The 144,179-nt window shown below is 42.7% G+C and overlaps 2 protein-coding genes across 4 annotated transcripts; both read right to left on the bottom strand.

Annotated features, from left to right (window-relative positions):
* Positions 1-15,164: 15,164 nt before the first annotated feature.
* RRM2B (ribonucleotide reductase regulatory TP53 inducible subunit M2B) lies at positions 15,165-28,355 on the bottom strand. 3 transcript variants are annotated; one of them, XR_014617131.1, is made up of 9 exons: positions 28,252-28,355; positions 26,822-26,938; positions 25,744-25,877; positions 24,596-24,690; positions 21,797-21,930; positions 18,708-18,812; positions 17,870-17,983; positions 17,122-17,390; positions 15,165-15,531 (listed from the first exon to the last, which is right to left on the bottom strand). XR_014617131.1 is itself a non-coding variant. In XM_084260267.1 (8 exons), the coding sequence occupies exons 1-8, from the start codon at positions 28,291-28,293 to the stop codon at positions 17,238-17,240; spliced, it is 894 nt and encodes a 297-aa protein (XP_084116393.1). In that variant the 5' UTR covers positions 28,294-28,355; the 3' UTR covers positions 15,165-17,237. The 3 variants fall into 3 exon arrangements, 1 of the variants encoding a protein (XP_084116393.1); XR_014617132.1 differs by having other exon boundaries at positions 15,165-15,536; positions 17,126-17,390; XM_084260267.1 differs by having other exon boundaries at positions 15,165-17,390.
* A 10,716-nt stretch (positions 28,356-39,071) lies between these two features.
* On the bottom strand, positions 39,072-132,874 carry UBR5 (ubiquitin protein ligase E3 component n-recognin 5; the record flags this gene model as incomplete). The annotated part of the gene is made up of 59 exons (XM_084260146.1): positions 39,072-40,423; positions 41,449-41,534; positions 42,054-42,198; positions 43,590-43,703; positions 44,082-44,237; positions 45,971-46,055; positions 46,455-46,630; positions 46,946-47,006; positions 47,235-47,365; positions 47,646-47,790; positions 48,271-48,382; positions 49,025-49,268; positions 49,551-49,649; positions 49,744-49,864; positions 50,503-50,723; positions 51,257-51,370; positions 51,470-51,642; positions 52,263-52,336; positions 54,158-54,388; positions 54,740-54,951; positions 58,143-58,411; positions 58,770-59,027; positions 59,511-59,638; positions 60,756-60,871; positions 61,679-61,802; positions 62,017-62,256; positions 62,779-62,939; positions 63,070-63,199; positions 63,302-63,428; positions 63,509-63,627; positions 63,718-63,864; positions 64,791-64,882; positions 65,291-65,439; positions 66,312-66,409; positions 66,741-66,864; positions 67,291-67,386; positions 67,774-67,925; positions 69,516-69,642; positions 73,814-74,024; positions 75,134-75,331; positions 76,241-76,395; positions 76,601-76,712; positions 76,808-76,951; positions 85,227-85,339; positions 86,726-86,835; positions 87,576-87,760; positions 89,351-89,468; positions 91,433-91,587; positions 92,354-92,464; positions 92,552-92,668; positions 97,129-97,340; positions 99,323-99,472; positions 106,867-107,026; positions 109,207-109,396; positions 112,230-112,349; positions 113,150-113,226; positions 113,404-113,485; positions 113,977-114,021; positions 132,813-132,874. The coding sequence occupies 59 exons, from the start codon at positions 132,872-132,874 to the stop codon at positions 40,211-40,213; spliced, it is 8,397 nt and encodes a 2,798-aa protein (XP_084116272.1). The 3' UTR covers positions 39,072-40,210.
* Between the last annotated feature and the right edge of the window lie 11,305 nt (positions 132,875-144,179).

Below are 144,179 nucleotides of genomic sequence, written 5' to 3'. Positions count from 1 at the left end.
GAGCTGTCCACCACAACCACTTCCCATGCTTAGTAAATTGAAAGTCTGCAGCCTGTACTAAGAATGAAAAAATAGGAGTTAAACAAGCCTATTTTAGTGCACTGAGCCGGAACCAAACACACCTTGTTCTCAGAAAATAGGAGCGTATCAGTAGGATAAAAGACATGATCAGCTGCAGAAGAACAAAGGAAGGGGGGATTCCTTCAGAAATCCTTCCAGAAAATTACCTGAAATTGTATTTTTCTCAAAAGAAAATCTGCTTTTCTTTGTGATGGCTGAATCAGCTTTATGAAAAATGAGTTAGCAGTGAGTTGCTGATAGCAGGGTGGTAATTTTTGTCTGAAACAGCCTAAATGCCAGCAACCCCCAAACAGGATCTCAACAGAGGGCGCTGGAAGCTGCCTCCCATTCCCAGCAAGTCACAGATTTTGGAGAAAACTAGCCCACGGTGCTCTCTGAGGTCCAGCCCCAGCTTTAGGACAATTTGAATTTCAGATACTTTTTGTCCTCTCTTCCTGCTGAAATTTTGTCTTTCTCATTGCTTTGGGGGGAGGGGGGCAGGTGGGGGGAATGCCCCATCCATTTCTGCTGTGCCAAGGCTGCTTCTGGTAGTGAGTGACAGAGCTTAGGTCTCAAAACTGTGGCCAGAGCTTGTGGCACCGAGCATGGATGGTGCTGATGGGAGGACCCAGCAATGCCACCTTTGACATTTACCCCTAAGACTAGTGGCTTGTGATGTACCAAATACTGACAGGACTGATGTGGCAGCAGGAGTTTCCACCATAACCCATGGTGAAAGGCAAGAGACCAAAGATGGTCAGTTTATACAAAATATTCACAGAGTCACAGAAATTTAGAGGTTGTAAAGGGCCTCTGGAGATCATCAAGTGCAACCCCCCTGCAGCAGACTGCACCGGACAGCGTCCAGGCAGTTTTTGAGTATCTCCAGAGAAGGAGACTCCACAACCCCCCTGGGCAGCCTGTTTCAGTGCCCTGCCACCCTTACAGTGAAGAACTTCCGCCTCATGCTGAGGTGGAACTTCCTATATTCAAGTTTGTTCCCATTGCCTCTTGTCCTGTTGCTGGGCTGATTCCATTCTCCTGACACCCACCCTTCAAGTATTTATAAGCATTGACAAGATCCCCCCTCAGTCTTCTCCAGGCTAAAAAGTCCCAAGTCCTTCAGCCTCTCTTCATAAGAGAGATGTTCTAGCCCCCCAATTATCTTTGTAGCCCTTTTTTGTTCCCTCTCCAGTAGCTCCCTGTCCTTCTAGAACTGGGGAGCCCAGAACTGCACACAATATTCCAGATATGTTCTGGATATGTTTTATGTTCTTCAAACATAAAAACCACAGTGGCAATGAGTTAACTTCTTAGTGTGTTTTTTTTTGCACTGCTGGTGAGAAGAAAGTAAAGGACTTTTAAAATCTCTTGAGGCCTCTGTCAACCCTACTCTTTGATGCCTCCAAATTATTGTCTTCTTCTGCCTCTTTTGTCCAATTAAAATAATGTCAATCCTACTAATCACTGATCACCTGAGGCTGCTGTATTTCTCCATGTTGTATCTGAACTGCACTAAAATCAAGTCTGTGCTGGTCACGGATTTGCCAGCATACCAGTGGGACTTGATGGCTCTGTACTGATTTACGCTGTATTTGTGCTGCAGAAAAGACTTACAGTGAGATATTTATAGGAAGAATATTGCTACACACTGGAAACAGATTGCAGTCCAGAGTAAAACAAAACATGGAGAACTAGTCTTTATTCACATATCCTATAGCATAATCACCCCCATGCTCTCAAGCCCCTTTTTGGTTTTGGCAATCAGTAGGCAGCGACGCCATTCATCTCTATCAGAAGTTAACAGAGCCCAGGGTCAGTGTGGGATGAGACTGGTAGGAACAGGGCTACTCTTTCAACAGTTCTTACTAGCCTCTCCCCAAAACATGTTGATCCATAACCTTTATCAGAAAATCTGGGGGAACAGTAGTGCATTTTGGCAACCCCCTGACATGCTCTGACAGACTCACAAAGCAGTAGTTGTGGTAAGGGACTTGTGGAGGTCATCTGGTCCAAGCTCCCTACTCAACCAGAGCTACCAAAGCAGGCTGCCCCACACCATGTCCAGCTGAGCTCGTTTCTCATGTCTTTATTAATGAAACATATTTTTTGTTAAGTCTGAGTAAGGTGCTTGTTGTGGTTTTTCATGTCAGGGTTCTGGTGGAGGGGGGAGCTGCAGGGGTGGCTTCTGCAATAAGCAGCCAGAAGCTTTCCCTAGGCCTGACAGAGTAAGCATCAACCAACTCAAGGCTGGACCAGCCACTGACCAAAGCCGAGCCCATCAGCGATGGTCACAGCACCTCTGGGAATCACATTTAAGAGGAAAATAAATACAAGCAGCCACTTTTTCACCAGAGAAGGGAGTGAGAAGATGTAAGAAACTCTGCAGATACCAAGGTCAGTGAAGAAGCAGGGGGAGGAGGCGCCCCAGGTGCCAGAGAGAAAGGTGCCTCTGCAGCCTGTGGAGAAACCCATGGTGGAGCAGGTGCCCCCCTGCAGCCCATGGAAGATGATGGGCAGCAGAGATCCCACCTGCAGCCCCTGGAGAGGCCCCATGCTGGAGCAGGTGGAGACATATGGAAGATGCTGTGACCTGCGCTGGAGCAAGCCTCTGCCAGCACTTGCAGCCCGTGGAGACAGACAGAGACACAGAGATGAGAGAGAGAGAGAGACCCACACTAGAGCAGGTTTGTTGGGGGAGGCTTGTGACCCCATGGAGGACCAGGCTGGAGCAGTTCGGGCCTAAGAGACATTCTATGATTTATGACCACACCCCATAGCAGTGACCCACGCTGGGGCAGCTGGTGAAGAGCTGAAGCCCTGTGGGAAAGGACTCAGGTTGGAGAAGTTCATGGAGGACTCTCCCGTGGGTGGGACCCCACGCTGGAGCCAGGGAAGGGTGTGAGGAATGGCCCCCAGGCCAAGAAGGGAAACAACTCATGAAGATCTGACCAAAACCACCATCCCTGACCCTCTACCCTGAAGCCTCAAAAAGCCCTGTGACACCCATTGGGGGAATAAGGGAGCGAAATCATGACTAACGTGAAGTCTGCTAAGAAGGGAGGGGTGTGGGGAGGTGCTTTAAGATCTGGTTGCACTACTCATTATCCAGTTTTGGTTTCACTGGGTGTGTGGTGTAGTGCAATAAATCAGATGCTTTTTTTTCTTTTTAGTCCCTGTGGAGTCTGTGTTGCCCCTGACACTAATTGTGGAATGATCTCTCCCTGTCGTTACCTCGACTCCTAAGCCTCTCAATATGTATTTTCTCCCTTGCCCAGCTGAAAAGGGGAGTGACAGAGCAGCTTTGGTGGGAGTCTGGCCTCCATCAGGGCCAAGCCACCACAGTGCTAAACCAATCACCAGGTTTTGTGGGACATCATGTGAAGCAAACCTGAGAGGCTTCAAAGAAACATGTTCTTTATGCCATGAAGACCTGGTGTGCACGTTTACTTTGTGCTGATGCATTTGAAGAGCTTCCCGAGGGCACTGGAAAGGGCTGTTAGCGGGCCCCGGGCGGTAGCAGCGTGCCCTGGCTCCCAGCTACGCAGCTCCGGCTTCTCGCCGCTGCCCTGCAGCTTCAGTGACTGGCCGGTGCTGTACGTGCATAGACTGGTTATGTAGCCAAAACCAAAATTTGACTCACTGTACAATTTCTTCTAGGAGGTAAAAACCTGCTCTTAACAAAAATGTAATGCTCTGTGACTCACAGCTCCACTAAAGTTTATAGAGCTCTTCATAGTGGTGACATTTATTAGCCAAGTAACAGGTACAACCTTGGTTATTTAGAGCCAGTTAGAATTACCTTAATGAGTCCTCTTGTTAGGAGTGCTCAAATCATCTTATCTTCTCTATACAACAAGAGCAGCTCACGCCGACAGACCAAAATAGGTCTCAATCAACCCACAAATTCCAATTACAGACTTTATGGGTTTGGACATTGCCTTGAGACTAAGCTATTGAATATTTTATTAGCAAATTGCAGTGATAGCCCTGCAACTGTGTTCAAAATTATTTCCTTTTATGTTATTTTCCCCACCATGTTATTTCCTTCAAAGTACAAGGTGTAATTTTCTCTCCTCTTTCACAGTATATTATTCTACTCCAAGACTGTTTATCTTTCCTTTCGTCTATTTGCACCTCGGAAGATTGTTGAAAACAAAACCCACTTTTTTTTTCCCAGATAGTAATTGACAGAGAATAGCTTTAATTTAATGCATCTGCAGAATTATTAGTTTTGGGCAAGACAGCATTAGCAATGACATGCCCTTATCTAGTAAGGTTGTTACTGCCCACTGGAAACTTGACAAAACCAGGGAAACTCAGATTTAATCCTATGAAATTGAGTCCAAGGCCCTCCTTACCAAACCTCTCTGTTTCCTGAAGGGAGCTTACCTTCAGACCAACACTCACTTGTATTTCTGTACACTTCTGAGCAACCTGGGTGTCTTTGCCCTATTTCACCCGAGAGATTACACTCAACTAACACACTTTTAATTAAAAACACCTTTTTCTTCATTCTGCTAGTAAGATATTTCAGAAACAACTAAGGTGAAAGGAATAAAATAAATAAACAGTTTTGCTCAGGTTAACCAAAAGATTTTCCTTCTGGCATATGTAAAAATTCTGTGTCTTTTCAAGGAAGTTGCTGAAGGGAATTACTTCATACTTTGTTTGTCCCACAGTTTCTGCAAGGTGCTTTTATACTAACCTTAAAAAGAAGAAACTCGTGGAAAATGGATCATAACAACTTTGAAATTTGTTTCATGTGAATAGAAAATTTATTTGAAGCCTGATGAGAAATTAAATTATGGATGTTAATGCAATTCCACCTTATTATCCAGTACACACAGTTCTTTGAAACCTAATCAAGTACAAGTATTGAATTTTTTAAAATGGATGCTATTTATTAACAAGTAAATTGGGATCCTGCTTTTGGTTACAGTGCCTTTGCTACCTTAGAACCCACCGTGAAACAACAGCTCTGTGCTGCACTTTATTGCCTTTTCCCATAGTCTGTTTTCACAAGGCCTAGGTCTATGTGCATGGTAGTGAGGACGACCCTCACAGCAGAATTAAACTGTCTTCTCCCCAGCGAGAAAACGAGCAGCTGAGGCAGCTGGTTCCTCACTGTAGAAACTCCCCCGTTGGTCAAGACCCTTGTCAATTTACTCAAGTAAATGCACTCCCACAAGCATCCCAGCAAGGTCAGACCCTCTGTGCCTCCCCATGATGCCTATCCTCCTAGTGCTTGCTTTGCCAGGGAGCAATATTAGGTGGAGACAGTGGGACTGGGAAGGAAAAGGGACATGCAGCAATAGGAAAGACATTGCTTGGAAAAAGGGTATTTTAGGGGAAAAGAACTCATGTGGAGGCTGTGATAAATCAAATCTGTAACAGCAACACTATAGGTTTGTAAAAGGACCCTGTGGTAAAGCACGTGATCTCTTAAAAAAACCTGGGATTGAATTCTGATAATTGCATGGAAGCTCCACATGGAAGGAATAAAGACCTTCCAGTAACCACCCCCAGTATCTATGGCCTTCTCCCCAGCTTACACTGGTGTAGCAGGAGGCAGTCAGATCCTTGCTGATGTCACTTACATGCTTTTTTTTTATCCTTCTATGGCATCCTAACAGCTTCATCTTCCAAGGGGGTGGGAGGACATGGAGGATTTTTTCCCTGAGATGAACGTGACTGAAACAGGGGCAGTCAACCCCTCGCATGCGACCCATGTGCCAGCTCCCCACCCAGCCCCAAAGGTGTGAACAGGAAGATAGGAGCCACTGAAGCTGTTGTGCTAAAATGTAGGGAGGATCACCAAGGAGATCCAGAAGAGCTGTCTCCTAACACTGCAGTGTGGAATGCACTCAGTGTGTGAAAAGATCAGATACAGAGTGGTGCAGAAGCCCATGCAACCTGCAGGTAAGTTCCCTGCCATGCAGAGGCAAACCTTTTCTGAGCAGTGGGCCTAACAGACCAGATAAGGCAAATATGACAGAGTGAATGAACTGACAGCAGGTAACTGGAGAGACATTGCCTTGAATGACCCAGGTTAGGGTTGTACTGCAAGAGATTTCATGCTGATCTTTTTTTTTTCCCTTCCTTTTTGTAAATTGTCCTTTGGTTTGCATGGCAGAGGGGACAAACCCATCTCCTGAGCAGTTATCTTCCCCCCCACCCCGGCAAAGCCATGAGATATGAAAAGAGACTTCCTCCAGCTACAACTCCCTGAGAGACATGAGATCAAGTGATCTACCAAGTGGTTGCTGAAAGCTCAACTGTGACAGCCTGGGAATCGTTGTCATGGACCATTTCTGTTTCTGGAGGTTCATTGTGAACTGATACATTTTAATGCCAGATGTTCATCACCTGCTCTGATTTCCAGCATGAAGTAGGACCAAAACCACACTCAGGAGGTGTCAAGCCAAGTCCAGAATCTCGTGGTGAGTCATTCCTCAGGAAGCCACTCTCACAGATTTGGTGCTGAGCCGATGCCAGATAAATGGGATGTATATCCCTCTCTATACAGGGGATGAAGCACCTTCAGGCCACCTGCAGCGTTTATCCATCAGCATGACCCCCCTCTCCTCCCCGTCAGGGGTACAGTCCCTGCTAGCCACACCAGGCCCTTCCCAGCTGGTGGCACAGCCCAGGAACCAGCATGGACCAGAGCGTGCTCGCAGTAGAGACAGACAAACCCTACCACCATGGTTTGTGGGGGTGGAGAAGACACATATGGGCACGAGCCACATTGCCTCATGCCCGCGGAAGAATGAACAGGCTGAACAAGCTACAGAGCAACGGTGGTTACTGCCGTGCTGGGTGTCTCCAGCTCCTGCTCGATGGTGTGCTTGGGAACTGTCTGTGAGGCACTTCTGGGGCTTGTAACTCAAAAAGCGAATGACTGAGCTGCTCCCTCATGCCACTTTCAGGAATGGAAAAAGTTCACCCAGGGGACCCCAAGGACGCTGAAAGACCCAAAAATGCAGCAGCTGCTGCTTCTTTCTTCTGGCTCCAGTGTTGAACAACATGAGTCTTCCAGCAAACACAGGAGATTTATAGGGTCAAACACACTGTGCATCCACCCATGTACCAATCTCCATCCCCTCTTTGGAAGACTCCTTACCTGGGGGCTAAGCACATTGCCTGGGGCTACAGTCTGGATGTTACCCACAAGTCCAGGAGAAGAATATTGCATATCCCAAGGGAATGTAAGTTAACGAAGTGCAACCTCCCCTTATTTCTTTGCATTACCAGTTCCATTAATTTTATTCATCAACAGATTTAATTTACAACAGGAGCTAAACTCGTGTGGCTGACGCTCGGCGGGTTTGGAAGGGAGCTGTACGGATGTGAGGAAGGTGTAAATTAAAGTAGGTCACATCAAGATTATTCTAATTTGCCTCTTCCAGTGCTTGCAGAGTTGGCTTCCACTGCAGCTTCTGCCTCAAGCACCCTAGCCCATAACTTACACTAATTAGGCTCCTAATGCAAGATTCATGTTAGTAAGTCGGTAGAAATACAGATGCAGTCTGAGCACGTTACTGAATGACTCTGCCCATCAGAGATGGTCCTACCTTACAGACCAGCACCCATCTTCTTCTTCAGCAGGTGGCTCTGGGCAGAAAGTGAGCACTTTATTTTTTTCAGTGGCCTCAAAGCAAGAAGGGGGATGGACAGTTCCACCCCAGGGGCCATCAGGATGAGGGGCTGGTTTCCATCCAGGGCAGGAGCAGGGAGCCCTGCTCGAGGTGAAGGGAGGGAAAGGGGCGCCAGGGCAGGTTCAGATTAGATGTTAGGAAAAAAAATTTTACTGAAAGAGTCATCGGGGCCTGGAACAGGCTGCACAGGGAGGTGGTTGAGTCACCATCCCTGGATGTGTTTAAGAAAAGGGTAGATGAGGTACTTAGGGATATGGTTTAGCATAGGATGGGAACGGTTGGACTTGATCTTAAAGGTCTTTTCCAACCTTGTAATTCTGTGATTCTGTTGCTTGGTGGTATTTCCCTCCCAGGGGCATAACTCATCACTCCTTGAGGAAGAGGAGCCACTGTCACCCCGGAACAGCTGGTGGCCACCTCCACACGGGAGGGTGCTTCGTGCAGGCCAGCATCCCTGGGAAAAAATAACCCATCAATCACTAACAGAGAGTCACAGGAGATGCTCCTGCTACGTAGGAGTAGATGCCAGAGAACAGCTGAGCAGGGGGCTGGGGTTTATTTTTAATTTTCTAAAGTAAATTTGCCTTCCACATGATCCTCTCATTCTTCCTCTCACAGCACATGTAAATAGAGCGACAGTAAATGGCATGCACAGGTCCCAGCAGACTCAGCCACAGGACAGAGCTGCAGCAGGTCTCCGTGCTCGCCATAGCTGTCTCACCTGCCTTTCCTGGTGACAGAATCACAGAATGACAGGGGTTGGAAGGGACCTCTGGAGATCACCTCGTCAACCCCCCTGCCAGAGCAGGATCACCCAGAGCAGGCTGCACAGGACAGCATCCAGGTGGGTTTTGAATGTCTCCAGAGAAGGAGACTCCACAACCTCTCTGGGCAGCCTGTCCCAGTGCTCTGCCACCCTCACAGGGAAGAAGTTCCTCCCCATGTTTAGGTGGTACTTCCTGTATTCATGTTCGTGCCCACTGCCTCTTGTCCTGCCACTGGGTACATAACTGTCTCACAGATGAGCCTGCACTTCCCAGAGATGGCATCTCTGTTTCCCTCTCACCCCTCCAGAAACACACGATGGGCAAGCAAGGAGCCCGCTGGGCAACCCTGTGGGCAGGTCCCAGCCTGCCCTGTGTGCCTCTATCCGCAGCTCCGCACGGGCACCTGCGCCGGCTGAGCAGTGACTGAGCACAGTCCAGGACAGCTGTGCCTTTGGCCACAAAGGAAAAACCTCTGCATCCAAAAACCTCTCTCAGATAGAAGCACATTTCACTCCTGGGAAGTTTACTGGCTGACCTACAAGAACTCTCAGACAGTTTATGAGCCTGTAAACGCTCCCAGCCACGAAATGGCCCCAGGAGCCGAGCAGAACGTGCTGGAGATTTACTGCCAGCCTTTAAAGTGAAGGAGCCTTGGGCCACGTGCAGGCTGCTCCAAGGGGGCTGTAGGGAGGGGTGGCTGCACATGCTGGGGGGCTCAGCTCCTTCCCACAGGCAGCCCCAGCTGCTCCCGTCCATGCCTGCCGTGGCTGCGCTCCAGCCAGCAGAGCTGAGGGCTGTCCTGCCCTGCAGAGATGGACACGTACATCCCTGGAGCCACTTGCTGCCCCTGAACCAAAATCTCTTGCTCTCTCGTGGTCTTATGTTCTTGCCTTTCATTGCAAGACCCAGGCTGTTGTGACAGAGTGAGGACAGCTGCTGCTGGCAATGAATTAGCTTCAGATAAGGTCATCAGGGTGGCCATTGGGAAATTAGCAGGCACTGCTTGAACCAGCACCATAAAGCTGCCCCTGGCAACCCCTGCCAGCTCTCACCCCACTAGCCAGCACCAGGCTGTCGAGGAAGGGGCATGCCGGGCTCTGCTTGCCAGGCTGGATCCTCACCAGCACAGCACTGCCCAGGGCCAGCACGCTGTGCCAGGGACTGCAGCTTCACGGGTTCCCGGGGTTTTCCTTGTTCAAATGGGTGTTTGTTCTGGTGTAGTCTGGGATGCTGATGGTCTTCAGGAAAGGTGTGTACCTGCTCAGCACAGCACAACCCTCACCTTCACTCTAACTTACCCTTCACCTCGCCCGTGTGTAGGCATTACTTTGTGCAGAAACAGCAAAGAATGGGACTGCACAGCTGCTTATCCCACCAAAGCCACGTTTCCAGCCTCACATCGTCAGGTACTGGCTGGGTCCAACGCTTCCAGCGGCTCTGCATGATGCTCACCGGTACCCTGGGTGAGGATCTGCCTTCCCACCTTTGAGGTCTGTGGGAAATGTTTCTACCCACCAGCCACAGCCATTCCTTCTGCACAAGTGGTGTTTCTGTTGAACATCCCTGATGCTCATGCAGCTGTGGTAAACTTCAGGTTTTCAGGTCTACAAGCAGGAGTAAATGTCTGGGGAAAAAACCTGAAAAACCCTCTCCCATTCTGGGGCAAAACTTGGCCTTTTCTGTGTGGCTGATGTGAGAATAACCAGGCTGGGTTAATTCAGGCCTGTGCTCAGCAGTAACAGGGAAATAAATTAGCAGCCACCACACAAAGGAAACAGAAGTGGTGGCAATTTCTCTCTGTTGTATGGGCTTTGGGTAAGACCATTTGAGCTTGAAGTACAATCAGCGTGCGCTAATGACGCTGCCACGCTGCCACTTACATCTAATGGGTGTGGGAGGGAAAGGAGGTTTGCTTGTGCAGGTATCATACCACAGGCTGCAGCAGCACCAAGACCACACAGAGATTAATACCACAAGTGACAGAAGAGCTTTAACACACCTGTCAAGAAACCCATGTTTTTAAAGCATGTAAAGCTAATGGGCCCAAGGTGAATAAAAACAGCAGAGGAAAAAAGGGGAAAGCCAAGACAGAGTTTAATATATATATTTATATATATATATTTAAATAAGCAGAGAGATTCCTTATGCAGTGACTTTCCTATTGCTGACAGACATCGCAGTAGGCCAGTTCCTAGTGTGAAAATGTCCATGTTCACCTCAGCAGCTGCCTGCAGTGTTTCCCCAGGAGCTTTGCCTGGCCTCAGAAGCCTGTTGAGAGCCATAAAACACCCCGCCCATACCAGATGCAGGATGTGCATCCCATGGATGTGACTGCTGCTTTAGAGCTCAGGAGGACCAGGGGGACAAGGAGGACAGCTCAGCAGCTCCACCTCCACCCAGCTGCACCCGGCATTGGCTGGCTGCCATCCGCGCAAAAGTGGCTCCAAAGGCAGGAGACATCCCTGCTCGGCATGGGAAAAGCTGGGAAAACATTTTTGGGCCCTATGCCCTGCTTAGTTAACAAGAGGAGTTAAGCAGACTGGTCCAACTGCCATGGAGAGGATTTTATCAAGGGGAATCTTGGAGAAATGAACCAAGAAACGCTTTTTTTCCAAGGTCTTCATCCAAAAACATGACACACACAGTAGTGGCTGTAGGATGGAGTAGCTGCAGGCCCTCTCCACCCACGGTCCCATTCACCTGTGGAGGGGTGAGTGAACAGGAGAAGGTACTGTGAGGAGCGAGGCAGCCCTGCCAGGGCTTATCCTAACACCCATCTCTGAAGCAGGTAATTACACAGGCTATGAATGAAGCCATTCAATAAACACGTTCAGTTCTCCAGCCAGCCTAATAGCCTGTAATTTAACTCTATTTCCCTTCAAATTGAAAGAAAAAAGAAATCAATAACTGATAGGCTTTCTCTTCTGTCGTGGCAGAGACGCTCTGTTACAGCTCTGTGCCGGGTGCTCCCTCACACCATGGGTTTCATAGTGCCATGCTGCCCCAGGCCCCCCAGCCAATACCTGAACAGCCTTCATGCACTAACCGGGCTTAGATTCATTAATGGAAACTCTTCTCCATATGTAGCTCAACAGAAGGAACTCACCAGCTGAGCTACGATTCAGAGGACACGCACCCCCCCCCACCCCACCCTGCTTTCCTGGACCCCCATTTAAAGCCCATTCTCACCTACAGCCCTGGCAAGGCAGATTTCCTCTGACCTGTGGAGCTGAGATGTCCAAGGTAGAGGCAGGTGTTGGGGGAGTTTCTATGCAGACGTGGCATGGGTGGAGAGCCTGAAGAGCCTCTGGCATTGTAAGGCACCAGCTATGGGATGGATTCTTCCATTTTCTCATAAACCCACTTGAGGATAATCTTCTGAACCATCTCTGCGGGCTAAGAAACAGCCATGAGCAGCCAAACTTTTCCTGCAGCTCTCAAGTTCAAGTTAGATTGAGGTGCCAGAGGCTTTCATCAGATGAGTAAAAACTATTTGCATGTTGCAACTTGTTCTTAACACTTCTCCTGGATCTGCCAACTGACAAGAAAAGAAAAATAATCCCACCAACTACTCTGCCATTCACTCAGAGCCTGCGCTGCGATTTTGGGAGCTTCCTCACACAAAGGAGTAATTTATGGACAACCCAAGACAGGACCTTGTTTGGGGGGCTTAAAATCCCCCCCCCCCCGGCCATCCCCAAATCACACCACCCTCATGAGCATACAGCCTGCTCCAAGCCCAGGCTGGGGTGAGCAAACATGGCCATTGTCAAGATCTGCCCCAGTTTGTCAGCCCTGTGCTGCACTGGACCATTCATCTGGCGCTGGTGCTGCACACAGGGCTCCCTGCAGGACTCAGCAGGGCTGAGCCCAAGCCAGGCAGGACTTCAGCCTGAGCCACAGCTGCAAGGTCACAGCATCACCGTGCCAGCCATCACACAGAGCAGGCGGAGAGCAATCGTGCAGAGCTGCTTACAAGCGGCCCAGCAGCTTCGCTGCTCTGTCTAGCCACTGAGTGAGTAGGAGTTGCAGCATGACATTTAGGAGGGGCTTGCAGGGACCAGCTTTGAGCAGACCACATAGCAAGCTATCCAGTGATCACTGTGCCTGGCACAGATCTTTTCTGATGTTCACTGGGCACCGGAGGGACTGGAGCCAAAGTCATTCCCCACTGCTGAAGGCATGAAAGCATCCAAGGTACCTTCTTTTCATCCATCCCTTGATCCTTTTTCAAAATCCGTTGGTCACAACCTCCTGCTTCTGCAGCAAGAGGTACACCAACAGGCATGGGCAAGTGCCAGAGGTAGCCTGTCCCCATGGCACGAGTCAACACTTCACCCTTGATGTCATCAGGCTGGTCCGTGCAGCTTACCATGGCAGCTCTCCTCCTTGTACTACAAGTTTACTAGAGATGCTGCAGCAGTTACCCAGGGCCATTCACGGAACAACACTAACCAAACCGTGTGCCACAGCAAACACCCCCCCAGAAGAGCTTGGTAATGCTACCCACAAACCTGCCAGCAGCCACACTAGGGCCAATGCAGCAGTAATGGTGCAGGCAAAGCACAAGCACTCCCAGGGGAGGGACTCTTCAGGATGTTTCCCAGGTAAACCCTTCAAGCAGATTTGGGAAGGAGGAGCCACAGTGCAGGAGACCCCAGCCAGCAGAGCTCCACGAAAAAGCTGCAATACCATCAGCACTGCCACTTGTCACAGAAATCTCATGTCTGTCACTCACAAATCCCCCTTTATTTCATTACAAGGGTCAAAATGCAACAGGGAATTCCTGAGCCCACCCCACACAGCTACACTCAGCCTGCCAAAGACCAACATTACTGTTCCTCAATGCAGCCACGTGTGCTCCACCCCGGCCAAACAGCCAATCCTGAGCTTTACCTGCACATGGAGCTGAAAAACTCTTAGCATCAGATCTTGGTTAGCAGAGCTCCAGCCTCGTGGATCAGACAGCCTTTGTTCCCAGAGCCAGGTTACCTGTGGCACAAGGGGACGAGCCCTGGCTGTGCTGTTGCCATCAGTACCTGGGCAGCGAGGAGCAGGCAGCTGACATAGCATGACTTGCTAGCAGCATCACAACGTCCATCTTGCCCTCCTGCTCCTGGGAAAGGGTTTGCTAAAACCTGACGTTCAGAGGCTTCTCCCCACAGCTCTGCTTTTGCATACAGGTAGTGCATACGCCTGTGCGTATCACATGGGTACAGCTGTAGCCGCACATACAAAGCTCAGGCAGGCACACGTGTCCTCCTGCAGAGTGAGGTGCGGGGAGCGGTCCCCAGCCCCACAAGCACCCTCCTGGTGAACACATACTCGGCTATGCGTGCTGTTAACGCATCAGCATCTCCAGGGGCTGGATGTCTCTCCTGGGAGCAGCTCTGGAGATTTTAGCGACAGAAATGTTAGTCATTGCTGACTCGAGGGCTCCACCAGGAGGAAAACCAAGCTGCATGGGCCCCTCGGAAGGGTTGCAAGAACGGGAGCGATGGGCAGGGAGGCCAGGCCAGTGGTTTGAGGGTCCAAAGGAACGGACAAGAAACATGGCAGAGTCCATTAGCACAGTGCCAGCCGGCCAGGGACTGGCCCAGCTCCAGCTGTCCTCATCAGCTGTAAAAATCCTACCGGTCCAGCAACATGAGCAGCACAGGAGCTGAGAAACACTAAGAGCAGGCTTGCTACTTGCCCTGTATTCACCCACTCTTTTCTTTCCCAGCAGGAGCTGGGAATAGTTGCTGACCTGCTGCACTCCACCACAGTTCCATCAGCAGAGCAATGTGGCTATTGCTAATCACATCCCAGGGTCTCCTGGGATGCAGTGGTAGCCACAGGACTTATTCTTGGTCTTAAAAGGGGGGATTCCCAGCTCCCCTTACAGCCCCCAAGACAAGCTCACCTGCCCACATGTTCTCCACCCTGAGATGAACCCCTCCAGAAGCACTTTCTCTGTACCACTGGTCATAATGGGAGTCACATGCCAGCCTCACACTCCAACCCAGAGCGCAGGCTGTGAAGGGACACGTCACAACTCCTCTCCCCCACCCCACTTTAAGCACAACAGCCACAGTGAGAGACATGCAGAGCCAGAGCCAGGAGGTCCACCAGAGCCCTCAGAGGCACATGGTTTCTGCCCAAGCCGCGCCACTGGTGGGAAAGGAAGCCACCTTCATGCCTGTCTTGGAGGCTCCAAGGGGCAGTTGGGACAAGACTTTTGACCTGAGACCCCTGAGGACGCAGATGCAAACCTCTGCCAGCCCAGACCCAGCTGACTGGCGCCAGCTCAGGGGGCTGAACCCCACGCTGCCATGCCCAGGTACAGCCAGGGTGCCTGACCCAAGGGCACGATGCCCTTAATCAATCAGCTATCACCCCCAGAAATTACATTTCTGGAGTGCTGCTTCTTTGCATCTAAGGGACTCACGGGAGATTTCTCCTTGAATCAGAAAATTCCAGAAAAAGCCCACATTTGTTTGCTCACTAGGCTGCAAACCCCATTCCCAGAAACAAGGAACAGCAAATTAAGAGCTCACAACACACAAGACAGTGTCTGGAGCACTCCAAACTCTCCCACAACCCAGAAGCTGTGTACACAGACACACTCCAGCACAGGCCAATTTTACCATTGGATTCCCCAGGAAAGCACACAGCTGGCAGCAGCACACTCCTCTCCACCTTCAAGTTTTATTGAAACTACACACGTATTATACACACAAACAGGTTGGGAGCTGTTGTACCAGACTTTGGTATGTCACATACATTTACAGAACCTGAGCACATTGCAGTTTCATATCTGAATATATTGTATACTCACATTTTAATTCAGGACACTCAAAACAAATGCTTTTCAGAACTTCCAGTGACATAAAAATAGGTTCCATCCCTCCAACAACAGATTCATTTACAACATTTTTGCCCCCATCAACACAGTATTTCCAAAAGGAGATGGATTTTCTCTGAGTCCATAGACACCAGTTCCAGCTTCTCCAGGTCCACCTCTGCTCTCCTCAAGTACCTTATATCAAATGATACACACACTCCTCTAGGAAAAAAAAAAAAAAAAAAAAAGCTGTCCCTTTTCCATACTCATTGTATATTTATGGTCTTTTACTGAGACCAAACAACAAAGACTCAGTTTTCCTTCTTTGTGCTACACTGGGGACAGCTGTTCATAGGAACTATGCTAAGGCAGCAGACCTATTCCATGGAACTCAGGTACCCAGGGATACAGCTGATATGTGCTGGCAGGGAAGTAACACTCAACTACCCCATCACTGATAGCTTATCTCACACCAGGCATATAAAAAGCAACACAAGATGTTTGCAACAGAAAAAGAGACTTCAAAAAGCTCTTCTATAAATCAATGAACATTGTGAAAAATGCTTGGGTTTAATGAAGCAGAACCCTCTGCCTAGCTCATGCATGCTCACTTCCCCTTGTAAACAAGCAAGAGCATCTCTTTGCAGTTCATCCACCTGCAGCTGGACAGCATCCCTTCCATCCACGCCCCGCTGCAGTGTGCTGGCCATCCTTCAACTGCTCCCTTCTCTGCACACCACATCCAGACCCTGAGAAAAGCTTTCAGGCACACATTGGAACACACCCAGCCCCAGAAAGCAGGTCTTTGTAAGGTGCTGCTGATCCATACTGTCAAGATTTGCTTTTCAAAGGTTTAATACCTTCCTCCAGAAGCTCAATGGTTCAGTGGTTCACATGAAACACACAACCTGAAGTACATTCAGACTTTATCAGTGCTTCTTCGCAGCCCAAGGAGCAGGTCTGCAGCACCTCAGGGGACCGTCCCTCACCTCGTCAGTGCACAAGAGAAACCCAGAAGTGGGGAGTATCAAGTCACCCAGCATGACAGAAGGAAGACAGACAAACCCCAGAGCTGGCTCTTTCAGTGTCAGTTGCTGACTGCAACTTGGCACAACTACCGACTGCGTAGTAAGGCACTTGTTCAGAGAAGCAGGGAAAGACAGGCAGCACAAGCCAAAGAACTACAGGATGTGGGTCCTTCTCTGCTATTAACAGGCTTGCCTTTTCAAGGACCATGCAAAGTTCACTGACCTGCTCAGTAACAGTTGTAAGACAAAAATCGTACCTATTTGACCTAAACTCCTACCAACAGCCATCAGGTTTGCAAACAGTAAAAGTGTTTTCAGGCAGAACCCAGGTTAATGGGGACATTAAACTGTATCCCTGGGCTTAGCAAGATTTTACAGTTTACACCACACAACGTCTTCCCATGTTAGCTTATTACTCTATCTGCAGCAGGCTGAAAGGGAAGGGGTTTCATTCTAGATCAAATCTATAAACATGAAAATAGAATTCATGAAAATAATTTATAATAACATACATACACGGAGTGATGCCTCATCTGGTTTTCAGATTAAAATACTGTAACATGAGGTAAATAGAGTTTGCTTTCTTAAAACACTACCAAAGTCTTAAAAAAGTAGTAGTATCAAGGTAATTTTTAAAGACAGTAATTGCAGCAGATGAGTTAAGGGAATCTTAAAAGGCCATCCTTTTAAAAAGCCATATAAATTTTTTAAAAGGACACACCCCCCCCCCCATTTTTAAATGACACAAAAATATTTACTTTTCAAACAAACATGAAAACCCACAGGAAAAAAAAAATCCCAGTAGACTCCAATTCCAGGAGAGGAAATGAAGACGCCTTCACAGCAGAAAGTGAGATGGGGAGAGGGAAACAGTCACCATCTGGTTGCCAAGTTATCAAAAGTCTGCATCCAGAGTGAAGACGTTGTCCATTGTTTCTGCCATAACAGCAAAACGTTGATACTCTGAAACCCGCTTCTCAAAGAAATTTGTTTTTCCTTCTAGAGAAATATTCTCCATGAAATCAAAAGGATTTTCTGCATGAAAGACCTGGGGAAGGGAAACACATTTACAACGGTGACTCGGATTGGTTAACAATGTTTTACAAAACCCCAACAAACCAGCCCACCAGCCAGACCCTCACAAACTAGGTCACCCCTTGCTGCAACGCACTGCAGAATCTACAGGCATATCTCTAAGCAAACTCAGTGCTGTCCCTCCCCAGAAGTTTGGCCCATGGTGAAGCTCACCTGCACAAGGTGCTCCTCATCCTTTGAGGACTACAGCACTTGAGCACAGCGTTAAGTTTCCTATTACAAACCTGCACAGCAGCTGAAGGGAAACAATGGCCTGAATTGTTCTGCCTCTTTCAAATACCCAAGCATATATATTAATGCTGGAGTCTTGGCTGTCACTCACAGAAAGTGACTAAGTATGACCTGCTCCCAGGGACGTTTATGAGTGCTTTGTGCTGACAGCTTTCCTGGGCTGCCAAGCAGACCAGCATTTCGGGCAAGCACCTCTCTTACCTTTGGGAACCCAAGCTCCATTAGTAACCGGTCTGCGACAAATTCAATATATTGTTTCATCAAAGTGCAATTCATCCCAATCAGACCTACAGGTAATGCCTCTGTTAGAAACTCCTGGAAGTTAAAATACAGATGACATTTAGGGAAATGAAATTTAAGAAGGGAAAAGGAGAGAAGACACCTGTGTTTCACAGTAACACAGTTTGCGATACTCCAGGCTCCCCGGGCAGCTGTTGGAATAAACAGCTTGCATCACTAAACTCAACAAGTGTCTTCTGTTTTCAGTAGTTGTTTGTATCTTATTTTTAGCATGGTGGGTTGGTTTTTTTTGGAAAAAGCACACTTTAGGGGTTGGACTCAATCTCTGGAGGCCCCTTCCAACCCCACAATTCCGCGAAGTTTTATTACTGTCCCTCTCACCTGCCTTTCTCCACCCCTCCCACAAGATCCCAAGCTTCAGCATAAGCTTGAGCTCCAAGTTCAATAAAACCTAGAGACCACAGCAGTGGGAGCAGGAATAGAATCAGAATCTCCAGCCTTCTTTAGCTTCCAGCCACTACAGAAGGACAGACTGGAGAAGACAGTGAGACACGAGTGAGTGCTGAACCCAGCCGTGTGTATGTTTAAGCACCAATGCAAAACCTGTCAGCGCTCAATCAGAAAGTCTCTGGACTCTTTCTGTCACTACTACAGAAGGGGGAGAGGATGGTATCAGGGATCCAGATGCAAGCCAAGTATCCAACATGGAATCCCAGAAGCCAGAAGTTAATTTGTTTGGCTCTGCACATAGAGCAGCCCTGAGCTGCCCACGATGCTCTCACGGCCAGGCTTACCTTACCTGCTCAATTTCAACAGCGTTAACGATGATCTCACGGACCCGCTCTGCTGATGGTCTGTTCACTAAATAATGGAACATGAGACAAGCAAAATCACAGTGTAGACCCTGAAATAACAGAACAAGTTTTTTTAAAAAGTCAGTTTTGAGGCACTCATTCAGGCTGAAGCTTCCTGGCCACCTCCTTCTTTGATTGTTTTAACATTGCCTTGTGTCACAGGCACTTTTAGCTTATAACCCAGTTAGCAACATCTCAAACCCAACATGCCACCTATGCCAAAATAACACTCAGCCTACAAGTTTCTCAGGTAAATAGTTTCGAGAGCTGCTCTGCTGTGAGGGATCTTACACTGAGTTCTGCTGTGTCCTTGCCTCGTGTCAGAGATGCTTTGGCAGAAAGAAGCCTACGTGAACACCTGCAAAACTACCTGCCAGTTAACAAGGACTAGTTACTTGCTCTCTGCTTTGAGATATCTGGACAGAAATACTTGCTCTCAGTTCTTTTAGTAGTGTTTCTTCCCTTGCTTCTCCTCACAGTGTTTTCAGAAAGGAAGATTCAGATTCAACTTGCCAAATCCAATCATCTCTCCACACAATGCGTAGTTACTGTGAGAAATTTGCCTCCACAACATTCATAGGTTTGTAGCACTTGGGACTACATGCCCCAACTCAACCCACCCAGCTCCTCTGCACAGAGCCCAGTATATTGTGTTAATTTCCAAGATCTCCAGAGAACCCTCCAGCCCGGACAAGACAGTATCAGAAGATGAGCAATCCCTTGCAGTCTGAGGAGGGTACCTGACAGCTGCTCCAAGAGCTGTCCCAGTTTCTGCTTGAGCTTGCCTGGATATAGCTTGAGCTGCTAGACTAAAGCAGCACTGTGCTACTGCCTCTCCTCTCAACAGCAAGGTGGTGATTGCAGCCTATAAGCACCATGAGGGCACGTCTGGAGTGGAAACCAGTCAGAAGGATTTGGCAGACTATGGGCTATGAGACAATCCAGTGCCTTCATTAGCAAGGCCCAAAAGAAAACCAAGTCATGAAAACTTCTTCCAGAAATGCTACAAATTCTTGTGCTTCAGGTAATAAAAAAAGCTCTTAAATGTAAGTTGGGAAGTTCTCCTTCTCTACAGATAGTATTAGCTGCTTGCTGCAGGGCTTCCCATGGTCTTGTCCAGGGCAACATCACTAGCAGGATGCAGGAAGTGCCTGGGGAACCCGTGTGCACCACTGGCTGCTGCTTCCAGCAGCTTTGCACCCTTAAGAATCAGAGATGCACCAGCTCAAAAAAAAAAGCCTGGAACAGAGCCTGCAGCTCAAACCCCATTCTGAGCGGTCACAGTTTATCTGGTCAGGTGCATCACGAAACAAACAGCCTGTGTAGTTTTCCACTGCGGATTATGTTTTACTGAAACTGCTTTTGTAACAGCATTTCTGGGTTCTCAGTGCAGGTGCTGTGTGCACCGAGCTTTATTCCTCTGCAGTTGGAGTTATGCCAGCAGAGCTCAAGAAAAATTCAGTCTTTTGATGCTCACTCTGCAGAGCAGGACAGTTACACTGCTGTACAGAGGAACCTCCACCTCGTTCACCTGCAAGGGATTGTTCTAACAAACAAACGCTTCCTCGTTTGAATGGATCGGTTCCTCACAACTCCCACAAACAAGACAGCACGAGGAAGGTGAAGGCTGAAGAACTGATTGGTTTTGCTTATTGATCATATAACTTTCTTCAAGAGTGTCTTTTAAGTTACAGGCATCTGGTAAACTGATTTGAACAGAGGCATTTTATCTAATCCACAGAGATTACTTCCACTGTGACAAGCTCCATAGTCCTTTAGCCCAACCCTGCTAAGTTCAACCCACAACTGTGTTTATAGCACATACAGACATGGGCTTTCTGCTGCTTCAGTGCCCACAGTGGCTGAAGCTGTGTTGTGCCCTGCAGACAGGCCCCAGCCATAAGGAGCTGCTGCCACCCAGCAGGCAGCAGCAGGGAAGGCGTTAGTCAGCACATGGCCAGATCCCATTGCTGTGCAGCGAGGCAAGAGCGTGGGGAGGAACGGTACCTGCCGTGGCTGGCCAGGTGAGGGGTGCAGAAGGCTGTCTGCAAGGTCTGGGGCCCACAGATGGTGGCAGAGGGGGAGTGGTGTGAGGAGGCCACTTGAACCGGACTGCAGCAGTTAAGGCAGAGCAAGGCTCAGTCATGTCCTGGCCCAAGCCAGCCCCCACTGCAATAGGGGGCTGTGCAATTCCACACCAGTCCTTGGGCAGCCAGGCCCTCGCCTCCCTTCAGGGCATGGCAAAACAAACACCCCCTTCAATCCAAAAAGTTCACCTTTTTGATCACACTATGCATTCGGGTCTTGCCAATATCTATGTTTACTCCCTTTAAAAAGAGGTATCTCCACTAAGAGACATAGCCTCCCCCGGGTTTTAAGTTCATTAGTAGCCAGAAGTCTGCTTCCTTCTCCTTTTTACAAATCCTCTGGGAATAGCCTGCTCCTCTGCAGGACTCCCATCTCCCTACACATCACCAGTGACAGGTCCTGCATAGGGCTGCAGAAACAGGGTCGGGCACTGCTCTGGGGAGAGGAAGCCTCTTCTCTCTGCTGCTTACTTTAAGCAACTTCACAAGATCCTTGGGTATATTCTAACACAACGGGCTTTTGCATTAAGTGCTGGTGCCTTTTCCCATATATAGTGGGCTTACTGCAGGAGAAGCTCTAGGGACCATGGTCTGCAGTTACCTGCAGGTAACCAGGACAGCAGGCCTTCCCTGGAAAAGCCTGCTGCTGACAGTGGCTAGCTGAGAGCCTACTCAGACTTCTACCACCTCTTTAGCCTTCAGCACTGCCAACATGAAAGAGGTTCTGCCATACTCAGAGACACATCCCCTGCTCACTGATGGATTCTCTTTTTCACTGGGTCATACACAAACACTTCTCTATGCTCTTTTCACCTGTCCTTCAGCCCTCCTTGTCACCAGAGGTGGACTGCACTAGCAAGACTATGGGATCTTTACAAATGTAATTCTGCCCTTCCCCTAGAAACTCACTTCCCTTCCCAGACAGTATGAAGGACATGACACTTTACCTCATCCCTGCTAATAAGTTCGTTGGAGAAGGTCAGTCCAGGCATCAGGCCTCTCTTCTTCAGCCAAAATATAGCAGCAAAGGAACCCGAAAAGAAGATGCCTTCAACTGCAGCAAAGGCAACCACCCTCTCACCTGTTTAAACATAACACATTTTCAGTTAGGCACAAATTAGTGCTGCTTGTCAGCAAGATGCACCATTTACATCAGACAGACCAAGGGTGGAGAGGAGCAATCCCCCCCCACAGCACCAGGTGCTGTGTCTGACCACATCTTTCAGCAGATCCCGAGGTACACTGGGTCTGCACACGCAGCAGCACTTAACCACAGGCAGCCCCGGCAGACCTGAGAACCACTGAAACCTCCACGGGTCAGAAGGGAAAGAAAATACTTGTCCAAAGTGGCCAAGTCATCAGTAGTCCTTTGTCTCTTTCTCCTAAAAGGCAGGAAAACAGCCCCATAACTACTAGGCAAAACTCAAAGACCTGATCTCCTATAAATGAAGTAAAAAAACCTACACCTCAATTTCTGCTTAAAGCCAGATAGTGACAAGAGTGCCAGAACACAGAACAAAATTCATCATGACACAATTTATATTATCCCACCTTTCATCCAAGGAAAGGACATCATTATTGGTCCCAGTTCCCCCTGTTCTCTGCAGGAATGCATTTCTTCAGACTACAAGACCACCCGACTGCTTCACGAAGACACATCGTTCCCTGCACTCTATTTTAAACAACTTCACAAGATCCTTGGGTATATTCTAGCACGAAGGGCTTCTGCATTAAGTGCTGGTGCCTTTTCCCAGTGAGAACCGCATAGAATTTTGTTTAAAAAAATAAAAGAACCCCACAATAGCCAGATGTCCCTGTTCCTCTATGAGATGCAAATGCCATCTGCTGGCTCATCTGAAGAACTTCAAGTTCGAAAAAAGCATGAAGAGCAATATGAACTTCAAACTATCACTGAGGTTACTAAGGAAAGAATTTGTCTCACAACGTGACCTCAAGAGAGGAGTGGAGGAAGGCTGCTCATACAGTATGGGTTTAATGAAGCACAAGACTGAATACCAGGATGGTTTTTACTACGTTCCACCTGACCAGCCATCACAGAAACGAGTTACGCCCAAAGCTTGCCCATCAGCAGCACCCTGCAACGTGCGTGCACGCTGAGAGGCTGGGAGTCACAGAACAGGTACAGCAGCTGAACCCTCCACATAAGAAACCAGCCAGAGCTGTGCAGACCTGGCTGCAGACCAGGTCTCCAAGCTGGAAGGCTGTGGTATGCAGCTTGAGAAACAAAGCCTCAAGCACTGCCAGGTTAACAGATGGATGGAGCCTTTAGGCCATGAACCTCGGGGAAAATAAACAAGGTGGCAGCATCGTTGCCGGCCCCCTGCTGGGACAGGCTCCAGGAAAAAGTGTCCTCTATTGTTAAGGTATATCTGCTGTCTGACGAGGTTTTAGAAGTTCTATTAGCATGATAAGATAGAGATGCTGCTGTGACAGCAAAACGTTGGCCAATCAGATGTAGCCCAGGAACACCGTATGTTTGAAAGAAAGCAGCAGTCTTCAGAGCATATAAAAAGGAATGATTCTTTACAATAAATCGACTCTTGCTTGCATCAAGCTGTGTCCTGACTCTCTCCGTCGCGGCAGAAGGAAACATGAAGCAAACAAGCAAGTCAGACACTTTCACATACCCTATCTCAGGATCCCTAACTGTAAGGCCTGGCCCCCCAAAGTGTTTTAAACTTAGGAGGTTTTCTCAATAAGATGAAAAAACAGAAGAGCACAAATAGACTTTACAAAAATTTGGATAGGATGCATGAAGTCTGGGGGCATGGGGACACACATTGTTTTTTTGAGTTGAGGAACTTTCAGATTCCGGGCACACCCCACGTAGCTGGGAGCTGAATGAAAGAGATGAAGGGATCCCACATTCAGCAAGTAAAAGGCAGGCTGGGGAGACAGTGTCACAGGACATGAGACTCTACAGATTCAAGGAGAACCCTACTCAAACAACAGCTCTGATCCAAACCAAAAAGATGCTGCAAAAGCATCTTGTTCCTCTGGCTGAATCTCTCCTTCTCCTAAACTTTAAGTACAGAGGATGTTCAGTTTAGAAGATTCACCAGACTCTGCCCATTATTCATTTCAGCTACAACACATCCTCCAGAGTCAACACTGTAAGCTGGAAGGGATGCCCTGCACACCACACTGATGGAAGCTGAGCCCACATCCCAGGTCTAAAATGAGATACAAAAACCAGAAACCTGGTCCCAACAGCAAATCAGAAGCACCAGAGACAGATAATTCCTCAGGCTTTTTTGCTCAGGCTCAGTCATACTGCTACAAAAGTGGCTAGCATCACAAAGAAATTTGTCCATATAAACATGAACACGGACAAAGCCTGGGCTTGCAAAACTTCAGCTGCTCAGTTGTGAACACAAAATAGGAGCCAGCTGGAAGAAATGATCAGAACTCCCAGAGAACAAGGTCTACAAGCCAAACCAGAAAAAAATAGGGGGGAGGGGAATAAAGACAAAAGACAAGAGAAACCCACAAGCATTTTTCATAACGTGATTCCAGTGGGCACTGCCATTGCTACATTGCTTAACTGAAGAGAAAAACATACATGCCACCAGAAGCTGCTTCTAATTCTTTAGTTAAAGCAGAGACCCACAAGCCACTACATCTGTTGTGGTGAATTTAATTTCACGTTCTAGCGATGTAGCTCGCTCCCAGAGGATTACCTTGTGACATGTGCAACAGAAACAAGGTTTTAAGAAGCTACACACCAAAAGTGGAATCTCTGTCTTCAATCCACTTCAGAGCCCAGTCTGCTTTCTTCTTGACACAAGGCATTGTTTCAATAGCATTAAATAAGAAATCCCTATAGAAAAAAAACAAACAACAAAGCACAAAGAGAAAACTTCAAAATGGTAAGAAGTGATTTGTGTGAACCTGCCCTGGTTGTCCCCACTGACCCCAGCAGCAAGGGGAACCCATTGCAGTATGCTCTGAACTAACCCAAGTGAGAGACCATTCCCACCCCAACATGGTGATGACTCTGATAACAAGGGCACAGGGAGGCAGATATGGGGAAAGCAACAAACCCAAAGTCCCATCTCTGCAGCTTCCTTTGTGAAGGGAACTCAAGCATCCCATCCCAGGGGTGCCCACCCACCAGACCACACTGCCTCTGACTTCAAGCCAGATGGCAGCCTCTTCCTACCTACCAAGCAAAACCTCCTCTTGCCCAACTCCACCAAAGAAGCTGGACATTTCCCACGAGCACAGGCTCTGTTCCCACACTAAACACCAGAGAGGAAACCTTGCAGTCCCTCCCACTATCACCACACAGGATGCTGCTGTGGGAATTCTGTCTGACCGTCACTATGGTGGAACAAACTTATTTTGCATTCTTTGGACTAGGAAGTTCTCCAGACAACAACACTGATGGGGCTCTCCAAAGGACCCAGTATTTTTAAAATAATCAGTCCAAGCTGTATAAAAAAAGCACCAACAGGAAAAAAAAAAAAAAGCTGGAAGGATACAATACATCATTTAGTATATATTACAAATACCAGTTCGATCACAAGTGCTCAATTTCCTTCCCAAGGAATTGATCCTGTGCTGATGTGAGCAAGCACCTCAGGAGCACATTAACCACAAGAAGCTCTGTTGAATCTTTATCAGAAGTTTGCATAGTCTGTGCTTCCTGCAATCAAAGCTTTATACAAGTATTAACTAACCTTCTGGCACAGTCTTGGTCAGTAACACCTCTCTCCATTTTGGGGGTCAGGCACACACCCCAGAAAGCTGTTAGGAACTATCCCCAAGTCCCTCAGTTAGTACAAAACAAAGACAGCTGCTGCTGCTGCAGGACCACAGTGCCACTGGACTAGGTGACAGACTTCCTGCAGGCCTGTAACGCATCCATTACCTTTTCCCAGGATCTTTGATGTAGGTGTCTATGAGCAAGCTGTACATCTCCGAGTGAACGTTCTCCATGAGGATCTGAAAGCCATAGAAACAACGAGCTTCTGGGATCTGCACCTCCTGGCTGAACCGTGCCACCTACCAAACCAAAAAGCACAGCAATGAGCACAGCGAAACCAGTCCTGGGTGACAGTACTCTGAGCTTAACAGGGGAGGCAACAGACCTCTACCACAAAGGATGGGAGCAGTTCAGCTCCACTTTATTAACGGACACATCAATAGGACAGGTGTGGTGCAGAAGAAAACAGGCAAGTTATCTGGGAGTAAATACATCTGCTGTGCATACTGGACAGAGAACTGCTGTAAGGCATGACAGCACATGTGCACAGGAGGAGAACAGCAAAATATATTGCAACAGTAAAAACTTGATGAAGTCTTAGACTTACTGTTCATCATTAAAAGCCTAAACAGTATGATGTAAGATATGTCCATGCAATATATACACACATACTATAACATACTTTACATGTTACAGGTGTTTGAGATCTAAAATGGGCACTGCAGCCAGCCATCCCTGATAAGCTGCAGTGAGACATTCTGCAGCACAGAACTGGTTTCAGCAGGAAGATCTCCGCACCTTTTTAGCGGTGCCCACCTGCATCCCTGAGGGTCTAGGATGCCATTCAGAGAGAGCAAAATGGACTTTACCAAAACAAAGAACACACAGCAGGGCACAGCACAATCCCTCCCTACTTCTCATCCAACTCAAGTACGTGAATAACTGTGAGGTTCTATTAATTGAGAAATGCAGATCCACACAGCTGGGCAGAAGGCTGATCTTAGAAGCTGTGTCCAAGAGCTATGTGATCTGGAGTCCTGCTGACCACAGCTGACCCAATTTAACTCGAGCACTGGTCCCAGCAGAAGCAGCAGCTTATTCCCTTTGGCAAAGGTGAGGTGATGGGAAGGAAAAATAAAGTATACATTTAATAAACTTATGCATTAAAGTGAGAAAACCAAAATGAAAAGCCAATAGCCAATAACACATGTAAGCATTCGAGTCCTCTGTAAAGACTTCTCACCAGGTTTTCATTTACAATTCCATCACTGGCTGCAAAAAATGCCAGAACATGAGAGATAAAGTATTTTTCGTCTGCTTTCAGCTTGTTCCAGTGAGGAAGGTCCTTTGATAAATCAACCTAATGAAAAGAAAAAAGAAAAACATTACTGCCCTTTTGAGTTTTTCATTCTGTAAGAACAGAAGCAGCCTAGACAAATGACTGAGGCAGAGTTTTGGTGTTTGCTTTGCTATCCTTCACATGCAGAGAACTTAAATACATGTGAACACAAAGTACAACAGACATGCTGCAGTACTGCTGCCTCCCTCTGCAATGGTAACATGTGCTTGCTTTGCAGTTTGCACTTTTGTAATCTGGAATACAAATCAGTGTCTACTGAATTATAAACAAATCAGATTTTGAAAAGCATTGGTACCTTCTTCTCATGAATATGAACACGCACCGATAAGCAGAGCTCACTGCGAGAAAAACTCTGCTTGAAATAAATGCTGATACTCCAATAAACCTATACCCAGGTGTGCCAAAAGACCTGCCCCTGGCAGGTGTTCAGCCTCCATCCCTTCAAAGAACAGCACAGGGCAAACGCTGTGCAACCGCTCTCATCTACCAGACTGAACTCTAGCCATGACAGAAAACCACAGCTTCCTTTGCACAGGCCTTTTTTGTTTGCTTGTTTGTTTGTTTGGAATGAGGGAAGGATTTCTGAACCACAGCAGCAGTTAAGTAGGGCCAGATGTGAAAGGGACAGAGAGGCCTAAAAACTTGTGTATGTGTATATAAACACACACAAATTGGTTTTACAGTTAACTTTCTGGTTCATTTGGAAATGCACAGACAGATGATCAGTGTGGTGTTGGGAAGCTCCACTGCTAAAGGGCAGCGAGCTGAGTACTGCTCAGGCCTGTCTGACCAGCAACCTGTGGGAAAATGAGATGCCCTAACTTACAGCTTGTGATATAACACGGGGCAAGCATCCAATCAGAGTAACGAGGAGTCAATCAGAAGCATTCTTACCAAGTCTCCCCATTTATCACTATCTTTCTGGAAAATAGGTGCCTAACATTAAAGAACAGCATTCACATGAAATTGCCTAAAACATCTTACATGGACAAGGAGCTAGTTGGAGATACAGAGACCACAGCAGGGTAGGAGCCATCTAAACATTTGCTCCCCTCTGTAACTAGAGAAGCGCCCCAGGATACAACTCCACCTCGTCCTAAACCAAACACCTAAACCAGCTCTGCTTAATTGTCCTACAGAAGCAGCTTGATTTCTACTGTCCACAAAGGGAGTCTGGCTCTGGTGCAGGCACCTCATGTTCAATGCAATTAACTCCAACCCTCACAACACAGATGGCAGCAGCAGAGCTAGGAAGGAAGCACCAGGAGCCTGGCCTGAGCACCTCATGCCAACCCTCTGGCCCCGCGGCTCACCTCTTCTGCTGTCCAAAAGGAGGCCTGAGCCTGTTTATACATTTTCCATATGTCTGGGTACTGGATGGGGAAGATGACGAACCGGCGGGGATTTTTTTTGAGAAGAGGCTCCTCCTGAGGCTCCAAGCCATTCTCAGCAGCACTCGGAGAAGGGCTCTGAAGACAAAGACAGTTCTGGTTAAGTCTGCCACTACTCATTGCCTCCCATATCACAAAGGTGTGATTCAACAGCCACCCACGTCACACAGACACTCACCTGCCCCCCTTGGGTGGCTGCACTACCCATCCCTGGGGTACCTTCCCCCTCGCCCTCCATCCGTACTCCAGTTGCCGCCCCGGCAGTGCCGCCCGTCTGCTCGGTTCTTCCCGGCACCGCTCACACCAACCGCCCCCTCGTAGGTGTGCCGGCGCCAGGAAGCGCCCGACGCCTGCGTGCTGGGGAGAAAACCTTTCTGCGGCGCGGGGAGGAAATCTGCTCCGGGAGGTGACATCAAACACCACGGTACCACAGGCGGGGGGACACGTGCAAAGTCCCTGCCGCCACCCGCATCCAGCACAGCTCTGCAAGGCTCACCACCCAGGTCACCTCCAACTCATTCACTTTGCATCAGCCCCTTGGGCCTGGATGGACTGTCTTAAAAATGCCATCGGGTCGTGGCAACTGGTCCTGTTTGGTGGAAGAACAAACAGCCCTGTGCCACGGTAGGAAACCCCTGCCTGAGTCCCCCATCCCCATTCCACTCCCTTTGTGAGATGAGGTTCAGAGAGAACACCTGGGCACAGCAGTCACCATCCCTGCCAGGCGTGTCACCAAGCACCTGCTGCAGAACCCCGTGGTGAGGGCCTGCAGGGCAGCACGCTGCAGCCTCTCCAGAAGCACCAGGGACTCACGGTGATCACAAATTTAGCCAGCAGACACCTTTCTAGGTGGGTTCTGGGACCCTGCTGACAGGGCTGTAGAGGATAACTAACTGCAGGCAGTATGTGATGAATTACTTATATAATACGGTAGGGAAGGAGAGCACAAAGTTTCGAATACCATTTTGAATACCTCCTAGGAGGTGCCAAAGCCCTTCCCCTACCCAGTCTGCTTAGGTACTCATGTAATAAGAAGTAATCTTTTGCTCTAGTTTGGAAAATACCCTCAGATAATTCTACCCACATTTAAAAAGCAAAAGAAAACCACACACACACACACACACACTGCATAGCTGGCAAGTACTCCTGAAGAAAATGCACCGGGGAGCACATTCTGGGTTACAACTTTACCACCAATGATACTTACTAACATTACTCGATTATACCAGACAAATTTCCAGGCATCACCTTGCAGAGTCTCTGCTGAATGCCAGAACAGCACGAGACCTTTTTTATTTCTTGGGATGCAGGGATGGTTGCAGTAACACCCTGGACGTGCCATAGGGAAGAATTTGGGCCCAGCAGGGACAAAACCCTGCCTTAGCACACATCTTCTCAGGGCCAGGAAGACAGAAAGGCAAGAAAAGAAAAGGCCTGTGTATGGTCTGGAGAACCCTGATGGCAGGAGAGCAGAAGGGTGGCTTCCAGAAGCCAGAGACTCAGGTATCTGAGAAGGACCACGACATAAAACTGGAAAGTGATACGAGTTTTTTAAAACAGAGGTGGCAGGGTCTTTTTAATTTAAAAAAAGGTATTCTCTGTCATCCCAGAGACTACACCATACTGGAACCTGCCCCTCAACGCACTTCCCACCTTCCCTAACCCCTTCTGGGGTAGGGAGGAGTTTCGCAGGCAGGCTCCATTTCCAAGTTGGCAGGAAGCAGCTCCTGGCTATGGACAGTCCTGTCTCTCTCCATTTTTGGGTTCCATTCCTCTTAAGCAAAGTTTTAGCAATGTAGCACTTGTTACCTCTAACCTGATAATAATGCAGTATGTACCTTGCTACAACTCAGATGAAAACTTACAGAAGATCCTCCTCTAATTCAACTTCAGATGTTTGGGATGCTCAAACCGCTGCCAGGGTGTCAGAGCAGCCACCCCGTTACGGTGAAGGAGCACAGCATGTTCCCAGTCCTGCCTTCCTGGCACCGCTGCCACTGGTAGAAGCATTGGAAGTGGAGAAGGTAAGTCATTGCACCAACACACCTCCTGCTTCCATGCTGCACCCCAGATCTTTTTCTTAATCCTAAAATGGTGCATAAAACAGTCAATGCCCACCTTAGCCACAGCAGGCTGCCCAAGACCCTGTCTGGCCAAGGCTTAAGCATCTCCAGAGGTGGACTCAATAAACTCTCTGAGCAACCTGTGCCACCTTCACAATAAGCAAGTATGTCCTGATGTGTAAATGGAACCTCCAGTGCTTCAGCAGGTGCCCATTGCCGCTGGTCCCATCACAAGGCACCACTGAGAAATGCCTGGCTCCACCTCCTTCATTCCACTCTATCAGGTATCTCCATACATAGATCAGATCCCCCAGAGCCTTCCTTTCTCCAGGCTAAAGAGCCACAGTTCTCTCAGCCTCTCCTCACATGGCAGATATTTGTCTCTCAACCCCCAGCCATTTGCTGGACACACTCTGGGTACATCACATCCCAATTATTCTGCAACTACTAGAGATTAACTCTTCTGGTGATGGCAATAAACCCAACAGACAATGCCTAGTGGTACTGAAGCTCTTCCCAGGGATTTCAAGTTTAGCAACTAGGAAACAATTCAAGTGCATACATGTGTACAACCAGCACCCCACAGCAACAGCTGTAGGGCTATGTATGCAAGCATCTCAGCAACATGGGCTCTATCTGCTATAGCCAAGGAAAAAAAACGAAATGCACCATGCCCTGGCACACACCACATCACATTATGTGACCATGAGCCCTTCTGTACCCCAGTAAGATGCTGCATGTGCATCCCGTGAGCTCCCAAAGGCATCACGCCAACTGTTAGCGGTGAGACCAGGAAGAGGGCTGGCATTCCAGGGAAAGATGGCTTTCACCGCACAGCAGCTGGTTCTGCATGCCCCAGGGGAAGAGCACAGGGCCACTGCTTGCCTGTGTCAGGCCAGAGCAAGCACCTCTTCACTGCGAGTACAGCATGCTGCTGTGCAACAAGAGAAACTTTAAGGGTGGGGGTTTTTTGCCTGTAATTAGCACAGCACAGGCCAGTATCAGCAATTCATGCTGAGACGAAACGGTTTGGGAAGACCACGTGTGTTTCTCAGCTGTGAAGGTCCTTTACCCTCGTGCATCTCACCCCGGCTTCGCAGGGCCTTTCCGGGGACAGCCCAGCGCTCAGGCGCCTGGCCGGGAAGGCAGGACCATCCGACAACACCCAGACCCGCCTCCGTGGCAGCCCGGGGCAGAGGGGACGCTGCCTGCCCAGCTCCAGGCGGGAACAGCCCCTCGACCCCCGCGGCGCGGCTCGGAGCCGCCTCTGCCCGGCGGGCCGGGGCCTCCCGTGCCTGGCCGAGACCGGGGCCCGCGCCCTGGCCGCCTGCAGTTATATTCACCGTCCGGGCGTTTTCGGCGCGCCCCGCGGACATGGTGCCCGAAGGGCACGACCCTCCCGGGCCCGAGCAGGAGGAGGACGCGAGGGCGACCCCGAGCCCTTTCCAGCCGCCGCCACGGAGCCGGTCAGTAGATGCGCAGGGCGGGCGGGGGAAAGCCACCGCGGCCGGGGTGACCGGGCCACCTCCCCCCACCCCAGCAAGCCCCGCACTCCCCCAGGCAGACTTGGCCAGGCGGGGAGACAGTAGCAGCTGCTGCCGGCGGCACAGGAGGCCGCGGTACCCGGATAGAGCCGGCGGCTCGGGCAGGGCTCGGCCAGGATGCGACAGCGGCGGGCAGGACTGTGCTGCCGCCTCCCTCGCTACCTCCCAGGGCCGCCCGCACGGCCGCGGCGCCTCTCCTCAGTGGCGGGGCGGGCCGGGCCGGTCCCCCGGGCACTGGTCCTCCCCACCGGGCGGCAGCGACTGCCCCGGGACGTCCCACCGCTCCAGCCCCAGCCTTACCCGCTCCGGCCCAGCCGCCTCCCGCAGGGCCGCTCGCCCCCGGCTCTCGCCCATGGCCGGTGGCGACTGGGCCGCGAGGGGGCGGTGGCAGTTGAAGGGAAACGGCCGCGGCCGCTCCTCCTCCGCGGGGCGGGGGTACCGGCGGCGGCCCCGGGCCCCCCGCCCTTACGCTCTCGCGTGCGAAGAGGGGGAGGCGGAGCCTGGCCGGCAGCGGGGAGGGGCCAGGTGCTTAGGCCCGGAGGAGGGGGGCGGCCGGCGCACGGGGCTTGTGCGGGCCCGCGGTGGTTTGCGGGCCTGCATGGCTGCAGAGGGAGGAGCAGGATCGAGCCGGGGGAGGGGACTCGGGCCAGCGCACCTGATGGCCGTGCAGTGTAAGAGTCACAGACTCGCGAGGTTGGAAACGACCTTTGGGATCATCGAGTCCAACAAAGGAAGGAAAACACTCAACACAAAACGTAACCACCCAAAATTAGGAGAAGTTCCTAGACAAGCCTCTGAAAGGCGGCAGTCAGAGATGAACTGAAAGTGCAAAGGGATGGAACTGCTTTGTTGCAATTATGAGACTAGGTGGGCACACTAAAAGCATATGGGGAAAAAGCACCCTAAGAATAAAGCCTGACTCTTTTAATCTATCCTGAGCTATTCCAGGCCTCGGAACACCCTCCACTAATTGTGTAACAGACAGGGGTAGAGGTTGGAGGTGCTGCAGGGGTTTGTGAGTGCAAGTGCCAGCATCAAAGTGCTGCTGACGTTGGTTTCTGTCGCTTCTTGCAACCCGAGAGATTTCAGCTGGAGCTGGGAACCCCCAGAGTTCCCTCTTCCTTCCTCATCCCGCAGCTGGCCAGGCCCTCGGGCCCCTTTCCTGTGACACATTTACCAAAACAATCACCAGCTCATAGGAAAAAGAAGTCCCACCCACGGGACAGGGCCTGGTGTGTCGTGAAGACCCAAAATCAAAGACACACATCTGAAAGCAAACGCCATTCAGTTTATGAGCACCCAGGCAGTACACCAGCAAGATAAATACCCAGAGCCCAGGGTGGTCCCCTCACAAAGAGGATGAGGACGTGGAGGCCTGGTGTTCCTCAGGAGGGACAAGTCCACAGACACTGTGCACTGTCCCCGTAACTGCTACCCAGTGCTCCCCAGTCCAAGCATAGAATGGCTGGAAGAGGCCCCAGAGCCCATCCAGTCCCAACCCTCTGCCATGGGCTGTGACACCCTCCACTAGACCAGGCTGCCCAAAGCCCCATCCAACCTGGCCTTGGACACTGTCAGGGAGGGGGCAGCCACAGCTTCTCTGGGCAGCCTGTGCCAGGGCCTCAACGCCCTCACAGGGAAGAATTATTTTTTTCCCCTAATACCTAAACCTGCCCTCCATCTTACAGCCATTTCCCCTTGTGCCACCATTACATGCCCTGCAGCCAGGGAAGGCACACAGTGCAGAGGTAGGGGCTGGGAGAGATGCTGGTATCCTTTTCCAGAAAGCTAACCTTTGGTTTTGTTAGTTCTCTGTCACTAGGAATTTCAGATTTTTTTTTAAAGGCACCTGGCCACCACACAGTGACTAAGACCTCTGCCCTCCCCACTTCCCAAGCATGGGAAACGGGAGCTGGACCAGCTGGGCTCCTCCAGTCTCTGTTTGCCTCCTGTGCCTTTTTTACATCTTGTGAGAGGAGCTCAGGCCTCAGCCAGGCAGGGGCTGAGGAGAGTATGGTGGTGAAATCTCTGTGCAGCATGGGTGACTGTGCTGGTCCTAAGCACAAGAACAGCTTTGGCTTACTTGCATCGAGTTTCCCAATGAGCAGAAACATACACGTAAGCAGCAGTTTCCTAAGCAGGACGCAGACAGTAAAAGAGATAAGGTGGTTTTCAACTAGCAACATGTGCTGTTAACCTGATTGCTCCTCTTTGTGAGTGAGCCTTTAAGTTTTATTACCCAGAGGTACCCATACAAGTTGCTTAATATTTACATCCAACAACAGCTCCACTGGCTGGCATACTGAGTACCAGGGATTGCCGTCCTTTGTCCAGAGCAAACAATTATAGGAACACTGATTGATGCAGAGCACAGTCACTGACCCATTAACACCAACAAATTACACTGGGGGTGTAATGCAGACTGGACTGATGGTTTAAGGAAGAGATGCATGAGTTTCTAGGAACAAAAATCCCCACCCACAACAAAGTAGCAAAACTCAAGCACCCTAATATTAAGTAACATTGACCTGCCTATCAGTTGTCCTGCTGAATATTGGATAAGGTTTAACTATCAGAAATTAATATTATTCGCAATAGAAAGGAGTTAAAATGTTTGAGGAGGTCACACCTACCCTTTTACAGATGCACAGCAAACATCTAGTCCCATGGTGCCTAAAGATTAGCATACAAAAGAAAAACACTGCAAAGTACCACAAGGATTAACAAAGCAGCAGCTGGTTCTCCTTGCAGCTCCGCAAAAAGCCACCAACTTCTGCTAGCTTTGGCTTAGATAAATTAATTAGATCACACACATGATACTGAAATACGGAAAAGCGCTTGTAGAAGCGGGAAACAGTTTCCAGGCAGAATACACATACATACAAAGTACAGCGTTACGGATGATTTGGCAGGATTTCAGATGACTCAGCTGTACCTACGATGTCCTGTTTGGAGCGAGCTCCCCGACGGGTGATGGAAGCTGCACCCATTCCTTTAGCTCCCAGCTGCCCAGTGGTGTGGCAGCTGTCCTGCCCTGGTCCCCACGGCCCCTTACCTGCGCTTGCTCATGGCAAACACACACACTAGGAGCTGTGGAGATGTTTCTGCATGGGGAAGGCCTCTGATCACATCCACTGCCATGGCCTGAAAGCGTGGTGGCACTTCCCGCAGGTGCAGGACACTCCACGGCGAGGAAGGGAGAAGACCCACGGCCTTGGCTTCTGTGAAGCTTCTGGCTTCCCAACAGCACTTTCAGTCCACTAATTGCAATTAACAGAGGTGCAGCAGCCACACATGCCTTCAGTACACTCTTGGACTGACCCAAAAGCATTCCCAAAGCTTGCTCTGTCCAACAGAGTACTGATTCACTCAAAAAAAGCCAAACCATAAAAAGCCTGCCTGCATTCTCCTTTGGAACGACCTGAATGAGAATGATCCACAAGTTCATGCTGTATTTAGTAGTTCTGAAAATAAAAGCAATGAAAATGTAATCTATACTAGCACCAATTACAACTTTTTGGGCAAAGTACTCATCATAGCAAGGCAAAGGAGATTACTGATACAAAGCATGTCCTGAAATGTTATCTATTAAGGCACCCAAGATGCAGTCACCACAGCATGACCTATGTCTCTCCCCTCCCTCCCTCAAAAGATGCTACATTAGGAATACTTAGCTGCCTTTTAAAAATGCTTTATAAGTTTTTATATTTTATATGAATGCCATTGCAGATAAATTGAAAAATGTTTATTTATAATCTAAAGTGAAATCTGCTTTCTCAGCATAGAGCCATTCACTGCATGAAAACTAATTTGCAGAGCATTTCAGTACGTCCAAACTAGCTGTTTTCCTAAGAGTCACCTCGCAGAGAAGCCTTAGCACAGGTGCTGGCAGCAACCTGCTTTCCAGTGGGTTTCACACAACTGCAGCATTGAGACATACGCATTCGCATTGGCCGTCGCTGGACAAGGGATACTGAAAGGTTTCACCATCACATAAAGTGGTTTTGAAACACTTGGGAGCAACTGACTACTGCTCATTGTGATAAGCAGTGTAATACTACGATGGAAATGTGGTATTTAATGAGGAAAAATGCCTTTACATTAAGCAAGCCATGGACAAAGGGGAGAAAGTCCCCACAAACAGGCTTGTGTTTCAAGCAAGACATGAAGTTATCCCCTTAAAGACAACTCCATTGAAAATACTCCCATAGCTGCAAATAAAAACCACAAAAGCAATTTCTAGCTAGGAAAGGATCCTTGGGTGCTCCTGATGATGGTGGGAAGTCCTGCCGGGCAATAACTAACCCACAATGGAGGCCAGGTTCCCCTTGTGACACCTGTCCCTGTCTTCCCTGTACAGACCATGCAGGAACTTCCAGCACTATGAGTTCAAGTCAGTCGCTGAAGCTCTCACTGGACCGATTCACCCACACGTTTTCAATGTCTGTGCAGGCATTCAGACCTCAGGATAAGCAATGCCACGCACACGGAAATCCAGTTAATCCAGATGTCAGAGTTTCCTATTCCATTTTGGCAGACCTGGTATTAAAAAGGCAAACTGAAGAGTTCTGAAAAAAGGTCAAATCATACAAAGCTCAAGATGAGAAAGGAACCGGTGCTATTAAGCCAGGTAGTTCTAAGTTTGCCCTAGAGAGAGAGAGTCAGAGAAACGTGAGTGTCAGTGAAGCGTCCAGACACAGGAACGCTCAGAATGGCATTTACAGATTCAGAGAGACATGATCCACAGTTTATAAGGATGCTAAGAAAAGGGAGTTAAAGGAAAGCAGCAGTAAGCTTCCTCTGCAGAGGTTACTACGATCTACTAACCAGTCTTCCACTTGGGAGTTTCAAATGACAAAGCAATCTGGGTCCCTGCAAGAGGCAGCTGGTGGTGAGCGGTGCCCTTCTCCCACCTGCACACCAGCCGCCAAGGGCAGCCTGGCTCATCCCTCTGCCCACGCTCTGGATGCACACCCGGAAGCAGGCTTACAAACCAGCAGGTCTGTGTGTGCAATCAGGCACTTTTTTAAAAGTCAAATGAGTAAAATCTCCTATCCTCTGCCTCCCTGAATGGCCACACTGTACACGATGGGTACTGATTCCATTTCACTGATGTGCCAGGTTACAGCTTTTCCCCTGCATGTTATCTAATGACTGAACAGCTAACCTGAAGGGGGGAAAAAAGGTCATTCCCACAGCAAACAGATGGGACAGGCTGGTTGATGAGAAGTCCATATATTTTTTCATTTCTGGAAAGCTATCAAAGCTGGAGCAAGAGATTTACCTTCTGCGCTGGATAGCTAAGGAACAAAGCCATTGCTGAGAATGAGCCATGGAAGTTAGTGCTGTGGTGGCACCTGCCCCTAGGTTCAGCACAGGAATTAGTCACAACAGCATTTATTAGTAGCTACCTTGGTCTCCTACATCAGCAGTTATGAACAGCTAAGGATTTAGACTGTTAAAAAAGCATTAACATTACAGAATTTTCCTTTAACTAGTTTCTCTACCACATCTTAAAAGTGAACTAACAGAAGGGCTTAAGTCAAAGGGAGATGAGGTGTATGATTTTAATAAACATTTTTCTTATTAAAATCTTGATATAGTTTAAATATACCATACAGAGGAAAAAAGCTATTTATAAAGCTACATACACATTTCAAGTCAATGACGACAGCATAAATCATTCTAGATTCCCTCTCCACTTATCAGAAAGCCTCATGTGTGTATATATGGTGAGCTATTGTGAGTTATTGGCATAATTTTTGTCTAGCTATACATTACAGGACTTAAAAAATGTTTAAGCTATATACAGAAATATATATACATATAACATATATTTATATGTTATACATACACATACACTTATATACATATACACACAATACATATATATATATATATACACACAGTACTTTACATTTATATATGGCCTTTCATCCAAGGGCCTTGGATACTTTTTAATACATCGAGTCTCACAGAGCTTTGTGAGGGAGGGAGCTTTATTTTACAAACTGAAGATGATTTGATGCCTATTCTAAACATTTTCTTTTGTTGCTTTGTACTAACTTTACACATTTCAGTTAGAGGCATTTTTGGTAACGGAAGTAGTTATACCAGTTGGAAATCCAGGCATAAGGTATATGTTGCTTTGTACCTTTGCAACCATCTATCTCCTCAGCACATAAGAACAGCCATACCAGTATAAATTTTCCCTATACTAATATACCTATAACTAGACTGATGTAGCTGTACTGCTTTCTATCTTTAATTGTCACTAGCATAGCAAAACCTAACTCAAGATACACTGGAGGGCACAACAGGACATCCAGAATAGACTCTAATCCTCGCACGCAGAAACTATCATTTTCTAGGATGACCGATTTAGGAAGCATTAGTACATGCAGAAGTAATTCTACATCTGTTTACTTGATTCCTCTGCAGTTTAACTACACCAGCCTGAAACAGTCAGCCTTTTCTATAAAACAGGATTTTCAGCATCATTTTGGCAACTGGTGATCAGAATTTCTGATCTAGACTGTCCTCCATACACCTAGCAACTAAGTAAATGATGAAGAGAGAGGCTTCTTTTTTGAAAAACAAATAAATGCTGTAGACAACACCTGGTCATCCTCCACTAGCTGACAGAACAGAAAACCCAGTGGACCTCTGGCAAAGGTGAATTCCACTGAGGTTTTGAAGGAACATTGGTTTAGCTCTTCCTAACATAGGAAGTAAAAAAAAAAAAAAAAAAAAAAATCACTAACATGGACTCATGGGGCTGGAGAAGCAAGAACGGGGGAGAAGATCACCACCACAGAAACTCTTAACCTTCAACACTTCAGCCTCCTATACTTTCAGAAATTTGTTTTGATGCAGGAGAAGCAGCTCTTTCCTTAACAAGCCCTTCCTAACTTGCAAAAGCCTCTCAAGCACTAGGGAAAACAAGTCCTAGGTTATGGCCAAAGACTGCCCTCCCCAAAAGCAACCAACCAGTACAAAAGTGAACAACACAGTAGAACCTGCTACAATGCAGCTTGAGGATTTCAGTCTAACCTAATTACCTTGAGATTTTTCAGAACAAGCCACTTTCCCTTCATGCCAACTCTGAGAAAAGAAGGGGTTTGCCTGGCCCGTTTCATTCAGGATTCTCTGCTAACTGTAAAATGTGGGCTGAATGTCTTCTGCAGGTCAATTTTTCAGTTCCAAAATTCAGATTTTTTTAATGAACAACTGTGTTTAGTGTATGCTGTTAGCTGAAGTATAAATGGCTAAATAAAAACTATTGTTTCTTCAGTATGACTTGGTATTTTGTCTGTAATTTCTTTATTAAAAAACTGTAACAAGATACTTAAAAAAAGGCTAGATACAAAAGAAGTTAAGCTGCTCATGAACATTAAAGTTTTCCAAAATGTATCTTCAATAATCATTATCTTATAAACATTTTACAGTTACCAGAAAGTGCCCAGGCTGAGTTTACATAGTTAGATAATGTAGTACAAGTGTTGGGTTAGAACTGGTAGTGGAACAATCTCCTGACTGTCTGTTCACTGAAACAGGGATACAAAAATGTTGATTGTGAACTATGAAATACTGTGCATTGGCCTCATTGTATGTACAAAAAAAAGACCCCCAAAAAACAAAAACCCAAACCAAAACACTAAAGGTACAGATTACATGCAAAATATTAGTGATGGTATCTGATGCACCAGAGTTCAATGCAATCAGGACAAAAATTGCAATGAAAGTGGTTTCAATAAATGACCGATCCCAAGTCTGGGATCTGAGCTGTCAGGAACTTTTTACAAGTTCAATATACATGATACACAACTGCAGCCAACCACAAATTAAACACCATAAAAAAGTTAAAATAAACCACAGAACATACTTAAATTTTTATTTCGAAATTCCCTACTCCCTCTATACAAGAACCTTTGCTGAAACACTTTCCACAAAGGCAGCAGTGAATTTTCAGAACATTTTACATATTTTCCCTCAGCAAAAAGATAAATCACAGTGTAAATTATATTGTTCTGCTGTCATCTTTGGCTGGGGTTAGGCAAAGGAGTTATTGACTAGCAAACTGTTGCAACCAGGTATTGCCAGCGCTCCTTAGGCCTTTACGTTACAAATTTAGTACAGGAATGTTTGCATTTAAATCTTTAAAGTACCACCAGGGGTATGACAGCATTAACTTTCATAAACTTTTATAGACAAATGGAAAAATCTACAAAACTTAGCTAGTAATATTACACAGCAATACACACTTTTTATACTCTACACAAAACCAAAATTCTTGGTCTTAATGGCGAGTAACAATTTCTGTTTCAAAATCTGCTTAGAGGAATAGAGTGGGACATAAAGGCGAGAAATGCAAGTGTTTGCTGTAGGAAGATGTTGGTCATCTGGTGGTCTTATTGTGATTGATGGCATAGGCTGGAATCCCTCCTCACTGGCAGGCAATGATGGACTTGATGTCCAAAAGTAAACCTGAAAAAAGAAGATGGCATTGAAAGTTTTGCTGCACAAAGCCAAAACTCTTATTGCCTACAGAGATAGTGCAGTGTCACAGCAACTTTCATCACTGGTACGTTCTGTTCAATATGCCAGTGAAAGTCAGTGGTCATGCTACGTGCTTGTGTAGTAGCTTCCTTCATTTCCTTTACTGCTGCATTATACACTTAGGTTATGTCACAAAAGCAACCCTGAAAATGATCCTGCATCAACAAATCCTCTGGACATGAAAGGTCTCCAAATCCATCTGGGCAGATGGTGACTCTGCCATCACTACCAAACGCAACAGATCTCTCACAAACTGGTTGGTGACTACAGAATACAACACTTGTACAAAGGGCAGCAACAGAGTATTTGGTTTACTGTCCCAGATGTGAAATACTGACTTGCAGAGCTGAGTCACTACCAAAGAGTGTAACCATTAACAAATGTGCTCTATAGGTTTTCTGTGCTTCAGATTTCCTTTTAGCAAACTGTAAAGGAAAGATAGTACCTTAAGTAGCAAGAAATTAAAAGCGAGTAGTTTTAAGAAGATATAATTTACAGGCAAGTTTTCCAAACCAAACAGCTTTTTGCTCTTTTCCTGAAGTCTCTGTGAAAAAGACAGAATCATTCCTGACATCTTCCAGAAAGGACACAGGCGCTGCCCTCAGGACACACAGAGGTGATGAAAGTAGGAAGAGAACTCAATCTCAAAACTCTACTAGCCCACACCACAGTTACTAGCTACAGTTACTCAGCTGAAGAACAACTGTGAAGGGACTGTAACTCTGCTCCAGTAAGAGACCTGGGAATATGGATGCACCACACCTACCTTCCGTCACAAGAAGGTAACCCCTGCTGTTTCCAGAACTGAAAGTCTAATTGATCCCCACTACCCTGCTCTGCCACCTGAACCCTTCACATACAAAGTCTCTGCAGGTAAATGCAGTTGACAACAGTAATAATACTGAAGTACTTCCTGATCTTCTGCACATTTGCATGGGGAACAGACAACTTACTAGATCTTGTCTTTCTGTCATACTCATCTTCTCAACTATGGACCAAAACCAACGCTTGAACTGCAAAAGTTTCTCAGCATTTTCTCCTGTGTGAAATAAAAAGAAAAATAATTCAGCTGGTAAGCTGGACAATAAAAACAATCTGGTTTATGTGTACTCCAAGTTGGGTCTCAGCTACAATCTCATTCATAACATCCTGTTATTTGAGACATTACTAATACACATACTTTTGAATGTAAAGGCTAACCCTGGCATACCTCAGTAGAATTCCCACTCACTCCCTCCTTCCCCAAAAGCCTAACAACAACTAAATATAGTTTAAACATTACAGAAGAAATACTAGACTGCATCCATCACATCTGCAGTTCTAAAGCTCTGTCAGAACTTTCAGAAGGAAAGGTATGCTACCAATAATAGGATCCTTTTCTTTAATGTCAAGTGACAGCAAAGTTGGTTGAAGGTAAGTATTTTTAAGGTATGTAAAAAGCGATTTATGAACTGGTGTCATATTTGAAGAGGCAGTTTAACGCTGGTAACTCTACTCCACACAGAACCAACAGCGTTAAGTTATCCCCACAACTGTTTCTGGAAAAGTTATTTCATACCTGACTCATCGTTGAAAGAGGTAAAGCTGATCAGCATCTGCACATTTACTTCACCACAGCCATTTACCAAAAGTCTAAAGTCTTCTGCTGTCAAATCTTCTAATGAGTTCTTTGGAAGTACGTCCAGGAGACCCTTCCTCATTGCCTTAAGTAAAAACCACAAGATTCTTGTTACAGCCACATTGCTTTCAGGCCAATTTTAAACACATTACTGAAAAGTTCCACGTGAAGCCATCTATTAATTCAAATTTAATTATTCTCCCAGCTGTTTTCTTACAAAGCTCTGCCATCTGACATGCACATTTTCTGAAATAAAGAACTGCACCGATCTGTTAATCCTGACTATTGCCAAGGAAAGCAGTAATGGTTTGAATGAGCATTTTGCCAGGAGGAAACACACTCTCTAAGGTTAATTCAGGTATTCTGCTGAGATACACTGAATCTGGCAAGGATTACAAAAAAATGCATCTTGCATGTTACTTTTTCTTTGCTTCCTGAGTCACGTGCAAACCCAGCTTAAAAAATGTTATGCACACACATAAATATCTTAAGTAAGTAATGTCCTGAAAAGACTGAAAGTGCCATTTTCGAAATGAAGAATATGAATACACTTTAGTAAATTCCAAAAGGAACACAAATGTTACAGTTTTCATCTCTTCAGCAAGAGCCAAACTATCCCCATATGCAGACATGGAGACCAAGTAACTTAATTCCAGGAACATTTTTTGGTGAGAATTGTAAAGCTAAACTGCAGAGAGGGAATCTAGCAGCCTGCCAGCATCTCTCCAAAGTGCAGTAGGAAGCCACAGTCAGCAGAAGTGACCAAGTTTCAATGCAGTATCATATGACAGAGAATAAGTGGTCCCAAGTACTGGACCTTTGTTAACTGTTTACAAAAATATATTATTCCTTAAATTAAGAAAGGCTTAAAAATACAGTTTTATAGTAAACTGTTAGATTTCTTGCCAAGGTAGTAAAATAAGAACGAAGTTTAATGTTTCATAACTGATTTTTCCTTTTAAAACAAGGTCATCATCAAGTCAGAAGTTCAAGGCTATTTATGTAAACATTTTGTAAACTTTTTGACATTTATTTTTAATCTTTATTTATAAGGTTTTAGTTTTTTAATCTTTGTTTATAAGGCTAAACAAATCCAAAGTGACAGATTACTAGAACTAAGTAGCTACTAAATAGAAAGCACAAAATTCCAAGTGGATACATGCCATCCGAGCGCCAAGTGAAGATCTATGCTTAACCAGTGAAATAAAATTTAAAGAGGAAATTATCTTTCATTATATAGAAAAAAAGATAAAATGCTCAAAGTACTCAGTCTTCACAGTACTGCATAAGCAGCTATACAATTGCAAGAAAAATTAGAAAATTAAATATTTTTAACCAAACTGTCAAGACTTCAGAAACCTGAGCAGCAATACTGTAATAAGGAAAAGAACAACCTGATTGAAATCTTACAGGTTTCAAAAAAAGTAAATAAAACCAAAACCCCAAAACCAAAACCCCATTCCAGCAGAGACTTACATGGAGAGGCTGTTCTGCTACTACCAACATTCGGTGTTCTGCGTATTTCCGAACATACTCATATACATTCTGAGGAGTGACTGGGATATTAACACCATTGGAAATAAGTTCAACCTATGGCAAAGTAACAAGGACCATTTAAAAAATAAACAAACACACACAAAGGGAAAAGGCAATATGGTTATTAAAACAGCCACAGTATGCTGAACAGTGATTTATGGCTTAATATCCTTCTAAAAAAAAGCACAATTTTCTACCAGAGGTTAGCTCTAGAGATTCCTCAGTTTGACTATTCGGGCTTTATGGGAGGCTCTACATTGCCTTCAAGGAAAAAAAATCCACACTTCAATGTTTAAGAAGAGGATTCTGTATTTGAATCTAGGAAGGATAAGATGTTATCTCTGCCACCTGCAAAGAGCATGGATTAGATGCCTACCGTACAACCCAGATCAGGTTCTGAACCTAGAGAGACACAAGCTTAGCCATGCTTACCTGCCCTCCACCCTCCTCCTTACACAAGTCTATTGCAAAGGCCAAGTCCATCGCTGCAAACACTGCGTCAGCATCTGTGCTCTGGGAAGCGAGGATAAGCTGCCGGAGGCTTTCATACATAACTGGATCGAAAAAAGCAAAGTCGTGCCAGTTCACCTATTGAAAAAAATAATACATGTTTGAAGCATCCCTTTGTTTAACAATCTATTCGAAATTATGTGATCTGTGCCTACTCTATGCACTTGCATAGACCATTGTGTAACCCATATAATGAAGTATACTGTGGTGGTTTGACCCCAAACAGCAGCTGAGCACCACATGCCACGTGCTCACTCCCAAAGGAGAAATAGACAGAGCCTCTGTGGGGTGGGATAAGGACAGTTAACTGACAAAAGCACCGTGAAGGGAACAGTAACAGCCCACAGTAAATTTCACTTAAACCCTGGTACCTTATTGACCCGATGGTAATAAGAGTACGGCACGACATGAGGACCGGCCTGACAACCCAGCCACACTCAGACTGCCCTGGAGGCACACAGATTGCCCCTCCCCAGCCAGCCCCTTCTATGGGGAGTGATGTCAGGTGGTGTGGAAAACAGCCTGGACTAACTAAGCTCACCTGGGCTAACTGCTTGGGGAGGTTACCTCTGGCCTGGCCAAAACCAGGACATAATCAAACGCTTGGAAATGACAGCAATCAAACTCGTATTTTCAACCTGCTTTTGAAGGGAGACTAGCATACTAACTGACATGCATTAGCAGAACCAAAGGACAGACCCGTAAAGCCTTTCCTTATATTAAAGTCATCAATGTTATAAAGAAAATTTATTATTTTTTTAAAACCAACTTCTTCTACCTATCAACTAGACCAACAGAGACTTTGATGGAGGTTGACTGAAGCTGGAAATAATTTGCATCAGTGCTCCAAAACTCTGAAAGTTCCCCTCCACTTAAACATGCACATACTGCCACTACACACACACACTTCAATGACTGATGGCCCAGTAGCTGCACATCAGTTTCCAACAATTTAAATATCAGTGTCTACTTCTTGCTGTTTTCTATAGTTCCTTTGGTCTTTCTCAGCTTGGAGGGAAAAATCACCTAGCTAAAATATTCTTTGCTAAATCCAACATTTAATTGGAAGGAATACATATTCACAAAGAAAAAACTGGAGGAAAGAGTTAGAAAGGAAGCTCTTGGGCACTATGAGGGGATATCTGGAGGCATATCTTTCTGCTTTCATTTTCTGCATATCTTTCCTTTTTTCATTAAAGATCGTGTGTATGTTGGAGAATTAAGTGATCAAGATTTTTAAGGAAAGACCAGCAGTAACAAACTTTGGCTTAAGTTCATTGCATCAGACAGAACTTAACAATGCTATTGATTAATACATGAAACATGCAGCACATAATTGGTATTTATTAAGGTGGGGAAGTGTTTTTACCAAAACTTCAGGTCATTATTGTTCCCAATTAAATTATTTTTTTCTCTTGGTTGCATGTATAATTACAGTTCAATTCTGTGAGTTCTCTCAAACATTGTTAAGCTGAGATGCTATTGCTCAGAACTGCCCAAGACTCACTCTTCTGGCCTTTAGTCTCAGGAAGAGAAAAATGGGAAACAGTAAGCTGTTTCTGAAGAGAATCAAAAGCTAATCTATTACAAATTATTCCATCTTAGTCAAATACATCTACTCAGCTCAAAATCTAGGAAATGAAAAAATGAATACTTCTCAAATTATATTTAAAGGCATTCTTACAGTTCCAATATCAATTCTGCTAGTCAATACGTGCGTTTTGGGGGGGGTGGGGGGAATAAACCCCCAGTTTTTAAAGATGAGATCTTATGTAATTAAAAGAAATTGGAATCTTTATGCTCCAACTTACCTTTCTGCCAAGAAGGACTTTAATTACATGTCTATTTAACGTGATGGGACATAGTTCATTCTGCAACAAGCACAGTCCTAGGATTCTGAAAATAGATGTTTGGGGTTTTTTTTAATGGAAATTAAAGCGAGATCTTTCAGCTAACTCACATTAAGAAGTCAAAATATTTTAAGAATCAAGGTGCAGCCAGCTTTCTATCCCCATCAATTCCCGAAACAAAATCTTGGGCATATAGAATTTAGATAAATAAAGCATTGAACCTGCACTATAAAACTTTCAGATTACAAAAAAGACATAAACCCAAAAATTTAACAGGAAAAGAAACCTCAAGTTGACGTGTGCAAATTCCCCACTATTTAGCTGCAGGTGAGAAACACAGCGTATGTAAGTAATAGTTTTTCTGCTTGGATCACTGGTACTCTCCCTGGCATTTTGTATACAAATCTTCTGAGTTTTTCAGGCTAGAAAGTTAACAGTAGCATACCTGCCAATGTTTCTGAAACAATTCAGCCTTGCTTCTGTGTTTTTACCAGGCCTTGGTGTATAGAAACCTCGTTTTCCAGGTTGGTAGAAAAGTGGCGCGTTATCATCCCCATCATCTGTATCATCTAACTCCATATCTACTACGCTGCGGCTGGAGCCGTGTCGCTTCCTATTTTCCTGTTTTGAAAGTCAGAATAACAATTAACAAACTCACCTCATTACTGACAACACATCAACAAACACTACTAGACCCAAAGATCCCAGTTCCATTGGTTAAGAAGTTCCATGATACTTTCTAATGGCAACATTTCATTATTTTTGAGTCATTGCTGCTTGATGTTTTTAAAAGAAAAAAGAAAAAACCCACTCCACAACAAAATTAAACAGAACTTTGTCTTGCATGATAAAGGAAGGCTTGAGTTGCTTAAGTTTTTAAAAGTAATGGATACAACTAGATCTTAACTAAGTTTTATTTCTGCAATAGTTTGTTACCTGCACTTTATCTGACGAGTCTAGCAATCCAAGATCCAATATACTGTCAGCACCATTTTCCCTTGACAGGGGAAAAAAAAAATTAATTTAGTTTCACAAGAAGCAGTTGTCACAGTCTTAAATCAGGCTGACTACATTAAACCAAAGTCAACAAGTCACTTGTCTAAAGAAAAGTATGTAGAACAAAGCAAGGAATAGGCAGCATGTATCAGTGTTATGTGTAGCACAGTACAGGTGCTTTGGCTGCAAAATCAGATTTCATTTCTTATCTAAATCCTTGATACTTTACCTGCCATGTGCAATAATGAGTTCCATTGCTTCATCAACTCTTGCTCTAAGGGAATCTTCACTAGCTAGTAACAGAAGCAGCTGGGCAGGGGACAATTCCAACAACATTCCTGTGATTTTACTTGCAAATGCCTGGGAATAAGGAATGACATAACCTTACTATTTTTCTCCAGTTCTCTCATTTTCAACTATTTTTTTTTTTTTTTAATTTTGGTATTTTTAATACAGAATGCATCGCAAGGCACCTCCTAAACCAAGTGACAAATGACAGGAAGTCTTCAAAACGTATCAAAGAATATAAAAACAGCCCTGTACATTCACATATTTTCAGTTATGTTAAACAGTAATGAACAAATAAATGTTTTAAAAGATGACAAGAACAACATATCATTATTAGATAGGTAAGTCTTACTGGTTGCATTGCTTGCACTCGAGGGTAGAGCCTCTCTCCAAGGGCTTGTCTGTGTGCTGGAAGAGGGTCAGGGTCATCGCTTGGATTTCCTTCTGATGCAGGTCTAAAAGGCCGTGTGTCAATGGAAAGTTGTCTTCTAAAGTCCCTTAAGAAAATCAGAGCAGTTTGTACTCGTTTCAAGGGAAAAGTGCAAAAATTCTCTGCAACAATATATTTGCACACAGATGCAAAAGAGTGGTAATTTTTATGCTGGAATAGTAGCGTTGCTTATAGCTGCTTGGAGAGAACAATACAGAAACAGAGAACCAAAATGAACCAGAGATCTTAATACTGCAAGTATTTAGGATACAGCAGCCATATGCCACCAGCAGCAGTGTTGTTTCTATGTCACCTCACAATTTTATTCTGCTACAGAGGTTTTTATTATTTAGCAGGAGAGATTTATGGCATGTGGTTGAGACACAATTTATCAGTGCTAAAGTAAGCATAATTTCAAGAAATTACCCTTCAAATTGCTCCTGAAAAAAGACACCTTTAACATGAGAAAGTATCTTTCCTGAACATAACCAAGGCAATTATTCTATTTGACAAACTATCTCCAAAAAATCGAACGTGTATCACTTACCTATCCCTGTCTCTCCGAGAACCAGCTCGTAAGCCACTACTTCTCCGCATTTCTCTCTCTCGCTCTCTTTCCCGATCTCTCTCCCCCCTGTTTCGCAATCTCTGCATCAGACCTGAAGGGGAGGGGGTGGGAAGAAAAGCCTCATAAGCTTAAATATCTTTGTATTTCTCTCTCCTACTTAAGTCTCAGTGTAAGTAGAACAGTTTTGGAATATAGCTTGAAAGATATCAATGAGACAGAACCACTTCATTTAAAGTAATGAACTGGGTTCACCCAAGCTTAAGGGACCTGAAGTGTTTATACCAACTTACAAATGCCAAAACACTTCAAGAGTTTATGTGTACTTTCTAAAACATTAAAATGTATCTGTAACAAGCCAGATGGTGTGGTCATATTAAAATGTATGAGCTCTTACTAGCTAAAAACTTGACAATTATTACCTACTAGAGAAAAAGATGCTCAAAAAAGCTGAGAACATAGAACCATAGAATGGTTCGAGCTGGAGGACCTTTATGATCATCAAGTTCAACATCTAAAGCAGACCCTTGTTTCAAAAAACCCCAAGAGCTTCCTGTTTCTGAAAGCAGAAAAAAAGCCATTTCCTAGCCTCAAAGAGGTAGTATGACCGATTTTCATAGTTCCTGTGCTGAGCTAGCGAGAGAAATCTCTGAGACAATGCCCAGTATTTCAACATAAAAAGCATCCATGGCTGTTACCTATGTTACCTGTAGACTAATGGTTGTGCATCACTTACTTGTATGGGTACCCTTGTTGGCATTCTGGATACAATCTAGATTTGGCAGTTTCTCATTTGACAGAAAAGCCTGAGCAATGGCAGTATAAAAGCTTCGTGCTACACCGCTGCCTTCTCCTGGCTCATCCTTGAAAGTAACTTTTACTCTGTGTACAGCCATGGGAGTGGTAGCACACCTGCGACCAAAATGATTGTTGAGCTGCCTCATGGTCTGTTGAATTAGCAGGTCTCTGTCTCGATCAACCTAGTGAAAACACAAACAAGTTTTCTTTCCCTTACTGGTCATCATATCAAGAGAATTTCAGCTTCAAAAGAAGTTTCTGGCCACTTCTGCATAGATTCAGGAAATACCAAGTAGACCATGAAAAAGCTGCAGTGTTATTGCACACAGCACTCTCAGAAATGTTTAAGACACCTGCTTGCAGATTCTGAAATACAGCTTCTCCCATCCTATCAAGCTACAGCAATGTGTAACAACTGAACTGTTAAAGAAAACAAATTCAGAAGATAAACTAACATTTTTTACCTCCAACGTTAAGTCCCTGGATTGCTGGTTTCTAAGTTTCTCCATCTCCCTGCGGAATTTTGATTCCTTTACTTCAAAGCCACCTAATTCTGTCAAGATCTTTAAAAAAAAAAGAAAAGGAAAAATCAGAATAATGAGGGAGATTCACAATTTAATTGTAAGATGAACTGTCCTTATACTGGGTAATACATACCGATCCAGGCTCTGCTCCAACATCTTCCATGAATACTCTACCGAACAGCTCTAAGGAAAGGCGCCAACGTCCCAGCAACATGTCATGAGATATAACCATGCCCATGAAGCTACACTGCGGCCTGACGGAAGGAAGAAGTGACAGACAAGCAAAACCAAATTACATTTCAGGCACGTTTTGCACACTGCTTTTTCTTCCCCTCTGCCTTCAAATAAGTTCTTCATTTCTGATAAACAACAAACCAGACAGCAATTTTGTGGATAAGAACAGATTAAGATGCTTAGTTTCTTCTGAAACACAGGTCTTGCTTACAAAGAGAAGTTACTCTCAAAGCGTGCAACTTCATTGCTACATGGAATTCACTGTTACCAGTCTCCCTTCAATCAAGTCCTCCTTTTTTTTTTCTTTTTTCTTTTTTTTTTTTTTTTTTTTTTTAAAAAAAAGGCTGTAATACAGATCAATCCTTAGCTGCATGAAGCATGGTCAGTATCACCAGGCTAGATGACAAACTGTCAGTTCCAATTTTTACACTTAGCTACCCAGGATGTCATGCAGGTCTGCAGCAGGATGTCAGGTAGTAAAGGACCTTTACAACAGTTTGCAGAGACTTCTTTGAAGACGTTTTAGAAGCTATCAGACACAAGCTACAAATTTAAAATAAGCTACCCATTTTAATTTTAGAAGACTCTTCAGAGTCCCATATATCCTTTTATCAGCTCAGTAATTTTAGACATAAGAGTAATTTTTAACTCCTACTACCTGAAAGATGTGAGAGGTGGCCCTTCACTTTCCGTCAATCCTATTTCTGCCAACAAGCTGCTTTTCAGTTGTGCTGCAAGATCATGAGCTGAAGGCCCTGGCTTTGAACTCTCAGATTCTTCTGTAGGCACATTTTGTTCCTCCCCTTCCTTCTTCTGCCGATTTTGCATGCTCATAACATTTTTTAGGTTGGCTGCATAAGACATTTTAGTTGGAAGAACCTAAAGAGGGAAAAGTAAAATTTAACTGCACTTTCAAAGCAGTCTAGAAGGCTTTCTCAGGGGATAAACATCTAATTTTTAAACCACACATATGTGAGCACCTGTTAAATAACAATAACCTCAGCCCTTTCAACGAATGTGAAAAAAACCCCAACATTTCCCATTTGTATTTCAAACACTTGCCATTTAATGCTTGTTTCTATGCAAGTCAAATCTACCAGGCTACGGGGAGTTTTAATTCTTTTTATCTCAAATTATTGTAAGATTGCCATTTCAAAATTAACTCAGGATTGTATTGCAGTTTCTAAAAGTATTGCCTTACTATAAATGAGCAATCATAAAAGTTCCTACATTTAAAAAATGTAAGCATACTTTTCATAAGAAGTCTGAGTTGTCACACTTTTGGGCTTTTAAATTACCATTCTGAAAGCTACTTAGAATTCTCTCTGAAAACACTGAAGCCTCTTTTTAAGGAATGAGGGTACTAGCCTAAATTACCCTATTATTTAAATTAATAAAACCTTTAACTCTACCTCAAGGCAGTTTCTATCCACTGTAACTTCCATTAAGCATTTCCCACTGTTGGCAGAAGATGAATACAGCCCCTGGCTTGGCCGGCCAAACAGATCCTCTTTGCGAGCGTTGGGCTGAAAACGAACAAAAGCACTCTGGGTAAATAATATACTTCAGTTAGAAACCAAAAAGCAAACTGCAGGTTTCTTCTAGAACACCATCTCTGATGTCACCTGTAATAGGTGGGGCTGGTCTGCCAGGGGGATGGCCTCTGCCAGAGGAACCTCAAAAGGGTTGGGTGGAATGCAGCCCAGGAAGGTCATAGAGTCTGATCGTCTGAAAAATGGATGGTTTTGGCCAGTCTCTGCAGGGAGGGAGTCATCATCTTTGTCATTGAGTGTAGCACCTAAATATCAGAGAAGATTTCAATTTTCAATTTGGTTTTCACAGTTATCAAAGCACAGGATTTAAAATACCTAATATTAATAATATGCTTCCCTATTAGCTATGCAACCCATCTCTACAACTTCATCAGGATGTTTCCACAAATCCTGTATTTTTATTAAGTTGCTTAGTCATCACTTCTAAGTCATCACTTAGTGATGACTAAACAACTTAATAAAAATTAGAACTTCTATTTTTACCCTAACTTCACTGAACATGCCTGTGTATAGAATATGCCTTCTACCCTTTTCAGCAGCAGTTTCATCAGACCAAAGAAACTGGTTTAACTATGAATCAAGTTTTAAATCCTGTCACGGTGTAGAGTAAATAAGGGCACAAATTCTGCAGTTTAGAGCGTAAGGAGATAAAAAGAGGGCCCCAAAATGAGAACAGGCAATGACATAAGAGTAACAATGGTAAGAAAATCTTACTAAACCCCAACTTTAAAATGACATTTTTTCATTGCTTTAGTACAATATATTCAAATAGCAAAGTTTTTCCAGTCTCTGCTAGCTAAAGGGGAAAAACCACTAAGACAGTGCAGCATTTTGGAATACTATAGATGTGTTTCTGTATACTAACTTTGATTGGTGTCATCATCATTTTCATGCTCTGAATCTTCATTGTCAAGACCCAGTTCCAAGAGTTCCCGAGTTCTTTAAGGGAAAAAAAAAAAAGTCAATCCTCTTGAAGAAAACATTAGGCAACACATTTACATCTGTTGCTATCAATAAAAGCATGAAAATAATCAGTAAGCATACTCAAGAGTTAGACATACAAGCCAAGAACAAAGTTCCTCTAAGTACAAAGTACTGTAGAGTACTTCTCATGGCATACTCACTGCATTACTTGCACAGTTGCTCTTAGAGCCATTTGACCACCTACTGAGTTTGATCTAAATAGTTACAGCTTCAGACAGTGATGGGTATACTTGTTTTTTTGAGAATATATCGAAGTTATATAACGTAGAAACCCAGCAGTAGTGGAAGAGAGATGTAAGTGAACACTATTCTAAAATTTACTGGTGTAGAAACTGCTTTGTCCTATAAAAGTAATGTCACAGATCACATTTCAGAAGGGAAGTCTGTGAGCTGCACAGTTCAGAAATGGATCGCACTGCATTATAAAAAGGATCAAGAACTTTGATTAGTATTAAATCCTGGCAGTTTCTGCACTGTGAAACATGTTCTGAAACTAGACGAAGACCAATAAAACAGGCTATTAAAATACCATCTAACAGAAGGAACTGCCTGTGTGAATTTGAATGACTCACCTTTAATTTAAAGGTTTAGGTCTTTAGTTTTATATGCATTTCATAGGAATTCTGCAATTCTTTGATGAACAGTTATTTAACTTTTGAGGGACAAAGCAGATTCCAGAAGTATGTTGTTACCTGGAAAAGGCTTACAGCCACAGCTCCAACTACTCTCATCAGCCAGCACTAAACCTCCATCAGTTACTGTATTAAATCATCCCTTCTTGTGAGGAAACTATTGTTGACAACAACATCCTCTGGTATATGTTCTGAGGTTGTAACAAGCTTTGCCTTACCAATACATACTGAACATAACACCGGAACTGAAGCAGCAGTCCAACACATATCTAAAATATGAATACCTCATATTCTACAGTTACTAAATTTGTAGAGAAAAGGAAAAGTTAGATTTGATGTGCAGTACTGAAAATCAGGGACAGGAATAAGCAAAGATTGGTATTTATTTAACTGTTTACTAGGGCTGTTCAAGGCACATTACCTATAAAACTTAGTAAGAATTGGGAACAGATGGTGGGCATCTCTATGATTATAAAGTGCCATTTCAAATCAAGGAACATTGTTTAAAAAGAAATAATCTTACAATTGTTTAAAAAGAAATAATCTTACGACTTCTACAGAGTAATAAGTACACCTCCTAAAACACTCCAGTTGAAGTAGCAGGGATTTTCAATTTAAGGACATTTTTCAGCTATGATTTCCCTACTGTGCTTTAAGTCATCAGGTAAGTCTCAAATACCCACAACCAAACAGAAAACAGAACTAAGCCCATCGTATCAGACTTCGACATTTTCTCCCATATCATTCTTAACACGTTTGACAAAATTCTAAGTTGTTGTCATGTTGAATGTGAGGAGCAGACCGACTTTTCAGCTGAGAGAGTGTCCTGAGCCCATCTTTTAGAGGCACCACCACGGAGTTAAAAACAAGTTTGATTAATCAAAGTTTCAAAGTTTAAGAAAGCCTTTTACAGGCAATCAGCATAAAAAGATTTGAACAGCATACTGGAATTGGCTTATTAATCAAACCTATGCATATCATACACTGTAATATATATATTTGTATAATATGCATTTTGCCACATACGTAAATATATAGATATATGTACATATTTATATGAGCTGCTGGGTACCACCACCGATGACTGAAATAAAAGGGTAACACTTTTGCAAAAGTTTTTATTTCTACAAGTTTGCCTCAATACCTTTTCCGTTCCAGCTGAGGAGTATCCAATGTTGTCTGCTGATTCATTGCTTTGATCCAATAAATAAGGGCTTGGAAAACGTATGCTACGTGCTTTAGTGAACAGACATCTAGAACAGGAAGAACATCTGAGTGCTCATCATTGTGAGAGCGCATCAAAGACAGTGCGTAGTTCAGGAAATCACCACGTGCTGACATCATTCCCTGACGGGCACTGAGTAAAGTAGCACGTCTAAAGAGAAGGATTGAATACAGAGAGATCAGACATCATGGTAGAACGCATCCTTTACGTATTAGTCTCTATATTTGAAATATGTAAAGATTTTTAAAAAAACCACAACACACAAAACCAGTGCAATAAAAGGAATAATCGTATTTTTATGCTTTACTGTAAGCAGCTCAAGTGCAGTATATTATAGACACTTATTCTACGAAGTCAGAATGCACCAAAGAGATGCCGACTTAAATCAAAGATGACACTGCTGTGTTACAAAATTAGACTCCTAAAATGTCAGTGAACAAGAAAATTTGACTGTAAAACTGACAATTCATATTACATGCAGCAATCCAACTATTTCCATACCTTCTTCCCTCAAGTGTTCTTAGGCTAGCTTCCTCACGGGCTGTCATCCTTTCCCTTCTGGCGGAGTTCTGAGACGCATGAAGAGGATGATTTGGATGCCCAGGATCACCAGCAGACGCCAAGGCAGACCCATAGCGCAGCTGAGCTTCCGTAGAGTCCATGATACTAACCATCCAATTCCAAGTAGGAATAAGCTTTTCTTCTACGTAATTCTATAGAAAGTGAGATTTAATGAGTTTTGCATATGTTAGAAATACATGATGAGAATGCAATCTCAACATAAATCTCCACCACAGCTTTTATAACTACACCTGATTCCCTACAAACAAAGGGGCTGTAAAACTCCATTCAAGAATGACCAATGAACAGTTTCCAAAAGCTCTATTTAGACTACCAATTTGTTAGTAGTGGTATGCAGCTGTCACCACTTAATACTTTGCTGTCTGTAAAGCATGCTCACCATCGCTGCATCCCTTTTGGGCATCTCTTACACTCCTCCCCTTATGACCTCCCAGGTGTACACATCTCAGGGATTTTAGTGTAATTCCTGACTTTCTAGTAGCTTTAACAGCTCTTATCCTGCTATGGCTTACACCAGCCAGACCTTTCACTACTGTTCACCCCTTGTAACTTATTCTGCAAAGACAACAAAGTTAAGACCTGCACAGAGAACTGTGTCTGCACATAAATCTCTCCTCCTGGCCCAGGCTTTTCCTGAGCTGCTCCCAATACTAGCTCTAAGGCCTTCTTGACATTTGCTAACTCCATTGACCTGCTGGGGTTTTTTTATCCAACAGTCTCCTCATTCCTCTACGTTCTAGTCTCCGAAAAACATTCCTCATACTTCAAATATTTTGTACCTACTCAACAAAATGCTAACCTCAACCCCATTTCTGTATCCAAACAAAACCACCGCTGTCAAGCTCTCATGGGCTAATACAAGTCTCTTGCTGCCTCAGCTGGACACCTCTCCTGTGCACTCATCTGGCAAAAAAAGGTAGCCTCTGGAAAACACCTCAGTATTTTCCCACCAAGAATCTCCTGAACAGAAACCAATTTCAGCCAACTCCATAGTAAAACTCTTATTTCTTTCCCTGCATGTTTCCCCCAGTGTTTGATCCTACAACATTCAGTCATGTTTCTCTCCACAAATAAGAAGCCTTTTTCTTCTACCGAACTCTGCAAATACTTCATGGCTCAATTACAAGTAGATACATTTGTCATCTCTTTCACATTCCAAAACACAACACTACTAACAAAAAATAGCATCACTCTATTTCTTGGGCTCTCCAAAGCAGTGGTATTATTCTGAACTATGCCCACATGCAAACTGATAGAAACTTTCTGAACACACTGTATTCCACCTGTGGTGTTAAGTCTCTGAAACTTCGGCGTATTGTGGAAAGCCGCTCCCTGGAAGTGTTTAAGAACAGGTCAAACAAGGCTTTGAGCAATCTGGTCTAGTGAAGGGTGTCCCTGCCCATGGCAGGGGGGTTGGATGTTTGAGGGCCCTTCCAACCCAAAGCATCCTGTGATTCTATTGCCAGATACCAGCCTTCCCTTTCACATATTTCTAAAGATGCATTTTACATATACTTTCAAAACTGACTGGCAAGAGCACTGTCCTGGTTTCAGTTAGGATGGAGTTAATTTACTTTCTAGCAGCGGATGGAATGCTGCGTTTGGGAGTTAGGATGGGAGCAGTGCTGATAACACCCTGATGTTTCTAGTTGTTCCCAAGCAATCAAGGACTTTTTCAGTTCTTCATATTTCCCTACTAACGAGAAGGAAGGGAACTGGCCAAAGGGGGTATTCCATGCCAATTACATCATGCTCAGTATAAAGGGGGACTGGTGGGAGGAGAAGCAGGTGGCTCCAGGACGTGCTGTTTTCAGGGATGGTCCTGGGCTGCACGGCCTGAGTTGTGGGTTCGGTGAGAAACTGCATTGTGTATCAACAGTTTCATATATTTTTTGCTCTAAAGTCCTGTTATCCTTGTTACATTTATCTTTCTGCTATTCTAGTAAACTACCCTTATGCCAACCCGCGGGGTTTTTGGTTTCTTAGTTTTGTGGTTTTTTTCCCCCTCTTTCCCTTCCCTTCCCCTCCTTCCCCACCCTCAACTTCCCCTCCACCCCCTTCCTTTAAAGAGCAGGCAACTGCATGGATCTCTGCTCTCAGCTGGGGCAAAACCATGACAAGCACTGTACCAAAAAAAAGCACGTAACAGAGAAAGGATGACCATTTCCCTGAAAGAGGGGACAATGAACAGTCCATTTACCTGTACAAGCCGTTTATCTCATTTAATTCTTTGGCATTTACTAACTTTCTTCTTTTATAGAGTTAACAGTTCACATCAAAAAGAACAGGGTGAAAGATCACTAATAGAGATCACTAGTAGAGTCATAGAATTGTTTTGGTTGGAAAAGACCTTTAAGACCATCAAGTCCAACCATTAACCTAGCACTGCAAAGTCCAACCACTAAGTGATGTCCCTAAGCACCACATCTACAAGGTTTTAAAATACCTCCAGGGATGGTGACTCCACCACTTCCCTGGGCAGCAGAGTTTGACAACCCTTTTGGTGAGGACAACTTTCCCACCATCCAATTTAAACCTCCCCTGGCACAACTTGAGGCCATTTCCTCTTGTCCTGTCACTTGTCACTCAGGAGATGAGACCAACCCCATCTGACTACAACTTCCTTTCAGACAGCTGTAGAGAGTGGTAAGGTCTCCCCTCAGCCTCCTTTTCTCCAGGCTAAACAACTGCAGTTCCCTCAGACGCTCCTATCCAAAGCTGTCAATCCTGACTTAACTATTAATTCTATACCACCCAGACTTAATTGAGGGGGAAAAAAATAATCAACTGAAACGTCTTTTTTGAAAGAACTTATGCATGTGAAATAAGACCAATTTAATGGAGTTAGCTACTTCAGCCAACACTCTCTCTCTCATAGGAGGAGAGGCTGAGAGAACTGGCACAGTTTAGATTCAAGAAAAACTCAGGATGATCTTATCAGTGTGTATAAATACCCTATCGAGAGGTATAAAATATACAAAGCCAGACTCTTCTCAGAGACATCTGATGAATGGACAAGAGGCAATGGGTGCAAACTGAAATACTGGAAAAGTTCACTTAAACTCAAGAAAAATCTTTTCTACCATAAAAGCTGTCAAACACTTAACAGGCTGCCCAGACCAGCTGTGGAGTCTTCATCCCTAGATATGTGCAAAACCTAACTGGACACAGTCCGAGGCAGGCTTCTCCTGTTGACCCTGCAAGGAATTTCGACTAGACAATCTTCAGAGGTTACTTTCAGCTTCAACAATACTATAATTTTACCTGAAAAACCCCAAATGTGTTGAAGTTACACTTCTCTGTGAGACTTTGATGTTCTTACCTGCAAGTTAACTGCATCTTGATACGTCAGCTTCACTGCAGCTGGGATCTGGGAGTATACTAAATGATTGTACTTGGGAATCAGACCCATCAAATCAGATATCTGCCGGATCACAATGCTGTATGCTCTTGCTAAACTGCTGGCAGATGTTAAATAGCTGCTCGCATTGCTGGCTTCAAGCGCTGCGGCAGCAGCTGCAGCACTTGTACTGATGGTACCGCTCCGACGTAGGTTTGATGGATCAATGTAAATCAAGCCTGCTGAACTTGCTAAACATAAAAAGAAGGAATGACATTAATGAACTTATTGAACCTTTGCTACATTGTTTTCTATATTGACTGACATCATGAACATTTCTAGAAATAAGCTTGTAACTATTACTGGTATCACAACTGTAACCAGGAAAAAAATAGCTCCAGTAAGCATGCTCCTATCTTCCTATGAACTAGAACAGATTCTTCTTTTCTTTGTAATTCAAAACCAAACTGTGACAGGCAGGATAGGTCAGCACTGTCCTTCTAAGACAAACACATAAGCAATTTCATCCTTAAAAGAACAAACTAAAGCAGAGGAAGGAACAAAGACAGAGTTAACTGACATTCAGGCATGCATTTTACTCAGACTTGCCTGCTGGGGCTGACGTACTAGAAGGAGCAGTGCTAGCAGTCCTCTGGTTCTGAGTATTACGTACAGCCCATTGCATGGAACGGGGAGCCTGGGCAGCACCATTGGCATGTGAGCTATTCGTGGTTCGTTCCAGAGGCTCATCAAGCATGAAGGTCTCCTGCTCTATATCATCACTCTGACTGCTGCTGCTATCAGAGTCACTGGAATCATTTGACTGAGAGTCATCTTCAGAAAAAAATGCTGGAACACTGCTAGCTCCTGTGGAGGAAAATAAGAAATTAATAGTCTCTGACAACTGTACAACGTGTGCATGCACATGTCTACTGACAGCGTTGTAAACTTTCTCCATGAGAAGAAACTACGTAGACTAAAAAGGTTCAAGTAACACTACTGAAAATCTTTAATACATTAAGTTTATAATATATTGCTAATTTTCAATAGATTTTGTGAAAAGCAGTAAGAAAAGAAGGTAAATAAGATCATGAGGGTGAAAAGGAAAGGTGCTTATTAGCAGGTAACTCTCACTCTGTCCAATCTAGTTGTGAAGTAATTTCTCCAGTATAGCTTTGGAGTGAAAGACGCAGCCCAGATCCAAAAGCAGAGAATACTACTTTGTAGATGAAGCCAGTTCTGCCCTTAAAGCCATATTCAGTCACTAACACATTTCTTTTTTCTCTATACAACTGAATCCTAACATGTAAAATTAAAGAGGTAGATTGAACAGAAGATGATGTGACATACCTGCTTCTGACCCAGCAGTAGCTGCAGTGACAACACTTCTGCGCCCACTGGCATTGTCCTGATTACTGTGGTTACTCTCACTGTCACTCTCAGTTTCAGCAGCAGCTAGCAAATCCAGCTCCATATCACTGCCTATAAAAACAACACAAACCCCACATCACGTTTAGAAAGGGCAGGGCGGGGGCAGTGGAATGGAATGAATGTAGTGACTCATAAAAGACACAACAAACAAACCCCAGAGCCTCTTACTATCACAGAATCACTGACTGGGTTGGGTTGGAAGGCACACCTTAAAGACCATCTAGTTCCAAACCCCTGCCATGGGCAGGGACACCCTCCACTAGACTTCTTTGCGCAACTTGGTCAACAGATATGGAGAGAGCAGTCACAAAACCAGCACAAACATGCAACAATACTTGGAGTATATTTTCTTATTTTCCAGCAATTAGCAAATCATGCTACCCCACTCTCTCTACTGCACATACACATTCAACACAGATACTGAAAATTAAGACCTTAAGGCTTCAGAATTTGTCACTTGAGCCCAGACTCCACATCTCTCCATGCACATGCATTAGGACAGTTAAGCATATGCTGTTTCAAAGAAATCTCAAAGAAATACCACCTGAGAACTTATACAAGGAATACTAAAAGATACTTTTTTTCCTAACCATATCTTTGTGCCATTTAATCCCAAACTAACTAGTACAAGACAAGTTATATTAATGGCAAGAGTTTTCATACATAATGCATTAATTGTGACAACAAAATATTGAATCATAATTTAATGTTTTGTGACTGGTTTGAAAGCTGGGTCACTATGATTCACATCCCTTTTGAGAACACATCTACCATAACCACTATTCTATCATTAGCCATACAAAAAGCTAGGCTATTTTTCCCAGTCCTTCAAATAAGTTTATGTCAACAACATTTTACTGTAGCTAATACAAAAGGCAAAATAGCTATTGTTAACTGAGCATATCACAACATTGGTTTGTTGGGGTTTTTTAATATCCTTTGGTTCCTTAATATTTTCTCCATGTGCAGAAGAAAAATGTTCATGTACTTGCCTACCACAAGTTATCTATAGTTTTACCCATTGCCTTTTGTAAGGTGAAGCCCTTGGATTCTCTCTACTCATGCAAGTGTCCCAAATCATTATTACTAGTGAGTCCAAAGATGCCTTTTCTTTTTGATGTAGTTTGTTCATCCAAACGGTAGTACCCATGATGTATGTTACACATACCATCTTCATCGTGCTCGTCATGCTGTCCTTCTGCTTCAGCATTTTCTTCACCATGTTCTTCCTGTTCATCATGATGATCTTCTTCACCAGCTACCCCCTCAACCACCTCGACCTGGAAAAAGCATTGTACTTTCACGTTGTGTATCTTCAATATCAGAGAGAACCTGTATGTTTTCAAACACTCTGTGCAAAATTTGATTAAAAAACTAAGAAACAAAAAACCACATCTAAGAAAGAAGTTTTTGCCACTGAACTGACATGAAGAGAAAATGACCAGCCCCTTTTATGATGTCAGGTGGTGTGGAAAACAAGTCTAGGCCAGCTCGGCTCACCTGGGCTGACTCCCTGGGGAAGGTAACTCTGCCCTGGCCAGAACCAGGAAAACAGCCAGTGTAATTGTACATGGTGTCAAAGGAAAAATAATAAATAAAAATTCAGGCCCACGAACACAACACAGCCTTGGACATTAGATTTTAATGCTGGAGGAGTAAAAGTGCCTATAAAACCTAGAATTAGTTTCTAAAAATAGAAAACCTACCATTCTAGTAAAAGGCCCTCTAGTTCTTTAACAGAAATCACACAATAGCAACCATTAAAAAGTGTTTTAACAGGGAGCTATAGTATAGCATAAGATTATATATAAAGGAAGTTACAGATTTATTTGTTAGTATTCTAAATCATACCGTAATTCTGTAAAACGCAAGGCACTTCATAGACTCTGAAATGACTAAATATTGCTGAATACAAAACAATAATTACAAAGCTCTTAAAACAAAATGATTATGGCATGGCAGGACTTTTGGAAACAGGAGTCTTTATGCCTGGCTTTCTGGTTCAGGCATTAAAAGTGTGTGCTAATGCATTAGGTGCCATAGGAAGACAGGAAAAAAAAAAAAAAAGAGGAAAACAGAAAACTGACCTCTTCCACATCTGCTGAGACAATATCATCTTGTTCTTCATCCCTGCCACGAACTGGTTGTGACTGGCTGATTCGTCTTTGCTGAGGATTCCTTATGATATAGGATGATTGAGATTGACTAGAACTTCAAAGGAGACAAAAAAAAAAAAGTTTATCTGGACCTATGGATATCACTATGAACTTACATTATTGTAGAAATCTGTCAGTAGGAAAGTATTTTCAAAATGTTTGGCCAGAATAAGCAGCCTCACCATACTTATGGTAATGAAAAGCTAACAAAAACCCAAACCAAAAGCACTTTGAACAAGTCTTTGAAAAGAACAAGCAGTAAATTTTACCTGCTAGACTGGTCAGATGATGGTCTGGGTGGCAGCGGCTCCACAGAAAACAGTTCTTCGCTTCCCTGCATAGCATCTATGCTAGTGCTAGCAAGAGTAAAGGGTGCTGTAGGACGGGCAATTCCCATCCTGACGGGAATAATGAGAGATTCTGCTACATTGCACAACTCTTCAACAGCATAGGGCAATAGTGCCTGGAACACACGTTTACATTTTCCAATTGGCTGTGGAATAAAATTGCTAGGGGAAAAAACAACAACAAAAAATAAAGGTCAAACATGTCTTTTTTTGGAAAAAAAAAAGGGAACATTTATTTTGTTTCCAAAATGCCAAGACAATTATCTTTAACATACATTTCTGCTACCAAAGCCAATTAAAAACATTCATCATTCAGTATTTCAACACTAAGGTTGGATATCTAAATCTGTTACTGACAACCAAGCATAAGCACGGATCATAATTTTGATAACCACGTTACAAAGCCCTGCTTCCAGAAATGCAAACATTTTAAACAGAAAGTTTCTGTATGAAAATCTAAGTTAAACAAGCGTTGCATTAAAAAGCTACAGGCCATACCAGCAGCTATTGTGCAATCCTGAGGTTTACACCTTTCCACACAATGCTGCCTACAGACCACAAATCAATTCAGATGTTTCTGCCTGCTGCTGATTTGCGTCAAATGATTTTTTAAGAGAATAAATACTAAAACCAAAAAAAAGGCAAAACCACCATAACCACCAACACACATCCCCCACCACTTACTTTTTCTTTTTGGAGGAAGCCATTTCTACACTAAGGATGACAAACACCCTTGCCACAGAACGCAGGAATCTCATTGTAACAGCAATAGCTTCTTCTCTGCGTCCTGGTGTATACTTGTTTTGCAACTCCTTTACAAGAGTACCCAGCAAAGTATCTAATAGCTGTAGAAACAGATCATTACAACCCAATTACAGTGAGAAATGAAAGCCTCAAACAAGACAGATTAAGATTCAAATAGAGAAATATCATGTTATTCAGAAAATGTATGTGAAACATGACTAGAGTGCTTACCAAAATGTCTGCTGTACACTTGACAATAAGGCAATGCGTAAAACAGTCCAAGCGAATAGTTCCGCTTTGCTGATTAAGGTAAACTTGCTCTTCAGGCAGAAGGTGACCTATCCTACTGCTTGCACTAAGACTTGGAAAAAACAAGAAAAAGAAAGGAAATACATTTTATTTAAGTCATCAGTCTCAAGTATCAAATCAAAGTTTACCTTGACAACTATTTGTAAATACACACGGGTCTTTATTTTCCTGGGAACCAAACATTATCATGGACTTGAGCGCATTCCAGTCTTGCAAAACACGTTCCAAAGCGAGCTGAGCAAATCGAGGAGGTTCTAAATCATGGTCAGGCATGTCAGAATCTAAAAAGACAAAGAAGTAATATAAGAAAGAAGTATTGAAATATGGAATTTGACCTTTATTTCACTGAAACGGCTCTCACCTTCAGGATTGGCAGTTTTACGATTACGGTCTTCCCTAATTCTAGGTGGTCTGTACTGGCAGTGCTCCACAGTTTGCCTGGCAACTGTCTGTACTAAGAACAGCAGAAGATGTTCTCCCCTGTAATGAAAAATTGATCAGTGGAGATATGATATGCAACATATTTTAAAATAACAAAATATTTTCTAGTCATTGTCAACATGAACTTGCCTGCTATTTGGCATGGTAACAAGATTTGTGGTGGTAAGCAGGCGGTAAAGGAGATCAAGGCGAGCAGACTTTTGTCCAGCAATTAGTGTTTTACACTTGCACTTTTCCCAGCAATCACAGTAGGCTGTTGGAGACGTTCGTTTGAGCCTACAAGAAACAGAAAAGGTGAGCTGCCACACTGTACAGTAACACACCAAGTATTTTCTGCGCAGGCTGAGGGTGTTAGTGTACATGTTAACATTCCTCCTGGAGTGTTTTGTTTATTATAGCAGATGCCAAAACCTAGCTTAAAAGAGAAACACAGAGTTTGTGTGTGGCAACACTTGGCATTTGTCATTCTTGTTTCCTACACTCATTTTCAGGGTAGTTTCACTCTATATCCTTTCACAGTGCCTTAGTAAAGCCATCCAAGACCCTTTATTCTTCCCAAAAATAGCCTCCAACCAAGAAAGTTAAGTTTGAAATCCTTAGGGACATGCAGGAAAACTCAGTAATTGTTACAATGTTGAGAATATTTTTAAAATTGTTATCTGTTAGCTTATTATAGCTAGGATACTAATGCTGTAACATTTACATCCTATAAAAGTGGCTCAAAACATCTGCAGCCCCAAAGCTTTGGCCAGGTTGTGGATGAGAGATATCTTCACTCCTCATTTGACTGCTTGCTCACTTTTTCCTTTATTACAGTTCATCTTAGAGATTGATACCCTACACTTTTTGAGCTTTTACAAAAACGGTTTGTCATCAGGATTCAGTGACTCCTGAAGACACTCAAAATGAGAACATGGTGCTACTTAGATATATTCTTCTTACAATACAAAGCACTCTGAGTGTCCTAGACATTTACCCTACACTCTACCAAGTGAAAAAGAACAAGACTGCTTTGGGTTACTCCTTCCATTCTGATCCATAAAATAAATCTTACGGAGCAAAGGAAAAGATTATTCTCAATATTTTACTAATCTTCTGTTCTCTAATATCTGAACACCTCAAAGGGAAAAAAACTATCAACTATCAGTAAATAAATGAAACTGCAAAATACTTATAAATAAGAAACAGACCACAATACTTACTTGCAGTCATGTCCTTTGTGACAGACCCTTGCACATTCTGTGCAACAACAAAGAGATTCCAACAGTCCACACGTTCGGCATTCAAATATATCCTAAAAGAAAAATTTACAGCAAATATTAGGGACAGTTTTCTCCCTACAGCACTTGCAATCTCACATTTCAGGTTACAATAAAACTGCATTTGTTCAAATTGATGCCTTCACTTGGAAATCACTCAATTCTAGAAAGTTAGTTAGTGCTTTCAAAAAGCTGTTTCCATCAAAATGTTTGCCAAAGCTAGCCAGAGGGGAAAACCCACACCCATAAACAGCCAAACTGATCTGCACAGCCAGCTTTGAGATTACAAAGCAACTAGGGGAGGTGATAACTCTACCAGATTTACAAGTTATAGTAATTAAAACAATGCAACTTCAGTAATTTACAAGATAAGATTAGTAGACTAACATGCTTGAAACACATTCCCGTTTACTTAAAAAAGAGGAAAAAAAAAAGAGCCTTACTTGGTTAATATGTTCTGCACCAGTCCACGTAAAACTGCACGTATCATTACAACACAAAACATACAAAGGAGAGTCATCTGGATTTGTACCAGAAGGACAAACCATTCCCATAAACACATCATCTTCTTTTTCACTTGACGTTGCTTCAGCTAAAAGAACAACACCAGTGTTAAAACCAACCCAAAACTCACCAACAGCACCCATACCTGACAGATGTTTGCCATTACAGTATCCCATACTGGATTAGAAGTTTTAATAATGTCTGTCACAGCCTTTTTGAGATAGATTTTTGCTTGTCCTATTACAGATGTTTCTTACAGAAGCTGCTGAAAAATCAGACAACCAACTTGTTCCCAATTTTTAATTCACTGATATTCTAATGGATTCAGTGGTTCACAATTTTGAATATTGTTCACAAGAAGCACACACAGTCCTACAGACATTGTCACACCACAGTTCTAATTTGCTTCTAGATTCTCTAAGTTTAACTTCAAATATTTCTCTTTAACAATTAAACATCAACATTGAAAGTGAGTCAGAAAACATGTCTGTGAGGAAGCCTTCTCAGGAACAGGATCTGGCTCAGCATACTGCTTTTCAATGTAGCTTTTTTCAGTTCAAAAGTTCTCAGTGATACCTTTGTCCTATTGAAAAAATGGTACCTTACTGCACTAATGTTGTTAAAGCAATGAAATACTGGAAAGGTTATAAAGCAACATTATTCTTAGAAATCTTTCATAATACACAGACTACAAAAGAGGAAGATACTCCATTTGTAGAATTTCCAAAGCACAGAATCACCAAATCGTTTTGGGTTGGAAAAGACCTTTAAGATCACAAAGTCCAACTATTAACATAGCACTGCAATATACAGTGCTTTGGAAGGAGATGTTTACCACCATCACCACTTGCTCAAGTATGTGTCACTTCACAGACAAAAAAGCAGTGTTAATAATGAATCTGCACACACACCAAGCTTTAGAAGGAATCCACACCCTAATAATTACTGAAACTGGGGTACCTTTGGCGATTTTCTGTGCAGTTTCTAGAATTGTAATGGCAGCAGGATATGCCCGGCCGCTGACTGCCGACATGAACGGTGTCATGCCTCTCGCATCCCTAGGGAAAAACGCAACAGGTCAGTTACAGCACACTGAATCCTTCTGTTACAACAGGAGAGGTAGGGAGTGAATACATGAAAATTCAGCATTGCTAACCTTGTGCAAACGGAAAAATCACAGACTGAAAAAGCATCTTTCATTTGTTTTACTTCTGTGAAACAGACCTAATTTTAAGGGATGGCAGGGCACACACCCAGACAATATTCTAAGACTCTCCATTTTAACTAATGCACCTTTAAATATCCCATTTAAAAATAGGCTTCTATGTAATAAATTTCAGATGATATAACATTACAAAGGATAGTGAGAATTCAAGTGAAAATCCTTACTTGGCTGACAGCAATTCTCGAAGATAAGGCTGTAAAACAACACTATCACATAGTAGTTTTAGTATGAAATGAGCGTTTGCCTTCCGATCCTTTGATTCCACCACAGACGTTTCAGTAGAAGGACCTGAAATGAGAAAAGAAAAAAATTGCAGAGAAAGTTTTTTCTCAAAAAATGACTATTAAAAACAAGTCATTCAAAGGGGTGATTAACCAGTAGTTGGACTCTTCAGTGGTTTGCCAGTTTCAGCAACGTTTCACTGAAGTACTGTAAATTTCAGTTACAAATTACACTTTGAAATACAGACAGTAATCCCAATTTCCTACTTGTTACCATATTTTTACATATTTGTCATTCCCCAGGTAAAAATATTTTTTACATAAAACACAGAGTGGGGCTTCAAGTACTTTCTGCACTCTTGTGAAATTGTGCTTCAATCCGATCTTCATCTGCTAAGAGGCATTTTCACACGCAGAAAGTCTGTTCAAGCAAAAACAGCTTTTGAGATCATTTTCCTTCTAAAACGTAATCAGACAAGCAGCATGTCCTCACCTGGTATTGTGGAGGTGCTAGGTCCTTGGCCGGTGCCAGTCGCTGCTGTGGTAAGAGATCCCACAGCGGGGGCCAGGATAAAATCAATGTCACCATCTTTCAGTAAACAGAACAGCAGGATGTATATCAATACATAAAAACATCCCTAACAACATGCTCTTTCTGCAGCGTCTAACACTCTGCAGGTTTTCTGTATTTAACTGGTACTCTTCCCCACAAAGGGCCACATTCCTAGATTAACAATGCAACTCCAGATTACAAAACACACTTCACGGAAGTCTAACACCAGTGTTAGGAAGGCACGTACTGCATTTAAAAACAGCTTTTAATTCTTAAGCAAACTCTTAAAGCATGTCTTGTTACCTCAGTGACATTAAGCATTTTCGTCTCACACTGAAATCCAAGTGATTCACCTTAAAAGCCATCGGTTCCCTTATTAAATCTCTCATTCTACAGTCTAATGTGATACATAAACAGACTTACCCGGATCCATGGCAGGAGGATCTGGAACCCAGCTGGGAGGAGCTATTGGTGGAGAAACCGGGTCCTGGTGATCACTGGATGAAGCACCAGCTTCATGTCTGCCCAATCCAGCAGCTCTCAAGGATCTTCTCATCATTTCCCTTAATCTCAAACTGAATACAAAACCAAAAGTAAAAATACTATCTTATTTTCATTTAGAATGGGTTTTAAACCAGAATTTGACACTGAAAAAAACCTGAACTTCTATCTCTGTTTTAATTCAGCATAGAAAAGAATGAGCAAAGAGGTACTTTTTGTTCTGTATTCCATTTTGTTGCAATGGAATCCAACAGGCCTGGGAGAAGAATCGGCCAGCAACATATCAAGACAGATTGCAACACATCCCCATTCACCACAGCACTCCTCCTTGCAGGGAGCAACAGCTCATGGGCATTATTACCACTATCTGACAGTCCTCCTTGTTGCTGGGGGTGGCTACAAGTATTTGCTCTTGTTGCTGCTGGATTTTAAAATCTGACTGCAAAAAGAAGTTAATGAAAAACTAAAAATGGGGCTTGAATTTTAACAGCTATTTGTTTGAATTATTGAACATGAAAGTACTACTTTCTTGAGGATGGTCAGGAAACAATTTCAAGAAATTCTGTAGAGCCAAAGAAGACAGTGTGATACAAAGAAAGAGACACAAACATAAAATTCGTTTGTTTGCTTGGGGCTTTCTGTTGTTGGTTTGGTTTTTTTAAATGCACTGCTCAGGAGTAGTGTCTCCTACAGAATGTGGGAGGGAAGCTTCACCCTTAATCCTTCTCTCCTGTATCAAAAAGATCATGGTGATGAGGACTGTTGGTTGGTATGGATAAAGACATTTCACGTCAATTGCTTTGACAACAGGGCTTAGTAAGAAGTTATAATGCTGACTAGAGCTCAGTACAGACACTACCAAATTCCCCTGACATGAGCACCACTTGGTTACCATCAAGGAAAAAGTAGACCATAGATGTCATCAGAAATTAGGATTCGGTCAGGGTCAGAAACCTATCCTTTAGGTCCACCTCAGTACAAAGGACTCCCACTAGAACAATGATTGCTTAGGATAAGAAGAATTAAATTCTTCCCCAGAGGTGTTAAGGTTGATCTCAGCATAGAACCACAGAATGTCCTGAGGTGGAAGGGACCCATAAGGATCACTGAGTCTAACTCCTGGCTCCACACAGGGCCAGACAAGTCAGAGCATGGGACTGAGTGCATCATACAGGGGGTTCTTGAGCTCAGTCAAGCCTGATGCTGTGATCACTTCCCTGGGGAGCCTGTTCCAGTACCTAGCCACCCTCTCAGTAAAGAGCTTCTTTCTCTGTAAGTCACCACCTCCCTCAGAAATTCTCTTAGAACAAGTGTGGGCACTTCTACAGTACTTCCACAATACTTAGTTCTCCTTGATAAAGATCACTAGAGCTTGTTCCCCAATTCCTTTCCCCACAAGGAGGAGCATTTCCACTTCACAACTGAGACAACAATGCCCCAACCCCAGAAAACAGAACTGGTTTAATATCCCACTATTAGTTCTCACACCAGAAAAGGCTTCAAGAAAACCTACTACAGCTCTGGTTTGGTGCTTCAAGCAGTGAAATCTGCCTTCAAAACCAGCCATAGAGCCCGTTCTTAAACCAGACTGAAGGAAAGAATTATTGAGAGCTGTATAAGTGATACGGAAATTAACATACAGAAAACAAGAAGTATTGGTTTACCTTCTGCTGCTCGATGATCCTGCCCGATTTCCTGGACCATTACTCGACACAACAGAGATGGCATTTGCAATTGCTTCCACAGCTGAGAGCCTCTCAGCAAACGTGTTCCTTTCAGAGCGCTCTGCTTCTGAAAAATTAAGAGAACTGTTAGTGCCTAAACTTCACTTGGGAAAATTTTAAGGAAGGAATGTAAAGTATGAAGTGTCACTAATCATAAAACATTCTCTGCTTTTTTTATTATTATTATTATTTTTGATGAGACTAACCATGATTCTGACTTGGTTTGGTTTCTAAAAGGAAATTCAAGGCATCTAAATTCCAGAACAAGCTTTGAGTTTTAAGCATCATCAAGAGACAAAGACCTATCACATAGCTGATTCCTGACATCTCCTGAGTCAAGGTTTCAAAAGTAACAACATCCAAAAATCCTTGAGAACACCACCAAAAAGACTCCAAAAACAACCAACAACCAAACACACTTCACAATGAGCATCTACAAACAATAATGCAGAGTTGTAGGCTTGTAAGATACACATTCTACTTACAAGCATGCTTAGGGAAACTAGTTGTGTTGCAAGTATAAGGTAGCACAATCAGCTGACATCAGAAAGAATGAGCACTTCTTCTAACATCTAAAACCCTAACCACCAGAACACCTAAAGGTCCCAGTCATAACGAGAGCTGCTATGCAGAACAGAAAAAATTGTCTAGTTGTACAGTAACTGTAGAACTTGAAGCAGCCACCTGAATCAAAGACCTACTGCAGATTTATTTATCTGCAAGATAAATACACAAAGTAGCAAAGTCATCTGTACAATGCTTGCACAGAGTAACAGTCACGGCTTCTTTAGGACCTACTGACAATTAAAAGATCAGACAGCCACCACACAGCAAGTTAAGAATCACTACAGCCACAGACCCAGAATGAACAGAAGGAAAAGTCACTTTTAACATGATACAGCCTAGGAGAGGGGTAAGTTTCCTTTTAATTGGCTGAAAGCCAATTTTTGATACTAACTAGAAGAAAAAGGTGTCCTGAAAAAAGAAAAAAAAATATTTCCTTCATGTGAGTCCAACCATTCTTTCAGGACAGGTCTCAGAGTTGCTATGGCCCATGTTCACTTTCCATTTAAAGGCTTTTCAGACTGACAGTCACCATCCTCTGCACACATCTTCTCCACTGACAGTGCTAAGACCTGGATAATGTTTTTTCTTTTTTTCCCTTTAACAAAAAATTACTATTAATAACTTTGACTGCAGAGAACAAGATAATTTGATGGTGTCTGTCAGCTTTTAGAGTATCTTTATTCTTCAGATCCTTCTACTCACCCCTGCCTTAAGTAACAAAGGTCTCAGGTTTTGTTAGTTCTCAAGTATGTGCAGGTTTCTCTTACTACTCACAGCAGACGAGTATCAAGCAGTACATAAGTATTAGGAAGGTTGTAGAGAGGTGGGTGATGGTCTCTTCAGCCAGGTGACAGGAGATAGAACAAGGGGAAATGGCATGAAGCTGTGCCAGGGCAGGTTTAGATTGGATATTAGAAAAAAAAAAATTTTACTGAAAGAGTTGTCAGGGCCTGGAACAGGCTGCTGCCCAGGGAGGTGGTTGAGTCACCGTCCCTGGATGTGTTTAAAAAAAGGGTGGATGAGGTACTTAGGGATATGGCTTAGCATAGGATGGGAATGGTTGGACATGATGATCTTCAAAGGTCTCTTCCAACCTTGTGATTCTGTGATTAGGGCTGTGCCCCTAGGTCTAGACCAGTTGACCTGTAGTTGTAAATGAACTGCCCCTGTATTTGTGCTGCACTCCTTGCTCAGATCCACTATGTTCTCTTAACTCATGACCCATCACAGGGAGTCAGTTCTTGAGTGAACCCCTAAGCAATACAAAGCAATACAACTGTTCTCTGCAGCACAGAGATTTCACCTATCCTTGGTCCCACAGTAAACTGCATTGTCACTGTTCCACTTATGCTGTTAGTATTAATTTTTAGAGACCCATCAACTGTAAGCACTCTGGCTCTAAGGCTAATTTGCTGTTCTGTTGTCTAATGAATATATCTATCTATAAAACACTCCAGTCTGCAGCTGTTCAGTTATCTGAAATTTAGTATGGTAACTCTTTAATGACTTCACAAGCTTTGGACACTTCCTTTGGACCCATCTTTTCCAAGATCCTCTCCACTGGTGACAGACACTGGGGAGAAACAGAGCAGCCTTCCCCCAGATTTGCAGATCTGGGGACATTTTTCTTGTACTTCATTTATCCAACATTGTAGGACCTGTGGCAAAACTAGGCAAAGGATCTGAGTACAGAATAAGAAGCGTATCCCTGCCCTCAATATTCCCTTTCTGGCACTTAACTGGGAATCTATATGAATAAGGATGGATCTCAGGCAGATACTAGCCGGGAAGGGGCAGTGTGTTCCACAATTGTTAAGGAACACGTATTTACAGCTGGGAATTGAAGCCTTTTCTCCTAAATCAAACTTCTTTTGCAGTTTAACAGATGGCTGCATAACTTAGAGATAGTAACATCAGTAATCACTACCCTCTGGATGATGCACAGAAAATAAGCTAGTCCTAATATCCATTGCTAACAGTTACAGAGGAAGGTGAATGTGATTTGAATCTGAAGATATGAATCCCCTTTTAAAACAATTTTTGTGAGGGGAAAGAGAGAGGCAGAGGGGTGTTAAAAGTCTATCAGGTTCACATTTTTCGTTTTTCAGAAAGTTGAATTACATCCAAATGGAGTTACTGAAAAAATGCCAAGGTTGCAGAGACAAGCACTCAAATTAGGAAAAGTCAGGTTAGGTTTGCCCATGCATCCTTATTTCAGCTTCCTTGTGTGCTTATAGTAAAACAATCTTCAGTTACACAGCTGGGTTTTGTTTACTTGGTTTGGGTTAGTTTTTTGGTTTGGATTTTTTTGTGTCCCATCCCCCCCAACAAGTCCCCTGCCTCAATCAGTGCACAGGATGGACGACACACTAAAGATGAAGGGTTGTACAATGAGCAAGCTGTTTATGCCTTCTTTTCTGCAACATTTGGAAGGCGTGTAGTAAGGCAGCAACAGCTTGGCAAAGAGGTGGGGGGAAGCAGTGCCTTGTGTTTAATGCCACTGAACATCACTTGAAGAACTGAAACCTATTTCTGTCACATCTAACAGCACACATGTGAAACAAGTTTTTACAGATGATTGTGATACATTTTGCTCATTTCTGGACACCTAAAAGGTGCCTGATTCACAGAAATAATTAGCATTCACAGAACAACTACAACTACAATTAATGCAGCTCTACAATAGTGGTTTTAAATGACACCTACTCAAAAAACTGAGATCAGGCCCTTGGCTTCTCAAACAGAACTCTCAAAACTAGTTAATAGCTTTGAATACAGAAAAACTTCAAGCTAGAATCCCTTCAAGACATGAGAAAGCTGCAGCATTAACCCCATTTTACAAACAGGGATATGAGGAACAATTAAGGTCTATAAATGACTAAAATTCAATGACAGCACCATACAAAAATCCCACAAGGAAGTTCATTCATTATTCAGTGCAGGGTTTGTATGGTGTGCAGCAAGTAAGGAATGGGGCCACACACTGAATGATGAGGATAAAAAGAAATATTGAATAGCTACCCATTCGGTGAGCACCGTCCATCTTGTGCACTGAATGAGGTAGTCCTGTGGAAGAAATAGTATGACGGTGTAATTAAAGACCATTTCACAATGCACACCCATGTACAGCATGTGGGTAAACTTAATGCTGGCATTCCCTAATTTTTGAGTGCTTGACTTAGCAACCTTTTCTGTCAGCATACTTTTTACATAGCGGTATTTAATTGTCATTTTAAACCATGTCTGTAACTGGCACTAACAGAAGGTCATTCTTACACATTTATTAGCACAGGTCAGCTGCAAGTAGCTTTTCTGATTAGAGGTATTACTATGAACTGTAACACTTGAAAAATATTAAGTACCGTTTCTCTTAATTTTCTAGTGATACAATGGTGATGCTAATGACACAAAGGTGGAAAAACAGTTATCCAAAATTATCACGTAGATGTGAAAGGTTTGTCTCTCACAATCAATAAAACCAGCTTAGTATTCTTAACTATTGAATTTTTACAAATCCTTGTAAGAGTAATAAAAATGAAAGGCTAGGACGCGTTTGAGGTGCTAAATTTTAAGATACCCACATACGAAGGATGCAGCCTTTACTTCAAATATTCTTGAAAATGCATTAAAAGTTTCTTTTCAAAGTATTTTTATTATATTGCTGAGCTCACCCTCTTCCTCTTTTGTTTCTTTGTTGCTGGTTGGAAAGCATACAGACACACAAGCATGCAGAATATTGCGGTTTCCATCACATCTGTGGCCAAGGAACGTCTGCAGCACTTGTGGATTCTGATCCAAGACAACTGCTTGTTCAAGATTCATCAGGTATTGTCTGCAAGCCTCATAGTCACATCGAAGAATGTGCTGCATTAAAGTTTGCTTCTGTACTCAAAAGAATAAAATATTTTAACAATTTAAAATACAAAACAGACACAAGTTTCCTAAGTACTTCTAGTTTTCCATTTTGAAATGAATAGAAAGGTCTACATCAAGGACACTGGCTGGAGGTCAGTGCAGGAACTGTTGAGAATATGCATCATCTCAGTTACAGCACTGTTAAAACCAGAACCAGAACACATCCAGGCACAGAAGTCAAAGGAGACAAGCAGCAGAAGCTGTAAGGCTCACAAAAAGATGCCTTTGGCGTCGTAGCTGGGTTCCTATGATAGATTACTTCTACTGCATGGCTACACATAACATGGGAGAAGCAATACAACTGAAAAAACTCCACGGCCTACATTAACTAGCTCTTAAATATTTGTTTCAGACAAGCAACATACATGCTGAGAAGTGAAGCTGTTGAATGTCTGGAAGGCTCACTCCATCTATAAGAAGCTTTTCCACAGTGATGGAATACTTCACTGTGAAATCAGTGTCCTTCTAACAGCTACACAACACCTCCCGGTGGCAACACAGCCCACAGCAGATTAACTAAGCTGCACCAAATCACTGACAGATTTACACAAGCAGGACAGATAAATTCACAGCAGAACTATTCATACAGCACCACAGATGAGTGCAGAACTCTACAGGCAATTCTAGGGGGCAGGGGGTGGGAATCTTTGCTTGACTCTCATAATTCCCTAATATATGATCCAAATATCCAATTAAAAAAAAAAGAAAAATTTAAAAGTACTGCATTCACAAGAAAACAAGTTGTTGGATCCCCCAGAAAAACTGTGAACCCATAAAGAAAATAAAACTGTATACCAGTATTATATATTAAAAGGTAGCAGTTTTATAAGTAATGCCTAAAGATATATAACTAAAAGCCTGAAACAGACATCATGCACTCCAAACTGGATCTTTCAATTCACTACATAAATCTATTTGTGCTTTCATGTTTCTAGGAGAAAAAAAAATTCTGTTGAAGTTAGTTTCTTTGAAAGAGTGAAAACACAAATCAGTATTGAAACAAAGCTGTTTTAAGCATAACTCTATAAAAGCAAGAGGGAGAAAAAGCCCACATAATTCTGCATTAAGTACTTTACCTCAACAGCCATAATGATAATAGCAGCTTTCTTTTTGATGGTCGAGTTAGCAGGAAGATTTGTTAAGGAATGAACACCCATTCCAAGACTACTAATAGGTGGAAGATCAAGCCAGTCAGGGTCTCGTATCCCACCCATGCAGTCTTTTGCCATTGGATAGATTGTACCATTTCCATCTCTGAGAATAATGGGAGATTCCTACATTTGGGGGAAAAAAAAAAGGTTTTTTCATTAAGTCTCCACAATTTATAAATATTATCCTTCCTAAAAGGTCCAGCTGTGTTTGACTGCTAATGAGAACAGTCTACCCAAAGTTTTCACTTATGTCATGGTCTCCTATGACTACAAGTGGCACGCCATAAGACACCAGGTCACCTTTCTCAAATGCCTGAAAGGTGCTTAGCATTGTAAATACTATTAAAAGCATCTTTATGACATACGTTCATTAGGAAACACTGCCAATGAAAGATACAGCAGCCATACTTTTAGCTGTCTTAAATGTTCCACAAAAGGTTAAATGTACTTAAATGAAGCATTCAAATTCAGTTCTTTTGCAAAAAAAAAAAAAAAAAGAAAAGGTTTCCTTTAACTATCCTAAGGAAAGTATATCATGTTTGTGGAAGTGGCTAACATGGGGTTTTTTTCAGACCTCCTCACAGATGTCTGCACAGTGTAATCAAGCTGTACAATCACTTAAAGTAAGACACATGACATTGTAGAGTAGAAAGAATTGCACAAAACCTCAATATATCATTTTTAGTATCAAATACAGATGGCTTTCTGTTAACATTTCCATTTATTTTCTAGAGTGGATTTTCATCTCACCCAATTCCAAAGTATAAAATGTTTACACTACTAAACACAGGAACCACTCTGTCAAGCTTTTTCCCCTTTTTCTACTTTTCATTCAACGCAGAATTTGAGTAAGGCCATTAGAAGTGCTATTCCCCTGGTGCCTTCAAAATATTAGAGGCAGAAGCAAGCTCTTAATAACCCACTTGAAGATTATTTCTTTATCAGTCTCTGGAAAAGGCTGTAGCATCCCATTCAGAGATGACAGAAACGAAGTGCAGTGAGGTTAAGTGATGGAGATACAAAACTACAAACCTGTCCAGCTGTAAAAATAGCAACACTTCGCTCATTCTGACCCAGGAACGCAATGCTGCTGGTAGGGAAGTTATTTTCCTGCTCGGCCTTTCCTGTGGCAAGGTCAAATATGCAGTATCGAACCCAGTTCCCAGTTTTCAGAACAGCATGCACTCCTTCAAAGACACACAAAGGAAAACGTTACTGTCTTTTCCTGATGGCATCCAGTGAAACAAGTCCTACCTAAAGCCCTTTTAAAGAACTATTAACACCAACAGGAACAACTGTTTATGTTAGTTTGACAGTAGATGTTTTCCACTAGAAGAGAGATGGGTCATAAAGGATCCAACAGAGCATCTAAACGAGTTAAGTCCCACTTACCTTTTGAATCTACATTCACTGCTAGGATCTCTGTTTTTTCAGGAATACACAGCTTTTTAGGTGTCCTTTGAAAACAGTCAGGAACTTTTGGAGTCCCACCAGTTTTTACGACCTGAAAACATATGTCAAATTTTAAGATGCAATTAAACACGCAGCGCTGACATTTCAAAATACTGATTGTTTTCTCAATGTTTCACAAAGACATACCTGCAGTTCATCTATTCTGAGCAGCCTACAGTCTTGGAGAAGAGAAGAAGGATCTGGATCTGAATTAGAACTGCTCTGACAGTTTGCATTACTGGAGGTGCCTGGGAATTTCACAGCAACATAAGCACCATCCACTTTCAGCACCTGCAAGCAGAACACAGCAGCGTTTTACCAATCTTTGAATAGAAACTCAGGTTTAGGTTCACAGAATCACAGAATTGTAGGGGTTGGAAGGGACCTCAAGAGATCATCAGGTCCAAACCCCCTGCCAGGTTGATTTGCTTCAAAATAAACCAGACCTTTATCAAGAGAAGAAAAGAACTTTATAACAATCAGTGATAAAATTCTACAGCTCTTGGTCATCAGCCCTACAGTTTGCTAACATTACCGAACTCTTAAAACCTTTGATTTCTTTATGACTTCATAGGCATCCTGAATCAGGTTCCCCCACTTCAACATCCTGTGTCCAACAGGAAACAGAACCAACTGCCTAGAGAAGCTCCTACTGATACGTCGCCACAATCTTTCCAGCTTCCACATTCTGCAAACAGCAGGAAATAATAATAACCTGAATAACTAATTTGTCCAATAAGTTTTGGAAGTAAACAGTAATCTTGCAGCAAACAGTTCCAAGTGTTAGCTAACAATTCACCAGAAAACATCTACACTGAGCCTGTTACTTCCTTAAGTGCCCTTAGCTCTCGTACTACAAGAAACACAAAATCACTTTCCCCTCCCCACCCATCTGCATTTTTAAAACCTTTGTTCTGGAATCTGGGTACTCATTCATCAAGGTGACTGTGCACAGCAGAAAAAAGAAGTGTTGGCTTATGGCTCTACTACCTGTTCCTTACACTCGATGATCACAGTTCTCCACTCAGTCCCACAGGACTGAAGGATCCCAACACAATTCACGCATCTGTGTCTGTCTCTGCCCCTAAGGAAACCAAAGTTATTCAGCCCCACGCTGGCACAGTCTCATTTCTGAGACCATGAGCCTCTCTAAAGAGTTGCTGCCATGCATATCTAATCAGAACTGTAAAATAGTTTTCCTTGCTTAAGAACCATCTTGTGCTATCACCGAAGAGCAGGGCCTGTTGGATTTCCGGTTGAGACCGTATTTCCTCAAAAGGAAAACCAAACTATGAGGGAAGGGCCCGGGGGAAAGACAGGCAGTATGCTTTTGAGTAAAAATAAGATCTTTGTATGCTCTCAGTCTTGATCAAAACTAGATACAAGCAACTGTCAACTTTGATTATGCCCTAATTTCTCAACAGTTTCTACACAGAAAGTGCTTACAAAGCAGTTTTACAGATCTATGTCCTGAAAAAAGAAAACATCTCTCAAGTTCTCAAGATATTGTAAAAGTAATAAAAATCCAGGCATTCCCATGTTTTCCCCCCGTTTCATCTAGATCAGTGTAGCCTGTCGAACATGTTAAAGCAAAGAATGTACTGACAAACAAGAAAGCATTAGCAGATTTTTCTAACACAGACTATTGTGGGTAGTCAGAGCACTTGTTTCCCATATGCTGAAGCTTCACTCTAGCAGCGGCATTTCCAGCTCCAGGAGTAGAGCTTTCGGAATGGCTGTAAGAATGCTACCCAACAATTTCAAGATTCAGACCTAGTCACAAAATTCAGGAACATCAGCTCTGATTTAGACTACACAGATGTCTAATGAGACTTGCAAGACACTCGACAAAACTCATCATTTGGCAAAAAGAAATAAAAAATTAATCAAGGTACATTTAGATAGAATCATTTTGGTTGCAAAAGACCTTTTCAGGTCATCAAGTCCAACCATTAACCTAGCCCTGCCAAGTCCAACCACTAACCTAGCCCTGCCAAGTCCAACCACTAAACCGTGTCCCTAAGAACCACATCTACATGGCTTTTGAAATGTTACTTAAAAAGCCTTGTAAATTTGGGCTGTTTCTGAAAACAGAAGGTGGTCGATGTCTAGCAGGGGCTATGAGGTTTCAAAATCTGTAACTGGAGATGGGTGGAGGGAAGAAACAGACCTTAAGAAAAAGGCACAACCCCCAAATATCTAACATATCCTATCTCTATAACTAGAAGTTTTCTTCTACAAATATTACAGCTACTCTTAGTTTTATCACATTTCATTTATGTAACTTCTCACATGTTCAAAGAAATGCTGACAGTTTGTAAAGTGCTGGAACTCTACGGTGACTCTTTCAGAGTCCACATGCCAAATATTTTTTTTCTTTCCTGTTCTGTGGTTCAAGAAAGTCATGTGTCTTTAAAAAACCAGAAAAATATGTTTATTAAGATTTGGTTGAGGAGCAATTCACCTCTTCAAAGCAGAACTAAAATGCTGTTCTTTTGGTGAAAGAATTAATACTACCGCTAACGACATAAAAAGAAGATGATGATAAAATTATCCATTGGTGTAGCAGGAAACCAGGAGCTTGAGTGAAACACTTGATAGCAATTGTGTATAAAAAGCTCCAAAGCAGAGATGTGGTATAATGGGTTGGTACCAAACAAGATAAATGAGTAACATCCACGTGCCTCTAATTAAAACTATGTGAGTCTGAACTCATTGAAAAACATGCTAACAAAAAGCATTTAGACACTCTGACTTAAAGAACTAAAGGACTTACACTGCTCATATTGCTAACACAAAAATTTCATCCATTGGAAATAAGCCTTTTCCTAAACCACATGCAAATCACAAAGTCACAGAATTGTAGGGGTTAGAAGGGACCTCCAGAGATAATCTGATCCAACCCCCCTGCCAAAGCAGGTTCCCCAGGACAGGTCACACAGGTAGGTGCCCAGACAGGTCTTGAATATCTCCAGAGAAGGAGACTCCACAACCCCCCTGGGCAGCCTATCCCAGGGCTCTGTCACCCTCACTGTGAAAAAGATGGTTTCATATTGATGCAGAACTTCCTGTGCTCCAATTTAAGGACATCAATGGCCCCTTGTCCTGTCCCCGCAGACCAATGAAAAGATGCTGGCCACTTCCCCCTGTGTCCCACACTTCAGATATTTATAATCATTGATCAGATCCCCTCTCAGTCTTCTTTTCTACAGGCTGAACAGCCCTAGTTCACTCAGCCTTTCTTGTAGGGGAGACGCTCCAGGCTTTTAATCTTCGTAGCCCTCTGCTGGACTCTCTCCAGGAGATCCCTGTCTTTTTTGTACTGGGGAGCACAGAACTGGACACAATACTCCAGGTGGGGCCTGTCCAGGGCAGAGTAGGGGGGGGGGGGGGGGGGCGGGAAATCACCTCCTTTGACCTGCTGGCCACGCTCCTTTTGATGAGCCCCAGGATCCCACCGGCTCTCTTACCCAACAGGGCACACTGCTGGCTCATGGCCAACCTGTCATCCACCAGGACCCCCAAGTCCTTCCCCGCAGAGCTCCTCTCCAGCAGGTCATCCCCCAGCCTGTACTGATAGAAACAGTTGTTCCTTCCCAGGTGCAAGACTTTACACTTGCCTTTATTAAACCTCATTTGGTCTCTCTGGATGGCAGCGCAGTGTTCCTGCGTGTCAGCCACTCCTCCCAGCTTTGTATCATTGGTGTACTTGCTGAGGGTGCCCTCGTCAATGAAGATACTAAACAGGACTGGACCCAACACCGAGCCCTGGGGAACACTGCTAGTCACAGGTCTCCAGTCAGATTCTGCTCCACTGATCACAACCCTCTGAGCTTGGTCCGACAGCCAGTTCTCAACCCACCTCACTGTCCACTCATCTATCCCGTGCTTTCTCAGCTTTGCTATCTGGATGTCATGGGAGACAGTATCAAAAGCCTCACTGAAGTGTAGATGACATCCACTGCTCTCCCTCCATCTACCCAGCCAGTGATGACATAGAAGGCTATAAGACTGGTCAAGCACGATCTCCCCTTGGTGAATCCGTGCTGACTACTCCTCATGACCTTCTTCTCTTCTAATTGCTTGGAGATGGCATCCAGAACAAGCTGTTCTATCACCTTTCCAGGGACAGAGGTGAGACTGACTGGCCTGTAGTCACTCAGATCCTCCTTCTTGCCCTTTTTAAAGGCTGGAGTGACATTGGCTATCCTCCAATCCTCATGCACTTCTCCAAGACCTGTTGAAGATGATAGAGAGCGGCTCAGCAATCACTTCCGCCAGCTCCCTCAACACACATGGATGCATCCCATCCGGGGCAATGGATTTGTGTGCGTTGATCCCTCTGAGATGTTCCTGGACCACCCCCACCTCAACCAGAGGGAAGCTCTTCATTTCCCAAACTCTTTCTTTCTTTCTTCCAGGGTCCAGGAGTCCCAAGGGGGAGCCTTTGTAGTGAAGACCAAAGCAAAGGCGGCGTTCAGTATCTCCACCTTCTCAGCATCCTCCATCACCAGGACACTTCTCTCATTCAGTAGGGGACCCATATCATCCCTAGTTGTCACTGTTCATGTACCTAAAAAACCCCTTTTTATTATCCTTTATATCCCTCACCAGCTTTGTTTCCTAGTCACATCCCTACAGGCCCTGACAACGTTCCTATATTCTTCCCGGGTGCTCAGACCGTTTTGCCACAATTCATAGACCTTCTGCTTCCCTTTGAGTTTACTCACGAGCTCCCTGCTCACCCACACAGGTCTTCAGCCACCCTTTCCTGATTTCTTACTCAAAGGGATGCACCGATCCAGGGCTTGGAAGAAGCACTGTTTAAATGCTAGCCAGCTCTCACAGGCTCCCTTACCTTCTAACAGCATAGCCCATGAGATAGCTCCTATTAGGTCACAGAAGAGATCAAAGTTTGCTCTTCTAAAGTTCAGGGTAGCTATCCTACTTTTTGGTTTGCTTCTTCCACTCAAAACCTTGAACTCCACCATCTCACGGTTGCTCTGTCCCAAGCTGCCCCCAACCTTCAGTAACCTAATGTTTGCCTCATTAGGACTAAATTAAGACAACTGAATCAAGCAAATCAAAAAAGCAAGCAACAAAATTAAAGGTTTTTTTCAAAACCAAAATACCCTTCTAGAACATTTTCAACTACAGGATAACAAGATGTGATGCTTCTTTTCAATGGAAGAAAAAAAATTGATAAACTGAAACAATTAAAAGATGGTAATAGTTTTGAGCTGAAAGAGGGTAAAATTAAATTGGATTGTAAAATAATTCCCCCCTGCAAGGGTGATTGCCCAGAGGAGCTGTGGCTGCCCCTTCCCTGACAGCGCCCAAGGCCGGGTTGGATGGGGCTTTGGGCAGCCTGGTCTACTGTAGGGTGTCCCTACCCATGTCAGGGAGCTGGGACTGAATGGGCTTTGAGGACCCCCCCCAACCCAAACTCTTCTGTGATACTCTGAACATACCTGTTATCTCCTTTACCCTTACCATCAACCCACTGCCACACTCTAAGCTGCCACAACAAAGCATACAGATTGGCAAAAACCAGTAAAGTCCCTTCCTCAAACAGCTGCAGAGGCAGTTCCTGATCCCTGCTTCTCCTCCCTTGCTTCCTCTTACAGTTGCTAACTTAAAAATCACATTAACAACAGGCTGAGTAGTCTCCAAAACCAGCAAAGTTGACTACCAGCAATCGAGCCTTTCAGAAGGAAACCTGTTTGGATCCACTGGTGATCTGCAGAATCTCTCCCTCTCCAGAATCACCATATTCCCTCTCAAAACACAGCTGCACAAGACCTGAAGAAACACATTTTTTACTTCCTATCTCATCTCCTTGTTGGAATGGAAGAAATTTTATCACCACCACAAAGGCTTCTGCCTCTATTCTCAAAGTAGAATGAGCACTTCCAAAGAAATACTGCAACAATTTTTAAAATATTCAACTTTGAGGGATTAAAACCAGATTCCTGATAGGGATTAGTTAACTCTTCTGGACTATATCCAGCCTGAACTCTTTCATCTTATCCTTCTCATCGGAATGCTCCAGTCTCAGACAGAAATCAAACAAAAAATAAAGTTCAAGTGACTGAAATAATACAATACAAAGTACAAACTGAAGAACAAACTACTCAACCCAAATGTATGTTTCACAAATTCCCAAGGATTGATAAACTTTCTGGGAACAAAAACTGCAAAACCACTAACACAAAAGTCTCACCTGATTGAGGATAACTGCTGAACAGAAGCAGTTTGGGGAGGCCTTGGACACTGCCAATGGAAAGGTTCACATCAAAACAAACTGCATTGCTAAAGGAGAATAAGGCAGCTCCAACCCAGGTTCCCTGCCCTTTTGTTCTAACAGTGGTACCAAAGAGGAGAACCAGGAACTAATATGGGTAATTAGAACATCCTATAGCGCCTGAGATGAACAAGACCAGCTTCTCTTCCTCTGATACTAGTAAGCAGTTACAAAGGCTTCTTTCAGTCCACCTCTTTTCTGAGCTACACAGAAAGACGACTCCATCTGCTTTCTCACCAATGCAGGTAACAGAAGAAGTGAGTCTCAGGCTTTTTATTCCGACGGTCTTCCAGGACAGATTCCCCTCCTCACCCCCCCCCCACCTCTTATTACTTCATATCTGAACCATGTAAGGCAAGACTTCCAGCCTCACAGATCAAGTCACTGGATATTTTGGTCAAAACTTCCTGCCAAATTACCCCTGTGTATTTTTCAGAGAAGTCCCAACTTCACATGCCCCACGACCACCTATTTCACTCGACAACGGTACCTTGAGAGAAGCTAAGCTGTTTCTCTACTCACACTACGCTTTGTAGCATCAAGCACTTCAAACTGTGCTTCAGAGCTTTTCTGATCTTCTGAAACACCAAAGGTGGTAAACTCACAGGTTAGGTAGGAATAGTAAATTCTAATGCAGGATGCATTAGAATGCGTGATTAGAAGACCATGGAAGACCAGATGAAGGTTTACCTAGGTGGGCTCTAGAGAGGTAGGACTTCTTAACCCTTAAAGTCTTAAGAACCCAAACCCATATTACTGTGTTTTTGCAGTCTGAACCTCTGTAAACATTCAAAAATTGTTTATGCACAAACCAGATTGTTCATAACTCAATCTTTGAGCTTAATTCAGCTCACAAACAGCTAAATGACAAGCACTGCTGTTTCACAATGAACATGAGCTTTTCTGGAGCCTGCAGAAGAACACTGAGAAGAGTGACCCTTCTGCAGACTGAGATGCCTCCAGTCCTTCATACAATTGCACAACTGATCCAAATTACAAACAGAACATAAACTGTATTCCTGTGCTTTGTCTGCTCGATTCTATCTAAAGATAAAGCATTATGAAACTTCAAAAGAGAAAAAGTGAATGACCACACACATCAGTGGATGAGGACAGCATGTTTTGTCAAAAAAAAAAAATGCAATTACAACTGTATACAGATACAGTAACAAAGTCTCTGTGCTGAAAACCTTAGGATCTAAACCGGGAAGGGCAGGTAAGGACAAGAGGGCTTTTCCCAAAGCTGGTATGAGAAGAAACAAGGTTCAGTGACTTCCACTAGATCTCAAAACCTTGTTCACAGAAACGGATGTGTTTCAGCCAACTAAACTGCTCTGTGCTCTCTGTTGCAGAACTGGCCTAAACTTGACAAGGAAAATTCATTGTGGGCTTCCTCCTGTTAAAGGATGCTGCTCAAGGCAAAGCTACCACCCCTGCACAAGTAAACTTGTTAAGAATGCAGGTAAAATAGCCTGACTAAACCCAACAGTTTTCTGTTGGACAGCTATTTCCTCTGCTGATAATTTTTCTCAATCTTTTGTAAATCAAGTAGAAAGCAATCTGACCTTTTCATTTTGTTGAAAACCTTTATTGGCTTTCCTCTAGTTCTTATTTTTGAAAAGCATAGCAGAGAATTGTCTCGATGACCTAATCCTTCCTAACATCACACAACAATGCCAAAGGAGAAACAGAGTAATTTCCTCTATAGCGCACTCAGTCAAAATTATACTAGAGATAAAAAGAGAGAAAGGAAAAAACCACCAAGGACCAAACAAACCATTTTCCTGGAGTAATAAATAACTTGATAGTCATATTAATGAAACATGTAATTTCTAATAAAAACATTTCTGTTCTTTGGTTGCAGAACATGACGCTCACCCAAACGTTTAGTTAACACACGCAAAAGTCAACGACAACATGTGCAGCTCTTCACTATCTCACTGGACTTGTGGGAGCTATTGCTCAAGTCACCAAAGATAACATTTTGGATAAAACCTTTCCTGCTTTTCTTAGCATTTTTGGTACAACTTAAAAAGTAGCAGACTGTTATTTAAGATTCACCAAGTTTTATTCATAACTCAATCAGACTATTAATATCATTGTGCTATGGACAAGTCAAAACAAACAAAAGTCATCCTAGTCAGAAATGTTCTCAAGCATCCCCAAAACTATGATCCTTGTAACAGTTAACATATCTAAAATAAGAAGCTTTTCTTTTTTCCTCCCTCCCCAAGATGGTGGGACAGTGTATTTTAGACAAACCTTGCCAACAGGAACATTCTTTACATCTTCCACAAACACAACTTCCCTCAGCGACCACTGCTCTTCATTCACTTTCTCCTCCTCTTTTGGGGCAGGAGTAGATCGTCGGCGCTCTGAGACAAAAAAGCAATTACCAAAATAAACTTTAAATCTTTAATCAAAGCAGCAAAATGCAGGGTTCAGTAAACACCAAACCTTTCCCCAAAAAGATTAAAACCAGTCAAATCTAGAAATTAACAGAAGTTTAACAAGAATCCAACTTTAAAATCCCCTAAAGTCAGAACTATCTAACAGTATAACATTCCACTTTCATGTTTTTCCATTAAATTAGCACTAACAAAGCCTATCTGGTAAAAAAAAAAAAAACCCAAACAAAAACAAAAAACAACCAATTTTAAAGGACATTTAAGCAAAATAATTAGAACACAAGAAATTGTTTCAGCAGGGCTCAGAGGTTCAAGCTCCAAGTAAGGAGGCTGCCATTGTAAGAGCTTTCATTCAGCCCTGCAAACGCTTTATATCACCCTTACAAAAACTTTGCTCTGAACTACATATGGATTTTTTGGTAAACATTTAGAAGGACAGAAAGTACTTATTTGGCCTAACAGCAATCACAATACAGTTAGATTTCCTGCAAAGACATTATCTGAACAGTAACTGCAGTATACTCAGGATCAGATTTAAGCACGTATTATGGCTAAATTAACACTGACAACCGTAATCTCCTGAATTGAGTATACTGTGTCATTAATATTATCAACATAGTCAAAGTAAGAAGTAGGGAACTTCTAAGATAGCTGTGAGATTAACTTGGAACACTAGTTCAAAATCCCAAGCAAAGTTACAGTCATTGAAACATTACAGTTGAAAGAAGAGCAAGAGAAGAAAATCAGTAGTGAAAGACTCTACTTGTAGAATTAATTAGTACTGTGGATCTGAGCATACGGATTCTTGGTCACTCAACAAGGCCACTTGATTCTCTAGGTGAACACTTCTTTAAACTGCGGTGTGGGAACAATTAAACAGGTGCAGAGATTTCTCTACTTCTGTATGTTAGTAAAGAATGCCTGGCTTTCAATATTTTAGGTAATAAATGACAAGTTGCTTTATGCACTGAATTTTACCTGCAAGTGAAGCTGTGCAAGAACAGCTTAAGCTTAAAAGGAATTTTCCAGAAGTTCAACTTCTGGGCTGTAAAAAGACCTCACTATCACACTGTAATTAAATGTAAACAACTTTATCTTCAAACTTCCTCTTGATCACTTCCTGCAAGATATTTTTGATTCTGAGAACTGTTATGCTTGCTTAGATACACCTTACATCAAGTTGTCTCTGCTTATACTAATACATTTGAATTTGACGCTGACAATTCACTTCTACCTAAAGTCTATTACAAAAGCCCTTCCATATATTGTACTTCAGACAAAGTCTGAAAAGGATTCTGAAATTAGCATAGAACCTTTGTAGAACAGGCTGTTAAGACTGTTACCATCACTTACTATATGGCATTGATGCACTGCTCGCTATTGAAGATGCATCACTACAAGTGGAAGCTGGGGATGGCGGAGGACCCATCTCAGTTTTCACAGGTTCCTGTTTGCTTTCAGGTCTGGAATAAAAGGTGTTACTTAGAATTAAGAAAGAAAAAGGTGAAACCTTTCCTGTGACAACGGTCAAAGCGTTAGTGATCCAGCCACATCCTTTAATAGTAATGAAATAACTCTGTACTTGCAAGCAACCACCCAAACTGACAAGGCCATATATCCAGTGTTGGAAATGGTGCTGTGCTCCTTTATCAGGGATTAACTTGCTTTGCGATAGCAGAGATATAAAATTACAGAAAATAAACATCCTTAGATGCATCTCATTTGAAGACAGGAAAAATTATTACTTTTACTTAGTAACCTGAAAATTTAGAACTGCTAAACTTTCAATTCTTTCTTGAAATGGTTTAAATCTGGTTTAATAAACATTTGAATGGTAATTGTCAACTCAAGGATTTATTTTTTTTTCCAAACTACATAGACACTAAGTCAGGTCTCTCAATGCCACGAAGGGCCTGAAAACAGTTGATTCTGTAACAAACTCACTTTCAGTTATTCAAATGTAAAATCTTAGAAACAGCATGAAACACTGCAGGCAAATCTCCATTTAATATTCCTGCACATTTCCATAGCTGCTTCACACAAATGAGACACCCTTCCTGCAGTAAGCATTCCTGCACATTCAGCAGAGTTTACAAGGAAGTTAGAACCTTATAAAGGCAGAAAGTTCAACCTGATAAATACCAATTCAACAGAATCCCAAGTGAGCGTTCTGGGTGTATAGGGGCACGTTCCCAACACTTACTTTGCCTCAGTAGTTTTGCTGGCTTTCTCCATGTTTTTCAAGCTCTCGGGTGACCGAAGCTGAAACCGACAACTGTCATTCATGTTCCAAACAGATTCCATTAACACACCCACTTTGGGAATTCCAGCACTGATTGAAAAAGCAACTGCTCCAGCATGATAAAGGGGGTTATTTCTTAAACAGACCTGGAGAGAGAAATATTTATTTCTATGAGAACAAGAGATTATATTGAGGGTAATCATATAAATGTGTATTTTCTTGGTGACATATGTAGTAAAAAAGTAAGAAAACTTATGGAACTAGATTAAAAGGAAAGGCAGCATGATGTACTATGCAGTTTGCTAGGAAGACACAAGCTGTTGTGCAATTCACAGCTGAAAGCAACAGCTTTAGCAGTGCAACTGTTCCATATCTAGTATTTACATCCTCAACCACAAAAGGAACAATTCATCCAACAGCACTCACCCCAGAGTTGATTAGAATAGATGGGGTACCATAAGAAATGTGCACCCTGGGAAAGAATTGGTTTGTCTCATCCTAGTTCTAACCTGTTCTGGGAACAGGTTGCCCAGAGAGGTAGTGGAGATAGTGAAGGTCCCACCGCTGGAGATATTCAAGGTCAGGCTTGATGGGGCTCTCAGCAACTTCATCTAGTGAAGATGTCCCTACTTACTGCAGGGGAGGGGCTGGACTAGATGACCTTTAAAGGTCCCTTCCAACCTAATGCATCCAAAGATTAATTGCAAGAAGAATCTTATACCTCTGTATCAGCTATTAAATGTTTCTAGCTTCAAACCAAAGGCCTGTCTCAGTCTGTCTCACAGACTCAGGTCCTCTGTAGCCAGCAGGAACAGCGAGGTGATCGTCCCACTATAGTCAGCTCTGGTGAGGCCACACCTCAAATAGGCTGTTCAGTTTTGGGCCCCTCACTAAAGACATTGAGGCCCTGGAGTGTGTCCAGAGAAGGGTGACGAAGCTGGTGAAGGGTCTCATGAGGAGTGGCTGAGGGAACTGGGACTGTTTAGCCTGGAGAAGAGAAGGCTCAGGGGAGACCTTATTGCTGTCTACAACTACCTGAAAGGAAGCTGTGGTGAGCTGGGGGTCAGCGTCTTCTTACAGTTAAGTAGTGATAAGTCAAGAGAGAATGGCTGCAAGTTATGCCTGGGGAGGTTCAGGTTAGAAATTAGGAGAAAATTTCTTCAAAGAAAGAGTGTTTGGGCATTGGAACGGGTGCCCAGGGAAGTGGTGGAGTCACCATCCCTTGAGGTCTTTAAGGAAAGGTTGGATGTGGTACTCAGGGACACGGTTTGGTAAGTAATAGAGGTGGTAGGGGGACAGTTGGACTAGATGATCTTGGAGGTCCTTTTCAATCTTAATGGTTCTATGACTCCAGTAGTGCAGGCACTTCAATGCCAAAACATTTACAAAGCTACATGCTCTATTGGGAATAGTATTTCTATAGACCTGCTTTCTCTCAAAATACACAATCAGTAGGAAAGTTAAACCAGAAGTATTTTGTATGTGTACAGCTTGTTACTCCATGTTTGCAGCAATAAACACACTTGTAAAACATTAATACCACTGCTACATCAATTTACAGTCATATAATTAAAACATACTGTTTTAATTTCATATCATTAGTACAACTTACGTGCATAACAAGAATAGAACATCATTTGTTTGTTTTGTTGGGGTTTTTTTATTTTATTTTAAGAACAGGCTGTCAGCTCATCATATAGCCCTACAAAAAAGTCACTTGTGACAGTTGCACTTGCCTGGGTTCCAACGGTTATGTTTGGCATAGCGGAGATACCAGCACTAGACTTCGGCTTTTTGTTTTTTGCTCTGGCCTTTTCTAGCATTTTCTTCCTTTGGCTGAAAGGAACTACACCCCTGTGGAAAAATGTATATTATTAAAAAAGAAAAAAAAAGCTAAGAAATGCTGATTATAAATTTGAATAGTTTATTCCTCCTACTTCATATAGTCATGCTATAGTTGCCAAAACCTCAAAGCACCGCTGAAATGGCATCTTTTTCTATATCCATCCCCACTTTCCAAATTCATCTGAACCAGGCCATTTATTAGGAGGAGAAGGAGGAAAGAAAGCCCATAGGATGCATCACTACCAAAAGGGTTTCCTTCTAATCAAAAATGCTTCAAGACCTCTGCTCCAGACAGTATGCTCCAGTCATAGTATTCAAGCTGCAGCTTGCCCCCGCTGAACTTAAGGATATCTTTCCCATGACTAGTGGCAATGTCCAGAATGTGTGGTCATTGGGTAACACGATAAGCTTTTTTATTTTTTAAATTCTAAGAGCCTCAGTTTCTCTCTGGGGACACAGCTAAAGGAGTCTAGGACTTTTACAACAGGCTTAAGCTGCAAGAGGGGGAAAAACAGACAGTTCTTTTGTAACTGGATCCACTCCGTTTAGCTGCAAGTAACGCCTACACATGCAGTTAAGTACACTTGTTATTTTGAAACTTCATGTTTTAGCCAGTGGGTTATCAATGTTACAGATGAGGGTTATAGATGTTTTTGTTTGAAAACATCTTTCACCTTAAGTAAAACATGAAAAGCATTGGTCCTGTGCCAGAGAAATACTGTCCAGTGTACTACAGGCCATTGTAACTAAGGATATCAATAGTAACAGAAGCTTCTGTCTACATCAATCTGATTAACATAAAATCACCACTGCTGACATTTAACCCTTCCTAGAAAGAACATATTGACTAATAAATACATTGCTTTCAAAGATTACACATAAATGCTAAGAAGATTTTAAAATATAGTGCATCAATTATTCTAAACGCAGTGAAAATGCAGTTTCTAATAGGCAGGTATCTCCAACATTATGGCTTATTCATTTCTATGCTAAGAGTATTTTCTCTGAGGTATGGTCAGCTGTGACATAATGAAAGGACCAAGTACCAGAGAGCTGTACTTTTGAGATTTGGGACTGTAAGTTAAAAAACACAGCCGTGTTTTATTCTAAGTGCCCAGCTACAATTCTACTTCAGTATTTCCCAGTTATTAGAATTTCACAAGAAAGGTAATTTATAGCATAAATTTTCAGTGCTCTGATTTCCAACTCATCACAAGTATTTAACTCTTCCACGCCCAAAAGCTACTTGAGCTCGGGGGGGAGGGGAGGGGGGAAGCCATGTAATGCATCAACTCCTGACAGCCTGACAAAAATAAACACACCCAGACAACGCATTAGTAATATTCAATGAATTCACTCATTAGAAAATAATGTCAGAGCTCTTCTGAAAATGTTATTTTTAAGCTTTGAGGGGTGTTTTTTTAAATTATAAAATATGCTTTTTAATGATCAAATTGTTAAAGTATATTAACTAACTTTTCATATTTTACAACATTTGAAAGTGGTTTATTTCAACAAGAGGGAACATCTGCTGTCATTTCTCCCTTGCTAGAAGATTCGGATCACAAACTAACATACCAAGTTTTCCTAACAGCCTAAGAGAAGAAAGCAGACCTCATATGTGAGTTTGTTCCATATTTATAACCTGAAAAAGGCCCAAAAGGCATAAAGAAGGTTGCTCTTTGATACAGCTGAAAACATTTATATACATACACAGCATTCAGACACATCTCCAAAAAGAATCACCTTATTATTCTCTTAAAGATGTTACAATTGGATCCAAAAGCTTTAGGCATTAAATCAGAGAATAAATACATTTTTAAAAGGGAACCTAAGCTCAAACAGGTGAGTCCTGAGTGTTACAGGACTCAGAACAACTGTGGTTCAGTAGTTGTGCAATGTTTCTCAGAACAAGGGCCACAAAGGCATCCAGTGGATCTATACTGTAGCACATATACACAGTATTTACTTACCACCAATACAAGTTGTTCTCTAGCTGAGCACACGTATAAAGAGCACAGCAATGTAAAGAAACAATCCGTTCTCCCTGAAGCTCAGAGTAGGTCTGTGCGGTGTGTTCCAATTTAGAAGCTACAGAGCTTAAAGTTTCATCTACCCACGTAGCAACCTAAGAGAGAAGGAAAGAAAGGAACAGAGAAGGTAGTGGGAAAAGAAAGAAGAGTTGTACCCTAGTTGCACCTTTTATGTAACATTTACTCATTCTGAAAGGAAAAAAAAAAAAAAGCAAAACCAACACACACAAAAAAGCCAACCAAGTAGAAAGAGGTTTCTTTTGGGATTTTATCCCCTACCACCTTTTCTTTCCCCAGAAAAGAGATTTTTCAGGATTTTTTTTTCCCCTCTTTCCAGTTCCCAGCAAAACCAAAATAAGGTTAAAAAAAATTTAAAGAGATATGTGAGAAAAAAATACTTCAACAAGCACATATACTTTACCACATTAGTTTCAAGTTCACTATGAACTGGGCTGAAAAGAATATTTAGATAACTTACTTTACAGCACTGAAAGCTTCAATGCCCTTAGTTTCTTCTGGTAAATATATACAGAACATTAACAAGCTTCTCTATTCTTAAACCAGTGTCAGTTTGTACTCTAACAGTAAAAAGTAAATTAAAAAAATATATATTTCAGATAATGAGGTTAAAAGGTTACCTTTCATTGTTTCAGCTGTAAATCTGTGAGGTTTTGGGGGAGTTTTTAAAACCTTTTTGCACTTATAAAAACACCATTTTGGTTTTGCATCAGTATAGAGAAAAGTAGTGGAATGAACAAATGAAGTATTTTCTATTCCAACAAATCTGAACAACCAACTTCTCCATAACATACTACTAGTAACCGAAAACTCAAATTGGAACCACGAGCACACATCTCATACCTTATTATTTTCAGTGGCAACAGTTGCTCTAATACTATTTGCAGAAAGGAGCACTATCTTTTCATTTGTTAATCCCAAGAACATGGCTCGTGGATGATGTAGCGAAGGATTCTTTGGAAACAAACAAACAAAAAGGTATTTTAGATATTCAAAGCATATCTATCATCCTGGAGGTAAGCATCTGAAGATGTGCAGTACCTGTGCATTCCTGTAAGGCTCTGATTCACTCCACTTCCACTGATATAGCTCTCCTTTACTGCTAACAGCGACGAGCTCAGAATACAGAGCTCCAATAGAAATAAACTTTGTTCCATCCTACAAATACAGAAATACAAAGTCTAAGACAGCAATATTATAAATATATATATAAATGAGAAAAAAAAACCCACAAAACCAGAAACTTGTAGTTTTCCAGAGTTCCCACAGATGTTGAACTTGACAATAAAGATACATCCAGCCTGTCTCAAGCTCAGCAGGCCCTCAAACAAGCACACACCCACACAAAAGAAAAAGCATTATTGCTTCTGGCAGAACGAGGGGAGAAAGAAATAGGTATTATTTTCCTGAAGTTTAGCAATAAATTAGCATGCAAATTAACTCTGACAGTTTATGAAGTGCTTCCACAATATTTTAAGAACACATCATTGCTCGTAGAACTAAAGGTGGGAAGATCTCTTGACTTCTGACATTTAAAAATAATTTTCCCTCTAAAGTCTGGCTTTTTGAAATGAGGAGAAAAAAAAAAAGCCACGTAATTCCATTCCTAAGGATGCTCATGAAGAAATCTTCCAACTACCTGAGAAATCAATTATCAAATTCACACTCTCATTAATTAAACAATTCTTATCTTTACTTCTGTGGGTAAATGCATAAGATCAAGGTTTGTTTAAAAAAAAAAAAAGTCAGCATGCTACATGTCACATTAATACCTCCTTATGAACTGATATGCTGGAAAAGCCTGTAATTATGGGATATTCCTCTACATCCCTTTTTCTCCTGTTCTGACATTTTACCAAAACTCATACAGCGCCCTTCTGTGCCTCAGATAGTAAGTACCCCTCTGCTCAATAGCTGCCTCCTGTCCCTTAAGTAAATCTCACAGCTGTGTTTCCCCCCCACCCCCTTAGATTTGGTTGTACATCAATTCTTCAGTTACTACCCAACAGTTACAAACTCATTTGTTCCAAGTTCCTGCTCTCCCTTGCATTGAAATAAATCTCATATGACCGACCTGTGAATGTCAGTACTTTCACAAAACATTTATTTCTATTTACTGAGAAACATTTGTAGAGCCCATCCTTCGGCTACTCTTCAGCAAGGGCAGTTATAGGATAACCATGTTCTTTCTAAACTTAGTTACTGGTAACAGCTACAAGTTCCCTTCCACCTACAGGAGAATGAAGCTTTTAAAAATAAAGTAAAAAAAAACAAACCCCGAAACCCCACAACTTGAACTAGTATACAATCAAATGCTGTCTCCTAGAGCTACAAATCTGAAAGTACATGATACGTAGTCTTCTCTGCAGTAGCTATCTCCAGATCAGTATTTTTAGCTGCCTGCCTTAGGTTACAATGCACCATTTAAGCCATTCAACCATTTGATGGGAAGCTGACCATTAAGAAAAGCCAACCATCCTGTACATTTTATCTCTCCCCTAAATTAAGAGACTTCTTTTTCAGCTACAGAACTTTACAAGCTTAAAAATGTTTTGTTTCATAAATCTGAGCTTATGCTATTTTAAGCAATGTTCCTGGCCAGAAGTGCATGTTTCAAAAGGTGAGAATGTGTCCTTGAATAACATGGGATTCAGTAACTCTCTTACCCATACTCAAAACATTTACTAATATTTTGGGAAAGAACAGAAAGAAGGCAGCAGGAGAGGACAGTAGCAATCACAAGCAATTCTCTTTAATACCCTGGTAACAGGATCTAGAATTTAGTTAAATCATAAGAGAATGATTTTTCTCCAGAGGGCATCCACCAACACAGCACAGAAGTAGCCCAAATGCCAGCATGTGTCACAATTAATACTTGCCATCGTATAAATAACACACATTTCTGAGAAAGAACTGCCATCAGAACCTACTGAGGTCTAATAAGCTGCATCTCTACTTGAACTTCTGGAGATTCATTTATGCTGATATCTGGCCTAATACCTGAAAGTCAGGTCTGGAAAGCAATTGATTTTTGCTTCAAGACAGTATCACTGTGACATTTAATCTTCCTAGTATGTTTAACAGCTTGTTTTACAAACAGTTTTATACCACAAGCTTAACATTAGAGACCTATTGCTATCAAAATATTAGCAGTTGCGATCAAAAATTAGGACCAATGCTATATACACCTCCATGAGGCCATGCACAAATTTGACAGCTCTGGTTCTGCACACAGAGTCTTATGTGTTCAACTATAAATTCTGACTTCAGACCAGAGGAGTTACACACTTGATGTAGACGGCTAAGTAAATCTTATCTCCCAGCAGCTAAAGAGAAAATACCTACTGGAACAAACTGAAGGCTCAGCTTGCACCTAATCAGTGTCTACCAGGGAAAAAAACCAGCCATACTTGTCACACTGGCACACATGGCGTAACGTTGACTTGTGGCAGTGCAGACTAACAGTTCTACAGTCCAAGGAGACTGGAACTACCAGAATTCATTCACTGCTTTGAATTCTCAAGCAGTTGCTTTCACTTAGGGGGTAGAAAAAGCTATGCACCAAGTCTCAACATTGTAAGTCTCAGACTGTGGGTGAAATCGATGTATTTGTGAACACTATCAGCTTTCATAAGCTTCAGCCATTCCTCTCAGGTTGGTACTTTACCTCCCATAAACGTATGTTAAACATCCTCATCAGACCACTACAGTTCTGCAAGAATATTTGCAACCCAGACTGGTGATTTTGTAACTATTCTTCACATACTTTAATCTCCCCCCTAGCTTACTGTCTTCTTCCATTAACATTACCAGCTCTCCTTTCCAGTTTTCAAATAGGAAGAAACATCTGTACTGGCCTCCCTGCTAAGCCATCTCCCTTATGATCCACCTTGAAGAGTTCTGTTGGTGTTATTCTCCAACAGAAATTTCCGAGCGGGGCTATAGCAAGAAGAGTGCAGAACAATTTGCTATGAATGTTCAGCTGAAATACATTATGAGAAGTTTAACTAGATAAAGTTTAGCTGGATAAAGATGAAAGGCCTTTCCAGGATGACACCTTCATTTAACTGGAAGCTAGAGTTTACGAGTGCATATGCAAACAGGTCTCTTGGAAGAAGTTCAGTACATTTAAGTTGAACAAGCATGCAATTAGATATCACAGCAAGTTAATTCCATAAAAGATGCTAAATAAAAGACTACAATAATTCTCCTAGGGCAGGATCTACTGAGTTTGCAAATAAAAAACCCATCCAGGGAAAAAAAAACCAAAACCTCAAACAAAAAATCCCACCACAAAACCATTAAAAACCCACAAAACCACCACACAACATGATTTAGTAACTAAGTTTCAGGGCCAGAGAGACAAACAAGGGTAAAAAGAGAAATATTCCAGTGGAAGTAAAAAACCAAAACAAACCCCAAAACTAACCCCTGAAATTTCTCTCTCCACCCCAGCTGGATAACCTTCTCATTCTACCTTTATGATAAAGCAAGAGGGACAAAAACTGTCAGTTTTCACCAACACAGAAGATTAACCTTACTGTTTAAAAAAATAGTAATTTAGAAGATCATATTATAGAAAGAACAGGTTGGGAGAGCAACTACTAGACAAACATTCTTTTTGTGTATCTTCATTCCTCAGTTTGAAGATGACAGCAGCTAACGGCGAGCTCCTGTAAGCAGAAATAAGCCTCTAAATTCACCTCCCACCTCAAATTCTCTATCTATGCCTAGTCAGAAGGGGAAAAAATAGATACAGAAAAAGAAACAATGAGATATCAAAACAGCAACCTCAGAGATATTGTGGACAAACAGAAATGGGAACACTAGAAAGACACCCCAAGTCCATAAATTCTGGTCTCATACATTATCACTTTTATTCCTGGCAAGTTTTTTTGGTTGTTTGCTTTGTTTTTAAAGACATTTCCCCAAGTGTCAAAGTCACTCAAAGATTTCTTTAAGTGACTACAGATACCCCCTGAACACACAGCTAGCTGGCTAGTGTTCCTATTATTCTTGCATCTCATGTGGGAATTAGTTCTTGCCTGAAAATGAATTAGGGTTACAAAGAAAACCAGCTATTCAAAGCCAAAGGGATTTTGAAGGAGTAACTGATACTCGTTTAAGTTATTGGGCAACTCCAAACACAACTGCAAATAAATAAACATCAACTTTCACTGCTGCTGCTTAAAACCCTAAAGTATCTCTGGGAATAACGCCAATCAAAACAAAAAAGGTTTCTTGATGAAGGATAGTTTAAATTGCTTCACGAGTTTCCCATTGCCCATTAAATGCTTTGTGCACCTAAAAAAGAAAAGAAGAAAAAAAAAACCCACCCCAAACCGTATAATCTCCAGCAAGGCCTTCAGAACAAATGGAGGAGAAGAAAGTTAAACTGTAATAACAGGCGTGCAGCTATAAGGATACTATTTTATAATTTTTCTAAGTGCACAATAAAGAGTAATCTTTATTACATTGTATCACAAACTGAGATACAATATTCCAAAAGGAAATACGAAGTATCCTTTGGGGGGGAGGGGGGATTTAAAAAAAAAGAAGAAAACCGATCACCAATCAACTGCACAGCATGCAAATAAAATAGAACAAAAATTCAGTACCTTATCTGGCCACCACTGCAAGTCTTCTCCTAAAGAAACAGGACTCTGAACAGGCGTATTCTTCTTGTCCAGGTTTGGTTCCCCTTCTTTACTTGTAGAGCCTCTTTCATTATCAAATGAGGCTCCATCAAGCCACCTTCGTTCACGCAAACGTAAAACGGACTCACGTTCACGCAACAGCTCAGAGTCTCTCTCTAAGGGAAGAAGGAGAACTGGTATGCAATTGGGTCACACCAGTGGGATAAAAGTAAGCCACTCTCTAGTAAAGACCCTTCAGGATGCAACTATCAGCAGTTAAATCTACTCACACAGATTAAAAATCAAGTCCTGACATGCAACATTCAATCTATTAACCCTTTCAAGCATACGTACTTCAGAATCACTGAGCATAAGTATAAGCTAAAAATAAAGACGTCTTACAGTTTTGTGCACTATAAAAAAATGCTAAAGCATTTTCACTTACATCACAAGAAGCCAAATACATTTAACTCTGCAATTTAAATTTTTCTAGTATAATACGTGGTTTTGTGGTATTGTTTTATCAATGTAGTAAAAACAATAGCAACAAAAAAATCTAAGTCTATATAGTCTGTAAGTATCTTTGTGCAAACCAAAAAAGAGTATTTATTAGAGAGTTTTGTAACAAGTTTCCCAAAAAAACAACCAACCAACAGTAATTTGAAAAGGTTAAAGAAAGCAAGCATTAAAAAAAGCTCTCATATACATGTTTGATAATCCAACCCCTTTTGTTTAAAGCAATATTCCATAGGACTGGATTTAATAAATTCAAGTGTTATCTGTTTTGAGCAGATCAAATGAAAACTTTTCAAGAGTCAGACAAGTTTGAAAAAGGATCCTTGTAGGAAAATGTTCCTTACCAAAATGCTTCCCCTCCAATTGGCCTACAAACTGTCTAAAGCCAGTACTCTGAAGCTCGCTCATGCAGATAAATTTTTTAAATCAGGTAATCAAACTAACTTTCCAAGAGTCAACTATGCATGGAAAATAAGGATTATAAAATTCGTGGTAACGTCTTATATAGAATAACCTTAGGAAAGGAAAAAAAAGGAGGAATTCAGAAGGAGTTATGTCAGATGCTGAATACTCGTACATGCACATAATGCATTTAACCTATCAAGTACTTCACTTATGCTCACAAAAATCAGCTGGAATTACATGTATGAAATGACCACATTATTCTATCAGTTTCCACAAATTATGCCAAGTCTTGGGTCTTTTGCTGTATTAGACAAATGGGAAAGCTTTTACCTAAGCCAAACACGACAGCTTGTCTTAACAGATATATGTCCTAAGTACTGCGCTTGTTTTCTACCATACATCACACTGACCCCTGACTAATAATTTTGTAACAGGAACTTACATGTTCAGCAATTAATATACCAAAACATGTTCATGAAAAGGCAACAAAACTGTACTAAACAAACAATCACAGCAGAGGTTGGATTAACAGTTTGGAAGTCCTTTAGACATTTGCGCAACAGCTCCAAAAAGACAGGAAATTGCTGCATGGTCTATTATCAATCTTTTGAAGTGTTAAAAAAAAGTAAAATGCCTTAACACTGCTCAAGGAGGTTTTTTTTTTTTAATCAGCTGCCAATTGTTCTCTTTATTCAACTACAAAAATGCTTCCAAAAAGTAAAATTTAGATTTCTTCTCCCTCCTTAGTATCTAAAGTTCCTCATTCCATAAAGGTTACTGCTGTCATGGAACAATAAAGGAAACGTGAAGAACAGTGAACAAAGAGCAACCCAAAAGGGAGGGAGGGAGGGAGGGAGAGAGGGAGGGAGGAAAAATATTAAGAATGCTGCATGTCATAAATTGTTACTCATTTTTGAGCCAAATTAAATATTTGTAATGCAACCTGTGTATTAGTAGGTACTTACACTACAGTTTAAAATAAACTTGGCATGCAAAAATTTTGTAACTTCTTGCAAAGATCAACAATTAGATTTAAAATATATTACTATCAAGGTTCTTACAGAACTTACCTGCTAATACTCAGTATTCATTAATAATTTTGATAATGAGTAACAGTCTACTTTTCTACTCTGTATTTGATGACATATCACAGTCTACTTTTCAATTAAATCAGAATCTAAACCACCAGTGTGTACTATCACTAGCTTTTTCCATAGCAAACTACTTATTACAAAGAAAAAAGGTGCAAAATTACCTCTGGATGAGCCTAGCCTGGAAAGTGATGAGCGCCGAAAGGATGGATAACCAAAGTAACTAATATCTTCTGAAAACATAGCATCAGCATCAATAATGACACTTGGGTGAGCAGAATGTATGTCAGCATCCAGAAGAGACATAAGATCCTCTATAAGAGGAGACAAGGGTCTTAAGTGAATAATCAGCTACTTAAAACATCAGCCAGAGAGACCATCAACTAAACAAATATCAAAACAAAACAAAAAAATCCTATCTATTAATTGCATTTCTGCTCTTCAGATTCACCAGAGCAAACTCATGAGCCTCCTATGCAACCACATTTGCAATCAAGCTTGGCAGATCAGCGAACAACATCAGTTTTCCTAGAAGAACTGCTCTGTCACTTATCTAACCATATTGCCCAAACACGACTTGCCCAAACCACGTTCTTCTGTAACCCAGAAATTCAAACTTTAACCTGTCACTTCACAGAACAAAGCTCTAAGATTCGATACAAATACATTCATGTGCACACACTCTCATGCACACAATGCAGAACAGCAGAGGTGACCTAGAATTAAGGGAGGATAGAATCCATGGTGAAAGCTGGCCTTCACAAACACGTCTTTGGTGTCAAAGACAGCACATTCCTCCCATGGAATGTTTCTTTCAGATAATGATGTACGAGTTTAATCCATAGGCTAGTAGCTTGCAGATCTCAGTACAAAGCTTTAAATGGCAGCTACAGTAAGAACAACTGTTATCTGGGAAGAAATCCACTATTTTTAATACCATGCAATTAAAAACCCAACAAAACACACCACAACACAAAAAACAGACCAAAAATATTTATTTAAAATACAGTGACTGTCCTAGCTTCTGTGAGAAAAGGAGTTTCTAAAGTACTGATCGTCACTAAAGTATAAAACTATTTCCTTCTGTTTACTAAACTATAGTTACTATTAAGTTCAACAAAGCCAAGTGCAAGGTCCTGCACATGGGTTGGCACAATCCCAAGTACAACTACGGGCTGGGTAAAGAATGGATTGAGAGCAGCCCTGAGAAGAAGGACCTGGGGGTGTTAGCAGACAAAAACCTCAAAGCAGCCAGCAATGTGTGCTCACAGACCAGAAAGCCAACCATGTCCTGGGCTGCATCAAAAGTGACCAGCAAGTCAAGGGTGGTGATTCTGCCCCTCTGGTCTGCTCTGGTGAGACCCCATCTGCAGCACTGTGTCCAGTTCTGGACCTGTCGGAGCAAGTCCAGCAGAGACCCGTGAAGATGATCAGAGGGCTAGAGCACCTCTCCTATAAAGAGAGGCTGAGAGTTGGGCTTGTTCAGCCTGGAGAAGAGAAGGCTCCAGGGAGACTTTCTAGTACCTGAAAGGGCTACAAGACAGATGGAGAGGGGCTGTTTACAAGGGTGAGTGATAGGACAAGGGGTAATGGCCTTAATCTGCAGACAGACAGACTGAGATTAGATGTATGGGAAAAAATTCTTCCCTGTGAGGATGGTGAGGCCCTGGCACAGGCTGCCCAGAGAAGCTGTGGCTGCCCCCTCCCTGGCAGTGTCCAAGGCCAGGTTGGATGGGGTTTTGGCACCCTGACCTGTTGGAGGGCATCCCTGCCCATGGCAAGGGGGTGGAACTGGATGGGCTTTGAGGTTCCTTACAACCCAAACCAGTCTGTGATTCTATGACAGACACATACACACACACACAGAGAAGAGGCTACTGAAAATTCACGCCATTTATTAAGTCCAGCAACATGGACTGACAAGACAATTAAACCCAATTACCATCTTGTTCCTACAGAAAGGACAGTCCTACTCCCTTCCTTCACCCTGCAGCAGGTGCTTCCCTGGGGAAGGTGAGACTTCTAAACCTAGAGCCAGTACACTAACCTGGCTTGACACAATATTTCACAGGGCATAGATGTGAAATGGGAAGCAATCTCCAGACTGACTTAACCAGATACTCAAACAGGGCCACAAAGGTGCTGCCTCATCTCATGCCACAAATCAGACCAGGCCCTTCTGCTGCAAAGGGACAGTTCTGCCCCTTTCCAAAATTTCAAGTGAATCTGACTGAAAAATAATGAGGCTCCCCAAATTAGGTTCCACCTAACCTATGCAGACACACAAACCTCACCACCATGGAAGGGAATGGCAAAATAACTCCTTCTGGCAGCTTAAACCACTCATGAAGCTAGCATAAGGCTATACACACCAAGTCCCTTCAGGAAACACAGAAGGAGCACATATAACTACAAGATAATCAGTTCTCAACCTCAACCTCATCATAAGTGTAAGACAAAATAATAGCTAGAAATCAATGTTTCAAGTTAAATAAAACAATTCTTAACAGTAGGATCCGATTATTATGGATTTTTCTCAGTGTCTGTAATGAAGCTGGGAGGGAAACAGAATGGAGAGGTTTCCAAAAAAAAGAGGAAAAAAAAAAAAAAAAAGAAAGGAGCCAGAAGACTCTCCACACTTACACCCAGTACTAATTCCCTTCGCTGCTCAGCCTAGTGATATTGAAGGTGTCAGAGACTTTCACATCCTTACACGTGAGAATATTCACCCTTACATTTCTAAACTCTCTTCTCCAGGATAAGTAACATTCCAAGTGCAGCCAGCTGTCCCCAGAAAAACAGCGCTGTGACTAGTGAATGCTGTGGATTTCAAAGCAAGATCTGCATGAATGCTTTTTGTATTAAATAAGTAATTCACTTAAGTATAGTCGGTGCTTCTAAAAGCACAGCTTTTGAGACTCAATGGTCCATGCACTACGTTTTAGGAAGTCATCCTTGACAGACTGCTTGGAAACCCAAGTAAAATAATCTTTTTAAAAATGGATTGTGCAAACAGGCTCCATCTAACTAAAACACTCCAGATCCCTCAGTGACCTTATCCTGCCAGCTACTTTACCATTATGGAAAGCCAGTGGAAAGTAGATAAAGCAGCCGTGCACCTCACCTCGAGGGTGTCAGCTTGCAACTATCACACTTTAAGAGCTGGAAACACAGCTGAGGCAGTTGTATCTCCCAATATTCCTCACACTCAACCACCACAACCATCTCTTCCCAGGTAAGCTCCAACCTCTCTACAGTCTAGCAACTCGTTCTCATGGTTTTTTGGTCACTACCCAGCTAAATATTGCAAAACCTTTTGATCTCTTCTTAGGAATGGGATTGGCCAGTACAGAACAGAACTCTCCAGCCTCATTCAAAATGGACAATATGTTTTTCTGAGGTAAGGTAGGTCAGAAATACTCTTAAACTGAAAATACATGCTAACTTGTGACACACACACACACCTTCCACCATTTCAGGCATCTAGAGTTTTGCTGTGTTCCCTAAAAGCAAAGTAAAAATTCAAGTTATCAGACAAGACTATGCACTTTTTTGTCTAAATGTGCATTGAGTGAGGAAATCAAGATATTTCTTAGCCTCTTATTTCAGCTTCAAATCAGATTTTAATTTTCTTCCAGAATTTCTGCAAGAGACAATACCCCCTTCCCTTCTTCCATTTACTGTATCAGCAAACAGAAGTGCTAAAACCAGTATGGATAGGAGACAAATACACTCCTCTTCAAACATCATTAGGATTTTTCTTAGTGCTGTGAAAACACAGCTACTGCAAGGCTACACTTGGTTGCAGAATCGAGGGGAAAAAAACCCCAATATTCTCCACAACTTTATTTTTCTGCTCTTCAGAAAAATCCCATGTGGTGATTTCTTCCTCTCTTGGGCAGTGTTAGGCCAGAATCAGACCGCATCTCACATTTAGATGTGATAATTCTGATCAACCTATTTAGGTAACAATACCTATGATTCACTAGTAAATGCCATTGGAAATTGGAAGGAAAAGGATATCCAGCATGGAGGAAACATACCAGCCACTAATTAAAAAGTTTCAGTAATCACATAGGCAGCAATTCAAGCGCAGTAGAGAAGTTTTATCTTCTATAGCTCCATGCATAGCATCACCACTGGATTCATTAACTGCAAGCACTGCCTAGATCAATCCCAACCGCAAGTTGCACTTGCATTAAACCCTTTCCCTTAAGGGAGCAATCATAAGTTCTCTCCCCTCTTCCCAGCTGCATATTTTTATGAAATATTCAATAATTCAATGTCTACAGTATCTCCTTCTCTCTAAAGTTTGGATTAAATTGGCAAAACTGTGACAGTGAAGGGAGAGAAACATGTATTCTGGTTTCCTAGGCAACCAGACTCAAACATAACTCCAGAACTCATTTCTTGATAAGATGTATTTATTCAAAACGTTACTCAACTTGAAGTTGAACCCAACTTTTTTTTTTTTTTAAAAAAAGAAAAAGATGCAAACAAAGCAAGCCAAACCACACCAACCAAACCAATAAACACCTAATTGTTTTCCCCCAAATGCAAGCCACTGAACTGGTCCCACACTATGCCCTGGTTCCCATCTCTCCCCTCTGCAAGCCAAAATAGTTAACTACTGCTGCAATACCAGCCCATCTTTCTTCTCTCCTTTAAAAGAAAAAAAATAATGGATTTTTAAGCAAACTCATCTCAATTGCAAAATCCAAAGTAGTCTGGATGTTGCCAAACCTATGTTTCACAAGTCCCACTAGTGAGAACTCACTATATCACACAGAAGCTGCTGAGCAAACACGCACACGTCTGAATTAGACAAACAGCAAAATATTTTAACTTATATGGAATCTAATACAAGTTGATATGAGCTGGAAAATTAATCTAGAGAGCTTCCAGTCTCTTCTATGCTCAATGATCTTGTTGCATAGTTTCTACCTTGATTATTTTACTTATGTACTTCTTATGCATCAAGAGAACCCACATTCCTCTTGATAAGAAACAGGACTACATCAGAGAAGTCAAAAATCAAAGTACACAAGGGTCTAAAAATAAGTATCTAAGAGACACTTATTGAAGGCAATCAGTACAGAAAATTAAAAGTTCTGCTCTTCATTGAAAGAGACATGGTTTTCATTACTTTAAAAAAAAATATCTAGATGCATAACCTTTACAGTACTAACTGGAATTCTCATAACTGAAATATTAATTAAATTATGACTTGATAAACAAGAATATATTAATTTCACAGTAGCTGGAAACTATTTTAGCTCTTTTTTTAATTTCTGTTTTTAAAATCAAGTGCAAATTATTCTTAGTGTTTTTTTAAAAAATGCTTCTGCTTTATAATGCTCAGGGCAGTAACCCCTAAATTTAAGGGTCACAAAGCACCAGACATGCAGAAGGGAGAAGGTAAAAATTAGCATGTGCTTTTAAATCAAAATGCAAGAGACTCAAAGCTCCTGAGGCAAAAGCAGTCTTGTCATTTGCTTTTTTTTTTTGTGCTTGGAAGGAACAAAATCAAAAAGCTCTAAAGCATAATTTGACATAATTTAAGAGGGGAAAGAACTCCTTATCTTTCAGAATAATTTATGTAAACCTGACTAAGAATTACATGCATATAGCATCAGTTATCTACAGTTTCTTTTACAAACTCTGATGTTACAGTTCCAAAAGAGCATCTAGAGGTGAGAAGACAAGTGAAAGCAGGAAGAGTGCACAGTTTCCAGAGCAACAGACTTCAAAAAAGGTTCTAGGTAGTTTCTGAAGGACAGAATGTTGGTACTTTCGCAGCGAGCTACAGCTGGGTTTCTCTGGCCACCAGGTTTTCCTGAAAACCAGCCTGCAGGGTTATGCGACAAGCAAGGACTGGTAACAGGTGCTGCATTTAATGTACCAAGGTTAGAGCCTGACAGCACTGGCTGGTGTCCAGCCAGGAGCTTCCTACTGCTCTGATCATATTCAGGTTCTGCGCAGCAAACTTACTTTTCCCCATACAAACTGAAATACCTGTAGGCAGAGAACGCACAGCAGGACCTGCAAACTGCAAGTTACACCTCTGGAGTTCAGACATAGCAAATTTCCTTTTAGTTGTCATTTCTCTACCTTTTCCCACAAGAACTGGGAAAGAATTAGCCCAGTTTCTCTGCGGGGTAAGTGAAAAAAGGGAAAAGTTACTAATATTAGGAAGTTGATATCGCCTATAGGAAAGATTAGTGTAAACAGGGGAGAAGCTTTAAAAATTAAGCCAAGGACAAAAATGTTTTCCAGACAGCTAGTGAGGACAGTGAATCTCTGCATACTACTTGAACTTAGCTCAAGCGGGACTGACTCAGAGACCACAGTGCAGGCTCCTTCAAGTAACGGGTACCAGCCACAGGTTGTCAGAGCATGCCTATTAACTGATGCTTATGATCTCAGGAGGTACTAAGAGAATGGTTAGTGCTGCACAAAGCCAGCTGGAATGGTTAAAAGGGACTTTACTCCAAATGACTACTAATACTGATCTATGTTCTGAAGGCCTGTTAATGAGGAGTGCATTCACGCATGCTTGGGGTAAGGATTTCTGTTTTGAATACTTGGAAAGAGTTAGGATCATTTATTTCCTTCAATACATCTATCTAATGCTATTATGCTGATCACTTAAATAAAACACAAAAAAAACCCCACCAGACTCAAATTTTTAAAACTTTCATCCCTTTCACCAGAGGACTTTTGATTCTACAGCAAAATAAAAAAGCTTGACAGATGCAACTAAAACTAGAAGAGGCAAAATGAAATACAATGCCTTTGTTGAACAAAAAAAAACAAGACACCTTTGTCTAATTCACAAGACTGAAAAGATAAAGATGGAGGAAGCCCATGAACTTTTCTGGTGAACCAGATGAGCAGAAAAAAAACCAAAACAAAAAATTATTATAAAAGTATCAAAATGTCATTTTGACACACAGGAAGAAAATCTAATATGTAGTCCAACTTTTTACGCAAACTTTAGATTTGGTTGCCATGTTTTCAAATACGTTTACTCAGCAGGGAAAACTAATTATTTAGCCAATGCAAAATAATGATTCTTTTATAAAAGCAATCGTATGGGACAGAAAATATTTCAAAAATAGCTGGACTTCAATCACAGCATTTTACCAGTACAGCCAGAATACTACAACATTTAACGTGGGGAATATGAGATGAAGAATAAAATTCTCAGTCTAACTACAGCAACTTTAAGCTGATTTGAAATCACTTGAGGCATTTTGATTAAAAAAAAAGCTGTATAATTTTGCTATTAAAAAAAGCTGTATCTTAGTACTATATGTTAGTAGTAAAAAACATGCAAGTCACTAGAAGGTTTTAGAATTAGCTTTTGTAAGCAAGCCACAGAGCAGTCTCAGCATCTCATTAAGCAGCACGATATAGATGTAAGTAATGCTGATGTTACAAAGCTTGGGGTCCTGAAAAAACCCTAATACATTAAACTTCCATGCCACCCACAAACAGGGTCAACTGTTATTCTTCAATGCCTAACCTTAACCCTCATGACATCCCAGTGCACCTTTTTGTTTTGTACATCTTTAGACTTTGCTCCTATAAACAAGAACTGTCTTTGCTGCCTACCTTGCACAGCACAGAGCACATTATCAGTGCTTTAACACAGAAAAATAAGAGAACATTGGCATTTTCTTATCGAAAGATGCAGGATACAAACCTCCAGGAAGATATGATTCACTTGCTGTGTCATCTCCATCATCTCCATCTTCATCGTCACGACTCAACAAATTATTTACAGCAAGGTTTACATCCAGATTTGTTCGTTGGAGTTCCCGAATAATAATACTTCTGGACTTGCCTTGTAAAACAACTTGTGCCTGTAAGAGCAGAATAGATTTGGTTACTGGTCACTCTCAGCTCACTAACCACCATTCATAAGAAAAGAATGCTTAATTCTAAAACAAGAACTAAAAAGTAAAACAAGGAATAAAAACTGAACGATTGATTCTCCAAAAGCCAGTCACAGTACACACAGACAGAGGCTCGCATAGATTTGTCACAGCATCTTGTACTAGATATTGAACTTCCTCTTAGTTCAAGTTAGGCTGCTGAACTCCAACTTTGGTACTGAATTTCCTAGTGGTCTACCTTAGCATCTACTTACTGAAATGCTGTAGTTAAAGGATAAGCAAATTTTGGTTTTGAGAATATTCTGTAAGTCTCTACAAAAGTGTTTAGAATTGCTATGTCGATCAACACTTTCACAATCAACTCTTTCTCCAAAACTACACCTCAATCCCTGTCTTTCTGATAGCTTCTCTTTGCACTGCCTTTCAGTATGTAACTACCGTATTTCCTCCGGTTTTGCTCACCACTTAGTTTCTAAAGGCTTATCTTCAGCAGTTTCTGCAGTATCCAGCAACTTCATTAGCAAGTGTAGAAAAAAACCTTCCAAATGCTAAATAGATGCAATGAATACATAAAATTCAGAAGCATTCTGGTCTATTCCACTACCCACAGGACTTTTTGTTTTTCCAGACAGACTACCCTCTACCAAACACCAGAGAATACGCAGAGCTCTGTAGTATCACATGTGAAGAAGGTAAGAAACCAGCACCCAATGTTCTCCTAACACAGTAAAAACAAGGCTCCAAATAAGTCTGTTGACAAGCAGAAAAAGAAAAGGACATTTTAACAACACCCAAAGGTAAACTTGTTGTCATAATGTTCTATGCCTGAAGTTTTCGGAATCTCTATTTTATAGAATCTCTATTATACAGACCGATAGGAAAGATTTTCATAGCTGGTTTGCTTTAGGGTTACCCCAAAATGTTTTGGGTGCTTCCTGTTTAGTTAGACAAGGTATGCTATGAAAAAAAAAGCAGCAAGGGAAGCAAAATTATGAAAGTATGACATAACCAACAAGTTTATGGAAAAGAACTAAGGAACTGTCTGGACCATAGGATATCAGCCTGTTTTTCTATTTCAGTTAAGGTATGAAGGATGTCAATTAACACTACTAAAAAAAAAAAAAACTATAGGTGAACAATGCAGTCAAAAGAGGCCACCACCCCACAACTGAAGGACAGTACTGGAGGTCATCCAACCAAACCATCTGAAAGCAGGACCAACTTCAGAGTAACCAACAACTCCAGTATCTTGACTCTGTGAAGACAGAAGCTCCCAGATTTTACTGGGTTTTGAATTCAAAAAGAAAAAGAAACTAGAAGCCAGACTGTCACCAGTGCATCTGTAGATACCCTCCTGCCTGCTAGATCCTGCCTTGTGCCAATCATGCTATGAGCCATTCAAAGCATGCAAGCAGATTATCTCTGGCCTAACAACCAACATCTGTATTCCAAATGTAGATTGGCAACTTGTTTCAAAACTAAAAATTAAAATGCATTAACCAGTCACACACTTTGAATGTATTACTGCCTTCAAACGTGGAGGAAAACGGTGTTTTAAGAGGCTCCCCCTAACAGCACAATGTAAAGTCCGTCAGCTTATTCAGGCTTTAGTCCATCAAGAAGATAAAAGCAGAGCAATTTATACCCGATATTCATCAGTTACATTCATAAAAAGTTAAGTAGAGGTGTCCATGAAGAAAAAATATTAGCATTTTAAAGAGATTAAATGTTTAACATTTATCATTTACATCTAAAATGGATCATTCATTTTATCAAACAAGTAAAAAAAAGTCAACCAGCCACTATTTCTTATACTCCTTTGAGAAATGTCACTTTATTAGCTACATGTTGATAAAACTCTCAGATATTTGATTTTCTCACTACATCTTCGATTTGCAACTGAGCAATGCATGACATTCCTCACCTATATTAGACACATTCCAGGTAACAAAAATTCCAGACTCCAAACAAAGTCTTATCACTCCTACCACGCATTTAAGAAATAAACCAGCTCAGCTGGCGAAAGTCTAATCTCTTTAAATATCATTACTTCTTGGAGAAAATGCACTACTATTACAACACATTCCTTTCCACATGCTATGAGAAGATCTTCAGCTTTTTGGCAACAAGCTTTCTAGCTTCTGTACCTGTGAAATGAGTTCCTCTGGAATGACTGATGCTGGAATCACTGGTTGTGGTTGACTCCCCAGCAGTCCAGATCCTCTATCGCGTCCTGTGCGTATAACTCTGGTCTGCCTTCGAGAATCTCGAGCTCCAGCAGACGATCTACCAGAAGATCCTCCTCCACTTCCACCAACCCCTGAACTCCAGCGACTTCTAGAAGATTTAGATTATAAATTGGGTTTTATATAGCAGCATACTTTGAGGACTACTTCAAGAAGTCTTTAGTTTTATTATTTATAACTTGTAGACAGTCTCTGAAAAATACTGCAGATTAACCTCACAGACAAACACTATGAAAGCATCTTTCAAAATTAGTAAGAACAAGAGCATAAGGCAATTGATTAAGTTCTGAATTACACAGAAGAAATATAAAATAGGACTCCAACTTGAAGTTGCACTCTTCCCTACTCATATATTCATGTGGATGTTACACACAAACACATGCATGCACCATGTTTAGAAACCCAGTTTCTAAAAGCAACAATATCAGCGGTGAAACATCTAACACTGCTGTGAAGTGGTACTACAACAGCATATATTCAGCAGCTTCATGGTCAGTGGAGTTTGACAAAAGGTCAGGATACAGAGAGGGGTCGTTAAAATGTCTGAGACTTCTTACATTAAGAAGCTGCTTAACATTATACTGGAAAAATGAAGTAAACATCTTTATTCCAACACTAGGTAGTTCTCTGACTCTCATGGATGGTTTTCAAGACATACTCTACTCTGGACCTATTCCTATTGAAGAAACCATCGTCAAAGGTATATATTGCAAAAATATGCCTAAATTGACTGAACAGCATCTTTGTTTCTGTGAGTCAGTATCAAAACAAGGGAGTAAAAAGGCAGTGATTTGCAGAAAAAGTCAACTTGCCATCATCACAACCTTCGACTAATCTTAATGCCACAGAACTGTGCCAACTGAATCTGCTGTGGAAGTCAGATGAGAACCTGCTATCACGAAAGGCTAAAAGACTCTAGTTTGTTCTTCAAGGTTAACTGAACTTTGTTGTACGTATCTACCTTAAAGGATGGTATTATTACTATTTAATAACAGTATCAGCAGAACTGTCCTGCTCTCAACCACCCTAATCAATTCAGGTAATTCTAGCCAGTGACCACACAGACTATGACAAGACAAAAGAGGGAAAAAAAAAAAACAAAACCACCAATGATGGCTTTAGGAAAAGTCTTGTCCTGTGAGTCAGGGGAAAAAAAAAAAAAAAAAAATCAAAAAAAAGGTACTACTGAAAATGGAAAGACAAAACCCACCAAAACCCCAAGCCAAACCCAAAAGAATGTGACATTTTAAATAAAATGAACCAGTTAATCTATTTCTAAAGGTAAGAATGGGGTTGAAGAGAAAAGAAAGGGGCTAAGGGAAAGTAAAATTCTTCCTACGCAACAATTCTCAATTTAACTCCCAGCAGAGAAGATGAAGGTTTAAAGAAGAGGTTATGTATTAGATTTTAGTATCCATAGCAGATGCATTTTCTACCAAGTTATAAACTATCAATGACAGCCTTAAGACACGTACTACAATCATTCATATAATTGTTCAAATATTCCAAGTGTGTCCTAACTTGGTCCTGTTACAGTGATGAAAAAGATAAATCATAAGCACACACTTATTCCTATTAAACCTGGCCAAACCTAGACTAAATATTATTATAGAATGGAAATATCTCTGCCCATTTCTACTAGTTTTCCACATCTCTCCACTGCCCACTAGCAGACTAGCAATGTTCCAAATCCAGTGATCTAATCTAAGGGCTCACAGTTCAAATGTTTTTGAGACTCCTTTTACCACGACAAGTATTCCCTTCATTTAACTGAGCAGTGACAGTGTCTACTGTTACTCTACTAGTTGAGTGACTTTCAACCACCTAGTTCCACAACATGCAGGGGAAGAAGTTAGAAGCTCTTCAGGATTAGTCTCTGAAGCACATAGCTTCAAATAATTTTAACCAGTTGTACTCGGGTGAAAATAAGAAGGAAAAACAACAACAGAGTCCCACACGAAGTTTTTTAACATGACAATACCAATTTGCCTTTAAAATTTAACACATGGGATTTTAGTTTCAGATGTGCAAAGGGTTCACAAAAAGTTGGAGGGGGATATCTTTCACACAACTCAGCCTGACATGAAATGAGATTATTTGGTAACAATCAACAAATTAAATTCTGTGGAAGAGCTGTAGTTCCTCCCTCTTAACAGATCATTCTCATGCAGAAACCACAGTCTGTAAACACAATTCTCCTTACTGTGATTAGTAAGCTTAGGAAGCAGCACTGTTCAACATGTCTTAAAAGCATATAATAAAGAGTTCATTATGATTATGTAATGAAGATTAATTTTACAATGCTATATAAAGGGACACTATCAATTTTAAATTCAAATTATTAAAAAATTAATCTGTATAGTACATTTAGTATAGAATACCGTTTTGAAGGTTCTGAGCAACGACCTTTTCCAAATGTTCCCTTCCTATTGCAAGGTATAAAGCCCCAACTAACAGAACACCACTCATTACTTGGGGCAGGGGAGAGGAGGACACAATAAAACTGAGCACACCTAAGTCTTGCAATCCCAGAAAATGAAAATTCTTCCTACACAAATGCACTTGTTTTACTTTACACTGCCAGCCTATCAAGGTCTAAATTGATAGTGTCCCTCTAAAAAAACTACTTTTCCAAATCAAGGAACTAAAAAACGTTCCAAAAAAATAAATTAAAAAAAAGACAACACAGCCAAAACCAAGTTGTTCTTCACACATCTATGAAGAACACTCTGAATCCTACGTGCTGAAGGGTGACTTGCGTATCGGTTACTTTAACCAAATCAATGAAGTTTTATTAAACCCTATCTACACAACTGCTGTAATTATACGTTCCCTTACACATACTGCATACAGTTTATATGTGTATACACATATACTCAAATATGGAACAAACAGATTGCAGCCTCAATCCTATCAAAACTTACCCAAGGGTGTTGCCTGCCAGTCTGCCCAGAGTTTCAGAACCAGACAGAAACCATGGGGAGTCACTAGTCCTGCCTGGCCTGGATGTCCTTCCTGCCCCTGAGCCACTGCTCAACTTTGAACTGAAAGTAAAAGATGGTAAATCAGTCACAAAACAATCCCAAATGGGTTAAGAACAAAACCTGGAATCCCAGGTCTAAATTCTCAGGGACTTAGTCTGGTAACATACCAGCTTAAGCAACACCCTTGGGGAATACTCCAAGCTAATCTAACTGTATATGAAGAGGTACACTGGAAAAAGAAAGTGGAAGCATGCCTAACAGATCTTATGTACATCAGCAATCCATAATAGCACAGTTGTAAATACACATTAAGCTAATTAGCGATCTGAGTCAGCCACTGTGCTGTTTTCAGTTAGTGTACATATACAAATAGTAATCACCAGGTGTTCTATCCATAAACCTGAGCCTGAGTGTGCTCCTTCAATATGAAGAAGCACTTTACATTCATATATGAACCAATAAATAGTCCTATTGAGGGGGACTTACCTGGACTGAAGACAACATGTCTAGAAAATGAGACTCTCCAGACAGGACCGCTTTCAGAGTGAATTCTACATGAGGCTTAACAATTTAATACAGTTTCTTTCATAATGATTATTTCTGGAGGGGTTTGTTTCCTGAAGTTAAAGAGATCCTGTCCCACTTCTTTCAGAATCACATCTATTATTTATTCCTACACCAGTTTGTCAATCTATAGTCTGTTTGGCTGCATCACCATAACCTCTACTCAAAGTACCCATTCCAAAGACAATCTAGTTTAAAACCAAAAATAAATAAAAAAACCCAAACCAAACAAAAAGCAGTCAAGCTGCTTATCCAGTTCCAAAGAATGATTTAATATGAAGAAAAGTGTTTCTTACCCCTCATTATTATCAGGTTTACCCAATTCCAATCTGTCTGGTTGAACTGAAAAACCAATCCTGCAGACTCTACCATCCTATATTTAGAAACAAGAAAACCAAGTGTCTAAAGTTGAAGTGTAAGACAAGTCACAGAAAAATATACAAACAAATCCAAGTCTTCAGTTACTGAAGAATACTGATCAATTTGATGTTAGAAGAATTAATTTTAACTGTATAGCTTCAAATCTGCTCAGACAATAAGCATAAGTTACCTCAAGAAGAAATGCAGCATGATTTGGTCCCACCACACACTGTTTAATAGTGGCCTGTTCCAATACATTCAAAGGAGGGTGGCTGAAAACAGAAAGGAAGCATGTATATCACATTTTTAAACTTTTAAAGTCTGAAAAGAATTATAAACAAGTGGTATATGGAAGAAACAACATGCAGTGATAGCTACTGACAAAAACATTCAATACTGACGAAACGTGCATTAGTTGAAGCAACTATGATGTATTTTTCTGGTCTTTAAGGAGAGAAAATACAGAACAAAAACCCTAGAATACAATAGAGTTTTCATTTTATTTGATCAGCAATAAGCAACAGGGGTTATACTTCAAATTAAGGAGTCATTTCACAAGGAGAGTATTTAATAATATACTTTATCATAACTGAAAACCTAACATTTCCTTCCTAATAGAACTGTGTTATCTGTAGCATTTTTAAGCTTCAGTAGTATTGAGGCTTTCTAAGGCTGTATCTAAAGTACAACCATTTGCTTCCTGTTACTGTTAGAAATTCCATACTCTGCTAAGCGATTTACAGCAGCATGCAATAGGTCTTACCTGTTTAGGTTATATTTGTTCAGCTTCTCTGAAACTTCCCTTAATCTGGAACAAAAAGAAATGAAGCAGCTGTTTGAAAATCATCCTCCACAGTACACAACACTCACTTAGAGTAGCGTATTTACAACATCATGGGAACAACTTATCACCACATTTAACAATGCTTGATATCAATACTACTCAGTGTCAGGAGTCTGTATAAGAACTGGATGGTGTTCAGTTTCAAATCAGGCTTTTGTTTTGGAGATTTTTTGCTTTATAGTTTTACCCTTCCACCTACCACCTTGCCACCAAAAAAAAAAAGTTTTCTTCCATCTCTGATCAAGTCACTACCAAGAAGCATTACTCTTGCTTTATCATCGCCAATTACAACCTTGCACACAAAATAAGCAGATGAATCAGCGAGCCTCAGCTGTAGATACAGTTGTGTTTCCTTGTCTAAGCTTGAATACAGTATCCTGGAGCAGAAAGCATTATCATTTTCTAAGAAATCCAAGTACAGGGCACATCAGAGCCAAAAATATGACAGAAAGTTCCCCACAACAGAGAAGCAGGGAAAACAGAATCACAAAGGCCAGCGTCAAAAGGGATGAACCACCCAAAATTCCCCATGTATAAGGTTATGTAACGACATCACCTTTACTAAAAGGGAAAGAACGTTTCCAAAAGTGCTTCCATGGTACCTCACCAAATGGAAGATCAGAACCCAAAAAAGGGCCAACCCACAGCCCACTCGTTCTTAGAGGGTATGGTATCCAAAAGTGAAAACCAACACAGTAATTGCCAATCCACTTAGAAAAGTCCCTTCTCCAGCCAGCAAAGATGCTCCTGTAATATCAGGGAAGAATTTCAGGTAAAACCTGGGCTCATTTCTTCCCAATGATGACAAGCAATCTGAAGAAGTTCCTAAATGGCTTCCAATTTTAGTTAGAATATTCCCATTATATTAAGATATAAAAGTGCGAAGCTTGTAAAAATAATGCAAGATCTTCCTAACTAAATAAACCCCCTCAAACTTTCCTAGCATTCCACAAATTTCCTCCTTAATCACCAACACCTTTCTAAACCTAACAAAGATGTGCACACCAGCACCATTCGCCTCTGTCTGAATCCACATCTTTCAGCCCCTTTTCACTCGCTTCCCCCTTCAGTTTCTACACACAGGCTACAGACAACAGATTTCAGTTACTTGCAAACCCTGAGCATGAGAATACAGATCAGAGGTGCACACAGACAAGCCTTAACATTATCAACGGTGTTTAACTCTGAAGTGCTTGTCCTGAGGGGAGAGGCCAAAAAAAAAAGGGTATGTGTCTGAGAAAAAAGATAATTTATACTGATAGAAGTAACTTTTGAGGCACAAGAAGAAAGGACCACGGTGAAAGGACAGCAGGAAGGAAGTGAACGTGCTCAGAATTGCCTTTTGCTCTCCACACCAAGCTGCTGGTTTGTAAGGAGGCAATTTCACTCTCCCAGTTTCCAGCCACAGGCTGACAGCACACACAGAGATAAGGTAAGATTCAGAGAAGACAACCCACCAAAGGGTAAGAGAATGGCACGCCACGTGCCACATGTGTAGAGGGTACCCTACCAGAGTGAGCTACTGAGGGAGCATGCGGAACGAAGCCCCAGGATGAATGGCACGCAGTTCCCCACAGTTTACTGGGAAGTTTTATAAAGCAAGCAGCGATCTGCTGCATAATATATGACAAGCTAAATGTCCTTGAAGTTTCATGCTGCAAGTATACCAAAAGTATACCAGTTTCCCAAAGGAATCTGGAGCAGTTTTCCATTAACATTTCTCTTCTTGGCAAGCATACATAATAATTATAGAATAGGAAAACCTACCTTTAACTTTATTGTGGTGCCTATATGAAAAGCTAATGGCAAATAAAGCAGAGCTTCATCGGATATGGTTACTATAGTTTATAAGCAACATTTAAAGCTTCCTTATCTGAGTTTTGAGTTGCAAAACCATAGCACTACCAAAGAAACAGGTATTTTTTAATTTGTAAAAAATCCATCATAATCCTTTTTTACTTGTAAAAAAATAAGGAAGCGCTAGGGAAGAGATCTGCACAGAAAGCTAAGGCTGGCATACTCAGTGAATCTGTGAGTAACACCAATCTCAGAAAGGCAGATCTATCGGCAATGAAAATAAGTTAAAAGAGACCTAATGCTATTGAAAGGAGGATGCTGTCAACATTTATGGGAATGAAGCTGAGAAGGATATAAACAACAATGCTGGAAGTACTAAATTCCCCTACATAAAGAGGAAAAAGGAAAAGAAAAAAACCCAGCAAGCCACTGTCTCGCTGCCTGCACCAGCCTGTACTTGTATAGCACTGCTGTAATAACAAAATTACCCAGCACTGCCCAACAAGCTCAGAGGTCCATGAGGACTTGAACGTGATGCAGAACAGCACTGAGTGGAAAAGGAGTTCCCCAGCACCTCATCCCTGCTGGGCTGCTGGTCTCACCCCCACTCCCCTCCCCATCCTTGTGTTGTCACCAGTATTGTCACCAGTATTCACGGGAATGCCAGTCACAAAACTAAACCAGCAGAGAAACAAGAGTCAAGGGGAAAGATGTTCCACCTATGTATTCTGCACAGAGAATATGTTTGAGCAAATACAGATTCCTAAATAATTTCACAAAAACACTTCCTGCAGCAACCCAAGCCTTCCCACTTGCACAGCTGCATGATGCTGTTCTAGCAAACCTCTGAAGGAAAAAATACAAAATGCATTTTTAAGATGAGGTTGACTTTAACAATATAATTCAATAATTCCAACTGATGGCATGCTGAAGAAAGAGGTGCAGGCACAGATGAGTTAATCAATACTCGCATTAAGGAAGGCCACTGCTTCCACCGAGGCCTTTCTGTGGTAAGGCAATTCCCTGGTATGAATGCCTGCACAGGCTAAGCTTTGACACATTACATGCACTATCTCACCACACTTTTTAGTCAAAAAGTTTAGTGATGTCTTCTGCATTAAGACATTCTTTAAATAATCTGTGGTGGCTTAACCACCTCAAACTCACCCAAAAATAGTTGGAGGGGAGGGAAAAAAAAAAAACCCACAAAGAAAAAAGTCGACCAAGTTGAGATTGCTTCAGTTTTGTTTTTCCAGATACAATTTCTAGCATCTCTATGCTGATAAAGGAACTACATTCACACCAATCAACCAAAGAGGCTCCAAGCTAGGACTACCAGAGCTCACAATTCAGGAGCGATGCTTTTGTTCAGCGCAAGATACTACTTCTCTCAAAGTACTTTTCTATTTCCAGATACGTTTGTCTGAGGATCCATCCTTCTACCACATTTTTGAGCCAAGTTAGGCTCAAAAAAAAAAAAAACCCACCCCAAAAAAACCCCCAAGAGATCTATAGAGAAACTCAGTTTCAAAAAAACGATGCACTTTACAGAAATACTGAACTTCAGTACATTTTAAAGTAAGTTCACCCTATTTAAACAAATGCTTAAATCCACATAAGGAAAATTCTTGTTTACAATTTCTGCTTTTACCGAACTTGTAAGAATTGAAATATCCTGTTTTAGAGTTTTCAGGCTGTCCAAAGAATTATTTTTTTTATAGGCCTCAATAATACACATTGACCATGTTCGGTTCCCTCCAGCTGTCAGTCAGCACCTTGCAGGAATATTCAACCTTCTCTAGCACTTCTATCATGAAAGCATCAGCTCAAACCAACAAACCAACCAAAAGTCATAAGCACAACTTTCTTATGGCTGTAAGGTTTCAGAACAGACCAATGAATGTGTGCTTATCCTTCTCCCCACCTGTTTAGGAAACTAAGTTAAAAAAAAAAAATCACAACCAAAACCCACCTACATCATCTATAGTCAGTGAACATCTGCAAGGCCTTTTCATGGCATCACAACTATCATGAAAAGCATAGTGCACTGTAAATAGGAATCTCATATAGAAAGATTTACATAATTTTCCCCTCAAAAACCTACTTGCTATTGATTAGAAACGTTTACAGGTGCTAGTATCTATTCACAGCTTTGGTCAAATAACAGTATATCTAGCATATTTATAAATAAGTATTAAAACTATTTCTGCCACCTCAGACATTAATTTATGTAGTGATATAAAGAAAGTTATGTTTCATTTTTCCCTACAAGTTTAGACTAGATTTTTAAGGTCAAGAAAGTCACAGTAAAAAAATCACTTGAGTGAAGCAATCCACACAAAGGATTTAGTAGCAGAGATGTAAAAATAAAACGTTTGCATGTTGCAGGCCTCCAGAAAGAAGTCTTTCTGTACTCAGCAAGTAACACTACAGAGTCCGAGACACAATGTTCAGAAGATTCTCTAGAATTTTTCCTGAAGTTGCTTCTTTGAAGCCTTGAAAGGTTATTTGTACATGTAAAAGTTAATATATTGTGCAGGGCCCCGCCATGTCAGCACCACATGAGGATGGCGAGAGTTGCAAAGGAGGAAAAACACATTTAAAAAAACAGCTTGGTATGATGAACAATTTTGAGTATGGAAATCAAAAATAGAAGAATCTACCAGGGCTAATTTAGTTTTAAGTGGACAAGTGGACTTCAGAGACTTGCACACCAGAGCAGAAAGTAGTATACGAGAACCAATACAACACTGTAACAATAAGGAGATATCCAAGAGGAGGGAACTAAAACCCAAACAAAAGCAAAAAATCCCAGCTCAAGCACTAGGAAACAGACCTATCAACACTTGAAAACATAACCTTTACCTCCATCCCTCAGCTGAGACACTGAAGTGCTCTGAGCACAGGGAGCCAGATCCAAGGCAGCACTTACACTGCTGTCCATTAACAGGCTGCAGCCCAGCAGAGCTGCACAGCCTCCAGATCAAAGCCCTCTCACACCTGCCTGTCTCGAATCACATGGAAAGGACCTCCTGCAGCTGTCCATCAGTGTCAGGAAGACAGTCTTGGAAACGGAGAAAATGGACACCAACAAGAAGCTTAAGCAAGAATGTCATCTTTTGTTTCCTGATGGCAAGATGTCTTGGGCACTAGATGCTGTCACTGATGTAAAGTCACATCCAGCAATCTCTCATGCTGTAGCACAGCATGGAAAATCCTGCCCCAATCACCATTTCAAACCTTAGAAAGCAGTTTCCAAAGAGGCAGCCTTCCACAGCTGCAGTATCAGACACCTTTCTCCTAACTGAATAAATTAAGAAATAAAGGTGAAAAACCTCTGCTCCATCAATGGGGGGTGGAGTGGAAAAGGGCAGGAGATAACTAAAATAAGCTGTAAGTATTAAGTCATTCAGGAGAGTAAAGGCAGGGTAACAACAGAGAACACGTTCAGGAAAAACAAAAAAAGCTTAAGTACAACAGCAGGCAAAAAAAAAAAAAAAAAAAATCCCTTGTAGGAATTACCATGCAAGGCAGGTTAAAAAACCCCAAACCCAACCACCAGTGCAAAATGACAGCCTCCAGGGTAACCAACACTACTCAGCAGTGGGGTGGGACAACACGATTAGACTTTAGTACCCAGACCACGGAAACAAGAGGACAAAGAAAGTCACTGCTGCACTCAGTAGCCAGGCGCACCATGGCTCACCACGTGTCCTCTCCCCACTCCAAGGAACATAAACCAGAACTACTTGGCTATTACACACTAAGCCAACACCTACTTCTGAGGAAATCCCCGAGTTGCAAATCGCTCTAAGTTGGAAATGCATCACTATGTCTGCCCTATTACAACACTCTTCTGTCAGCAAGCCTATGGCATATGGCTCCCAAACTTTATGTTTTACTATGTGAGACTGGCAGCTTGGTTGATAAAGGTAGCTCTGACCACTTAATAGTCCTCTCTGGAGCAATGGTAGCACACTCTGCTGAATCAGTAAGCTGCAGTAGCAAGGTAACAGGGCGAACAAATTATTGTCTCAAAAAGAGGTTTCTGCAATATCACAGAAAAGTCTTCAGGTAATACAAGGGCTGCAGAAAGTAAATTCCCTTACAGCAGACTGTCATTATTTCATGATTTAACACTGATATAGATAATGACCTGTATCTACAGTTAGGTATAAACTAGCCCACAACAAGGTTAAAGCAGGACAAGGCAATGACATCAAGTCAAAGACAGATACTCTCCAGTTTCTACCATTAATTTAGAATAAACAGATACTGCATAGGCAGGTAGAAATTACTTCCCCATCGGCTTCACCCTACAGAGGGTACGCATGTATTTCAGCAGACTTCCTATCACTGCACAGGAGGATGAGGGGAAAGCAGTGGATCTACCTAGACTTCAGAAAGGCTTCTGACACTGCTCTAACATCCTCACAGAGAAGCTCATGAAGCATGGATGCACGAACAGTGAGGTGAACTGAAAACTGACTGAACAGTGGGCCCATGCAGTGGTGATCAGGGCTTGCATGAAGTCTGGTTGAAGGCCAGTAACTAGAGGTGTGACACAGGGGTCAATATGAGGTACAGTCTTATTCAACATCTTCATTAATTGTCTGGACAAGGGGACAGAGAATAGCCTCAGCACGCTCATAGATGACACCAACCTGGGAGGAACAATACACCAGAGGACCATGCTGCAATCCAGAGCACAGCAACTTCACAAAGTTCAACAAGGTGAAGTGCAAAGTCCTACAACTGGAAAGGAACCACCCCATGCACCAGTATATGCTGGGATCTGCCCAGCTGGGAAAGCAGCTCTGCAGAAAAGAACCTTGGGAGTCCTGGTGGACACCAGGTTGAACATAAGCCAGCATGCCTTGTGGCAAAGGTAGCGAGTAGCATGTTGAACAACCTTTATTTAGCACTGGTGAGACCACACCTATGGTTCAGTTCCAGGCTCCCCAGTTCAAAGAGACACAGACATACTGGAGTGAGTCTAGCAATAGGCCACAAAGACAATTAAGGGACTGAAGCATCTCTCAAGTAAGGAATGTCTGTAAAAGTTGAGACTGTTCATCCTGAGGAGGAAAAGGCTTCAAGGGAATCTTATCAACATATATGAACACCTAAAGGATATAAAGAGGATGGAGTCAGGCTCTTTCCAGCAGTGCCCAGTGACAACACTAGAGGTAATGGGCACAAACCCAAACACAGGAGGTTCTGTCTGAACATCAGGAAACACTTTTTTTACTGTGAGGGTTATCGAGCACTGGAACAGGCTGCCAGGTTCTAAAGTCTCCCTTCTCTGGAGATACCCAAAAGCTCTCTGAATACAGTCCTGGACAACTGGCTTTTAAGTGGCCTTGCTTGTGTAGGGGGCTTGGACCAGATGACCTCCAGTCTCCACCATCCTCTGATCCCGAGAGATTTTTTTGCTTTCAGGATGCAGTCTCCACACATTTGACTTGGAGACGTGGCAACAAAAGGACTTTTTTTTTTTCTGCCACTGAAAGATGTTTGTGTTTTGGTACAGAATGCCTGTAAAGGCAGTGGCTTAGAAAAAAGTGACACCAAGAGTCAGGGAAGACTCAACCTAGCTCAAAAGAAATACAGTCAATCACCAAAAACCCAATCCTAAAATAGCTGACACAGCATGGTCCTTTTGTGGGAAAATAAGAAGTTGTAATGAAAAGTTTGAGTACAAACAGAGAGAAATCACAAATGATATGATCCTAGCAGCACTAGTACACAGCAGTTCCAGCACACCTACATATGTTGTTTAGCATAATATCCAAAGGATTTGGTAATAAAGTAGAGTTACAGCTACTGGTTGCCTAAATGCCTGGTGGCATTTCTGTGGAAAAAAGAAAAAAAAAAAAGAAACCCTCACTACAGGAGAATGAGTCAGCCGCAATCCGATGTTACTCTATGACAGCAGATTTCCAAGAATATGGGTCACAGATTCAGACAATACAAGGCAGAAATCTGTTCTCTGTTGTAGAATGCATCAAAACATCATTCTGTGTTCCCAGATGCTGCTCAACTGCACAAAGTCCTTGTAGCTGCAAAGAATTTCTGTTTAACATTTAGCAGAAAGCTATTTCTTCAGCCAGAAGACCACTATAAGCTAAACAATTGGATCAACCAACTCAGTTGGGTGCCGAGTTCCAAACCTTAAAACAATGAAAGCTGCAAGCTATTTAGCTGTCTATCATTTCAGTGAGTATCTCCTTCCATGATAGTAAAATGTGGATAATGGGAATTTAGAACCCCATGGTTGTCTTCAAGGATACTTGAAAAATACTCATGAAATAAAATGAGCCAGTATTTCTGTGCTGAGCAACATATGAATGCTAGCAACCAAAATGTAGCTAGGTAGCTATACATTTGACTACAATGACCAAAACTTATGAAACCATATTTAGACAAAAGGGGGGGGGGGGATAAAAAACACCACAGTTTTTACTGTCACAGTGTTTGCTGTAGTGATTCCACTAAAACAAACAAACAAAAAAAAAGCTAGCAAAATAAAAATTCAGTCATTGTAAAATGTTTATAAACCTTTTTCTGTCCCACAGTGATAGATTGTTAAAGCTCCTTCAAGAGTTCATTAAGAGCCCCCAGAGAGGCTGTGGATTCACCAGCACACCAGCTTACAGCCAGAAGAGGCCAATTCTGGTCCCAGCTGAGGCTACTGGAGGAACCCAAATTATGATTCCTCCACCACCCTCCCTTTTGGGAGCCACGGTCACTGTGTGCAAAGCTGAGTATGGCCTTTGATTAGAGCATTCAAACGCTACAAAAATACTTTTAAAAGTACAAACCATCCTGTTATCAAACACTTTGTGTCTTGGCCAGAGAAAAGCAACAGTAGATTTTGTACAAGTGATTTTTTTAAAAACAAAGCACGAACAAGACACTGAATTCTAATTGCTTTGCAATAAAGTGCAGCATGCTTATTCACATGCCGAATTAGTTTTAGCAACAGGAAAGATCATTTAGCCTGTCCAGTCCTTTAATTGCCAATTCATCCATCTCCAAGGCTTTAAGTCTTCAAAACAACTCTGATACTGCAGTGTTATCTGCACATCACTTTTTAAACTTGTTAAAAACTGACTTTTAAATGGACTCCACTCCCCATGCTGCACTGTCTGCTATTAAACATGCATCTTCCAAACCTTCTTCTGCAATACTGCGTCTCTGATTGAGGTAGGAGTGGAATGAGACCGAGCATAGGGAGTACAGAGCAAGCACCATGCCAGAAAAAAGGCAGCCAAATTGCCTTATCAGATGCACACTGCAGGCAAAACAATGCAAAAAGAAACCCCAGTTTTTGAGGTGCACAGTTCATCACAATACTCTGCTGCCCTGCTGAAAAACAGATTCTTGCTTTTCCATCTGTCTCTACCACTGCCCAATAATCCAGGTGCTTCCCCTCAGTCTAGCTGGTATTTTGGTCCTTCTACAAGAACTCGTGAATCAGCACCGTTGCGTACCTCCTGCTTGACATTTTGCCTATGGCCATACTATTTCTGGTAACAGTCTTGCCAGATACAGACTTTGGAGCAGGAGAGAAAGAAACAAAGCTTTGGCTGTTCTAGCAAATAGCCTGCTGTATCTCCATGCCCTCCCACCAAGAGCAGGGCTATCCTGGGCAGATTACATGCCACCTACCCAATCTGCCCCACGATGACAAGACGCGATGATTTATATCACTGGAATGTTTTAAGTACCTTTAAAACTCTGCTCTAGAAACATACACATTTTGCCAAAGTCAGCAAATTGCATAAATAATGCCTTAACAAAACAAAACAAAAAAAAAAAAACCCAACCAAACAAAAAAAAAAGAAAACTGCTAATGTACTAAGTGTGCTCCAAACTCAAGAAAAGAGTTTCAACAGCTTAAGAAAGAGATCTTCATTAAAGGTCAGACAATGATAATTCAGCTACATTAAAGGAAAAACAATAGAAAATGGATTAAAAGCCATAAATACTATTTAGAAGAACACTTCTTGACATTTACTAGAAAGAGAAAAAAACCCACAGTTACAGGCTGGACAGAGAACAGCAAGTCTTCACACCATAAATGAAAGAATATACACTGAGACACATTTAAGAACATCAATTTTGCAAGATGAAGGAGAAATGGAAGTGCTATCACATCTATCAAATGAAGCAACAAACCCCAATGAGTTCACATAAGAGAGTAAGGCCTACGGCTTCTCATTCAATTACATTCACATGGATAAGCGTTTATTTTCCAGTTAGGCTTTTGGTAAAAACAGTGTAGTACTGTTCATATTTGTAGTGCACTGTTCAAATACTGTAGTATTTGTTCATATTAAGTCAATGCCAGACTCCACACTAGAAACTACGCAGTGGAATTATAATTTTCAGTAGAATCCAGAGATCCCAATCGAGATCCATCTCACTGTATCAGAACCACCTGTGTGTACAAGAGCTAATCTATTCCAAAGGTGAAGAATGTGAGAGTTTGAGGGAACCTGATGAAGAATAAAGAATGAAGCATAATGAGAGACTGTAGGTAATTTTTTTTAAATGCAGTTTTAACACAGGTTTGTCTTAAACTAGTCAACTATTATTTCTACACAACACAAAAAAGCCCAAAACAAAAAACTAAAACAAAACTTGGTATCCAGCTTAATTACAGAAAGTGCTACCACCAATCCCTGTGTACAGAGCACAGTTTCTTTCTGGGCTATTTTCTAATGAGTAGGCACACTACAGCTGCATGGGTATAATCACCCTAGATTATTCAAGAAATTCCCAACAGTCCACAACACTGATTACTTTGAATAAAAAGAAAAACAAAAAAAGACCTGAACTAAAAACCCCAAGACAAACCCCCCTTGAACGTAGGTTTGGGGTTGTTTTCCCCCAAAGGCAAATTTCACAAGATTATTGAAGTCTGTCTCTCTCTCCATTAGCCTTTGTGCTTTCATCTGTTGAGTGACACTACTGTTGTCACAAATTAAACTGGCAGACCTCATGGCTGGCAACACAACACCAGTGATAGTGAGAAGTTCCAACACAGTCAATATCCAAAATCCTACTAATCACATGCATGTTTTCAAAGGGGTTTGGGGTTTTTTATTTATTCTGCATTCTTCAATAAAATACCATAATGTAAAGTTAAATCAGAAACATAAGGGACCAAAGCTATTTGGGAGCATCTTTTCTGATAGAAGGTAGTAGCCAATTTAATCAAGAAAGGCTGTCCAAAGCAAAACTGCAGAAGAGACTCACTTCATCTCCACTGTGGATGTAAACAATTTGAGACATCGCCAAGAGACATCTTACAGCATAACACCAACATACATGGGATTAAAAGACTAGCCAACCAGACCAGCCATAAACTGCTATGTTAAAGATCATTTTTAGAACTGCAACAAATTAATCACACTGGGATGTTACAAAAGGGTGGCAAATGAATATTCAAAACTCTTCTGTACCTATGTGGACTGGTACTGTAGGACACACTGCACTTCAAAACCCAGCAGCTAAGATGTGCTGAAAGACAGGCTGAAGTATATTTACCATGAGAAATTCCCCTGACAAGTACTGGCAGCAGCAGAGAGGCTTGTGAAAAGATGATAAAATTTTCAAAGATAGCAAATTTAATATTTACATCCTTCCTGAATTGGAAGCAAACCAGGAGTTTTACATAAATGCACATGACCACCGTGCCCACCTTATGCCTTTTGACACAGCTTTACAGTACACCTGAAGCACTTGGAACAGGCAAACTTCATTCCTCGTGGTACATGTTCTCTCTCAAATGTAACAGAAAGTTCTTTAAATTGGAAGAAAATCGTTAATTTTCCTCAGAGTAGGAGGGCAAGAGAAAAGGAAGCAGTGTTGGCTGACTGCTCTTTTTAAGCACAGAAAAACTAAATAGTAGAGGACTGAGTTTATTGTCAAAATAGGTCTATGCCAGGAAAAAAGTTAGTATCTGAAACCTGGAGAATTATTGCTGTAACAGCCTAACCAGTGCTGTGACCATCCTCATTTAAACTGACAGCTTTAGAGCTCTGTACAAAGTACATGGGCACCTTGGAAATTACATTTGCACACTTATTTCAGTGTTTTTTCTCATAATCATTCCTTTACAAATCCTCTGACCACAACAACTAGACCCTGTCCCCATGGTTTGTCTGGCACATATACAAATGCCAACTGTAGTCTTCTAGATGAACTTGTTACTAAGAGCCAAATCCTTAGTGGGCTTCACTGAATTCAAGCTTAAAAGAAACCAACACCTTTGTGCAATGGAAAAGCACAAGTAGCTTTTATATATGGTTTTCTTCCACAGAAGTGATGTTGAATTGATGCAGGGAAAGAGAAAACATCAGCCTTTATAGGTAAGCATCTTGCAAACTTAAGTACCTAGACTGCTGTTAGTGTAATCGCTACAATAAAAGGCTCCTCAACACCCCTTCTCCTTTATGCAATTTTCAGATACATACTACCATCTATTTCATTTAAGTCAGGAACAATTAACTGTACCATAACTGTAAAAAGGCAGCAGCTACAACACGCTGCAGAGCTTGCCGTGCTTTGGTATACCTTTTGTTGTTTTTCTCAACTGTTAAGTAATTTTTCACATAAATTTAATTGTGCACAGAATAGTTATCTAAAACTTTAAACAGTTTAAGAAAAAAAGTCATACCCTTTATATTTATTTTACTGTTTAACTACACATTTTGGATAAACAACTTGTTACAAAAGTATCCTACTGGCAATTGTAACATTTCATAAATACATATTTACTATACTAGAATTACCTTAGAAATATGTTATTGATCATTTTTATTTTTGCCAATACTTAGCATATAGATGTCACTGACAGATACCTTACTGTTCTTAGAATTTTTTTAAAGTTGCCTTCTGGCAGCTCTAACTTGCATCACCAACCTTGAAATACAACTATTAGTAACTTACTCCAATTATTTTATCATTGGTCTAACAACAAATATGCTCAAACCTCACAGGTAATTTGAGAAGGACAAGAGAGGCAACATTTGTGCCCCAATTACTGTTTTACTAAATTCCCTGTGACAGGTCACAGCTACTCTCAGCCCGGATCACATTCGCAGTTGTACAGTTTCACATTACAGTAGCCAAAATAAACTCACTGCTTTCAAAATGGAAGGAACTCAGCCCTGCTTCCTCTTCCCTGTCCTTCACTCCCAACTCTCCCTCCTGCAGCATGTTTCAAAATCCTCCCTTTTTTTATCCATCTGCGTGGATGCTCATCCAACAAGGAGACAAAACAGTTCAACTTCCTATTACACAAAACTATTGACTTCACTTTACCAGGGCTAGCTTTGCATCATTTCAGATAATTCAGTCAGCTTCCTGTGGGATCAGACACTTTTAAGTTAGTGCAAGGTAAGATGTGGGGAAAACAGACCTCTCCCCTTCAGAAGAGAGCAACTACTCTGGCTTACAAAATCTCATGAAAAGTTTCAGCAAGAACATTCACAGACAATTGCATACATACCCTCTAAAAAGCAGTGTCTGGGACACAGTAAACAACTGCAACCAGAAAAGGATCCTGGCAGAGCAAAGTCCAAAAAGGACTAGACTATCCTGTGTATAAATAACCTTTCACATTCAACCAGACATGAAGTGACGCTTACATTTAAGTTATGATGCTTAACTTCCCAAATTATCATCCTTAGAATCATAGAATCATATAACAATAGTGAAGTATAACCAAATCTTAATCCACTGCTGCTCAATGGATAGATCCTATAACAGTCTGCACAATCACAGTGGTGGTACCAACTGTTTGACATAGCTAAAATGTTTTATTTGGAAAAAAAGAAGTTATTTCCAACCAAGAGCCCGATGATGATGATAATAATGCCACAAGAGCCATGCCATTCCCTCACTCTCTTCTAAAAGAAATAAATTTAAGTTTTGTTGTACTTTGAAGAAATTAATCCCAACACCAAAGACAGTGCTTCTCCTGTTACTGAAGTCTCATGAAGCAACTGTAACTTCGAGAAAGAGTACTACATCAGCAACGGCTCCCCTGTAATTACACCATCTATTCCTATCCGAGGCAGGCTAACTTCACTTCAGTTAAAGTAGATTAGGAAACAGTTTAAAGCGCATCAAAATAAATCACTAGAGCTAAAAGAAGTACTGTATTATCTGCATAAAACTTGCACGTTTTCTATTTAAAACCAAGTCAGTCAATCCCTTCTCTCCCCCAGCTCTGAGCCCCAACGCTGATTACATGGGAGTAACAGCGGGAAGTTCATACTGGGGCTGCCCTCCTCTCCACACGAGGACAGGTAGGCTTCAACACGCCTGCGGAGGTAGAAGAGGGAGTTCAGGGCTAAGCAAACACTTGCGATTTCAGGAGCTCTCCCTGCCTCCCCGTGCACGGCTCCTGCAGACACGCAGAGCCAGGACACCAGCTCCACATCCCGGCTGGCTCCCTGCACAGAATCACACCACACCCTACGCCAGCTCCTTCCAACAACATCTGCTTGGGATTTTTAACAGATTTGCTCATTGGTAAATGCAAAGGGGAAGGGGGAGGTGTAAGAAATTCTGCCAGGATAACAGCCCTGATCACTTGCCTATTACCTCGAAGTGATGTTTTCATGTACATAAGCAATGAGACACACAGGCACAGACTCAACCAGCAGGTACTTGCTAGGGACTGTTTCTTCATGGAAATTGATTATCAGAGGATGTAAGAATGTGGGCAACGTAAAGTACATTAGCTGATTTTTCAGTTTAGGCACGGCCCAAAGTAAGGAATATTCAAATAACAGAGAAAGGCATTGAATATATTATCAAGGAAAAACAAACTCACCCAAGAGCAAGATAGTCCTTTTCCCCCCAAAGCTGACTATAAATACTCACTCAAGCTTCAAAGAAACTTTTACTGGTTTCAAAGAGCTTACTGCAAGGAAACTTAGTACACATCACTTCTTAACATTCATCTCAAATACTCTCCATTTAACCAAATTCATTACATCTCAACCTCAAGAGGGGAAAAAAAAAAGTGGACATTAACCTTGCATTGGTGATCATTCAAAAAATGACATCTCTCTCTATGCTAGGGCTTAAATGGCTCGGCTGACACAAGTTTTCTTTGTATTAGATAAAAACAAAGGCAAAGCCTTGAGACAAATCCTGCCCCTGAAGGGGGCATGTACAGAAAGCCATTCATGGAAGGTAAAAGACTCCCCATTCTACAGAGTAGCAAGCTGAATTGCTCCTGTGAGATTTCATAACAGCCAAGAAATGTTTATTTGCTATGGTTATACCCACTTCCTAGCCCACCATAAAATTAGTAAATTCTTCTTAGTATATTTCCTAAGATTGACCCATGTACAAAATTGTGTGTCACACTTCCTTTGCAAAGCCACCAGCCCTGAAACATACATGAACAGGTGGATAATCAACAAAACATATCTAACACCCACTGCAACAGAAGATGAGCATTGCTTTTGCAAAGGTTAAGGCCACTCATTATTTCTATCTCAAATACTTTATGGAGTTGTTTCTCAAACTACAGGCCACACCACGTTTTTCTCCAGTTCAAATTTCTCATATTCAGTTTGCAGAGAGCAAACTGCATGGGGGAAAAAATTCCAAGTCACCTATCTTCCTAAATAAACTGGAAAAAGCTTAATTACCTCAGTTCACCCTGAAGAAAAGTTTAGCCTACTATCCATTTGAAGAAATGTACACTAATACAACTGCAAACAAAAATAAAGCCTTGCCCTCAATGAGCTTTCTTCAGTGCAACTAGCTTCCAGACATCTGAGAGAATACCATGAACAAGCCAACACTGCTTCAGCTTGAGAGGTCTAATAACTACTAATCAAGGTACAATATTAACTAACATTTTCAAAACGACTAGGTAAGAACTGCTTTCAGATGAGGAGCAGACATGCTACAAAGCCTTCCCAGTTATTTGTGGTTCTACGGTTCCTTTCTCCTTTGTTCTTCAAAGTGTCTCACCATTCTCTGAGTTTCTGCACAAATAAAGAGGGTAACAACACAGAAAATACAATAAAAGATGTAAAACACTGTGACACAAACGGAACCAAACTAAAACAGAAAAACAAACCACCACCCTCTTTCCTCCCACTTTGGAGGTTGTTTAAGAATATAAGAGCAGAGCAATACTTCAGGAGAAGGATGCTTTCCAAACACACACCTTAACCCGTTCACACATCCACACTGATTACTAAGCATCATGTCTCAAATACTTTATTATAAAAAATCTGAACTGTCACATATCCTGAGCACAGAGGGACTGCACCAATAAATCCCTTGTGGTTTAAAATGTGGTTATTCCTTAGATGCAGAACACAGGTCCCTTACTGAAAGCAAGGCCATCGATCATGCTCTACATACACTACAAATGAAAGCAAACAATGCAGAATTATGGTCCCAAAATCAGATTCTGAGAAGCAACTATCACTCAGAATGCAGACAGAAAAAAAACCCACTGACTCGGGCTACTGATCACCGTCTGCAGCACAGACTCAAGAGAGACCACAAAGTGTGAGAGGAAAGAAACATTACATAGAGACATGAAATGTTCCCAGATGCTAACTTCTACAGGTATGTATGTGAAAATGTATTAAGCAATCTAGATTCTGATCTATATTGACAGAAGAGTAATAAGCAGCAACGCTATGGGTAAAATTGAACTGGCATTTCCAGCACATATGTGTGTGCCTCAAACCTATTTATGAATCATTCTGATTTTACTGCATTACAAGTTCTGATACACAGCTACCACACTTCTACTAGAATTATATTCATGAAGTGCAAATTTATGACTTGCGGCTCAGATGAAGGAGCCACTTGATTTTTTAGAATAAGTCTCTACTTAATAGCACTTCTGCAGCTTTCTCCATATATTAATTACCACACACTATGAACCTTCCTGTATCAAAAAGAAGTTGTAAGAGCTGCTGCTGTGGTAATAAGGGGAAAAAAAAGAAAGAAAGGAAGGAGAAAAAAAAAGAAGAAAAATCAGGAAGCATTGTGAAGACTGAAGGTGCATCATACTTAACATCAATAAGTTGACAATGCAGGTGACATTAAAGAAAAAAAAGATGAGCTCTCTCACTCTGAGCAAAGTGTGATAATTACGTGATAAATGTTTTCTAAAGGCCTATCAACATTTAAAAAAAAAAAAAAGGAATAAGAAAAAGCACTTGGGTCCTTTCAAGTTCAAAGTCCTACATCTTGCTCTAAATCCAAACAGCGCAATGAAGAAGTGGAAGAATTCCTAGAACAGCATCACCTCTCAGAGTTTCTCACTCCAAAGGAAGATGTATGCAAAATTTAAATGTATTACTGTGGAGAAAGCCAGTCAAGTCCTTTGGAAGGGGTCTGCCTGCTAGGAAACAGGAACCTGTAAAGCGTACTATCAGGTTAAAGAAAGACATGCACTCCACACTAACACATTACAGATTTTGGACCCAACTTATCATTAGAAGTTTCTTTACCTTATTTAAAGGTGGGGATGACGCAGTTTGGCAGAAATTTTATCTTTACAACAGTCTATTTTCCTCATCATAAGCCTGTGAACCTCACCTGTGCTTTAACAGAGGCTTTTCAGCAAAGACTGGGTAAGGAAAAGTGATAAACAATAGCTACAAACAATAATGATGTGAGCTGGGCCCTGACCTAGTCCAAAACCTGGTAAGATCAAAGCCAGAAGAACATAACAAAGAGCCCATACCTTAAAATTTATAAATATTTATGTATTACTTAGATAAAGGTATCTATACTTTCTGTATCATGTAAAAAATATGTAGATTTCTATCCACTAATGATTAAAGATCTATATTTATTCACATATGAATTTGTAGGAAATTAAAAATTAAAAAGTTACACGATACTTAAGAATTTCTATATAGGAGAGCACGAGTAAAATTTGCAGGCTACAACACACACCATTAGTAATTGCTTCATAAGAAATATTTGACAGCCACAAAGAATGCTGTCAAATACACGTCAGGCAGCAAAGAAAATTCGGTTCACGGATTCCTTTTCTCCTAAGCATTCTTGTTCCTCCCCAGCCTGCAATTTCCCTCCCCCAATCCAACATAAAGTTAGCTGCGAGGTTTCCAAGCAGGCTGTGCTTCTCTTCTAGCTGTCATTCCCATCCCAGCCAAGCCGCACACAATCAGTAATCTAGAAATTAGGCCTCCTCTTTTTGGGTTTTTTTTTTGTTTGTTTGTTTGTTTTTTAGTTTAAAAACCACTAACAAGACCAGAAAGGTACGCGCGCAGGGGAAGGCAGAGCACACCGGCGGTACGTGCTCGTGTAGCGTCCCTGGCACACATCGCTCCCATCATTCTCACACACGCCGCGATCCCCCATCTGCATTGTCTGCCTCGATCCATCTCTGATTAATATGGACACGTTCTCGCTCCTCCTCGTTCTCGGCCGGGGAACCTCGGGAACCCGCTTCCTCGGGCAGACGCCGGGACTCCCCTGCCAGGCCGGAGTCCCCGCCGGGCCCACAAAGGGGCGGCGGGCCCGGCGGCGAAGGTCACGGCCCCCCACCCGCGCTCCCTGGGGAATGGGGGGAGGGGGTTGGGGGCAAAGTTTATGGCGGCGGCCGCCCGGAGAGGCCGGGCGCGTGCGGCGCGGCTCGCACCGCTTCCCGCCGCCGACCCCTGCGAGAGGAAGGTGCCGAGGCCCTGCGGCTCCGCGGCGCGGCTGCGGGACGGCGGCAAGGGACGGAGCGGGAAGAGGGGGGGAGGGGGGGGAAGGGTGTCGGGACGTCCCTCGCGGCCGGCGCTGCCCGCTCCCCGGGGCGCCCCCGCCGCACCGCGCTCCGGCCGGCCGCCACCGGCCCCTCCCCTCACCCACAGGGGGCCGAGCCGCGCCAGGCCGGCCCCTCCCCTCCGCCCCCCGCCGCACGGCCTGCCCCTCACCGGTCATTGAGCTGGTCCTCGGTGCCCGGCAGCGGGTGCACCACGAAGTGGATGGAGGTCATGTTCCGCGCCGCCGCCGCTGCCCCCCCCGGCGGAGGGAGGCGGGCGGGCGGGGGCCGGGCACACAATGGGGGCGGGGGGGGCGGCGGGGGAGGGGGCGCTCGGCCTCCGTCCCTCCCCCGGGGCCGCTCGTGGCCACCGGCGAAGTCCTCGGCTCGCCCGCCGCGGAGAGGGAGGAAGAAGGAGAACGGCGCCGGGAGGAGACTCAGCCCGCACCGCACTCACGCACGCGCCGCCATCTTAACTTCCACCGGGCCCTTCTCCCTCCCTCCGTGCGCCGCGCCGGGGAGGGCGGGGCGGTGGCGCGCGGCCGCGGTGTAAGCCTCGCGCTGACTGGCGCGCGCGCCGCCGCGCGGCTCCCCTTCACTAACCGCGCCGCCGATTGGCCGGGGAGGACTCGCGGAGCGCGGTGACATCATGCGCGAGGGACGTAAAACACCACGTGCCGCAGAGAGTAACTCCCGGGCGGGGGGAAGGGGGGTGGGGTAGTGCGCGCGCGGCTCCCTGAGGCGCCGGAGGGGGCCCCTCCCCCCGCGGTCGGGCCTCGGCGGGAGCGCAGCGAGGCGGGGCCGCGGCGGGGCGGGGCGGGCGCCGCCGCTGCTGCTTCCCTCGGCCAGCGGGGGCGCCCGGCCGGCTCCGGGGCGGCCGTTCCGGCAGCGTTCTCCGGGTGCGGGACGCGACACCCCGACCCCTTCTGCCGGCCTTTCCCGCCGCGGCCTCTTAGCGCCTGCCCGGGGCTCGCCGGGGCGGCGCGGGTTGAGTCCTGCCCCGCGAGCGGCGTGTGCCTCCGCTCGCAGACACCCGCCGGGCCTCCGGTGGCCGCCGCGGTGCGGGGGAGGGGGCTGTGCCCGACCCCTCGGGCAGGTCCCGCGCGGCCTGCTGGAGTGGCTTGGGGGCGGAAGGGGGGGTGTGAGGCCGTGCGTAGCGCCGGGGGCCCCCGCGGCGGGATGCAGCAGGCCGTGCCGCCCCCTCCGAGCGCGCGTGCGGCGGAAGGTGTCCAGACCCGCCGCCTCTGGTCACTGCGCTCCGCAACCGGCGGCCGGCTTGGTCCTGCCTGCTTGCCGGTAGCTCGGGCGCTCTGTCCTCCAGCGGTCTGAATCACCGGTCTCTTTCGGGGGGGCCGGTGCTGTATCGTCGTGAAAAGTTACCTCCCGAGCTGCGGAAGCACTCGATGCCACCCTGGCTGCGCACCCTCCTTCTCTGGACGGAGTTGAACTGTGCGGTTCCAAGAGAGCATACCTTCCAAACAGAGCTGGTTTCAACAAATTAACATCTCCATTTGCTGAAAGTTGAGTAGTAGTCAATAAAACAGCCATTTGTCTCTATGGAAACCGACACCTTGGGCTGGGATTGTACCAAGCTGCTTTTTTTTTCCATTATTTTTTTCTCTTTACTGGAGTTAGCTGCTTTTATGCCTTTCATGTTTTCAGGAAATCAGAAATGTAGAAAACTGGTGTGGAATATTTTAGCACGTGAGGAATGCTGGCAATCACAATGATAGATGAAAAAAATAGAACCTAGTTCAGTGAGTTATAATTAATTTCTGAGGCTGTATAATCGTAAACCTAGAAATCTCTGTTCCTCCACTATCGAATCTAAGGAACTTTTCAACTTTGCATCTTCCATCCCCCTTTCTTTTGTCCCTGGCTCTGTCTCCAGTACAGTCAAAAGGAGCTAACCCAAAGAATCAGTTGACATAGATGCTTGCAGCTCAAAGATTTGGGGAGCTTTTAAAGTGGTGTTTGTTGTTGTGGGGTTTTATTTGGGTTTTGTTTTTTTTTTTTTCACTACAATAACATTAATATGAGGAAATGTAAAAAGGAGAAATACTCATTCGGTGGCATTCCAGGCACTGTTTCCCCACATGGTCTGTTTTCAAATGGCCGTGATACTTTACGAATAAGAACAAGTAATTTAGCTTGTCTTGTAAAGAAAATCTGAACAAGATTTCTGCGAACACACAAAGCATGGAATAGGGCTCCCTTGGTTTGGTAGTGAGGCAGTGCAAGAGCTGTGCTTTTAAAAATGAGTAGCTCCAGGATTTACCTTTTTTTTTTTTTTCTCCCTGTTAGGACAGAGATTTTGGGTTTAGTTTGGTGTTTGATTGTATCAAAGTTCAGTAGCTTTGCTCTGCTTTTTCTGGGTTTTTTTGTTTGGCTTTTTTTTAAACATCCATCTTAATGCTTTTCCTGGAAACGTGTGTTGCAGTGGGAGATTCTTCTAAGCTGTCTTGAGCTCAGTCATTGCATGAGAACCACTTACATGTTTTGGTGATCACCTGGAAAAGCTTGCATCTCAATTTCATTATTTTTCCCCAGACAAAAATTTATTTGTCTTTGACAGACATTCCCCTTTCCATTGAACCGCAGGAAGATGGACCACGTGAACTCTGACAGTAAGTCTTGTTGCATCCTTGGAAATGCTTTCATGAATTTTTGGTAGGGTTTGGGAAGCTCTAGATACCTGTTTGCTCTCAGAATCAAGATCTAGTTCTCCAAAGTCTTTACGTTTCCAAATAACGCGACTTGTTCAGGGGGGCTCTCTTAGGGGCTAAGCATCCAGAGGAGACTTCAGCTACTCTCTTCCTTCTGCCCTTCACACACATGCTTTAAAAGTTAATGGGTTATGGAAACCTATTAGATAAAAGACAGGAAAAGAGCTGGAAAAGCCCAAGGGGGCACAGGTCTGTTAGGGCTCGGCAGTCTGCTGCTGGCATTTCTAAGTAATCCTTCTCTGTAGCTTTATTTACACGGCGACTGAAGCCCAGTCTTCGCCGCTGCCCATGGCTGTGCCAAGGCAAACACGCAGCATAAGCAAAAATGAAAAAAAACCCCTAAAATTGATTCCACTGGAACTTGTGCTTGGAGCCAGAATAAACTTGAGTAGTGCAAATGTCAGCTTTTGTTCACACTAAGAGTTTATCCTGCTGTCTAAAATGGCAAGTAATCCTAAGAGTAGATAAGAGGGGACAAGCCCAAGTGTTCAGCTGACCATGTTGTTCGAGAGGAGTCAGTAAGGCAGTGGGAGTTTCGTTCAGCGCGCTGTCAGAAGCACCCCTGCTTCTCTTAACAGGATGCAAGGCTGCGTCTTGCTGTTGCCTGTTGGAGTGGTACACATCGAATGTCTGTCTCGTCTGCTCATGTGCTTCCTAGAAGATACTCAGCCAGGTAACAGAACAAATCTGATAGTCCTTTGGTTACCTGAAATGACTCCAAATTCTTGGAACTTCTGTTTTTTAAGAACTTCAAAATAAAAGATTCCCCACCACCACCATGTCCTCTGCATTGTTTATCCAACATGTTTATGACAACATCCAGTACTAAATTGGTATGTAAAAATTCATGTTTGACAAGTCATGAAAGAAATCGAGAACAGAACTAGATGTTCTTTCTTTACAAAATGTATCTTTAAGGCAGGACTTCTGTCTTGGCCTAAGAAATTTAGTTCCCTGTGTTGCACAACTCCTCGGTGTATAGATGGTGCTATTTTCAGGCCTACTGATAGAGCAGTGGCTTCCTTAGGAAGGTGCAGCTATAAATACACCAACACTCAACCAGCAGAACAAGTTCCTTGCTGCTGGTGTACTTGTCTGTGCGACAGTTTTTGCCAACTTGGAAATACCATACAAAATAGTAACTCCCATGGGATCATTGCTGTTGTGTCTGAAGGTGAATTTTGGTGGGAGTCAACATTTCCAGAAGTTTTTGGACTGGTGGGGAGCACGTGGGTTGGAGGGGACCTCTGGAGGTCATCTCATCCAGCCTCCTGCTCCGTGGACATCCAGTTCCAGTAGATCAGGAACTTTCCCAGTGGGAGCCGCTTCTGAATGACATGCACTAGGGCAGACTTCTTCCGACTGCTTGCTAAACGCGCTCAGCAGCTGCAGACCTGGTGTTTGCTCAGAAATCTTCATCCTGAAGGAGGGGAAGCTGTTGGGAGGATTATGGTGGGAGGACTGCAAGGGATTTCACTCTGTAAACACCACATGCACATGCTGGCAGGTGTAGCACAGGCCTGCACCTGATGGGACGCATTGAACTTGGGGGTTGGACTCAATCATCTCTGGAGGTGCCTTCCAACCCCTAAAATTCTGTGAATCTCTGGACTCGGGGAGGAGGCCCTGAGCAAAAGACAGGTTTCGGGCAGCTAGGGAGAGTGCTAGTACTTGCTTTCCAGGCTGTTAACTCCAGATGTCAACAGAAATGACATCAGGCTGGCAGCATAAGATTGTATTTTGCTGTGGAAGAAATGAGGCCAGCATTCCTGGAAATGTCAACAAGAATGCTATGCAGAAAACTGCAGCTTCTAGATTGTTCCCAAGCCCAGGCAGAAGTTCCTATAGTGAGCAAAGTGCACTGCAAAGAGAAAAATTGTGTTTCCAGCACCTTGTGCTGCAAACTGAAGCAAAGCAGGTCCCTTGCTGCCTCTTGCTCTCCTCCTGTCTAGGTACAGTGCAAGAGCAGTTCTTTGGAGCTGGGAGCATCAGGCTTTTAAACTGCATCTGTGAGGCTTACAGCACAAGCACCTGCATAGTTTGCAAGTTAACACAAGAAATCATAGAATAGTTTCATTCAAGATCATCAAGTACAACCACCTATCCAGCCCTACTAGATCCAACACTAGGCCATGTCACCAAGTACAACATCTACTCATCTTTTAAACACCTCTGGGGATGGTGACTCAACCACCTCCCTGGGCAGCCTATTCCAATATCTAACAACCCTTTCAGTAAAGAAATGTTTCCTACTATCCAACCTAAACTTCCTCTGATAAAATTTAAGACTGTTTCCCTTTGTCCTGTCACAAGCTACCAGGGAGAAGAGACCGACGCCCACCTCACTACAACCACCTTTTTAGGTAGCTGTAGAGAGTGATGAGGTCTCCCCTCAGTCTCCTTTTCTCTAAACGATCCCACCTCCCTCAGCTGCTCCTTCTAAGAATTATATTCCAAACCCTTCATCATCTGTGTAGCCCTTCTCTGGGCATTCTCAAGTATCTCGATGTCCTTCTTGTAGTGAGGGGCCCAAAACTGAGCCCAGTACTCCAGATGCGGCCTCACCAGCGCTGAGTACAGGGCAAGGATCACTCCCCTACTCCCACGGGCCGCACTGTTCCTGATACAGGCCAGGATGCCATTGGCTTTCTCGGCCATGTTCAGCCGGCTGTTGATCAACACCCCCAGGTCTCTCTCCTTCAGACTTCTCTCCAAGCCTGTAGCTTTGCATGGTGTTCTGACCCAAGTGCAGGACACGGCACTTGGCCTTGTTGAACTTCATGCACTTGGCCTAGGCCCATTGATCCAGCCAGTCCAGGTCCCTCTGTAGAGCCTGGCTACCTTCTGGCAGATCAACACTCCCGCCAATCCTGGTATCTGCAAATCTACTGAGGAAGCACTTGACTCCTTCATCCATGTCATTGATAGAGACATTAAACAGAACTGGCCCCAGTACTGAGCCCTGGGGAGATCAATTCGAACTCTAATTGAACAATTCCAGCTGACAATGACTGCAGTGCTTTCTGCTGTCCTGTCATGCTCATGTCCCAGGCTGTCATAGCCTGATTTTTTTAATATGTTGCTTATTTATGACAGCTGAAGCTTTATCTTGATTAAGTTATTGTTTATAATCACTTATTTTCTGATTTGTACTTGGCTGCCAGGTGAAGTGGTCACTAAATAGAAAAATCATTAGTCTTGTGCACAAAATCATGCTGATCTTTAGGAAGTATTGAGGCCACAAAAGAGCAGGTAGCTTAGCAAGGTCCGAAGCTGATGAAAACTTGTTTCCCAGGGATTTTTTTCTTACAGTGGGTTCTTCAGTCTCTAACAGTGCACACACTGTTTCCGTCTGCCTTGTGGATTCTCCAGCAACTAACAAAGGTTGAGCTCTGTTGAGGTCTTTCCCTTAGCTGCAGTACCAATTGGTTCTCCTGCCCCCTCTCTGATGCTTGGGTCAATTAAGCCAACAGAGACCTCTGCAACCAGAACCTCATGTCAAAATTTGACCAAAAGAGACTCAGGTGTTCAGAAGTTAATATGGTGAGCTAGATACTTTGACACACAGGCTGCTGATGTAACACTTGATACCGCACAGGGACTGGAAGGTGTCTGTTTAAAATCAGGCAATACTGCAGATACCTGGCCTCCTTTCCCCTTTCTTGTCTGAGTGGCTCAGCATTTTGTCTTCCCAGTTCTGCAGTGAAGGAAGGACTCCTGGGCTAGAAGTTAGGGTTCTGCATCTCTTCTTCCTTTAGTATACAGGCTGGGCTACTTTCTTCTGTTTCAGCAGTTGGCACGGTATGTCTGGGACCAAGGTGAGGTCTCTGCCGAGTACTCGGGGAAGCGTGTAGATCCACCAGTATATGGCAGGCTGAAATTTTGGTTTGGTGGGTCCTTCACTTGACATTGCTTCTCACCCTTCTTGTAGCCACCTACTTGCATCCTTTTCCCCCAGCTCCCACAGAGACACTTCTGAACACCTCTTTCTTGGCAAGACAAGGGGGAATGGATTAAAGCTAAAGGAGGGAAGGTTTAAATTAGATATTAGGAGGACGTTTATTACAGAGAGAGTGGTGAGGTGCTGGAACAGGCTGCCCAGAGAGGTGGTGGATGCCCCATCCCTGGAAGTGTTCAAGGCCAGGTTGGATGGGGCCCTAGGCAACCTTGTGTAGATCCAGGCCTGGAGGCTGGTGGCCCTGCCTGTGGCAGGTTGGTTGGAACTCTGTGATCCTTGGGGTCCCTTCCAACCCATGCCATTCTGTGATTCTATGATTCCTTTTGACTAGGCATCCAGGACATCTTTTGTTGTCCAGACCCAACCACAAAGCTTACATGCTGGCTTTTGTGTGTGTAGACCAGACCTGTCCACTGACAAATGCAGCTGAGTGTGACAAGAGGAGCTCACCAGGCATCCCAGGCAAAGTGGAGGAGCTGAACGTCCCAGGAAACTGAAGCTGTGGACAACCACCTTGGTTGTGGTGTGGGCAGAGCTCATGTGCATGGTGTTTGTCGTCGGTCAGGCTCTGAAGCTTTGTGACAGCTGTGTCACCTGGGCAGGTGTTCCTGTGCAGGCCGTTGAAAAGTGGGGTTGTGCTTTTTTACATCAGAGCAGCTTTCTGTAAGCTTCTGGTAAGGGAAGACAGAACTCATTTTGAACTTGAGCAACCTAAAAGGCAGGCATGTGGCCCTAGCAGGTTGCCTGGGTTCCCTGTGGAATTGCCTTCTCCTGCTCATCTGTCTGCAGGCTGCCAAGGGAGTCCAGATGATTAACTGGGACAAACCAGGGGTTTTATTTCACTGTTAGTTCCATTTGATTGTGTTAGTTACTCTTGCCTTGGCCATATTTGTCTTCAGAAGTGGCAGTTTTGAAAAAAAAATTGCCTTTATAAATTGTGAGGGTGAGCTGCGTTCACAGCAGCAGTTCTGTATGGCCTTGATTCATGTAGTACCTTCTGGAATTATCAGAGAGTAAATTCGTTTCTGGCAGGGAAGGAAGTGGCAAAGCCAAGTGAATTATTCCGTGGAGTCCAGTAAGGCCAGGATTTACCTTTCTGTGCAGTAGCCTGCTTTTCAGCCTCTGTTCCTCTTCCATCAAACAGCCACCTGTCACAAGCGGCTGCTTATGGTCTAGAAAGAAATAGTAGGCAGTTCTTGCATTGTGTTTTAATTCCACTTGAAAACTTTCAGAAACCAAAGCCCATTCTAGAGGAGTAAAGGAGCAGGTGCCGAGTGCCCAGGCATCTGCAGTGCTGCGTTCCAAGGGGGGTATCCTGGCCAGCCCCAGCTTTGCCTCCGGGATGGAACATCCCCAGCCTCCTCAGGGACTGCGCTGCGCTTCAGGACCGCTGCTTTCCATTCGGTTTCACCACAGAGGAGGGCAGGTTGTGTGTCCTCAGGCTGCTCCTCAACATGAACAGGAGGGTGGTGAGAGTGAGATGAGTTTCGAGTCCAAGCTCCTGATTTGAATGGTAACGCAGGCACACAGAGAGAATACCGAGCTGCTGGTGGAGCAGCTTGCAGCAGCATCTCTTTACAGCTGGCATTGTGAGCAAACCCGAGCCTGGGTCATTTGAGAGGCGATAAAACAGTGGCTGTTCAGGAGAAATTTGGCCCATGCAGAATGAGCGTACACAGAAGCTGCAAATTCACCAGCCCTTCTGAACTAGCTCTTCCATGTGTAGCAGCCAGCAGCTGCTGTTGCGGGCGTGCAGACATGGTTTCACGCACAGTTCTCCAGGAGTGAAAACATGCTTGTCTCTCAACCACCCCATTCCCTTGAAATGGTGGGCATTGCATTCAGGAAAGATCTCATCATTCTGCTAAAAATTTTGTGAGACTTTTTTTTTCTTCTTGTTTCCCCCCTTGCCCCTTACAGCACCAAAGACATTTACACAGAGCAGGACAGCTGGTTTTGAAATGCTCCTCTGTGTCCCCATGGCTTATTCCCAAGCTGAGAACGTCATCGCAGTGGGTCATCACAACCAGTCACACAAGTGACTAAATATCAGGGAAAAAAAATAAGAAAAGGAAAAAAAAAATGATCAGTGTTGACTTAATGTGAAGAGGAGCAGCTGTAACAGATGGAAGTCCCATGAAATAAAGTTTTGGGGGGGTTCTGGTGATGGAGCTTCAGTGCTGAAAGGGAAGAAAAAGGGTGCAGTGGGGTCAGTGTGCGCTAGGAGATGCAGTGCATGGAGACCCGTGTTGGGAATGGCTTCGGTCCTTCACATTGAGTTCCAGTTGAGCTAACAGAGGAAAGAAAACATGAAGATAGATGAAAAATAGGTATGAAAATACAGGGGTTTTCCCCTTTGAAGTGTAAGAGGAAAAGGACACAGTTAACTGTTGGATGAAGAGTTTATTGTGAGTGACAGCAGGTGTAGCACTTGCCCGTTGTGTGTTGGTGTGTGTATTTCTATCGGTGGGTACCGTGGAGCTGCAGGCAGATCTGCAAGTGCAGAATGATGTGCAGCTAACCCAGCACACAGGTAGTCTCACTCACAGTGTGTGTCGCCTACTGCTGTACAGCCTGATGAACTGAGGTGTTTGTAAATTTGTCAGGCTTTAATTACCAGGCTGAAAGGTTTAATACTGCACATCTGCCTTTGTCTGATTTTTAACAGAAGTGTCAAGTAAAAGGTTTAGCTATTGCAAAAGGTGAAGATAGAGAAAAAAAGGTCCCTAAATGAAACGTCTGTGAAACATTTGATTGAAAACCATAGTGCCACTGGAGTCTGAAGGAGGGCATCTGGGGTGTTGTTGCTGATGGGAAACTTTGACGTGCATCTGAAGTTGGGTTATAAGCAAAAGCAAAACTGAACTAAACATGCCAGGCAGAAACTTGTTAGGATCTGACAGATCTGTTCACTCAGGATTATGTACCTATGCTTGTCCTTTTCCCCATACAGCTCGTACAAGCTACCAAGACCCACCTAGATTTGCCTAAAGCTTTGCCTGACACAGTGGCTTCCAGCTGGCAGGGGAGGTGGCAGCAAGCCCTCCTGCCCCTCCGCTGCTCCTCTGGGCAGGGTTCCTGCTGGGCACGCTGCCATGGGTGAGACAGTGTCGAGTGGTAAATGTCTTCTGATGTCTCCAAGCTTTTGGGACGGGACTGCAAAGTCAGGAGCACAAGCACAGAAATTACAGGTCTTTACCTGAGGAATTTCCCAAAGTTGATAGGATGTCAGGCACTGGGACAGGAGTTCAGATGGGCTCCCATCATAATGCTGACAGGTAGGATTAGTGTTAAACTCATATCTTGCCATTTGGATTGAGATATCCCAGGATTTATTCTGCTGCTCTGATAAATGATGATTTAAAAGTGCTGAAGTGCTAGTTCGGCTAACAGCCCCTTCTACGCTGAAAGGCATCGCTGCAGGTAGAAGACACAGTGCTTGGTACCCCTCTCCCAAGATGATGGAGAGAAGAGCTGAGAGGTACAGGGCTCTGCTAGCAAAGACTGACCCACAGGCTGTCAGCTGAACTCAGAATTGTTATCAGATCCAGGGAAACAATATCCCTGAATTTAGGTGTCAGATCTCCCACTGTAAGTCCGTGGAGACTTAGTTATGGCAGTCAGTGGAGCCAGGAGTGTGATTCAGTGGACAAAATGTAGGTATCCATCCTTGGGGGAGCTGAATGCCTCCTGGCAGTGGGAGGTGGGACACTGAGCTCATACCCATGTGTCCCCTGGGGTACACCTCTACAGCCTGGAGGTAAGCCCATCCCTTGTAAGGATGTGGTGACGACAGGGATTCGGTCTCCAGCTGCTGGCATTGTTTCTCCAGTTTAATGAGAGGGGTGGGCTGGACACCCCGGCAAAGGCTGTTGCTGCTGAGCCCTCCACATGGTCTGAGAGTGTAGATCAGCTTCAACCTCTCTGTGTGGGGTGGGCAAGCACCTTAGACCTTATTTCAGGTAGTCAAAATGGCCCCGGGAATGAACACCCGGGCTCTGCAACAGAAAAACATCGCTCTGCTAAAATTATTTTTACAACCTCAATTGACAAGTTCAGACAAACAGACCTAAATGAGCCGTCTTAGCACATGAATCGTTAATATCTACCACTTATTTCTGAAGCTGTGTTTTAGATTTTATTTTCGAGACAAAAGAGTCATTTAAAATTATGCAAATGAGCTGCCAAGCGCAAGGCATTATGCAGATTTGTGGAGGCAGGCAGCAGCGTTAACCCTTGGTGCCGCGGCTCACCGCGGAGGGAGCGCCGCCGCAACGGCCTTGTGCCAGTCCGTTCCAGCCCTCGTGCTTTTTAATTACAGCACCCCTGTGGCAGGCCCTGAGGTACGAGGCTAACCCTCCTGCACACGCCTCCTTAACAACCACTGGGTTTAGGCTGATGAAGGAGGTGTGTTTGCTGTGATGATCACCCCGCCGTCCTGTCCGGCACAAGCGGTACCCAAATCCAGCCCAGGCATCTCAGAAGGGACAAGCATCGTGGCTTCAGACAAGTTGTTTTCAGAGTGTTTGAAGTGTCGCAGGAGAAATAATAAATTGCTTTTCAGATGTCGGCAGTGCAGTGACACTTCAAAAACAACTGACACTGTCAGCTAGAAGCCCTGGCTTGCTGGGCTGGCTGGTGCACACAAGATGCAGTTGCAGCCTTGACTTTCTGGAGAGGAAGGCTATTAAAAGAGCTACATGTTGTGCTAATTTGTGGGTTCGCCAGCTCATTATCCCACCCAGCTATAAAGGTGGTGGGAATAACTCTCAGCCAGGAACAGATGGGTTTTGATAGAAATCCAAGTCCTGATCTGCTCTGGAAGCTTGCCCTGATCTCTACAACCGATGCCAAC

The sequence above is a fragment of the Gallinula chloropus genome (assembly GCF_964237585.1).
Source record: "Gallinula chloropus genome assembly, chromosome: 2".
Classification (NCBI taxonomy): domain Eukaryota; kingdom Metazoa; phylum Chordata; class Aves; order Gruiformes; family Rallidae; genus Gallinula; species Gallinula chloropus.
This window is presented reverse-complemented; position numbering and strand designations above follow the sequence as displayed.

Coding starts and splice junctions, on each gene's coding strand:
- RRM2B (XM_084260267.1), bottom strand. CDS start 28,293: ATGTATAAACAGGCTCAGGCCTCCTTTTGGACAGCAGAAGAG. Junction 21,931..24,595: donor AGACAGAGATTCCACTTTTG/GTGTGTAGCTTC, acceptor ATGTTTAAACAG/GTGAGAGGGTGGTTGCCTTT. Junction 18,813..21,796: donor AACTTATTAGCAGGGATGAG/GTAAAGTGTCAT, acceptor CTGTTATTTCAG/GGTCTACACTGTGATTTTGC.